This window comes from Urocitellus parryii, chromosome 9 (genome assembly GCF_045843805.1).
Source record: "Urocitellus parryii isolate mUroPar1 chromosome 9, mUroPar1.hap1, whole genome shotgun sequence".
In the NCBI taxonomy this organism is placed as follows: domain Eukaryota; kingdom Metazoa; phylum Chordata; class Mammalia; order Rodentia; family Sciuridae; genus Urocitellus; species Urocitellus parryii.
Window position 1 is genome coordinate 108,862,632 of NC_135539.1, and position 142,857 is coordinate 109,005,488.

At 46.1% G+C, this 142,857-nt stretch overlaps 3 protein-coding genes across 5 annotated transcripts; 1 reads left to right on the forward strand and 2 right to left on the reverse strand.

Annotated features, from left to right (window-relative positions):
- Positions 1-2,449: 2,449 nt before the first annotated feature.
- On the reverse strand, positions 2,450-3,449 carry G0s2 (G0/G1 switch 2). The gene is made up of 2 exons (XM_026387500.2): positions 3,311-3,449; positions 2,450-3,155 (listed from the first exon to the last, which is right to left on the reverse strand). Exon 2 carries the CDS (start codon positions 3,123-3,125, stop codon positions 2,811-2,813), a length of 315 nt encoding a protein of 104 aa, XP_026243285.1. The 5' UTR covers positions 3,126-3,155; positions 3,311-3,449; the 3' UTR covers positions 2,450-2,810.
- A 123-nt stretch (positions 3,450-3,572) lies between these two features.
- On the forward strand, positions 3,573-62,558 carry Lamb3 (laminin subunit beta 3). The gene is made up of 25 exons (XM_026387499.2): positions 3,573-3,697; positions 24,841-24,908; positions 25,004-25,195; positions 26,825-26,912; positions 27,672-27,826; positions 38,393-38,507; positions 39,056-39,129; positions 42,311-42,502; positions 43,906-43,969; positions 44,300-44,493; positions 46,300-46,420; positions 47,181-47,369; positions 48,596-48,751; positions 49,168-49,364; positions 49,790-49,904; positions 50,618-50,996; positions 52,522-52,682; positions 52,790-53,010; positions 53,290-53,487; positions 53,993-54,137; positions 57,737-57,944; positions 58,331-58,472; positions 58,863-59,039; positions 59,683-59,836; positions 62,101-62,558. The coding sequence occupies exons 4-25, from the start codon at positions 26,882-26,884 to the stop codon at positions 62,235-62,237; spliced, it is 3,525 nt and encodes a 1,174-aa protein (XP_026243284.2). The 5' UTR covers positions 3,573-3,697; positions 24,841-24,908; positions 25,004-25,195; positions 26,825-26,881; the 3' UTR covers positions 62,238-62,558.
- A 1,959-nt stretch (positions 62,559-64,517) lies between these two features.
- Camk1g (calcium/calmodulin dependent protein kinase IG) lies at positions 64,518-81,646 on the reverse strand. Of its 3 annotated transcripts, XM_077802716.1 has the most exons (12): positions 81,555-81,646; positions 76,906-77,034; positions 74,047-74,121; positions 71,733-71,871; positions 70,973-71,119; positions 70,106-70,124; positions 69,541-69,616; positions 68,373-68,485; positions 67,533-67,611; positions 65,836-65,923; positions 65,195-65,619; positions 64,518-64,608 (listed from the first exon to the last, which is right to left on the reverse strand). In XM_077802716.1, the coding sequence occupies exons 1-12, from the start codon at positions 81,644-81,646 to the stop codon at positions 64,518-64,520; spliced, it is 1,473 nt and encodes a 490-aa protein (XP_077658842.1). The 3 variants fall into 3 exon arrangements, with proteins under 3 accessions (XP_077658842.1, XP_026243273.2, XP_077658843.1); XM_026387488.2 differs by lacking the exon at positions 70,106-70,124 and having other exon boundaries at positions 70,996-71,119; XM_077802717.1 differs by lacking the exons at positions 65,195-65,619; positions 65,836-65,923; positions 70,106-70,124 and having other exon boundaries at positions 70,996-71,119.
- Between the last annotated feature and the right edge of the window lie 61,211 nt (positions 81,647-142,857).

Below are 142,857 nucleotides of genomic sequence, written 5' to 3' on the forward strand. Positions count from 1 at the left end.
TTCTACCCACTAGATGACAGCAGTGGTGTCCCTCCTGCCACCAGACAACCAGACCTGTCTCTAGACATTGTCAAATGTGAACTGTGAGGACAAAGTTGCTTTTCTTCTGTGTACAACCACTGCTATAACTGTACAGATGAATTGATTAAACAACCAACTATTTGTTAAGAAACTACTATTTGCCTAGGACTTGGTGATTTCTATGAACACTGAAAAAGACATGGTCCTTGACCTTGGGGCCATGAAAGACATTACAGAACCCCCAAAACAACTGGGGAAAAATAGCCCCCTACTGAATGACCCAGTAGGAAATCCAGACTGTATTACCTGTAAGAATTCAGAGCAATGAAAAGATCAGTGAGGATAGAGAAATTTTCATAGTTCAGACATGATTGGGTTGGGTAATTTGAAAGTGAGGAAACATGCCGAATGTTTTCTCTGATATAAAGGTGACTGACCCATAATGAGGTAGGGAGGGAGAGCATGGGAGGAATAGAGAACCTCTAGATAGGGCAGAGTCTATGTGGGAGGGGAAGGGAGTGGGCAGGGGGTTAGAATGATGGTAGAATGTGATGGACATTATTATCCAAAGTATATGTATGAAGACATGAATTGGTATGAACATACTTTATATACAGAGATATGAAAAATTGTGCTCTATATGTGTAATAAGAATTATAATGCTTTTCACTGTCATGTATTTAAAAAATAAAATCAATTAAATATTAAAAAAAGAAAGTGAGGAAACATGGGGCATTAACTTCTAAGTAAGTATATATATATGTATGTATGTGTATATATATATATTTTTTAAGGCATCTATATTTTAATATATAGGCAAGCTCCCAAATACAGGTATTAATTACCATCTATACCAAAAATCAGAGCACATAATTTGATATATAGTTTGACTGTGGGCAGATCTATTTAAAATTCTACCTCTTGGAGAATTTGAAGTATGTGATTTCAGAAGGCGCAGAGACTGTGGGTGAGAGTACATTGAGGTGGGAAGAGTAATGTGGATGGAGGTGCCAAAGACCAAAAGGGAGCAGGATACCAGATACCAGAGTATCCTGCTGAGTAGTTTGAGAAATCAGTGGAGGTGGGAGGTGGGAGCAGATCATTGAGACACTGAAACCTGGCAGGGGAGATTAGTCTGATGTTTCTAAGCCAAAGAGCAGCAAGATGAAAGGTATTGAGGGAAGACAGTCTGGCAATGGGTTGGTGTAGGGTGAACATGCTAGACAGAAGTAGGAGATAGTTTGAGTTATTGAGAGCTGGACAAGGTGGTGATTGAATGGGCAGAGGAGTATGAACATAGAAGAGGTATTTTGGAATGGAAGGATTAGATTGGATGAATTCCTAGGAAGATTCTGGACATTTAAGATTAGGCTCTGCCTCAATATGAGGTCAAATATCCCATATAGTAAACAGGAAGAACAGTAGTGTCACTGACATTATTTTCCTCTAAAACTACAAATATTTTTTTTCCTTGATTAATCTCAACACATTCCTGCTACTCTTTCCTTTGGGATGATAAGAATAGATATTAGGGAGAGCTAGTATTTGATCAAGTCCAGGAATGTTGGGTGGAATTTGAGCTAGCAGAAATAAATAAAATGCAGTGTCTATATGTGTACAGGGATGGTTTGGGGGTTAGCTGAATCAGGTTTGGCAAAAATGCATGGCCATTAATAGCAGTAGTCAAGCATCTGTCCCCAGTTAGGATAGGCAATATTAACAGTCCAGAAGGGAGCATCAAGCTGTGCCCAAGCCTGTGTAGGACTGAGTCCTACAGAGTTTCTGAGTTAGTTCTTGTCACAGAGAAAACTTGTCCCTGGAGGAAGAGGACTCAGGTCTGTGACAATCATTATTTTCTTTCTAACCTAGAACTTAAGTTCCAGAATTTAAGTTCCTGGGGAGGAAGGCTGGGTAAAGCAAGACTCCTCATCTGATAAGGTGTTCTTGGGAGCTTGCCTCTTCTGCTACCAGGTAGTTAGTTTCCTTCTTTCTCCCAAACTCCCACCTTCTCTTTCTCTTCTCTTCCATTCTCTCTTTTCATGAAAATATAGTTAGGAAGAAAGAGATATCAGCAGCTATGGTAAGGAACCCCCAGCACACAGGTGTAAGGAATAAACATGCTTGGTTTTGGTTTTAGCCCTGGAATTCATCAGTTATCTCCATTAGCTTTTTCTAGGTCAGAAATTGACTTATTTTCTGATCTTAAAATACTTCTGGTGGGACTTATAAAAACTTCGCTTTCTATCTGAAATGGGAAGCAAAAATGAGTCCTCAATATGTATGTATAATAGTAATATAAGAGTCCCCATGAAGCAAGGGTCCAAAGCTGTTCAGTGTACAGTACTCAGGGGAGACCTGTCACCAGCGTGCCCACCCTCCATGCTGCCCATTCCAGGTCACCCCATCTTTCAGGAATTAAATTATGTGATACAGTATAAAACGTTTTTATTTCAAAATGCAAAATGGTGTTCATTATAATAATAATAAAAATAATAATAGTACAAAAAGCATTTCACCTTCTTCCCTAGTGCAAAATGATAGATTCTCAGATAGCTTACAGATACACAGTTTTGAATATATTATCACAACACAGTGCTGCATAGCAGCAAAACTCAATCCCAAACTCCTTTTGGTGGATCCACGTGGCAGGTCAGTTCTAGGTGTCAGTGACTTCTCTCAAAGGGCACATGGCTCCTCTTGTCTCCCATTTGAGTCAGGATCTGTCTGTCTGTCTCTTGTCTGTCTGTCTTTCTGTCTGTCCCCCCTTCCCTTCTGCTGATCTGGAGTTCCTAGGAGGCATGCTGCCGGTGGGAGTGGGCCCGGCAACCGAGCAGGGCTTCCTCTGGCTGCTTGCCTTTCTCCAGCAGGGCTTGCCTGCGTTGGGCCTGTCGCTCCTGAGCGCCCCTCAGCTCAGCCTCCATTGCCTCCTCGTCCCGCAGACGGCTAGCGGCTGTGAAGGGGCTGCACACTGTCTCCATCAGGCCCAGCACCACGCTGAAGAGGGCCAGCACGCTGCCCAGCACGTACAGCTTGACGAGCTTCCCCTTGGGCTTCTGAGACATCATCTCCTTAGCCAGAGGAATCAGCTCCTGGACTGTTTCCATTTTGGGCTCGGGCTCTAGCGAGTGGGTTACCTGCAGGAAGAGTGGAGAAGAAAACGTGGAACCTTTAGTTCCCCAAGGTGGCTCCAGCTATCCTGGGCACCCCTCCCTTGGCTCTCTTGGGCAAGGCCTCCCCGGGACAGTGCGCCCAGCCCTTGACCGGGTCTGCGTGCCCAGGCGGGCTTTACCTTGGTGGCGCAGCGCGAGCAGCAGGCAGCACGAGCTGGGGCGGCGGCGCAGCGGCGGTCAGCGCGTCGGTCTGTCCGGCTGGCCTTGGCGCTTTCCTTCTCCGCGGCTGCAGCTCTTCCAGAAGGAGACTCCGCAGCTGGCGCCTAGTCAGCGTCTCTGGGCCGCTTATATCTTTTGCCGAAGACCCGCCTCCTGGTTTGCTGGCCCGGGCCAGCGCTGCACAAGCCAGAGAAAGGAGGGGGAGGAAGAAGGGGGGAGGAAGAGGAGGGGGGTGTGGAACCCCCGCAGAAACCTGGCTGGAGGTGGCCACGAGCTGCGCACGACCTGACTGTGTGAGCTGGGAGACCCTGGACCGGGCTGCTGCAGCGTTCTGGGCGGGAGAGCAGGTCTGCACGCCAAGTCCCTCTTGGGGCAGCTGGAAGGACCTAGAGAGGTGTCCGCATACATTTCTGACATGACACTTTATAGTGGCGTTGGTAGATGTACAGCTTTTCTGCCTGATCAGCTTTATTCAAAGGTGCCTGCATTGCTAGAGCCACTTAACAGAACACTAATCATTGAGGGTACCTTTTATGCGCAGAGGTAAGGGTATGTAGTGGGGTGGGGATAAATCCCTTTACCTGTAGGGTCTTTCTATGGAACAGCCATTAAATCCAAGTTGTCCTCCCTCCCATTTGAAAAATGATAACTTCATTAGGGGAGGAATGGCATGGAAGGGGGCTGCTAGTAAAAATTTGCTCCTTTAGAATGAAAATATTTCATTCAATGATTCTCTGCCACTTCCCTGGATCTGGAGGTACAAGTTCACTGTGCCAGCTCAGCTGTATCATAGAAGCAGTATAGGGCAGGAGGGGGTGAAGTAGACAGATTGAGTAAGAAACCAGTATCCACTCATGGAAGTTTGAGACTATAGTATTCAAATTTTGTCCCTGCATTCCAGATATCATATTTTCCCTATTTATAGCATGGCTTATATGAATAAAAGATACCATATTGTCCCAGAGTTTTATTTATAGGATAATCTAGTTTCATTCTTAATGATAATAAAGAACATTTAAGCTCTAGATCATGATTTTCAACTTATTTTAATGCACCCATGTCAATTTCATTGAAATATTCCCAGAATTGAAAACTTGGAACTTAATGGGTTGATTTGACTAGGATTAAACATAATGGGCTGCAGGGTGGGGGGGCAGGTTGGGTTCTAATTTAGCTTTGGTTATTGATATACCAGATAATTCTCAAAGTGGGGGGAAAGGAGAAGAGAATAGGCCAAAGGGCTTTAAACAGGGACAGGGAGAAGATGGGGGAGGAGTGGGGAAAGGCATGGGCCAGAAAATTGCAAAGGTCACTGATGCAATCTTGCAACAGCCTTCACAGTCCAGTCTGTCTGGCTGAGCCTCACTGAGCTCCGCTACAGTGGAAGGGGCTGCCTTACTTGGGTGGGTCTGAGGTATTCCCCAGATAATTCAGTCAAAAAAGGAAATCATAACAACTCTCTTTTGCTTTGGCTATTAGTAATTCAGGTGAGGATTTGTGAGTCAAGGTTACCTAAATAGCTGATTTAAGATTTGCATTTTAATCTGTACACATGCAGTCAAAGTGACCAGGGGTCAAACGGGGATTATCCCTTTAGGACTCTGTCCCCTGACTATTGGTCTTTTAACCTAGACCAGCAGGAAAATTCTGAAACAAGAATCAAGCCAAGTCTTGATATTTTCTTTGAATCTTCCTTATAACTTCGTAGCATTCTCTAATAACTGGCAGAAATGATTTGGGAGTGTTCCAAGCATGGTGGCTCCTGGAAGAGTGTATGATGTGACCTTGATTTGAAGGCCCTCCCCTGGTTTTCATTCTGAAGGTGAGTCAGGCCAGCTTCCGGCCCAAAACTCCGAAATGGGGCAGAAAGCATTTCCTGGGTTTCTGTAACTCGAAGACAGAAACATACCTCTTACATGGTCAGCAGGCTGTCACTTCTTGGGGGTTCCCCTTTAGCGTGATCTGCTGTGTTAGGGCCCAGCACCAGTTCCCATGAGCTTGCTTCTTTTTCTCTTTGTCTGACTTTGACCCCCAGATCTCCACTCCCACCATGCTACCTTGCTGGGCAGAAGGTGCAGCAATGCCGTGGATTAAGGTCACAGGGAGATTTGGTGTTGCTGGTTTAGGTGGTAATTGCGGATCAGTAGAAGGTCTTAGGAGTAGAAGGTCAGGGAATCAGGGACAATTCATGCCTAGAAATTTTGAGCATCCCTTCTCACTCTCAGCAAGGAAAGAGGACCCAGTTCCTGCTATGGCGGGGTGTGGAAGGTTAGGTAAGGCTTGGGAACCAAAAAGGTGTCTTGACCCTGCTGACGTCACTTTTAGAGAAGTAAAACATGCGTTGCATCACACATAGGCACATATTACAGCTGTGAAGGTCAGACCAAGCCTGAGGGTGGCCAGTCCTGTGCTCAGGGTGGAGGGATTTTCTGAGATGTACTATTTTCAGTGTTAAAACTGAGTCAGTTCTGAGCAGAGAATTACCTGTATTAGTCCATTTTTTTTTGTTGTTGTTGTTGATACCACAGACTGGGTAAATTTTAAAGATAGGAGGTTGATTTGGGCTCATGGTTGTGAATTTACAAACATCAAGGAGCCGCATGTGGTGATGACCTTCTTCCTGGTGGAGTCCTCATATGATATAGGACATTGCATGACAAGAGGCAGGGAGCATGTGTGTGAACGTGTGTCTCTTCTGGTCTCTCTCCCTAATCGTAAAAGCCACCAGGATTGAATCATGGGGGCTCTACTCTAATGACTTTATGTAATTTTTTTTAAATGTTTTTAGTTGCCCATGGACCTTTATTTTATTTACTTATTTATATGTGGTGCTAAGATTCGAACCCAGTGCCTCATACACATTAGGCAAGTGTTCTACCACGAAGCCACAACCCCAGCCCTTTATCTAATCTTAATCACCCAAAGCCCCACCTGTAGATACTGTTTTCAGATTAACACCCTTGATAACTCACAATGGGGATTCAAAATCAACATATGAAACTGTAGCGGACTACAAATATTAAACTGTATCCACACCATAGCACTACCCTTGAGTCTATCAACATTTAATTCTTGCCCTTTCTAGGAATGCTGGAAGGACCAGTTTAAAATTTATTTATTTTGCTTTTCAAATTCTTTCTCCTACACATTAAAACACCCACAGCCATCTGTAGAGGAAGAAAATCACAAAGAGGCAACGTGGTCTAAGGGGTAAGCGCCAAAGAGGAAGAGCTGTCCCTAATACGGGGCCTTGGATATTGAAGAGACAGGGGACAGAGGTCTTTAAGTAGTTTATTGTGTATGAACCTCAATTATTAACATTGTTATTTTGTTGATGGATGGTTGCTGCCTGCACTAAGTCACTCCTCACCCCTGGAATTCCAGGAGGCTGGAGGCAGGGGGTCATTATGGAGATAGGCAAAAAAAAAAAAAAAAAAAAAAAAAAACAAAACTATTTATTTTAAATCCATTTTTTTAAAATTGCTTTAATCCTTGAGTTTCTTTCATTTCCTATAAGTCAATTTTAGAGAGAAGACCTTATCACTCAAATATCAATGGATGATTGTGTGTGTGTGTTGAGGGGGGCACTTACGCCCACGGGGGCTTACAGGCACACGGGATCAAACCAAAGGACTTGCACATGCTAAGCACATGCTCTGCTACTGAGCTACACCCCCAGCTCTCAATGGATGATTTTAAAATTTACACATATAACCTTACTCTCCTTTAGTCTTATAGACTAGTTTTGGAGTTTAGATGTTTCTGTCTGTTATCACAGACTTGACACACTTTTAAAACAACACTCTTCACCTTCTCTGTACTCTTTCAAACTAAATCCTTTTCTTAGTATCTTTATTTCTTGCAGTGTCAACTCCATTTTATTGGTTCCCTGGGCTTGAAATGTTGTGTCCATTTTTTGGTGAGGCCTCTGACTACTCCATTCCACCAGTCTCTGCTCAATGTTCTGCTGTGTTTATCTTTACAGCCCTTGCTACCTGACTGGATGTTGATAGAGCAATGGGAGTGGTTTTTATATTGCCTCTCACATCCAATGGAGGATAAATTTCACGAGGGCTGGAACTTTGTTTTGCTCTTCATTGTGTCCCCAGTACCTAGTACAATCCTTGGCACATAGTAGGTTCTTAACAGATAACTGTTGGATTGGTGGATGGGCTCTGCAGTGGACTGGGAAGCATGATAGAGGGGGGACTATGTTATATTCACTGCAGTCAGTGGATACTCAAGAAGACAAGCTTCTGGATTTTGGATGTCAAATTTGCATGACCTAATATTTTCGAAGATCTCTTTGGCTGATCTTCCCTACCCATTTAGCTTTAGCCCCCATTCTTCTCCCATAATAACCCTGTGTTCCACAGAAGAGTTTCTTCTCCGACCAAGAAATAATTCATTCTTGTTTCTGCTGAGGACAATGCTCAGCGATTCTCCCTGCTCACTTGTGCTCACTCTGCTCTTCTTCACACTACCTAAAATGCTGCCCTCTCTCTTTTGTCTTCCTGCCTTTCCTGAGGCCATGTCCAAGTTCATAGGCTCTGAGAATCCATTAGCTATGCGAGCACACCTTCACCTCTCCTTTCTTTGAATTTCAGCCGGCTTTGCAGTTGCTCCTGCCCGGGTTGGCACTGAAATGCATACTGAGTTTTACAGCTGGCTCATTGTTTCTAGTGGGCTTGCCTCATCTCAGCGGAAGATAAAATCCCTCATGGTGCTAATGTATAACAGGGGTCCAAGCAGTTACATTGACCTAAAAAGTTGGACTAGGATACATATTGCAAAATGACCAGTTAGGATTCTCTTGGGAGGTTTATTTTAGGCAGAGTGGCCTGTCCTTGGCTCAGAGCCCTGGGATTTGAAATTGCTCAAGACCTGGCAACTTGGCTCAATTTCCTCAACTTTGTCCTCCTCACCTTTCACTTCCACTCATAATTTAGTGTCTGGCATTGCAGTCATTGGCTCACTCTGGGCTCCCCTTCCAGATTGCCCTGGGACAAATCTCTGAGGAACAGACCCTTCATAGACAATTAGCATTTGACACCATGGCTTTTGGTCAATAAGAGCCACCAAGCTGCTGGAATAGGCAGGCTGTTCTGGGACCCTAGCACTGCCATGGATAGTGTGGTTGGGATCACCTGCACACTGCTGCCTATAAACCACGTCTGAATCACAATAGCATGCTTCACAAGTCTGAATCAGCACCAGGAACTTCCCTTAAGCTTAAATGTCAGTTGGACTTAAGAATATAGGGCTCTGGAGTCAAGCAGACTTGTGTTCATTTAAGTCCTGACTTCTCCACTTGCTAGGATCTGACCTTTGACGAGTGATTTAACTTTTTTGTTCTCTATTTCCTCAGTGAGAGTGATGATAACCCCTGTTAAATAGGGTAGGGTGAGGAAGGAGTGAGAGAGAGTACGTTAAATTGTTGAATGGTGTTTTGCACAAGACAACAATAAATAAATATAAATGTAAATAAATACATAATATATAATATGTAATACATATATAACAAATAAATAAAAATAGAAATAAATATATAAATATAGCAACCAATAAATAGCTATCATGATTCAATTGTCTTCATCTCCTGCTACACGTATACAGTTTCCATGATTCTTTATCTCAGCTGGGACATTCACACTTCCTAGATAACATTTAGGAAGCTTCCAGGAAGGTTCAGAAATATTTGTTGAAGCCATCCATGTATATCATGCTGTGTTTAAGCATAGTTATAGAAAGCAGAATACAAACTGCTACTGACCTACAGAAACTTATTGTCAAGTAGAGGACACATATATAACAAATTATTACATATACCAGAATAAGCACAAAAACAGACATATATGACTGGTGAACGAAGAGACTGAATGTATATTCAATTTGGGGAGGAGGTGATCAAAGAAGATTTCTGAGTGTGACATCTGTGAGCAGCTTAGGAAGTTAAAGACTGGTCAGCGTTTACCAGGTGACTCTGGGAGGGAGGGGTGCTCAGGCTGGGGGAATTTGAACAAGAGAATTGCATATGAAAAGGGGAAGTATGTGAAAAAGCATTGCTTAGTCCAAGAAAAGTTAGGCAAGATTGGTGTCACAGCATGAATAACGGGTTTTTGGAAATGCCAGGAAATGAGGAGGAAGTAGCAGGCAGGAGCCAGATAATGAACAGTTATGTAAACGATTGCCTATGTATGTCATTCTTAGGAACAGTTGGCCACTCTTTTCTTCTAGAAACACATTCTCCTTCACTTCCATGTCACCATATTCTTCTAGTTTTTCCTCCAAATCTATTCTAGACACACCTCAGAATCTCTTTCTTACTTTTCCTTTGTCTTCTTTAGGTGATTTAGTTTACTGGCAGGACTTCCATTTCTGCCTCTACATAAATAACATCCAAATCTGAGCTCTAGATCTGTATATCCCTTTACTTAATCAACATTTTGACGCGAGTGTCCTACAACTATCAAGCTTACCATGTCCAAAGACAAATTCAATATTTCTACCACCAACTTTCTGCGTCTAAAAAATCATCCTAGCAGCTCAGCCGGGAGATATCTTTTATTTTCCTGTCACCTCTCATCTGTAAACAATCACCAAGACTTGTCATTCTTCCTCTCAAATGTCTGTTGATTGTATCTGCTTTCTATCCCTTCTGCTACCTCTGAATTTAAGCCCCATCATCTCCTAGACTCTTGGTGTGGTCTCACAGCTGGTCTCTGCCTAGGGTCTGGACCACTTCACTCCAGTCCAATCTACTCCACTTTAATCCAATGTAAATATAAAGGAATAGAGTATAAATGTTATATATCCCTGGTTTCCTTCAGATCCTTCAGTGGATCTCCACATTGCCCTTTGGATAATGCCTGATTCTTAGCATGCTTCATAAGGCCACCCAAGATCTTAACCTTATCTATTTTGCCCTCCATCCTCACTATCTAGGTGGAGCCACACTGTTCTGTTCTCCGAAACTTCAGATCCTTTCTCATGTTGTTCTCTGCGTTTAGAGCACCTTCCCCATCTGCCTTCACCTGGTGACCTTTTACTTATTATCCAAATGTTACTGTCTCTCACCTTCAGGGAGACCTCTCTCACCTGGATGAAGCTAGCTCTCCTTTCTGCTTGTTCCCACGCTGCCTCACTTTCTGTTTCCTAACTCTGTCGTCTGTCTCCATTGCAGATCTGAAGGCTCCATGAGGTCAGGAACTGTCTCTGTCTTGTTTGGTACAGTGTTTTCAGGGCTAGCGCAATGCATATAGTTCATTGAAGTATTTAGTACACAGCTACCAGTTTGTCTCAGGTTGAATTGGATGACTTATAGACAGGGTCCCAATATCTCCTTCAAGGGCATGCCACTGATGACCTAACTTCTTTCCACTAGTACCCACCCCCTAAAGGTGCCACTACCTCTCAGTAGTGCCATAGTAGCTTGGCAGGTGATCAAACTTTTTAGCAAATGGATTTAAGATCTGACCTATAGCCAACATCATCTTTTGTTATTTAAAAAATTTTTTTTTAAATTTTTTCTACTTTTTTAAAAATTTGTTCTAATGAGTTATACATGACAACAGAATGCATTTTGACACATTGTGTTTTTTTAATTAACAAATTTTGCTAATGAACAATTAAACATAGAAGAGCAGAGTACAAAGCTGTACAATGTGGTCCCAATTTTATATTTATACATTCTATGCAATCTATGGTATATGTGTCAAAAGATACTGGATGTAGAAAAATTAACATTTTACAGACACATGCTTCCTCCCTCATTATTAGTATATTTTACTTTTTTCTATGAGGTTTTCTTTCTTCTAAAATTCTTTTATTGATGCATTATAATTATACTACATATTAGTGGAATTTGTTGTTATATATTCACACATACACACAACACAATTTGGTCAATTTCATTTGCCAGTACTTCCCTTTTCCTTCTCCTTCTCCCTCCCCTAGTCACTTTCCTGTATTCTATTGGTCTCCCTTTTATTTTCAAAAACCACTGTTTAATCCCTCTTTTTTACATCTCCATCATTCAGTTTTTCAGCAGGTCTTGTCAGTTCTACTTGCAAATGGATGATTTGATTCTATTCAGTTCTCTGCATCTCCACTGCCTCTGGCCTAGGCCAAGCTTTTGTTGTCGCTCACATAGGATGCTTGGAGCTAAAAGTCATTGCATCCTTAATTATGTGCTTTCTAAGATCTCAGTCTGTGTTAACATTAATCCTACAAGCAATTCCATGAGGTGGATTATTATTTTCTGTGCTTTTCAGATGGGGAAACTGAGGAACAAAAGGATTAAGCAAAGTGCCCGGGATCATACAGCTAGTCAGCAGCAGCAGAGATGGGATTTAAAACAGACTGTCTTATTCTAAGGTCTTATTCTTCCCTATCCAATTCTCTCTCTCTAGCTGATCACAAGGGCCCATGTCAGTGGGTTTTCTCTCGGGTTGCAAGTTAAAATCATTGAAGGAACTTAAAAAAATACCGATTCCCCAATTCCTTTCCAGATCAGTTAGATTTCCTGGAGTACAGCTTATGGATCATAAATTTTTTAAAAAATTCCAAGGAATTCTCATACATAACTAGGGTTGAGAATCATCTCCTCTGTGTGATCTGCCCCTGCCTGCCCCTCCCACCCTTGTTTCAACCCCTTACCTTGATCAGGCTTTTCTCACCCCTTCTTCTTACTCCTTGAAGAGGCCAATTGCACATGCTAGGCAAGCGCTCTACCACTGAGCTATATCCCCAGCCCTGGCCAAGCTCTTTTCTGCCACAGGACCTTGTGCTTGTTCTTCCTCTGCTTAGAACAATCCTTTCCGGGATCATCTGGGCCTTGGGTGTGAGTTTAGAGATCCTAATCCCTGAAAAGTTCAAGTCTTCCTCCCTGATATATAAATATAAGTGAAAACAATATTAAATTTTAAAATAAGTGTACGGCGGACCTCCAGCATTCTAGTTTTTCTGAAGGTATCTACTTCTTGTCTTTTTTGAAATATTAAAAAGGACAACATTTCAAAAGGAATTTTGGAACCCCTACTTTGCTGCTACCTTTAGTATGTGTTTAGCCAGCCTTGGAAAATTCACCCCTAAGGCTTTCAGGCTCATCCCAAGATAACCTCCTCAGAGACCCCTCTTTGTCCCTCTTAAAGAGGCATCCTCACTTTCCTGAGACCCCCTAAATATAAATCACCCTGTTTTTAAAAACAACATTTCATAGCATTGAATTCTGTAATTGTCAGATTTAGCTTTTCGTCTATTTGTTTATGATTTGTGTCCTTCTGAATGCAATTCTCTATTTTGTTAGATGCTGTATCCCGACCTAGTAGTACATAGGATGTCTGGTAGAAAACCGGTGCTCACTAAGTATTTTCAGAATGAGTGAACAAATGAATGAATGCAGGCTGATGTATAACAAAGAGTAGCGAGCAGAGTCAGCTCAAGGTAGACAGGTCAGCTTAGACTGCTACCCTGAGATCTCCACAGATTGGGAAGGGAGAAGAAGAGGCGGTCTCCACAGATTGGGAAGGGAGAAGAAGTTTTACAGATGGGTAGGTATTCCCGTTGGGGGAGGGAGTCCCTGGCTTCAGCGAGCCAAGACTCGAGGCACCCAGGAGGGCAGAAGGCAAAGAAATGTGCTATGCATGATTTGGGATGGATTCTGGGGGCAGTAAAAGCATATATATGTATATACACACATACACATTTATATATATATATATATATATATATATATATATATATATATATATATATACCATTACTATCGAAATGTATATATTATAATTTCCCTGTGTTGCCTTCACATTTTCAGACAAGTTTCTTAATCACAACAGCTGTGCATTTTGTTCTTTAGAAAATGGAGGAGAGGACATGTGTTTGTCCTTTGCTTTGGGGGCCAAACTAGGCTAGAGAAATTGAGGCCAGCTTGGAGAAGTGGTTATAAAAAAAGCTAGAAGTGTTGGAGGGCAGCAGCAGCTAGAATGATTTTTTTTTTTTTTTTTTAAAGAGAGAGTGAGAGGAGAGAGAGAGAGAGAAAGAGAGAATTTTTAATATTTATTTCTTGGTTCTCGGCGGACACAACATCTTTGTTTGTATGTGGTGCTGAGGATCGAACCCGGGCCACACGCATGCCAGGCGAGCGCGCTACCGCTTGAGCCACATCCCCGGCCCCAGAATGAATTTTTATGTGAGCATCTAACTCTAGAATTCTCAGAAGTCTTGTTATTGGGAGAGTAGAGGAAAAAGTGACTCTTAGATGGCTAAAAAAGTTGAATTAATGGTGGTTGAAAAATCAATAAACCTTGTCCCACGTGACAGCGGTCTTCTTCTGGATAGCAATCCTGTCTGACTTGTTTACTACCGTATTACCAGGTGCCTTACATTGGGTGGATGCTCAATAAATATTTTTTATGTTTCTAGGTTAGAAGTCAGAAAGGTCTGCTGAGGTGATGAACTCGAAGAAAATTTCAGTAACCAAGGAAGAAGAGCAGACAAAACCAGAAAGTAGAAAGGTATCAACATGCAGTCTGATTTTCTGGGAGGATTCAGACCCCATATTTAGGCCCCGGAACAACTGGAAGGATAACAGGTATCATCAAAGACCCAGATGGAAAGACCAGAAAAACAGCAGACTGGACCCATAGATGGGCTCTAGATTAGTGACGCTTCCCTGTTAGTTTCTGGGACATTTCGCTATTAGTTTCTGGGACACTGTTGACTCCCAGGCAATAGACTTACAAAAATATTCATATTTGGCTGTGGGGAGAAGTTTCTTAGTATATTGTACTAGGTATGGTGCTCACTGGTCAAGGTTTGGGATGGGCTTGAAACTCCCAGGAGCCACATTATTGGCAGCAATTGATAGAGTTGCTTCTCCTGTTCTCTGATTCTTTGGGAGAGATATAGACGCCTTAAAACTTGTTTAGGGGTGTCTTGCACCTTAAGACCCTCAGTCTTGCCTTCCTCTCCACCAGACCCACATGTTCTTCTTTCATCATGTCTCAAGGTTCCAAATCCTAATGACTAGTCCATGGTCGACCCAGAAATCTAAATACCAAATGAGCATCAGTTTGGGTTCTGGTCTTCCCGCCCCTAAGCATAGTGATGGTGGATAGAAGAAGTTGGCTTTGAACTTCAGGTCACATAGGCTTATTCAGAAATTTTGATTCCAATTCTTAGGGATGGGAATTGTTTTTCTGGATAGGAGAGGGAGTCTTGAGAGGAAGGTAGGGAGAAATATGAATGACATCATGTTCATCAAACAATATTTTCAATTAGGTTTCCCTTGCCCCAAGAATACCAACTAATAAGTCAATATCTATTTTTTTTTAGTAGTACTATAAGCATTAAGCTAGGTGCCAAAGGGTTATCTTTGATCTTGAGGAGTTTATATTCCATGTTTGGAGACAAATCACAAAATATTTAAAAGTTGAGTAAACAAAGGAAGCAAATTAGAGATATTAATTAAAGGGATTTACAAAACAGAATAGAACTGATTGCTGATTAAATTGTATAGATAATGTCTGCTGCCCAAAGTTGGGAAGAATTTACAGATAATACCAGAGAAGCCACTACTGTTTTAGGAATTGAATCCAAGTGTTGGGTTAAGATTTGCCAAGCTCACAGGAGGTGAAGAGGACAGTGTAGACAGACAGAGTTGCCAGAGGACCAGATGGCAGGATTAAAGCTCGTGAGTGAAGGGGATTGTGTGTTAGGACCTGAAAGGAAACTTTTTGGCTGGACCCTGAGTAGCTGACTGAGAGCTTTGGATTTTTAACCTGGAGATGATGGAGAGTGTATATTGGGACAAAGTCCATAGCAAACTCAACTCATTGCAAGTGGAGCAAAAGCCCAAACTCACAAGATGAAACATAGCAGGAAAAAGTGCAAAGTCACCTGTGTGTCTGTGATGTGTGTGCTTACACATTCTAACAATTCAGGATGGGGCAATCTGTTTCAACAGTATTTGACTTGAAAAAGACATGGGTATTAGAGTACCTACGAGCTCACTATATTTGGTGGCATGACTTGACTGGGACTAGCCTTCCAACCAGCAGGCTACAGCAGTGGGGTTGGCATGCTATTTTCCTCCTCTATGCCACAGAGAGGAGTGCTTGCTCAGGTGAGCTGACATTCTTCTAGAACCTTCTAAGCCCTTTCTTGTGGGAGAATTTTATTCCCATGGGCTGTTTCCATCCAGGTTGTTCTTGAACTCAGAGCCAACTTTATTTTCTCAGATAGTTGCACATCTTCACACAGAGTTTACCGAACCACCTGAATTAATACCTTCAAAAGCTCTGTGGGAGTAAAATATTAACGTACAACCACAGTGACCAGCTGTTCCAATTTGCCTGGGGACTGAAGGGTTTCCTGGGATGTGGAACTTTCAGAGTTAAAAGGAGGAGAGTCCTGATCAAACCAGTCATACCAGAATCTTTGCTTTGATGATTTAGCCCTCCCCCCCGCTCCCCGCCCCATGATTTTTTCTCTTAGAGACTGGAGAGGCAAACACATCTCAGCTGTCTGCTGGTTATAATTTGCAGAGTCTCATTGTCTATGTTTTTAATGTTTTCTTGGAAGGAGAATGTTATGATCTAGGTTTAGCAAATCTAAGACATTCATCACAGCCACTTTTCCTACCAGTTTCCTTGAGGCGTCATATTCTGCAAATTATCCCATATGACATTTTCTTTCAGGAAAATAGATTGCCTCAATCTTGAGAGGCCAAATGTTCTGGTGGAAAGAGACTTTGGAAGCTAAAGATCTGCCTTTGAATTCTGGTTTCACAATATGCTAGTTGTGATAGATAATGCTATGTGTTCACCAAGTTCTACTTTGTTTTCCTCTTCTGGGCACGTAGAAGATTACTTAGGAGCTCTGTGAAAAGTTCTGGCTGATGGGGTGTAAGGCCAAATGAGTGTCATTTTGGGACTGAAGCACAGAATCAGTGGGGGGAGTTCCTTCATGTCCTCTCTCCTAAGTAACTATGTGAAATACAGGGTCCCTCCTCCCACCATTGTCTTTCATATTACTTCTTGTAAGTAACAATAAACTTTTATAGTATTTAGATGCTCTGCTGAGATGTTATAGTTAATTTATTACTGCAGCATATTATAGCTTGAAATGTTAGCTCTGTGACTTTGTAAAAGCTGCTAATAATACTGAAGCTGTAAAAAGAAGATAAGAATTTCACCCTTAATGAGTCTTTTTTTTTTTTTTTAATGGAATCTGGTATATGTTACCCAGGTTGTCCTTGAACTCCAGGCCTCAAGAGATCCTCTTGTCTCAACTTCCCAGTAGCTGGGACTATAGGCATTCACCTAACGCCCAGCCTTCCTAAAGGACTATAGCAATGCTCAAATGAGATACAGTATATGTCTTGCTTAGAATAGAGCCTGATATACAGCAAGAGTTGGAAAAATGTTTTTTTCTCTGTATTCTCTCAGCAAAGCACATAGCTATTTCTTTCTGGAGTGGTACTTAAACAAAGGAATAAATACAGCCTCTAATGCCCAGGAAGCACACATGCAATCTCCAGATGATGGAGGGATAGGCTCATGTCTGTACTGGCTGCTCAGCTCTTGATCCTACACCTAGAGAGCCCTTTCACAAAGAGCCCAGGCCACCACAATGTCAAGGCATCTGGAAACTAGGACACCTATATTCATGTTGAAACATCATATTTTAGGAATATTATTGACAGATGGGAAATGTTCTAGAAGAAGATGACCAGGAAAAATCTGAAAGTTATGGGACTAGATGAACCACCCACTACAGGTGAGGTTGTCAGATTTAGAAAAATAAAGACAGGAAACCCAGTAAATTTTGAATTTCAGATAAATAGTGAATAATAATTTAGTATGTCTCATATGCCCAGCCTTCCTAAAGGAGGCTATTTATGTCATTGAAGTATTCTTTGTTTATGTGCGATTCAAATTTGACTGGGATTCCTGTTTTATGTGGCAATCTTGAATATGGGAAGCTTATGTAGTCTTGTTGGAGACAGTGTGCATACACAAGATAGAGATGTAACATCATAGTCATGAACTTACGTGCATATTTACGCTTAAACAAGGTCAGCTTCTGGGTATACAAATTTCTCAGTGAACAACAGGAAAAATCAGCATCAGCTGGCATTATCCAGGCAGAAATGTATGGGAGAAGCAACTTTGGATGAGGGCAGTAATTTTAGTTATCCTCTCTTTTTGTCTCTTCCTGATGTAGATAAATGAGAATGGACTGTTTCTTTGTGGTCTGCCCTAATCCATACAAGCAGTTAGTTATGAGGCAGGAAGACAAGATGCTCCTGGTTTCTTATCCCATGTCAGCCTGCCCTCCCTTCCTGTCTTTTTTCCTTCCATCCTCACATACTTAGTGGGTAGGTTTATAGAGGAACCATGTCAAGTGCTCTTCTGATGGAACACATCTCACAGCCCCTGGAAGCAATGCTTCTTAAGAAGGGAAACCATACCTTACAAAATCTACGTGCAAGTGTACATAAATATATTTTGAAAGTGTACCGAGCAAGCTTTCAGGCAATCTGTGGATTTAGAGGAAGGGGGTTCAGGGTGAAGCAGGGAGCAGATCCTCAAAGGTGACTTGTCCTGGACACAAGTCACTCTCCTTATCCCAAACCTGTTATCTTTATTTTTACTGATTTTATTTTTACTAAAATAAAATCATCATGAAAGATGAGAATATACATAGAAACATAAAGAGGTAGAAAATATTAATATTTGGGGTATTTTCTCTTGAATACTTTTTTTTTCTTTTAGGGTTAAGAAGATTTTCTTCAAATTTGTTTTATTCCCCCACTTTCAGTTAACAATACTTCCCAAAGTTATAAAAATGTCTGTATCAATATTTTAGATCAGAAGAGGGCTGGTTCTGGATTCTGTTTCGAGGGGAAAGAATTAGATTGGGTGAGGATTCATTATCCTTGTCTGATGGGAAATCAACAAGACTTTGATCTGCGAATGCAGAGGCTAGCTCCGCTGCAAAGTATCATCCAGACTAGCTTTGACTTCAGTCTTTATCAGGTGTTGGACTCTGGTTTTACTTGAAGGCCATAAAATAAAACGCCTGTCACATTTACACTTGTTCCTTTACTCTCCACCCTCTGTACTCTGTGTTTGTAAATATTCCCTCCCACCATCACCTCTTCTCCTTTCCTGTCCAGGAGGAACAGAAACATAGCCCAATGCCTAGGAAGCAGGCCCTCTTGAGGGCTTCTCTCCCCAGATTATGGCTCCCTGGGAGTTTGCAGCCTCGAAGGAATGTAGAAGAACTGCACAGATTCCCACTTTGGGGCCTGGGACTCCCCTGGGGGACAAAGGGAACAGCCTGAGTCAGCTGATTGCCTGGCAGGTGAGTTATGAAACATCTGGATGGGAGTACTATTTACTTTGTTAGTAAATCTAAAGATCATCAACCATAGCACTCAATACCTGGGCCTTGGTGCAGGTGGAAACAGATACTTTTTGTAGAGTAGGAACATAGCCAGGCACTTTGCTGAGAATTGTGTATGCATCATTTCTCTTAATCTTCACTGGATCCATGGGGAGCTTTGTCGTGATTCCCATGGACAGAATGGGGCTTCTGGATGTTAGCTGCAGTGTCCAAAGTCACCTCGCTGGTGAGTGCAGAACTGGGATTTGAACCCTCATTTCTTTAACTATAAAATCTAGGCTTTTCACTACCGTCCTAAGCTACTCAAGCAGAGCACCCTAGAGCTGAAGATGTACTCAATATTTCCCACCCCTGGCTGCAGCTTAGAATTCCCAGGGGAACCATTAAAATGTATGAATGTCCCTGCGCATCTGTAAGTTAATGAACGTTCTGGGTGAGACCTGGCCTGACCTTTGTATGTGATATTTTCAGTGCTCTGAATAATTCTGAGGGGCAGCCTAGATGAGAACTAGTAGAATTTAACCGCCCCCCTTTTTTTAAATAGAAATGACAAAACTGAGGCCCAGGGAATGACTGGCCCAAGGTGTTTATTTATTTATTTTTTTAATTTTTGTACTGGGAATTGAACCCAGGACCTTGTGCCAGCTAAGTACATGCTGTACTGCTGAGCTATATCTCCAGCCTCAAGCTTTCCCAAGTTTACACTTCTATAATTCTATATATCAAGTAGCAGAGTTGGAGCTAGGTCAAGTCCATACATAGAGCCCTGTGTGGCCACAGGTTCTGTGGGAAGTAATGATTAAAAGGCTTTAGATGGTGTTGCTTCCAGACAGGTCCCTAGACACACCCATACTCTCTTCCCCTCTAACCACAAGTGCTTATTTCTCCACACTCAGCCCTCAAATGCCAATTTGAACATTGAGACATTTGTTCTGTCTCTCCAGTGGCCTTTTCGTGGTCATATTTAGAATGTTAAAATCTCATGCTGTAGCTCCTCCGTAGCCTGGGGAGAGGGTGTCAAGATGCAGACACCTCCCTTACTCTCAAGCATGCCTAGGTCCTCTGTTCCCAGATGCTCTGACCTGCCAGAGTGGCTACGTGTTGCCCTTTCAGATGGTTGTATATATCTTTCTTCTTGGTGAGGCTGGGCCACTGCCACACGGTCAGCTCCACATGGCAAATCTGCGTCCAAAGGTCACAGAGCCTGGAGTTAGACCCTGAGAACCCAGTACCCAGAGGTCAATGGCTGAACAGAGGTAAAGAGGGTGGAGAGTGGAGGAAGGAGCATGGCGCAGAGCCAGCTTGTCTGGAGGAAGGTGAGAATCAGGGAGGGGTTGGAGGGAGTGGCAGGAGAATCTCTCATTTACCTTCTTCTCTGGGAGCCAGCCAGCTATGGTCAACATAGGGCTCCAGCAAGCTGCAGGCAGCACTGGGCTGTACTTCTCAGGAAGTGTGAGGCATCTGGGGAGGTGCTTTGAGAGGCAGAACAGGAGTAGAGGCCCCAAAGTGGCCCAGGAGCCTGACCCCAGGGCAGGGAATCCCCATCTTTTGGTGAGGGGGAAGTTGTGTTATCTGATCATGCCCTTTGCTTCATAATCTGTCATCTCACTGCCATGTTTGCCCAGTCAACTTCTTTGTCTTCCCACCCCTCCTTGTTGACTCTTGCCCTCCCTTGGAGCAGCTCTGTTGGTGAAGGAGAGAGCCATGTTGGTATATGTCAGAGCCCTGAGATGGTACCTTTCCCATCTGTGCCCACACAAGAGAAGCTGTGAATATGGAAGACCTGCAGGAAGGTCCCTGAGCATTTACTATATGCCAGGCACTTGGAAAAGAGTAGTGTCTGTTCTGGATGTTTCTATAGCATCAGCACCACCTCTGAAGCCCCAGACAATAGCAGTGCTCCAAGGGTTGGAACAAGAGCAAAAGAAGGAATTTTGAGAAGTTGGGTCTTGATGAGATTTGGGAGACATATAGTCCAGAGTCTGATGGACTAGAGAGGATGCAGATGGGACTTTAGGTGATGTGGCACAACTGCAGCCCTATGTAACCATCAAGAATATGAATGTTGGAGCAAACTGGTCTTGGCTCAAATCACCAGTTACTAGCTGGGAATGATTGAAAACGGACCTGATTTCATTCATCTGCAAAGTTAGGGCACCGAGGTATCTGCCCCCACAGGGTTGTGGCATGCCGCAGTCTGGCTGGGCACAAAATCACGAGCCACTCAAGCAGGAACAAACTTTATTTTTGAAACTGCCGCCAATGCCCCGGACGCTCCCGGGAAGATTGCCGATGGACACATGCGGCGTTCTCCCGGATCCCAAGAGGAAGTTCCTCCTCCGGAAATCCCTCCTACCGCACTTCCCCAACCAATGGGAACTCTCCAGGAGTCCTGTAGCAGGCCAAGGTGGACAGCAGGAGTCCAATATCCATATGAATGTAAATCTTAACATAATCATATCATCTCAATAGCTAGCTGGAGTCACCTTTCAACCAAAAATGCCATGCATCGTATTACTTGGCTGTGGCTCTTAGCAGTGGCAGGCATTGAGTGAGAGGATTTAGAGTTGTACCAGCCACACTGAGGGCCCTCAGTCATTGTCAGCTGTGGTTGTCAGGCCGGCTGCCTGGTTTCTCTAAGATCTCAGGCCTGAGCTAGTTTGCATGTCTGCTGGCTAGGCAAATGTCCTGGTTGAGTAGGCAAGGGTTAGGGAGAGGGGAAGGTGTGGAACAGAGTCATCCCATCTCAGGTGGCCTCAGCCTCCTGTCCTGTGTGTTTGGCCCCTGCCTGAAGCTGGCTCCCTTCCATGCCTCTGGCACATTCCAGGCCCACTTTCTCTCTCTGGTTCTGGGGAGAGACACAGAGAAGGTGACCAACTGTCTGGATAGCTGGAGTGTAGGACCACGGCAGCTTTAGCCACGTGGTTAATCCCCAGGACCATTGTTGGGGCCCACCCTGTTCCCCAGACAAGGACTCAGTCATGACTCACTGTATTCAGGTGGTGCTTGAGCCTTAGTCACCTGGTGCCCCTTCCTCCAACACCTGAGTGCAGCAGCCTGGAGCAGACTTGCTCCTCCTCTTTTATTCTCTTCCTTTCTTCGTCTTCCCTTGCTCCGTATCACTTGATTGCTCAGTGATCAGATCTTGGCTGCTTTTCCTGGCAACTTACACTGTTTGAACCTGACAGATGGATAATGGAGACAGTAGCTTCTAATGCCACCCCCATGTTCTAGCAGAGTCATTGCCAGGAGTGACTGCTAAGCAGGCAAAGGAAGGTACTGCCTATATTGACATTTTTATCATCTGGGATAGGTGCCTCAGAAAGACCTCAAGCATCAGCTGACTGAGGCATGAATTTCAACAATTAATAATCCATTCTGGTGACCAAAAGCCTGGACTGCCCCCTTCAAATGTGTAAAAAAAAAAAAAAAAAGCATGAGAGACTCATTAAATGATATCAATTATTCATACTTCAGTGAGAATATTTTTATTGCACAAATAGTAAGCACCTACCATATGCCAGGTGCTTGGAAGAGAGTAGTGAACAAAATACACAACCACCTTTACCTTCCTGGACTTAACATTCTATTGGGGAAGACAGAAGGTAAGCATGATAAATAGGTAAACTATTTTATGTTGGTTAGATGATGGTTAGTATTGCCAAAAATGAAAAGAAAGAAAAAAGAAGAAAACAAAAACCTACCAAAAAATGTAAAGTAGGTGGGGTTGGGTGTGTTAGGAATGTTGAACAGATATGAAGCAGGAAAGTTGGTTGTAAAATTAAATAAGGTAGCCAGAGTAAGCCTCATTGAAAAATTAGAGTTTGAACAAAGACTTCAAAATGGTGAGTTAGCTTTGAAGATATGCAGGGGAGGAGCATTTCAAGTGTCAGGAGCAGCTGAGGCAAAGACCCTAAGACAGAGGCAGACCTGGGGCATCTGGAGGCACAGCGAGGAATCTTTGTGGCTGGGTGAAGGCAGGGAAGGGAAGTAGCAGAGGTAGAGAGGTAATGAGAGGCTGGTCCTGAGTGAGATGTGGAGCTCATGCAGGGTTCCCAGAAGGGGAGTGAGGTGACCTGCTGTGTTCGGCTTTGACAATAGACCTGTGCAGAGGAGACCAGGTGTGCAGTTGCAGAAGTCCAGGGCAGAGAGGCCCATGCAAGAAGGTGGAATTATATTCTGGTTACTTTGGGAGGGAGAAGCTAATGGCATTTACCGGTAGATTGGTGTGGATGTGTGAAAAACAGGAGTCAAGACTGATTTCACCAGCCGCTTTCCCAAGTAAAAGTTCTAATGAACCAACAAGGCTCCAGGGGAGAAGAGCCCTTTGTAGCAGGAAAGTGGCTGGCAGGGTGAGAAGAAAGGGGTGTGCAGAGGAAGGATGAGGTGCTTGGGGCACGTCCCCATCTCCTCTTTAGCCCTGGTCAGACCCCAGCTGAGCCTAAGGCTCTATTTTAGAATTCTGGGAGCTTTGGGTCCTGATTTGGGAATGATCAATGTCCTTGAAGAGGAGGGCTACTCTTGGCAGTCTGCATAAACAGCTTCCTGAGCTTTGCTGGGGAGTGCGTGGGGGGTCCTAGCAGAGCAATTGGCGTTTCCATTCTGTGAAGCCAATCTCAGGGATCTGTCCCAGCTTGTGAAGTCTGAGACACCAAATGCTTATTTACCTGAGCTTCTAGCCTCAGAAAGGGGGAGGAGTGGGGATTTAAAGAGCTCCAGCTACTCATGGTGAGGTCCCCCACATGTCTGCCCTGCCTGCTTTCCTCTGGTCTAGGAACTGGGATTACGACACCTGTTCTCTTCTGCTGAGTTAATTATTACTGAGTTCTTTGTCATATCCTTTGGTGATGGGCAGAGAATGAAAGTCCCCTGAAGTTTTATGTTCAGAGTTGAGGCAGTGGGGAGAGAGAGAGAGAGAGAGAGAGAGAGAGAGAGAGAGAGAGAGAGAGAGAGAAAACGAACTATGTGGGAGGGCTCAAAATGCAGGGACTTCAAAGTGACCCTTTTCTGCAGTGGACTTGATGGGGGTCTCTGTGTTCTGCAGGGCTGATGAAGTCAGGTTTCTTGTTCTGACCTCTGCTTGCTGAGTTAAGGCAGATTTCACTGGAATTCTTACAGTGGGCAAGACACTAACATTTATTGGCTCGCCAGCTATGCATCTAAACAACTTACTGCCCACTTGCTGCTTACAGTATTCCCCCACCCACCTGAACCTGTGCTAAATTAGAATGTGGGAGTTAGACATTTAATCCACAGAATCCTACATTTGTCCCTAAGTGTTCTCCAACCAATTGCTTGGGCATAACCCCTGTGGTGTAGACAACTTTCTGCTTAGAAGACACTGAAATGCTAGAATGGGAAAGAGTCTCCTTTAAAGTGCAACTTTAGGCAATAGTGTTCCAAAAGGATGCCAGGGTAAGTGCTCCAGGGCCAAGATGGGGACTGAATGACCTTCCAGGTCTCCACAAAAGCCCTCTGACCCAGCAGGGTGGGGAAAGAGTGTCCAATGAGACCAGCCTTTCATCCTGGACCTGTTTCTGCCATTTACAGTGGTTCTTTGCCTAGGAACCCTCAGCTAGGAGCCCGCCTAAGGTCCCACAAAGGGAGCCGTGTTCTCTGGCCTGGCAGAGGGCCAGGGGAAGTCTGCTTTGACTTTTCTAGTCCAGCTCTGCCTCAGCTTTTCCTTCCACCACTTGTGGTCAAGTCTGTTTTCTGGCCCTCGGGGCTGGCATTCCTGCCCAGGAGGGAGGGGCTAGCAGACCAGCCCTCCCTGCAGCCCAGGCAGTGACTCACAGGTAGTTACCTGTCAGAGGGCTCCCTGCCAACTCTGTGGAGGTAGCCAGAGGCGAGGCTTGGAGTTCTTCTGTTCATCCCTCTTAAACTTCCCTGGAGAGTTGAGCCCTGACCATTTCCTGATCCTTTTAAGGATCCTCCAAAGTTCCCCAAGAAGCTGGGATTTTCCACATTTTCCCCTTGTGAGGGGTCTGGATGCTTGGGTCTTCTCCACCTGCCAGCCCAACCCTATGTCTAGGCTTTAACATTTTGTATACAAGCTCTGCTCTTTGTGTCCCCTGCTTAGTCTTCTTGTCTAGGGTGGTCCAGGAAATAAGAGGAAGCTGACCACGACTGGCCTTGGAAAGATGCCAAGTAAGTGCCTGGTACCAAATTGAGAGCCTTTGCCCACTCCAGGGGTCCAGGTCTATAATGATCACTCATATTTGCCTGGTGCTTTCTGTTTGCAGGACCCTCTCCAACCCTCAAGGCACCCATAGGTCGGTGGGCACTGCAGAGCTTGCTTCAGAGCCTCAGGATGGCCCACGTGCCCAGTCTCGTCTGAGGGTGGGGGTGCAGTGACGACAGATGGGCGTGACTGCTACCAGATTCCTGAGGCCCGCCCTGCAGTGGGACTACGCCCAGCCAGGGAGTCTCCAGAGGTGAGGCTGTTGTTTAAAACTTTGAAGCCAAGAGAGGAGACCCCCACATTTGAGGGGAGCTCTTAGAGAGGCGATCTGGCGAGCAAACAGTATCACCGGGAGAGGTAGGTTACCTGCCTTCACCTGCCCTGAGGGGGCGGGTAGGGAGCAGGGCTGTCTCTGGGTGCCTGGAGCTGGTAGCAGAGCCTGATTCCTTCCTCCCTCTGGGAGCTCACCTGAGTGAGTGCACCTCCAAACGCTTGGTTAAGATGTCTGCTGCTGTTTGCTCTGCTTTTCTACCTCTGATAAGCACCTCAGTGACTTAGAAGAAAGCCGGTTCAGGTCTGGAACTGAACACAAAAGAGAAGCGGGAAGGGTGGGCTGGCCCAGCCCAGAGTGCTTCATTCCTGGGGGATTTCCAGCTCTGGGGTGGGACTGCAGAGAGAGCACTGGACGAAAATCGGGAGGTAGGTCTCTCTCTTAGGTCACTGACAATCGTGGGACCTTAAGCTGCATGCTGGCTATTGGAAGGAATTATTATTTTTCTCTTTCCACTTTTTTTAAAAAAAAATTTATTATTGGTACATTATAGTTGTAGGTAGTGATGGGATTTTTGTTACATATTCATACATGCACACAACATAACAATATAATTTGACCAATATCATTCCCTAATACTTACCCCCTCCCTCTACTTCTTTCTCCCCCCTGGTCCAGGTTTCTCTACTTATCTCCCTTTGATGGAAAAAAATGATTTTAAAGCAGTAGGATTTAAAGGTTTAAAGTTGCCAGAAATGCCCCCAGATTACCCATGCCAGTCCCCCATCCCTCTATGCCAGCTAATGGAGTGTGTGGCTGTCATTGGAGTAGAGCAAGGTCCAATCCAAGGCATAGGGAGGACACTGCAGGAGGAAGGATGGAGCATGCCTCCACGGGGCGGGCGCACCTCTGGGACCCCCCACTTGAGGCTTCTGAATCTTCATTTCCAGCTGCCTTCAGATTCTCTGCCCATAAATGAGATATTTTGGTTTACTTTCAGTTTAGATTAAATCCTCTATCACTCTTTAAAAAACAGCCAGGCCCCACCTGTCTCCCATTGCCTCTCAGTTATCTGCTTAGTCTAGAATTATGCTCACCACAGCCTCAGCCTCACTGTGGCTCTTGGTGATGCCAATGGTGGGAGAGGGCTTGCTCCCAGGCTCTCAGCCACTTGACCTATTTGCCTGTTGGACTGTAGGCTGGACTGTAGGTTGAGACTGCTGGTCCAGGCCCTGAGGAAGATCAATCTTCTCCCTGGAGGAAGGAGAAAGGCCTGGGGTCTCCCTACAGCTCTCTTTCTGTTCCTTTCTACTCCCCACGTCCTCTTCATGGCCCAGCGGAGTGAGCAGGGTTGATCCTCCTTCCTAACCATTTCACAGGAAGAAGTTGAAGTCTGGGAGGAATGGGATTTTCCCAGGGTACCCTGTGAGTCACACAATAGCTAGGAAGGGGTTCTAGGACTCTGACATTTTCCAAGATTTTTGGTTACAAATGTGCTTGCTGCTTGCTGTTGGCCAGGACCCTAAGTAACACTTCTGAAAAAAAACATGAGCCCAAAAGCCTAAAAAGAAAGGGGCTCATGTCCCCTAAGGAGGTTGCATTATTTTACAGAGTCTGCTTCGCTCTGCCCAAAGGTGAGGGTCTCTCTGAGGATCACCCCACTGGCTGATGATGAGGCTGTTCCTTTTCCTGTGTTTTGGTAAGTGTCCCTGTCCCATGTCTCGTCCTAGAGCAGGGAGGTGACCATCACAGGTAGAAGAGAGTTTGCCAAAGTCTAATGGGGATATCTGTGAGAGTTTCCGTACTCTGTAGGGCCTTTGAGGAAGAAGATTCTCTGCCTCTCTTGAAAGGCTCCCAAATGTCTTTTAGTAATATCTGAGGGTGGTGTGTCATTTCCTGAGCACTTGACACCATTTATTTGCTACCCTCTCACTTTCAAGCAGGTTCTAGAGCCACTGTGACTTGAATTTTTGATTTTCTAGTGAATCGTAACTGAATACCTGAAAAAAGTGGCTGGATCAGTTTTGCAGATAAACGAGTAGAAAGAATGCCGCCTCTCTCCATCTTCCACAGATGGCTCAGCAGTCCCCTCCTCTAGGCTGTTGACAGAACATGCATGAGGCAAAAAGAGCTTTGTACCATGTCCTGATGGCTGGGTGTATCTCTAGCTTGATTCTAAAATCCCCTGTAGACACAACATTTAAAGGTTGGGTGGGTTCAGGTTGCCATGTTTCTCCTCTGAACATTCACCTCTTCTTTTTAAACTTGGGATTATAGGATATAAAATCAAATTTCTCATCTAATAGTATTGGGACTATAATCATTACCACCAGCAGGGAGTGGGTCAGGAGTGAGACAGAGGGTCCAGCCCTGCAAATATCAACTCTCCTGAGGGATATGGGGCCAGTTAAACCCTCCTCTCTCTGGGCCGCACCCTAGCACACCCCTGTGATTTCAGCCTTGCCCAGCTTCCTGCGTGCCCAACAAGCCTGCTCCCGTGGGGCCTGCTACCCACCTGTTGGGGATTTGCTCATTGGAAGGACCCGGTTTCTCCGAGCTTCATCTACCTGTGGACTGACCAAGCCTGAGACCTACTGCACACAGTATGGAGAGGTAGGATCTACTTCTATGGCCTCTTGAACTGGAGAAAGGTGGGGTGGGCCTGCCATTTGTTCACTGAGTACTTAGAGTGTGCAACTGTGAAGAGCAGAGAAATATAAGAAACTTAAGGCTAGATCCCTGCTTTTAAGGAATTTACATGTTAATTGGGCAAGAGAGAATATACTCAGAATTAGCCAAATGTCCTTTTTCTCTCTTTCGTTGGATAAAACTGGAAAGGTTTTTTTTTCTCAGCCCTTGAGCATGGGCATTGGCAAAGGATAGATTTCAAGCTTTGGGGATAGGCGAATGGACAAATATTGATCTCTTAGGTATGCAGAATCTTGGGTGCCATCTTTGGTGGTCAAAGATAAGACTGGTGGAACGTGGGGGCTGGGATGTGCACTGACTGGTGTTCTTGCTACAATGTGACCGAGTTGAGCGTGGTCCCTCTGTCACCACCACTTTTTTGACCAGTGTTGGAGTGTGGGTGGGGCAGAGCTAGAAGGAGAATATATGACTAGAGGCTAGACTCTATCTTTTGCGTTTTGCCACTGTTTTGTGTAAGGGACAACTTACTTATCTGTTAGTGGTCCACTGGAAAACACTCAAACTTGTTAAAAACAAATCAGTGAGATAAGTGAAGAAGTGACATGAGGTTATCAGTGACAGTCAGATAACTGATAAATTGGAAAAGAAACTGAACAAATCCAGGAGCTCAATTCTGGGAGCTATGTTGATTAACATTGCCTGTTAGGTAATTGGCTTTTTAAAAGAACTGTTGTGCTTTTTCTTCCATGGTGCATCTGAATCTCTTTTGTAGGAACTTTTCCCTTCAACAAGGTGGGATCTTTCTTTGCTAAGTTGAAATTAATTACTCAGTGTTTTCTTATCTTCAAGTTGCTTTATTAGTCATTTTGCTGCCCTCAAAACATAAGCCTGGCTGGGCATGGTGGTGCATGCCTGTAATCCTAGAGGCTTGGGAGGCCGGGGCTGGAGGATTGTAGGTTCAAAGCCAGCCTCAGCAATTTAGTGAGACAGTAAGCGAGCTGGCGAGACTGTCTAAAAATTTAAAAAATTAAAAGGGCTGGGGATGTGGCTTAGTGCTCTTGGGTTTAATCCCTGGTACCAAAACCCAAACCAACCAACCAAATAAACATAGTCCTGAAAGAAGTGGTTAAAACATGGTTTGCCCTGAATCTTTGCAGCCTTTGGGGGAAAGAGAGAGAGAGGAAGAGAAAGTGAGATTGATTGATTGCTATGAAGGAGACTCGGGTTATTTATGGTTTCTTCTTTCCAGGTGCCCTTGTCCTTAGGACTCGGGAAGGTAGTATCTGATATGGCCTCTGGGCTTCATTGGCCTTTTAGTCCCTAGTGTTCTCTTGGCTATTTTTAATAGTACTGAATAATAACTTCAGAGGTGCTGAGCAGAGATGGCTGTGTCTCACCCACTTGGATGTGGGAAAGCCCATTTGACAGGGTTGGGTACAGCAAGTACTCCCTATGGGCCCAGATGACTCCACAAGCATCGGGAGACCTGGAATCATTGAGCTTTCTAGGCAACAGAACGATTTTAGCTGCCCCCTTCCTATATTCCCCACTGCCCAGTCATGTGCCTTTGAGCCCATGTCTGAAAATTCCAGGGATACCTCTTGCTGGTTTCTTCATCAGACTGACTTGCCTTCTAGAAGGGGAAGCAAGGAGAGATCAGAAGCCCCCATATTGGGACGTGCCCTTGCTTTCAGCCCTGTCTGGACAGCCTCTCCCCTGCTAGGCCTGGGCTTTTGGCTTCTCCATGGTCTGCCCTCTCCTTCTCCCAGATGCCCCAGGGAGCCAGCTGCATTCCATGTTTGTAAGCAGCCCCCTGAGAGCTAAACACCGTGCTTGCAAAAGAGAAGTCTAGACTTTTGCAACCCTGGGGATGGATAAATCTCAGCTATTTTCCTGCTATGGAAGCTGAGAAGCATTAACTCTTTTTCCTATAAAGGAAATAAATCCAGATAGCCTTTGGAAAATAACAGGGGATGGGAGCATCTTGAAGGAGGTGTGTAATTCCAGGTCTGCCATTAACTTGTGGTATGACCTTGTCTGCCACATTACCCTTAGTCTTGTTCTTCTCTTTCATGAGTGAGTGTTGGACAAGATGGTCCCTCTTTTGCTCCCACATTCTTTGGGAATGAGCCAACTACTGACCACCAGCACCTCTTCCCTGCCCTCTTCCTCTCTTTTTTTCATTTCTTTTTTCCTCTCCTTTACATGCGTAAGCTTCTCGTAGGCCATAGCTTCCAACGATGGATACATATACTGATGACTCCCAGCAGTGGTGGCTGTGTGAAAAAAATTTAAGAATTCAGATTTCAGCTGTGTTGAGTTTCAGTTCCAGTCTTTAAGTTTCTTTTGTTCTTAAGTGATACTAGCAGCAACTCTCATTTATGAAGCACACATTATATACACTAGGCATCATACTAAGAGTTTCATGTAAGCTAATTGTCATGACACCCCATGGGTGGCTCTTGTTATTCATATGAGCTGTTGGAAAGTTTTCAGTATGTGTTGAGACCCCACCCTTCTGGTGGAAACACACAGGTGTTGAGAAGGCACAGGGGCATGTTCTGGATAGTCACAGGTGGATGATACAGAGCTGTTCACCAAAATACCCCTTCACCCTTTGACCTCTCCTTTCTACCAGCTCCCACTCCCATGTACACACCATCCTCAAGTTAAGGCCTCTGATTAGTGCTTCTGTTCTATTTCCATGCAGGGGTGATCTGGCGAGCCCTGAGCCTAGTACAAAGTCACTGGGCACACACTGCCTGCTGCTGATGTGGTATGGATTCAAGTGCAGTGGGGGTTCATGACTTTTGGACATTTCTGTCTTACTGCACCTCCCACTTCCAATCCCACTGACTAACAGAGGGAGATGGTGGGGTGGGAGTTACAGGAGTAGCAGGGACTCCCAGTTTCAATATTGTCTCTCTTATCTCCTGATCTCTGAGAAGCAGCTCCATTTTTGTGGACCCATCTTAGCCTGTTTGCATGCTACCTCTCCCGTCTGATTCTGTCTCAGTGGTTACATCATACTGGTCTCAAGGGCTTGCTCTTTGGGTTTTGGATTCATGTTGCAACCCTTGCAATGGATATTGGACTTGGCCAGGTTTGCCCTATGGCACCTCCTCCCCAATTCCCCAACTTTGGCCTTCTGGGCGGCAGCCCGCCTTGATGACGTATTAAATGTCTGGGCTTGGGCCTAGGCTGCTCTTTTTCAAAAAGGCCTGAGGCTGCACTTCCAGCCTATCCCCTTGTTTGCTGTCTTCTAGCTCCAAGATAACTTCTGGGTAAACTCACCATTACCACCACCACCATTATTTCTTTAGTCTCAAGGCAGAATCAAGTGACTGTGTTACCTCCTTCCCCTTATTCATTTCTGTGCTGTCCCAGAGCTTCATTTGGTAAATAGGAGCAATTGACAGCACCCACTTCAAGGGTTGCTCTGAGTATTGTGTAAAGGAATGTGCACAGTGGATGCAAGGTGCCTGGCAGAAGCTGACTGTTCTGTCCTATCTTGTCCCTGTCCCTGCCTCCGGAGGCTGTGTCTGCATGCAGAGACTGCCCATCTGCAGATCCCCCTCCTGAGCATTTCTTTCTTGATCAGGATGCATGCTCACGTACCTCGCTGAAATCACCTCATCCTGGGGTTGGTCTGCTCTCGGCCTCCCAAGGTGACTGCTGCCAATCTGATCCACAGTGGGCTGCTGAAGAATTCAAATGCAGTCACTGTCGTCGGTGACATCACCCCAGATTGGGGGTGAAGACTCTCTAGTTCTGGTCCTGGTTTGACCTTTAGAATCAGTTGGAGACCTTGTGAAGGTCATGACTCCTTTTCCATTTCCCATTTTATGAAATGAAGGAGTTGAGTTAGTCAGCCTTTTGCTCAGTATTATTGACTGCCTGCTTCTGAGATAACTGAGTGATGTGTGTGACCCTGTAGGTCCTCAGTCTTTCTCAGGGCCAGGCTGCAAAGGCTGAGCCACATCTACTGGTCATCTGTGGGCTGATACCCACCCTCTAGAACCAGGGAGTTTTATCTAGAAGCTTCCACCTCTGGGTTCTGCTCCCAATAATGTCTCTAACCTTGTGTTTGCTCCCTTTACTGTTCTATTTATCTCCTACATCTCTCCCTTTTTGGGGGAAAACTTAATTATCCAGTTGCCTAAATAACAGTCTTACACAGCACATTCCTCAGGTTAATTAACTGTATAAACCAAACAGCTGTCATTTTTATCTCTTGGAAAGAAACTGGGGAGCCGCAGCCAGTTGGAGATTCCCTCTTTCTCAACACACACACAAGCATACCCATACCCACCTGTGCACACATTAACAGCCACTGCCCGTTTGGGTCTGGCAATTGTCTGTTTTCTTGACCTTCAGTAAAGCTATTGTGTAGGCTGAGGATGTGTTCCTATGTGTACAATCATCACCATCCTTTGCCTACAGAGAACTTTGAGCCTGTCTGACCAAAATATGGGTTTTTCTGTTTCCCTGAGGCCTAAGGTCTAAAAATCCCCAAACTCCTACTTTTGGGGTATCGCTGTTTTGGATGGAACATTGTTGAGATTCTTGTTTTAAATGCAGTCACCCCTAGGAAAGGCAAAACATCGACCTATGATCAACCATTCAGATCTCAGCAAGGGTTTATGGAAACTTAACTGTGACTTCTGCAGAGTCTCAAGAGAGTAAGACCAAGGGGGAGTCAATTTTGAGAGAATAGAAGAAAATGAAAAGGGGCAAGGTAGGGGGTTGCTGTCAGAGAGACGCCAAACATGGGTTGGTAAAATATGAGACCCGAGGGTCCTGACTGGTATGAGTGAGGAAGAGGGGCTTGTGGAGCAAAAGGGAGAGAAGAAAGGGGAAAGGTGTAATAGAAGACTTAGACACAGAACCAGGGTGGCTTTACGACTTTGCTGGCCTGGCCTCTTGCCCCCCTGACCCTAGGGTTCAGCACCCTGGAAGCCTCTGGGCAACATATGCCAGGCCTCCCTTATTTCCTTGACAGCCTTCTGCCCTCTGCCTGGAGCTGTAGAATGCCACTGTCAGTCATGGAACCTGTAGAGGTCCCAGACACACAGGCCAGCTCTCCACACTCAGGACGAGGGGGACATCTCTGTTTCTAGACAGGTCTGTGCTACAGTTGGGAAGGGAGCACCCTGCAAACCCATTCTAGTCGGCAAATTCTAGTAGTTGCCAGCTCACCTCTGTCCTCCTTAAATCAGAATAGCATAGGTAGGTTTGAGTCAGACAACCTGGGACAAGAATCTCTGTTTCATCCCTTCCTAATTTTATGGGCTTGGACATACTTCTTATCTAAAGTTCACTTTCCTAATCTGTAAAAGGGGAATACCCACTATTTGTAAAATGTAATTGAATTTGGAAAGATAAAGTAAGATTATATATATATATATATATATATATATATATATATATATATATACACACACACACACACACACACACACACACACACACATATACATATATATGTACACACACATACACACACTCTCTCTCACACACACACACACACTGCTCATGAGAGAGACTGGTGCAGTGTAATTTCAGGGTGTATAGTATGCATCATCTCTATAATCAGCTTCAGAACCGACCTTTCTAAATTTAGTTAGGGTGGAGATAGGGCTGCACTAAGTTAAGGCTCTGATCAAAATTTCACTTCATGATAAGGAAAAAACCTGAAGTTGAAAATGGCTCAAAACAGCCAGCACCTGCTGCAGGCCCTGACTTTTGACCTTGCCTGGCAATCTCCTTTCCCATAGAAATGCTGCAGCTCATGGAATCTAACAGAGACTTTGCTGACTAAAGACCTTCAGGGATCCCTCTCCCACTGTCCTCTTCTCTAGGAAGAGAGTTTTTCTAAAACAGCATCTGGCCAATGTCTTATTTTTCCCCTGCTTCCTTTGTATACTTGCTGGGAGCGCTTTTGACTTCTGGGCTGATAAACTGGAGTAGAGGAGAATTCCAATAGCATGTTGGAGCACGATGGAACTTCATTATCTCATCAACCCCTGCATTTTACCAATGAGGAAGCTGGTGTGGAGGAAATGCCTTTTCTTGAATGCAGCTGGTTTTTGTTTTGTTTTGTTTTGTCTTATTTTGTTTTGGTCTTGGCTTCCTTCTTTTGGCCTTGGATGGTGGCCATGACCCTGGCTGTAGCTTCTTAGATGGACACAGGCGGTCCCCTGGCTCACTCCTGAGAGGGAGCTGTGCTGGGTATAACCCAAGCCCGTTCTCCTATTTTCTCCCAGAATTAGCTCTGTGTTCTGCAAAGGCACAGAGCTTTTCATTTGCATTTGCCTTTCTTTCCACCCTTCTCCACTGAGATTTAGGCCCCCCGCTGGCCCTTGCTTACTCCTCTGCCCTCCTCCAACTCTCTGGGAGGGTTGTCTTCCGGCCAGACTGCTGAGCTTCTAGAAAGCTCTAAGAGAGGGGAGAAGGCCCAGCATTTCCAGCTGGAGAGCAAGCAGAAGCCAAACTGGCTGGAGGCCTGACACGCTGAATTGATAATACTGCTGCATCTCTGAGCTGGCACAGCCAGGAGGATGCTGGCCAGATGACCCCAGAGCGGGAGGCAGCTGCAGCTGAGAGCTTCCATCTCTGAGGGAGACGGAGGCACGTAGCACCCAAGAGAGGAAGAGCCTCATGCTGAGACTCACCTACATGCATATATATGTGTGTGTACATGTCCGGGCTACAAATGAGCTCACAAGAATAAAATAGACAGGGACACTGAGGCCCAGGGGAAACAAGAAATATGCAGCTTGTCTTCATACAGGCTTCTGTCACAAGCTGCTCTATTTCAGGCCTTCATCCCACCAGCTAGTTGACAAGCTGAGCTACTTAAAATACCTGTCTCAAGCCTGTTGGCTTAGCCTGCCTCCAAGGATTGAACTAAATCCCTCCTTAGCTATGTTACTATGATAAGCAGCACATAGTTTTTAAGCCCATGAGGCCATCTGATCCCTCCATCAGTGCCTGCACACGTGGAAGGAGGGTGAAGAAGGCATGGAGAGCCCCGACTACCCCTGGGGAGACCAAGGGAGGAGGCAGGGGAATAAGCCTGTGCTGAACACGCTCACATTTTTAAGTCTATTTTGTTTTCTAATGCTGTCTGTTTTTTGAGTATAAAAGTTAATATATATTCAAGGTATAAATGTTTAAACATATTAAAAGATAACAGAAAAAGAAAAATCTGACCTAGAATCCTGTTACCCAGATATTAGGTTGAACTATCTAGTTGTTATGTTTGTAAGTCAAAATGGGTGAATATCAGCAATTTCATATGGTGTCATCTAATATATAGCTATATTTCATTCCAGACATTTTCTAAATGTTTAAAAATATGTCTGAGGTGATGTTTGTACAAGTTTATGTCCAACTTTTTTTTCCCCATAATTAGGAAATGTAGTCACTCCTTCATGTAATTAAACTTTTTATTTCAACTTTTTAAAAATTTCTTTTTGTGTTACTGGCAATTGCACCCACTAAACTGTCTTTAATAATTACATAATATTCTGTCATTTGGGAGTATCAAGGGCATTTCCACAGTCTCTAGCTCTTTGTCCCATGGCCCAGGGAAAGAAAGAGCCTTGTTTCTGGCACTCTCCTGGCCAAGGGCAGGCTGGGATCAGCTCCCAGCAGAGCTGGGAGTGGGGAGCTCTGGTGACAGGCGCCTGGCCGGAAGGCAGCTGGCCCTTGTCTCTCCTCAGGACATGTGCTGAGTGCAGACAGAGGATGGGGAGTGGAAAAGTTTGCCCCTGAGGGGCTGGGCAGAGTGTGGAGAAGGGCATGCTCATTGCCAGGGACCAAAATAGGGTTCTGGAGGGGAGTCAGACTCCAGCAAGAGCCTTATCTGGCTCAGAATGGACTATGGTCAAGGCCCAGGTATTCCGCAGGGACACATCTCCAGTCTTAGTGGTCACTGAGTTGAAGAAGCCGATTCTTCTCAAAGACTCTTTGCCTTGGGCATCTCCCACGATTGGCTTCAGGGTCCGCACAAACCCTTCTTGGAGTTCACTGGGCAAGATAGAGATGGTCACCCTTTACTGTGCCTCTCACAGGGTTTCCTATGGAAATAGGGGATAAAAGGGAGGGGAAAAAAGTGAGGGTGAGAGAGGTGGTTGGGGACTCTTTGGTGCTGACACTGGTGATGAGTCCATAGGAAAGTCATATTGCCTCTTTGAGCCTCAGCCTTCTCATAAATAAAATGGGATGAGCAGTACTTATCACATAAAAGTTATCATGAAATTTAAATGGGAAATTGTATTGAAATTACCTATTATAGTTCTTGGTACATAGTAGTCACTCCATCACTTCTTTGTTTATTTATTTATTTTTGCTATGGGGTCTCACTATGTTGCCCAGGCTTATTCTGAACTCCTGAGCTTAAGCAATTCTCCTGCCTCAACCTCCAGAGTAGCTGGAAGTACAGGCCCATCATTTAATATTGACATTTGATTTTCTCCTTACTCCTCACCCCTCCTTTTAAACTCCGGGTGAGGGAAGGAAGCGTCTATCAATAATGTTAATGAAAATAGTTGGTATTTATTGGGCATTTACAATTCGTACATTCATTCAACAAGTATTTAGTGAGGGTCTGCTATGTGCTAGATGCATTTCTATACAGCGGGACTACAAAAGGGAAGGAAAGCAATCATTATCCCCCTGACCTCATGGAGTAAACAAACTATAAACAAACAAACAAAAAACAGATGATAAATGCACAGATGTCAAGTGGAGATATGTACTATGAAGAATAATGTAGCAGGGCAAGGGAAGGGACAGTGACAGGGATGGGGAAGGGACAGGTGGGTAGTGGGAGCTGTTTATATAGGGCACATGCGCTGGCATTATTTGAGCATTAAACTCCCAAAGGATAGTGTTTAGTAAGGCGGATTTTGATTATGATGAGGATGCCTCCAAGCATCAGGAAGGGTGACAGCTCTCTTCTTTTGCAGATTGGATGTGAGAGCTGGGAAGTGGAGTGGGAAGCCCAGGCCCAGGGCAGGGCCTGTGGCTCCCCCATTGTGTTCTCTGGGTCCCACCTTTGTTGGCAGTGGAGGGGGAAGATGAGTGCTGGGCAAGGAGTTTCTTCAAGTCAAGGCACAGGCACGGCACACTCACTCCATCTCTTTGGAACTGAGCTGGCAGTGAATCCATTCAGTTCTAAGACATCAGCCTTGTCTGTGTATGGCCTTTTATGAATGTGGTGGAGTCCGAGGAACCAGCAGGCTGCAGAGATGGCCACCAGAGCCCCTTCTCAGTTGTGATGAAAGGAGATTTAGGGAAGAGCAGAGGCCTGGGGTATGTGGAGGTCCAGTTGTCCCTACCCGGAAGGACCAGCAGGGTAGGGAGGTTCTATCGAAGACTTACTTTTGCTTTGTAGAAGGAAGAATTTGTAGTCCTCTGGATTGTGCTCTTGAAGTTGAGCACAGGGCTTGGGATCATGCTTACTCAGAGAAAAGCAATTTTGTATGTATAACATGGGGGAGCCGGGACAAAGTTGTTTTGTAATCTGTGTTGTGTATATGTGTGTGTGTGTGTGTGTGTGTGTGTGTGTGTGTGCGTGCAGGTGCATGTGTATGCATAGGCACAAACTCAAAGAGCAAGGTACATGTGGCCTCCATGGTCATATATTTTTCTTGGTGATCTCTTCCTGCCATGGAGCCCATGGGGTTCATAGCACTTGAAGAGATAGGCACAGTCCAGGGAAGATGAGGTTTCCTGGGGACTTCCTCAGTGAGGCTGGCTTCTCTCTTATGGATAGGGAATATGAAAGTGGGGAGACCCTACAATCCCAGGTGTCTGTGCTGGAAGGCCCTGGAAATCACTTAACATCATCCCCCTGAGGGCAGGGCCTTTGTTTTGTTCACTATTTTAACTCCAGAGCCCACAGTTGTGCCTGGCATTTGGTACCTACTCCATCAATATTTGTTGGATGAATGAATGATTCTAGTCCAACCACACTCAATTTATAAAGAAAATCAGTGTAAGAAGTGGGTTAACAAAGCTAGCCCCGAAAACCCAAATTTCTTTATCTGTTTTTGGTGTCCCCTCTCCCTGATCCTCAAAATCCCAGTCTTCGCCAGGCAGGCTTTCAGGGTAAAGGAGATCAGATATAAAACTTTCCAGCTTGCATCTGACACATACTTCATGCTAAATGGATGCAAATCTCTCCTCCTTCTTGTAGCCTTTGGCACTCTTCTCAAGTTTCTCTTCAAGACAATGTTGTGTTTCAAGGTTATTTTTTTTCACCACTTTATATTCCTTTATAGATACAACATCTGTTTTACTATTCAATTGTATGTTAGTAGGGACAGAAGGAATTAAATTAAAAGATGTCCAATAGCCCTGTTTTTAAGAAATTCACCTTTCCAGGTGTATTAATGAAACCAATGGATCCCTGGAGGTAGGATCCCACAGAGGGCATGATATGTTGGGATCTCAGGACACAAGGGCTAATTTGATGAGGTCCTCCCGACCCTGAGCCTCTTCCATCTCCCTCCCCAACAGTGGCAACTGAAATGCTGCAAGTGTGACTCCAGGCTGCCTCACAACTACAATAGTCACCGAGTGGAGAATGTGGTCTCATCCTCTGGTCCCATGCGCTGGTGGCAGTCCCAGAATGGTGAGGATCTCCCACCTATAGGGGCTCAAACTTGCGGGGGGGCTCCACAGGCTGGGGGTGGATGGAGGTGCTCAGGAACCCTTTGGGTTTCTAGGTATTTCTTATGGCAGTGGGACATGGGAGGTTGACAAGCAGAACCTTCTATATATATATTTGAGATCTGTTGGGTGTTAGAGGTGAAAAGCTTTTTGGATGTTAAGGAAGGTTATGAGGAGTGAGAACTGCCTTTATTTCACTCTATGGAGTCTCAATGGGTGGTGCATGGAAAGAATTGAGCTTCAGAATCAGTGTGGACAGACAAGTTGAAACCCACTAAGCTGTGAGAAGCATCAGGTGATGGCGGGGAGGAAATTTGGCCAAAATCAGACAGGATCTTGAATAGATCACCCAAGTACAAATGTACTGGTAATCTCCTCTCCCAGAGGTAAACCAGAGAATCAAGGTTGGAGTGTTTTGCACTTCCTAGAGCTAGTGTAGACCAGGACCTTATGCAGGCCTGGGAAGGTGGGAAGTCTCTGACCTAATGCTTTTACCATTTTTCCTTTCAGATGTGAGCCCTGTCTCTCTGCAGCTGGACTTGGACAGGAGACTGCAGCTTCATGACATCACAATGGATTTTAAGGTGTGCTTTTTGGAAACGGTGATGGATAAGAGAGGCGGTCCCGCGCTATGTGGGCTTAGGCCATGGAGGAGCACTGTTCTTGTCTTCCCAGGCTGGGAGTGATAGCACCAAATGCTGCGTGGCCCCCTCCCCAGGCCTGGAGTCGTTTACCACGAGCTTATATCATGGTGGCAACAGAGGAATGGCTCTTGAAAGGAATTGTGTTGCTAGGCTCCCTGTCTTGTTTATGCCAAGATTGTCTATTCTCTTCCTCTCTGTATCCCCTATCCTTAACCCATCTGATTAACTCAACTCTGCCAAGTACTGATTCTGCTGGGCCCGATTGCTTATTATCCACTGTGTATTCTGGTAGATTCTATTTAATAACTTTGCAGATGATTTTAAATTTAGCCAATAGCGAAGAACTATCCATGCAAAAGGTGTCCCTTTAGGACGGCTCTCTTGATGGGCCTTCCACTCCTCCAGTGCTATTACTTTTCAAATTATTTTCAGATTCTTGGACTAATTTCTGAGATAATCCTTTTAGAGAGGACTTTCCTTCATTCTTCCCTTGCTTAGGGCCTCACTAAATTACTGGGATTGGCCTCAAATTTACAATCCTCCTGCCTCAGCCTCCCATGTCACTGGGATTACAGGTGTGTGCCACTGTGCCCGGTGGGAATACATTCATTCATTTGTGACAGGTCATTTTTTTCTTTTCACAGAAGCTTTGATTTCATTATTTCTACAGAAATTGTTAAATATGAAAGGATCAAGTTTGGTTAGTAAGATTAGATGATCAGGAAAAGCAATATGATTTTCAAGAGTTAAAAAGTGCTTGGAGTTAAAAAGCAATAGGACCTAATTTCTTACATGACTGAGAAAGTTGGCTCTAAGAGCCATGCCTTGCGTAAAGGTCAAGAGTATTTTGAGAAAGGACAGCATTGTTTGAATGGATGCCCAGTCTCGAAAGGTGACAGTTTTGAAGGGCAACTGTCACTTGGATGGACACTCTTAAATGGTCTCATTGCTTTATGATGCTTCACCCATTCATTTATTTGTCAGTTCTTGTCACACACATATTGGACACTGATTACATGTTAGGTTTGATGTCAGATGTTAGGGATAGAAAGATAAGTAAAGCTAAATCAACACTCTTCAAGCTGCTTTTACAATATGCAGGGAAGACCAAGACCTAGTAGTGACAGTGTAATGGGTGTTGGGACATTGGTAAGAATAGGCCTTGGTGAGCATGGGAGGGGGTATCCAGCTAGGTCTGCCTTGGTATGGGGTGGTGGTGGGGTTTTCATAGAATGCATTCAGGGGAAGATTAAACTTCATAGATCAGTAATAACCAGGGCAAAGGCAATATTCATTCCAGGCCAAGAGAATAGCAAGCACCAAGGCCAGGAGGTGAGACAGGAAGGTATACAATTGGGGAGGGGGCCAGTGAATCCCTTCTGGGTTTGGTGGCTAAAAAGCATTTATGGAGGTAAGAGGGCTGTAGACTGATGAGTGGTGAATTTACAGATGTAAATGTGTAGGGGGCAGCAGACTAAAGATACATTCATCCAGAAAATATATATGAACCACCTACTGTGTGCTTAATGCTGGGGATACAGCTGTGAGCGAGTTGGGCCAATTGGCCTACGATCTAGTGTGTTGTTTTCTGAACCAAGGGTGATTTGGCTGTCTACATTTCCCTAGGGGATATGTGGCAATTTCTGGAGACATGTTTGGTTGTCTCAACTGTGGATATAGTATTGACATCTGATGGGTAGAGGTCAGGGATGTTGCTAACCATCCTACAGTGCACAGGGCAGCCCCTCGAACTAAGGGTTATCCAACTCAAAATATTAACAGTGCAGAGGTTGAGAAATCCTGGTCTAAAGTGAGAAAATAAAAAGTAGTAAACTAAAACATAATTCATTGGAAATTGTGGTGGATTTTCGGAAGGAGATGAGATGCTGGGATAGGAAATAAAGGTGGGGTGGGGTGGGATGAGCATGGTGTGGGCAGAAGAATGCACCTTGGATAGGTATAAAAAGATCTCCTCGAGGAAGTGACATTTAAACTGAGAACAGAAGATGAGAGGGGATGCCCTGGGGGAGGACCATTTTGAGCAGAAGCAGGACAGGAGGACCGGCACCAAGGTGTTGAGGGAGTGAGGTTGGCGTGGTTAAACTCTTGTGGAGATGGAAGTGTCTGAGGAGAGTGAGGAGGCAGTCGGGGCCCAGGAACTCAGGGCCTCTTCTCTCACCGTCAGAAGATCTGATTTTAAAAAGAGTGGGTTGGAGGATTTTTAGCTAAGGAATGACACAGTCCATGTTTATGTTTTCAAAGAGAGAGCTCTTTCTGTTTGGGGCAGGTGTGACCGAGTTAAGAGGTCAGAGAGAATGGATGAAAAGATGTAAGATGGAGAGTGTGGGGAAGGCTAAGGGGTGGTGGTGGGGTGAGAGGAGGTGGCCCTGAAGCCAGAGAGGTGGGTCTGATTTAGGTTCTATTTTGGAGCTTGAGTTTATGAACTTACAGTATAAGAAGTGGCACAAGCTGGGAAGCCACCCAGAATGGAGATGATCACCAAGAAAAGGGACAAGGACATATGTATATCATGCCTCGAGCCTGCATTTTATCTTTAGGCCAATGCAGATTGTTAGTGGCGCGTCATGATCAAATAGACGATTCAGGAAGATCTCTCTGATGAAGTGGGGGGAGTGGTTGGAGGTCCAGGACAGAGGCTGGACATGAGTTCCAGGCTGTGGCAATAATTCAGGCTCAGTATGACCACAGCCTGGACTATGGCCATAGATGACCATATCAGAGATGAGGAGAGGGCGGGTGCGGGGGAGAAGAAGGACAGAACCCAGGTTTACTAGGGATAAAAATGGTTGCCGTGGGAAGTGCAGGTGTGGGAGAATTTTCTGGCATGGAAGACTGGTGGGGGAAGTGGGGTAACTGATCTAGGAGGGATCACACCTTCTGGAATACAGATTTTGTTTCTGTTTCTTTCCACAGTTTCCCTGGGCACAAACTTCTGTGGTCTATGGTTTGCCAGGAGGATTGGAGTCTACTTGCTCCTACTGGGCCTCTTTCTATCCCCCTCATTGGAGGAAACTGTTTCTGTGATTATGTTTCATGGGCACACCACCAGAGCCCCCCCTTTCCTTTGTTTCTCAGGGTCCTCCTGTTTGTGTCTTTCCAGGGGCCTCTGCCAGCAGGCATGCTGATTGAGCGCTCCTCAGACTTTGGCAAGACCTGGCGGGTGTACCAGTACCTGGCTGCGGACTGCACCTCTGCCTTCCCCCGGGTCCGCCAGGGCCAGCCCCAGAGTTGGCAAGATGCCCGGTGCCAGCCCCTGCCCCAGAGACCTAATGGACACCTAAATGGGGGAAAGGTATGTAGAGAGACCCCTGAAAAAGTAAGCACAGCAGTACCCAAAGTCTCCCAGTTCACAAAGTCACAAGGAGTCTTGAGAAGAAGCGATAACACCGGTGGCCAGTTTCCCTTGCAGTCTCTCCTGATTTCCCCAATAATGATGCCCTGCAAGCATTGGTTGGGATATTTCGAAAGCAGCTTGAGGCCCTCTTTCATAACCTCTTCCCAGGCTACTCTTTGGCACATCCCTATATACGGAGAGGAGAAAATCACAAAAATTTATCTTCACTTTGGCAGGATTTAACACAAAAATGAAAATTTTTTGATTGAAATCATCCATTTAGTCCAGTCCTAGTCCTTGGGAGGGAAATCCAGGTATAAAGAGTTCTAGATTATGTGAATTTAAATCCTGAGCTGGGAATGAGAACTCGATTCTATAAACACCCAGAATGCTTCTTTCCAAATCCTCCTAAATGTTGGCCAAACTCTTTTGTAACTGAATTCCCCATTCCCTGGTGGAGGAGGCTGGTTTCTCTTCTCCTGTCCCTGGCTGGGATGGGGTGACTCCCAAGAGCTGCACCCAGGTGAACCCATGCCAAGTGGTCCCTGTCTGCTGCTTGCATAGCTGCTTCCTTCGGGCGGGACAGCTCCTCCTTGTTTACATCCTTATCCAAGTCTAGGTTCCCCATGCTCTCCAGACTCTAGATCAGAGCCAGGACTTTTTCCTGATCTGTGGAGGATTAGCTTAAAAACTTTCTGGGATATGCAAGGAAGTCACGTCCAGTGAGTGGTTTTGATTATAAATAATAAAAAAATTGAAATTAAGATTGTCTAGAGTGCCATGGTTACTAAGTTCATGTAGTCTTGGGTTCTGAACCCTTTCATTCATCTTATGACATTGGAAGGTTAGAATCTGTTGAAACCCCATGTGTAGATCATGTATATCACAATAATTTTGGGCCCAAGAAAATCAGAAAATTCTTTTTTTTTTTTTTTTAGAGAGAGAGAGAATTTTTTAATATTTATTTTTTAGTTTTCAGCAGACACAACATCTTTGTTTGTATGTGGTGCTGAGGATCGAACCCGGGCTGCACGCATGCCACTCGAGCGCGCTACCGTTTGAGCCACATCCCCAGCCCCAGAAAATTCTTGAGATACGTTTATTTTTAACTGGAGAGGAGAAGTTGTACACACGCGTGCACGTGCATGCGTACACACACACACACACACACACTCACTTTCTTCCCAGCAGTTATCTTGCTCATCCAGAGCAGGTGGCAGGCTCATGAGGTGGTCTCTCTCATGTTTCAGAAAAGAGGAACCTCTGATTATAAGAAGGGTGGAGCACAGAATGGAAAGGAAGGGCTCCGAGCTGGGGCATGCTGTTATGCTTTGGTTCTTCCCTTTCTCCCCTCTGTATAGGTTCAACTTAACCTTATGGATTTAGCATCTGGGATTCCAGCAACTCAAAGTCAAAAAATTCAAGGTCAGTTTGGCTGCTCTTCCTGCTAGTGGGACTGTTAGTGGGGAATGAAACAAGTTGGAACCAAGGTCATGGAAATTTCCTGTTCCCTCCTGGTTTTCTGACATAATTCTTGCCTGGCTTGCCTCTTAGGGTTATTGTGTGCAGGATGCTGTGAGAAGGTGGGGTGCTGGGGAGGGTGGTCCCTTGGATAATGTGAAGCCAGGACAGAGGGATGGGGCTATCAAAATACTTTTTAAAAATCTATCCTGGCCTAGGAGACTTTTTGCCTCTAACTTCCTTTCTTGGTTTTACCTTTCCCAACCTCCCCCTCCTTGTTTCTGCCCCTCTCAGAGTTGGGAGACATCACAAACTTGAGAGTCAACTTCACCAGGCTGGCCCCAATGCCCCAGAGGGGTTTCTATCCCCCCAGCGCCTACTTTGCAGTGTCCCAGCTGCGTCTGCAGGGGAGCTGCTTCTGTCACGGCCACGCTGACCACTGTGCACCCAAGCCTGCAGCCCCTGAAAGTCCCTCCTCAGCTGTGCAGGTGACAGCCCAGGGTGGGGAGGGCCTGGGGAAAGGACCGGGCGGGCTAAGTTCTTGGGGCTCCTGTGACACAGAGAGGACACACAACTTAAGACTTGGGTATTTCATATTTTAGTAATAATAAAAATTATTTTAAAGGACAGTCATTTCTGAAATTAGACTTTTGTGGTATTTATGCAGACCTGCTTTATAGCTTGAGATGGTTTTGATTTTTCGTTGTAAGTGTATATGTGGCTGCCCAGGGGGGAGCTTAAGGCAAAGCTTCTTACCCGGGCTATGTACTGTATTTACAATGCGTAAATTGCCATTTACAACATTATTATCTAAAAACGTAAGTATGAAAATATTGTAAATTCTCATTTTATTGGGTACTTAGGAAAAACTTGCATGGTCCTCCACCATCAGGTATTCTATTTTATTATTTGATTTCAAGGTCCAGGAGGTTGCAGGGTGCCACCAGAGTAAAGGCTATCCAGTGTGAGAAACAGGGCAGGCAATTGAGTAATATTAGTATGGATGAAAAGTCTATCCCAGGCTAGCAAACGGGGTTCAGCAGGGCTGGGTATAGAAGCCCCGGTTTAACAAGCTTCCCAGGGCGTTATACTGTGAAACCAGGCCCAGGAGTGGAGGAGAGAGAGCCTTGGCTAAAGAAGCCCTTTTCTGGGGCATCGGTTTTTTTGTCAACACATGGGGGCACAGTGTTTGTCCTGGTAGTAGAGGGACATGAAGAAATATGCAAATCAGCCCAGGGCGGGGAGGTACAAATGGCATGGCATAGTTGCTTTGTTCTTTATTCCTGGACCAACGGCAGCCCCAAGTTGCAGAGGAGTCTAGCAGGGGCCTGCTCAGGGGACGGACCCGTGATCCGTTAAGGCCCCTAAGACAAACGAAAGGAACTGAAGTGGGGTGAGAGGAGATCACTGCTTTTAAAAGGCACAGATGCCTGGGCCTGTCCCCTGAGATTCGAGCTGAACTGGGTCTGGGCATCGGTGTTTCCCAAAACACTCCCAAGGTGATGGTGAAGTGCAGCCAGGGTTGGAATTTATGGAACTTGAGGGACCAGGGAGGTCTCATGAAGGAGGTGCCATTCTAGCTGGAGTTACTGGGTGGGGATTTGCTGGGGAATACAGAAGGAGAGAATTCCAGACGGAAGGAAAAACATCAGAAATGGCCAAGAGATGGGGGCAAGCAGGCAGGGTACAGGGAGTGATTCAAAGCTCAGCTTGCTGTGCTGTCGGCAGGGAGCAGGGGATGAGAATGGAGCAAACGTGGTACAGGTCCTCCAATGCCAGGCTGGGGGTGTTGGGTTTAATTTGGGAGGCAATTAACACACAACAGCTATTCTATTTTTATACCTTAATGAGCCTAGTAACGATTTATCCTAAGAGTCCCATTAGCCAAACAACTTAGTCATGAATTGCTGGAATATAAATATCCAGAGAGCCCACCAGCTTCTAGAATCCCAGTTTACCCACAAGGGTGTCTGATCACCTTCTAGGTGCAGCCTGGGACTGGGCATCCTGGGGTGTCCAAGGGAAAGGAATGAGCTTGTAAAATCCTTGCTAGAGGAACAGTGAGGGTATCTTCACATGTGTGTGCTCTCACACACAGAACAACAGTAGGAAGGACACTGTAACTGTCACAGGAGCTGGGCAAGGGCTGGTGCATTCAGGAAGAGCATCCTGAGGGGCTGAGGTCTGGGCAGGCCCTGAGTGGTGGGCAGGAGGGTCTCACAGGAGAGGGCAGCTCCATCCCTGGGGCTCTCCTTTGTTAATTGTTCTTGATGACCCACGGCTGCCTCTCCCAGGTCCATGATGTCTGTGTCTGCCAGCACAACACTGCTGGCCCCAACTGTGAACGCTGTGCCCCCTTCTATAACAACCGGCCCTGGAGACCTGCAGAGACCCAAAACCCCCATGAATGTCAAAGTAAGAACCTGGAATCACCCCCCTTCCCTGTAATGACTGAGCTGGTTGCTGACCCTGCTGCAACTCACTGACCTCGCGTGGGACAGAGCGAGAATCTGTTTTTTATTTTTGAAATCTAAACCAAATTGTAGTCTTGCCATTTAAGCTGTCCTGGCTCCGTGGGGGTGGAGAGAGGATTGGATGGGATCTTCCACTGCCTCTGCCTTGTTTTCAGCCAGCCCTGGAGGGGCCAGGGCTTGGTTTCTGCTGATGACACATGGCTCTCACAGTGTCCCCAGAGCCTTCTTCCTCTGGCCCCTCCAGTTGCTTTATCCTGGGTCAAACATATCTGCTTTCCTATTGTCAGTTTTCTACATCAAATGGTCCCTTGGAGTCAGAGTCTTTGCTCACATAGCCCCAGGAAGGCAGTGACCCTGCAGGAGATTCCTAGTGGCCATGGGAGAGGGCTGAGGATAGGCCATTCAAAGGGCTCTCTCTTTGCTCCAGCAAGACCACTGCTCTTGACTTCACCCCTGCCCACCATACACTTGGGAATCAGGAGGCCTGAGTCCTCATTTTACTTAGCTTTCTTCCTGGTTGTGTATCCCTAAGTATATTACCCAAGGCTCCTTGACCTCATCTCCCCATTTCCCTGCCTTGATCGTCTTGTAGAGTTGCTAGAGATTCTAAGGAGCTGCCTTGGCTCATGCTTGGTGGATGGCAATGGTGCTGGTCAGATATCCCTTTTTTTTTTTTTAATATGGGGTCCCTTTTTTTTCAGGGTGTGATTGCAATGGGCATTCAGAGACATGTCACTTCGACCCATCTGTATTTGCTGCCAGCCAAGGGGCACATGGAGGTGTGTGTGACAATTGCCGGGACCACACTGAGGGCAAGAACTGTGAGCGGTGTCAGCTGCACTATTTCCGGAACCGGCGACCAGGCGCCCCTATTCAAGAGACCTGTATTCGTGAGTAGGGGCCCCAGGGACCCAGAGTGTCATTCATCCATTATTCCCCACTTTCTCTGGTTACAGCAGGACCCATGTATGTCCCTGGGGATACAAAGGCCATTGGGGAGCACAAAGACTTGGTCATAAATCAGGACTTGTGGTGGTTCTTTTAACTTAGCTGTGTACTATTAAACAAATAATTTAACCTCAGTGGACCATCAATCAATGAGCCAATCAGTACATAGCCTTACTTTGGGTATAGAAGAGAAAAAAATAAATGTAAGCTATGGCTCCTGTGGTCTGGTAATATAAAGCATACACACAAAAGAGGAATTAAAGCTCTTTGCCCATGATGTTGCCTTTCCCATGTGGCAATGCGGTTTGATACTTGTTTTTCTATTTACTCAATATCGATAACTCTTCCAAGATAATGTCTTATTTTCTCTGGTCCTAACACAATTGACTAACAAATAATCGATGCTCAAGGAATGCTTGTTGAATGAACGCATGAATGTAAGGGGCTGGAACAGTCAGAGGCGGCTAACATGCCCACAAGGGCTCAAACTGCACACAGGAGAGAGCAAACTAGACTGAGGCAGGCGGGTGGAGGCGGTTTTAATCAGCCAAGACTTTGGCAATGAAGGAGTAGTTTGCTTTGAAAAGCATAATAGAGGCCAAGGAGTCTGGTAGGGGAAAGCTGGGTCACTTCCTTTTGATATTATTTGTTTATGGAAAGACTGAGACACACTTGAGTTTGACTCTTGTGTCCAGTATTCACTTGCAATGTGACAATGTGACCTTTAGTAAGTTCTTTAGCATCTCAGAGCCTCAGCTTCCTTATCAGTACAGTGGGGATTAGAATCCTCACATTTCAGGGTTATCAGGAGCATTATGAGACAACATGGGAGAGTGCCTGGTTCAGTGCTTGGTACATAGTAGTTGTTTGGTAAATCATGAAAACCAAAATACTGGTATAGTGTTTAACATCCTCAACTGACTTTCTACCTAGTTGATATTTACTCTTTTATTACTCATAAGAAGCTAGGAGGGATGTATTATTGTCCCATTATACAGATGAAGAAACAGAGGTGCAGAGGGGTATAAAGTACTTGATTGAGGTTGTAAGATTAACAAATAACCGATGGTGGAACAAAGATTTGAACCAGGCAATGTGACTCCTAGAATCTGCTTTGAGCTCTGAAAATTTCTTTGTTATTATTGCCACGGCTGCTTTTGTCTCTCAGCTTGTGAATGTGATCCGGATGGGGCAGTGCCAGGGGCTCCCTGTGACCCAGTAACCGGGCAATGTGTGTGCAAAGAACATGTGCAGGGAGAGCGCTGTGACCTTTGCAAGCCAGGCTTCACAGGACTCACCTACACCAACCCGCAGGGCTGCCACCGTGAGTAGGGGACCTGGCCCAGTGTGGTGTGGGGTGAGCTGCATGGGCCCCCAGTCCAAATCTTGCGCTGCTGGGATTTCAGAGGAAATCCCACTCCAGGGCAGACAGTGGGGTTGGGCTGGTAGGTCAGATTTCTTCTTTCCCAGCACCAGGTGTTGTGCTACTAGCCACCAGCAGGTGGCAGCACAGGCCCAGGTTGGAAGGTAGGACTGAGTCAGCCAGAGCAAGGGTGGGCCTGCCGGCCGCCAAGCTGCCAGGTGGCTGGGAAGGCACAGTGGTTGTGAGTCAGCCATGTTATCCACAGGGGACCGCCCTGCCCAGTGCTTTTTCCTGGCTGGCCTCCTCCCTGCATGTGTGTCTTCTGGGGCTGAATTTTTTTCGTGGTGTCTGCCTGAGCTCAGCCCGCCCTCCTGCAGGTTGTGACTGCAGCATCCTGGGGTCCCAGCGGGACATGCCCTGTGATGAGGAGAGTGGCCGCTGCCTGTGTCTGCCCAACGTGGTGGGTCCCAAATGTGACCAGTGCGCTCCCTACCACTGGAAGCTGGCCAGTGGCCGGGGCTGTGAGCCATGTGCCTGTGACCCGCACAACTCCCTCAGCCCCCAGTGCAACCAGGTATGAGGTGGGATGGCCCCAGGGGCTCCTCAGCAGGAGCGTGGGGTGTCTGCCCACCAGCATCTCTGTCTTAACTTGATGCTCCCCTGGTGGGAGTTTTGAAAGTCAGGCTGGGATGCTTCTATCCCTGTTCCTCTTGGGGGGAGACCACCAGATGTCCCTCCCTCTGTGGCTCTCAGCCTTGGGCAATGCCATATTTGCCACACCTTCTGCAGAGCAACTCTGGGCTTTGACTTTTGTGCTTGTCTGGGGGGGGGGCCGATCCTTTTTATTTGCAGCAGGGGGTGGAGTGGGCGCATCCTCTCTGTAGACAGCTGGTGAGCCCTTGTTACTATCTGTGGGGCAGGGGGCTGGGACATGATCCCTGATACCAGGGCAGGCAGATCCTGTAAGATAGGGCCCCTGATGGTTCTTTCCCCTCTCAGTTCACAGGGCAATGCCCCTGTCGGGAAGGCTTTAGTGGCCTCAAGTGCAGTGCTGCCGCACTCATCCGCCAGTGTCCAGACCGGACCTATGGAGATGTGGCCACAGGATGCCGAGGTGGGAGCTAACTGCATGGTGAGACAAGCTTGTGGTGGGGTCACCCAGGTCTGTGAGGTGGTTGGACATCCTGCATTGTTAGGTGTGGTGTGAGCCTGGGCAGCCCTGTGAGTGCCACACTCCTGCCACTGCTTGTCCTCCTGGCCCTTGAGTGAGGCTAACCAGAGGCCGCCCCCACGTCCACACCTCAGGAGGGTTGTCTTGCTCCCACTTCCCTTAGAACAGGCATTTGGAGAAGCAGGAGCAGGGAGGGGAGGTTGCTTCTTCTCTCTGCATCATCTGAGAAAGCAAGCCCTGAGGCAGGGAAGGGTGTCATTCCCAGAGTCGGCTTGATGTAGTGACAAGAGCACAGGACAGGAGTGTCCAGACCCGGTGCTGGCCTCAGTTCTGCCTCCCTGGTGACTGAGTGAGCCACTCCCCTCTGCACTCAGTTTCCTCATGGGAGGGAGGAGGCTTGTTAGCTCCTGTGCCTGAGCTGCCTCATCTATAAAAGTGGGAAGTACGGGGGGCAAACCCAGCCTGTGTTTCTGTTCTAAGGAACAGTACGTGGCATCTGGGGGCTTTTGAGTAAGTTTTGCCTTTTTTTTAGCCGCTGTGGACTGTTAAGTCACACAGGCCGTCCCTCAGGTCACACCTCCTCTGTAGGGCTCTCTCCACCCAACGCCTTTCTCTCCCTGACCCCAGTCTCTGACTGCCTTTTCTCCCGGCCCTAGCCTGTGACTGTGACTTCAGAGGAACAGAGAGTCTGGGCTGCGACAAGGCCTCGGGCCGCTGTCTCTGCCGCCCTGGCTTGACTGGGCGTCGCTGTGACCAGTGCCAGCGAGGTTACTGTGACCGCTACCCCGTGTGCGTGGGCTGCCACCCATGCTTCCAGACCTACGACTCAGACCTCAAGGAGCAGGCTCGCCGCCTCCACAGTCTCCGCAATGCCACTGCTGGCCTGCGGCCAGGGCCAGGCCTGGACGACCGTGGCTTGGCCTCCAGGGTGCGGGATGCCAAGGCCAAGATTGAGCAGATCCAAGCAATTTTGGGCAGTTCCTTGGTCACAGAGCAGGATGTGGCCCAGGTGGCCAATGCCATCTTCTCTATCAGGTATCGTTGTCCCTGCACAGCACTTGGAGAATTAAGCCACATAGGTTCATATAAGGGACACGCTGGTCTTTCCTTACCTTTTTACAGCCCTTTATAGTTTACAAAACATTTTCACATGCACCCACACTCAACTACTGTGACAGTCCTGTGAGGATGGAGTGGTGGCTGTTATTACTTCTGTTTTACAGGTGAGGAGACAGGCATTGATAAATGATGTCATAGCCACGTGGCCACTGAGGGGCAGGGCTGGACTCAGAGCACAGGCAAGGAGCCCAAGCCCAGGACTCTTTCAAGTGCTTGGCGCTGCCTGTAGGAGATAGTCAGCTCTGGATTAGTCACCCTGGTGGAGGGCATCCTAGAGGCAGGGGTGCTAAATATAGATCCCAACTTGCTTTTGGAATGGAAGCCATCCCACCCACGCCCCCCTCCCACCAGCAGAGGTGACTTCTCAGTGAGATTTGGTTCTGGAAGATTCTATAATTAGTTTATATTTCCTGAGCACCAGTGGACTGGTGGTACACAGAGATGTCCAGGCAGCAGGGAAAAGGTAGCCCAAGAGGATTAAAGGCTGAGCCTCTTTTACTCATGGAGGTGCTGAGCTTCTTCAGGGGCCTGAGCAGAGGAGCCAGAGCAAATGTTGGAAATCATTTGTTCATTCACTCCACAGATTTAAAAGCCCCTGGTGTGATCCAGGCATTTCACAAGGTGTGAGGGACATTACAGTTCACAGGACACGGTCTTCACCCCCCAGAGGCTCTTGTGCAGCTGGTTGATGTGCCAACAGTGAAGAATAGTAATGTGGACATGTGAAAAGAAGCTAAAGCTACCCTAACGGGTGGCTGTCGCAGGCTTTACAGGGGAGGTGCCATCTGACCTGAGTTTCTAAACTGTGTAGTATGTCCATAGGGGTTCAGAAGGCTGGGAATGCAGGTGTGGAGGGTGGGACGTGGTATTCTATGGCCGAGCAAAGCCTGAGGTGGAGGATGTGACACTTGTGGGAGGGAGTTAAGATGGGTGGACAGATAGAGGGCATGGGGAGAGAGGACCCTGAGAGCCCCATGGTGGTGAGCCTGGGGTGCATCATGTGCCCCCTTCACATGGGCATTTCCAGCCAGAAGGTGATGGGTTTGCAGCTCAGTGGGGTGGTGTGTGCCCCAGAGGAGCAGTTTGGGAGCCATAGCTCAAGTCAGACAGTAAGATGCCAGGAGGAGAGGGACAGGGTAGCAGAGAACTGTGGAAGGGGGAGGAGAATGGAGAATACTAAGGCCAGAGAAGTCAAGGAAGGAGAGCATTTAACAGTCCACCTGCAGAGGGATGGAGCAAGGCTGTGTCCCTGCCTTGGGGACCCCAGCCTCTGCCCAGAAGAATTGTCTTCAGCTGGTGGATTCTCCCTTCTGTTGCTTTGCTGAGGACAACTCCCCTGTGCAGCCTGATTCTCCTAACTCAGGGGCAGCTTTACCAAGAGGAGGTTGATTCTGGCAAGGCAGAATGTTACATGTTAGCCCATACTCTTCTCCCATCCTAGGCGGACTCTCCAGGACCTGCAGTTGGATCTTCCCCTGCTGGAGGAGATGTTGTCCCTTCCAGGAGACTTGGACAGTCTGGACAGAAGCTTCAATCACCTCCTTGTTATGTATCAGAACAAGAGGGAACAGTTTGAAAAAATAAGCAATGTTGATCTTTCAGGTGAGAAGAGAGGGACCCAGACAACCCGCCTCTCCCCATCTGCTCCTTCCCATCTCTCCAGGCCTCCTGTGCCATGGACAGCTCTCTCCCCTCCCCTCGTTCCACAGGAGCCTTCCGGATGCTGACCGCAGCCTATGAGCGGTCATTGCAGGCTGCTCGGCAGATCTCGGACAGCTCCAGCTTGCTGCACCGGCTCAGGGAGGACCGCAGACGAGCAGAGGGGCTGGACAGGCTGGTGGGAAGAGGTGAAGGTGATGGTAGCCCCGATCTGGCATCCCTGCAGCTGGAGATGGCCTCCTTGCCTGATCTGACACCTACCATCAATAAGGTGACTTAGGGAATGGGAGTCCCTCTTCTTGGGACCTCCACCCTAGCTTATCACACAGGGACTACTGCCACATCCCCACATTTCCCATTAGGGCAAACCTGCCCCAGTGAGAACCTGCTCACCCATCCTGACCCTCATGCCCCTCACTGTGTACTCAGGCGTTGCCAAGGAAACACGTATCTGATGCCGGTTGTCATGGGGATGTCTGACTGTTTGTTTCCTGGTGTGGGGTGGGGATGGTTGTCGAGAAGCCTCTTTGACACCCCCATCTCTCCACAGCTCTGTGGCGGCTCCAGGCAGATGGCTTGCACCCCAGGAGCGTGTCCTGGTGAACTGTGTCCCCAGGGTAATGGCACTCTCTGTGGCTCCCACTGCAGGGGTGCCCGCCCTAGGGCTGGAGGGGCCTTCCGGATGGCAGGGCAGGTGGCTGAGCAGCTCCGGGGTTTCAACTCCCAGCTCCAGCAGACCAGGCAGATGGTAGGTACAGCAGGAGGGAGGTGGGCACAGGTAGGAGGGGGCAGAGAGGAAGGAGCTCTGCAGGCAATCCAGAACTTTCTTTTTCCTTTTCCTTTTTTTTTTTTTTTTTTTTTTTTTTGGTACTAGGGATTGAACCCAGGGGCACTTAACCACTAAGTCACATCCCCAGCCCGTTTTTTATTTTGTTTAGAGACATGGTCTCACTAAGTAGCTTTAGGGCCAGAATTCCCAGTTTAAAGTCAGAGACTAAAGCCCAGAAATATTAGGTGATTTTGTTAAGGTTCCACAGCAAACATGATATAGAGTTGGAACCAATGTTTCTGAGGTGTTTTTTTTTTTTTTTTTTAAACCCAACATCCATATTGTATCTTCTGGGGCCAAACTTGGTTGGTGACAGATGCTTTGTAAGTAGGTCCTGAGGTCGAGGATGATCCATGGAATCCTTGGGGGCTGCTGAGAGGCGCCATGGAGTCCTGGCCCCTTCTAACACATGGTGTGTCAACAGATTAGGGCAGCTGAGGAAGCTGCCTCGCAGGTCCAATCAGATGCTCAGCGCCTAAAGACCCAGGTGAGCACCAGTCACTCCCAGATGGAGGAAGACATCGGACGCACACGGTTCCTCATCCAGCAGGTCCGGGACTTCCTCACGGGTGAGCTGGCTTCAGTCTCCCCTCAGCTGGTGTCCAGCTCCTGCCTTTCCCTTATTCCCATTCTCATTCAACCATCCCCGGTCTCCCTCCCTGCCTCCATGGCCTCCAGCACCCTGGACCCTGTCACTCATCTGGCCTCTCCAAGGACTTCCCTGCCTGTTCCCTGTGTGTGATCCATTCCCAAAAGCATGGTCTGAGACACCTTTGAGAAATATGTCAGATGGCTTCCCACTCTTGCTTTAAATCCTTCAAAGGCTTCACCTTATTCCTTGATAAACTCCCAGCTCCTCTCTTGACTCACAAGGTCTGGCTCTTGTCCATCTCCTGGATGTGACCTTGCACTCCTCCTTCCTTCACTCACTGGATACCCTTTTCTCTTTGCCTTCCTGGGATGCTCTTTCCAAGGTGGCTGTTTCTCATCTTCCAGGTCTCAGTTTCAGCATCTCCTCTTCAGAGGAGCCTTCCCTGACCACCCTGCTTGTGGTCAGCCCCCTGCTCCCCATTCCCCATACCTTCACCCTGCTATTTAGGCTCTGCTTATGAAGTTCATTTGTCTGTAAATATGTCATGTGTCTCCTCACTAGACTGCAGACTCCAAAAGGGCAGGGATGGTTGGCTATCTGGTCTATGGCTGTATCACCATACCTACCATAAGGCTAGATACAGAATGCACCCAAACTGATGAATGTGATCTCTTCCCTGCTGTCCTGGAGAGTGGGACAGGGCTGTGCAATAGAAAGAGCCTTGGACAGGACTCAGGAGACTTGTGTGACTTTGGAAATGTTGCTTTTTCTCTTTGCCCCATCTTTTGCTTGCAAATGGAAATGGTAGTATTTCACAAGTTTATTCTGAGGATCAAATAACTGATGTAAAATGTGCTTTGAAAAATTAAAGGTGCCTCCGGAATGTGAGTTGATATTATTAGATTTCTGGTCTCTGCCAGGAAATTTGCTGGCTGGGAGCCCAGTTAATATGAGCTGAGGGTTTGGTGTAATGACAGTGGCTCTTCTTGCTACTATTGCAGTGTTTTTGCCCCAAATAGGCCACAGCTCTCTCCTGAGTGCAGATGGCAGGTCAGAGAGAGGCAGGAAGGATCCACAGAAATCCTATGACTTGCTTGAAGCCATAAGGCCCACGGGGGGGAAATGTTACTAGGGATGCAGGGAGATGGTACCCAGCAAAGAAGCATGAAGGGGCAGGCCGAGGTTTGGGGCTCAGACTCACAAATAAGGGAAACTTGCCCTTATGTAGGCTAAGAGGCCACTCATCTTGAATTAACCACAGCCAGGACCCAGGCCAGGAGGTGAGATGGAGCTGGAATTCCCAGGCTGGCATAAGCAGGCAGGGAACAACCAGTCCCTTTTTGTCCTCTCAGTTATGCTGTGTCTCAGGTCAAGTCCTACCATGGGTCCAGAGGCAGAGAGAAGGAAAATTCTCACAGTTATCAAAGTGGTGGGTTCTAGCTTCAGAGAACTCTTACAGGAGGTGGGTGCTAGCTGCTGTTGGTATACAGGGTCACAGCATGGGAGGGAGAGTGGCAGGTCTATGGAGGAGGGAGGTGACATCATTTTTCTTCACTAGTTCTTCAAATGGAATTGAAAAAATTAATAGGTAGAGTTCATTCCTAAGTACCGGGTACTGTTCTAAGGGCTTTGCATCGATTATATTATTTAATTCTAGCTACATGAGCTAAGTACTATTATTACTTTATTTTGCATATAATGAATCTAGGCACAGAGAGGTTATGCAACCTGTCTAGGAACATCCAACTTGGAGGTGGTATGGGTAGGATTCAAGCCCATTGTTCTCACTCAGTTGTGCACATCTACATTGTTGCATTATGGGATGGACATACACACTCACTTTCGCTTTTGCTGATGTTTTCCCTCTCTCTGGATTGTCTACCTTCCCTTGTCTCCCCTTACCTGGATAAGTCCTGCTCATCCTCTAAGAGTTCTCTCAGGAAAGAACTCCAGTCTCCAGAAAGCCTCCCTGGTCCTCTAGCCTGGGTGAGGCACACCTCTACCCTCATTGGTTTTGCTTCCTTATTTATCAACATGTATCTCCCACTAGATCCCAAGCTCCATGAAGGCAGGGACTGCGGCTAATTTGATTTGCAGTCTCAACTCCTCATGTGCTGTTGTGCAGAACAGGAAATATTGACTAGGGCCCACTCCAAGCCTCAGAAGGCCAGGAACTGAGTGTGGTGCAGCTGCAGCCTGGGTGAAGTTTTGCAGAATACATGAAGCACCAGAGCTGGGAGGGGCTATGTTCAGCGAGGGAGGCTTTGCTGGGAGGATGAGGATTAAGCCTTATTTGGAGAGGACTCTGGGTTAGAGGAGAGGTTGAAGTCAGTATGGTCAGGGTCCTGGTGCATCTTGCAATGGAATAAATCCAGTTAAACCCAACTGCAGTTATGCCTTGGGCTCCTATGTTAAGCTGCCGGCGGCTGGCCCTAGGGACATGGCAGTGAATAGGACTAGCTTCCACCTTCCAAGAATGTCCTTCCACCTGGCGTGAGAGGGGTCTGGGGAAGAGACTCGTGTAGCCAGCTGGTGAGGAAACCTGGCAGGCGTGGAGCAAGCCTGGGCCCAGGGCCACAGAGGAGTTCAGGCCCAGGCCAAACCTTCTGGTGGGTGGGGCCTCCTGGACACTTCCATTCAGGTAAAATCTGTAAAAGCTAATAGAAAGATGTCATCTCTGTACTTCTGACCTCACTCTCTGACTCAGAGTTGGTTAAAAACTCTTGCTAATTGTCACATCACAACTTCAGAATGTGGACCAATAGTCCTATTTCCGAGATTAGGAAACTGAGCACAGAGAAGTCACATGACTTGTTGTGAGGTTGTGAGGTTGCTTGAATGGATAAGGGGAAGCCTAGATCTGGAAGTCATTCATCTTCCCCACAAACATGAAGGACCTCCAAGTGCAGGCACTGTGCTAGGGTCTGGGGAAAGAGCTGTGGGCAAAAGCCAGTCCCTGTTCTCATGGAGCTTACCTTTTCGTGGGGAGAGAGACAAAAATCAGGTAAATGAGTTCAGCATTTGCACACGGGTGGTAAGCACTGGAGAGGAAGATAAGGCAGAAAAAGAGGATGAGAAGTCTGGCTCTAGTGTGGATGGAGGTCCACGACTGGCTTCTGAGAAGGTGACATTCCAGCAAAGAGTGCTAATCCTTATTTGCCTTTGAGCACTTCTTTGGGAGGGGGGCTGGGAAGCAGTCTCATGGCCAAGGAAGCAGCTCCGGTCCCTGACTGCTCCCCTCAGTTTGGGGCTGATTGCAGCAGACACTGCTCAGTACCAGCTGTACGCACCTCCTCCTCCTCCTCCTCCCAGCCCGCAGCTTCCTGTGGCACCAGACACTTAGTTGCCACAGCTGTGCTGACACGCCTCCTCCTCACAGCACAGAACACAGGACAATCATCCTACAGCATCTCTGGAAATTCCTAGAGAATGGGCTCCTGAGTTTGCTTGAGAGTGGGCAGTATTTCTCCCACATCAGAAGGGCCACAGAGGCATTGTCTATGGTGCTGTTTAAGAGGCTGCTGATCCTTGGGGTGGTGAGTGGCCTCCCCAGTCTGATGGATGGCTGTCTTCCAGACCCTGATATGGATGCAGCCACCATCCAGGAGGTCAGTGAGGCTGTGCTGGCTCTGTGGCTGCCCACAGACTCGGCTACAGTCCTGCGGAAGATGAACGAGATCCAGGCCATCGCAGCCAGGCTCCCCAACGTGGACCTGGTGCTGTCTCAGACCAAGCAGGACATTACGCGGGCCCGCAGGCTCCAGACTGAGGCTGAGCAGGCCAGGTAGGGCCTGGGGCCCTGAGTTTCTCCCTACCCAGGTTGTCCCCCAACCCTGTTTCTGGAAGAGAGGAACAGAGGTCCAGGAACACAGGGGGCGCTGCCTACTGTGATGGGGATAGTTGAGTGATATGAAAAGTCCAGGTTTCACTTCACTTACTGGACCCTGTATTCCATAAAAGAAACGGCCAAGGGGATGTCTTGGGTATAACACATACTCACTATCCCCTCTTGGTGGGGTCCCAGGAGGGAAGAGCTACAGAGCTAACATTGTCCCTGGTCTTTGTCTCAGCTGGAAAGGGTGTTCTCTCAGGCTGGTGCGTGAGTTAAACTACACATTTATCATTCACTGTTCACTCCTTCTCTCTCTGCTCTTCCTTCCTGTTCCTTAGGAGCCGAGCTCACGCAGTGGAAGGCCAGGTAGAGGATGTGGTTGGGAACCTGCGGCAGGGCACGGTGGCATTGCAGGAGGCCCAGGACACCATGCAAGGCACCAGCCGCTCCCTTAAACTTATCCAGGACAGGGTCGCTGAGGTGAGGCCTTATAGATTCTTCTCCCCCATTTTAGAATGAATAGACAGATTTAGGCATAAGGTATAGAAGATGCTAGAAGGTGACCTTGTTGACCAAGCTGGAGGTCTTGAGAAGGCTGGTTTACAAGCCTCAAGTCTGGTTTTGAGCTCTTGCCCAGGATGCAGAAAAGGCAGGGGTGGACCCTAAGGCAGGGATAGGGTTGACTGAGCTGGAGAAGGAAGAGGCCTGGATATCATGGACAGGCAGGGGCTGAGGGAGAGCCATTGTGATGTCCTGGTTGAACAGACTTTTCCCTGTCTGTAAAGTGGGAGAAAAGATGGCAGAAGCATGCTGTTGGCTGCCTGTAAGAGTCACTACAAACTTCCAGATTTTTTCCCTTTTTCCACAAAGGTTCAGCAGGTCCTGGGACCAGCAGAAAGGCTGGTGATGGGCATGAGGGAGCAGCTGGGTGACTTCCGAGCACGGATGGAGGAGCTCCACCGCCAGGCCCGGCAGCAGAGGGCACAGGCAGCCCAGGCCCAGCAGCTTGCAGAGGGTGCCAGCCAGCGGGCACTGAGTGCCCAGGAGGTACAGAGAGGGCGAGTTAGCCCAACAAAACATAGCCAGTGAAGGGCTTCAGGATTAACTCAAATTTAGCCTCCACTGCTTCTGTGTAACTGGATTGGGAATGCTGAAGATGATCCAGTCCAGTTGAGACATCTGGAGCTGTCTACAGATGAGGCGGTCACTCGCCCCTGACCAAAGCTCATCTATAAAGCAGGTTTCTTACTGTGTTATCTGGAGCTTGTCTCCTTAATCCCTGGTCTGGACACTCAGCTTAGACCAATGATCTGGGCTCCATCCCTATCAGAGAAGATTGAAGAGCTTCTCCCAGTGTCTCAAGTGCTTCTCCCAAGGTTGGGAATGTTGGCCTGTGCAATCCTGGGATGTGACCAAGTTGCTTTTAAATGGCACCTTAATATAAACCTATGATTATGTGTTTGGCATTATGCTTAAAGTGAGATGGGGGGGGTGACAGGAGCGAGAGATGGAGGGAGGGGCATGCAGAATTTTAAGACATAATCTGGGGCACAGTGGTTTTATAGGTGAAATATATGCATGGGGGATAGTAGGAGGCACCTCATCACTGTGTGTTGATTCAGATGATGTCAAATGCTTTAGCTACAGCCCTTTGATGATGGTGATACTGAAGTGGTTCTACTTTTTTCAGGACTTTGAGAGAATAAAGCGAAAGTATGCTGGGTTGAAGGACCGTTTGAGTCGGAGTCCCATGGTGGGTGAGCAGGGCAGTCGGATCCTGACTGTCAAGACAGAGGCAGAGGAACTGTTTGAGGAGACCATGGAGATGATGGACAGGATGCAAGGTGAGGGGCATGGACTGCTGGGAATCCCTGAAGGCTGGCCCCCTCCCAGGGCTGCTGAGGTCCACTCTGGTTGGAGCAGCAGTGCTAAGGGAGTGAAGTCAATCAGGGTTAGCATGTGTGACAGGGCTGTGGGGAATCAGGAGTGCTCACATTGACTTGGCCTGCCCCGAAGAAGCTTGCACTCCAGATGAGACCAACGGTACCCCAAACTGTGTTTAATAGCCTGAGGTGGTCTGTGAAAGGGACATGACTAATGAGTTCTAGGAGACCAATTTCTTCTGAGAGAAATGCTTAGTGGAGGTGAGAAGGAGGTGAGAAGGAACAAGGCATGTCTTGAGGATGGGACAGGAATCGGCCAACAGGAGAGGAGGTTGACCAGGACCTGTGGGAGACACATAGCATGGCTCCACGTGGCTGGCCTCCAACCCAGATGAAGAGGGTAGACTTGGCCCTGCATATGGCAGGGAACAATCCAGGGGTTCTGAATATGGCAGAGACATCATGATAATAGCTTTTAAAAGGGTTCTGAGCTTTCCTCAGAAAGAGGAATAAGGAATCTAGAAGCCACTCATTCTCTAAGTTGTGATGGTGGGTGGCATCACTGGGCTGGTGTGTTCAGTGAATGCTTCACAGTTTCTCTGAATTTTGGCAAAAACCTCAGTGGGTAGCCAAGTGGACACCATAGAGAAGGTTGGATTGGTGGGTTCATAATGAAGAAATGGGAGGCTGTGGCCACCCACCCACAAAGGGCCAGGAGCTGAACTCAAGGAAGGAACCAGAGCCTGGGTCAGTGCTTTTCCTGGCCTTGCCCATCAATGCTCTGTAGGAAGATAATTTATTTGTCAATCTGTGTATGACAGAGAGTTAATACACCAGGCAATTGCAAAAGATGAAAAAGATGGGATTAAACCAACAGGATGAAATTAAGTCAGGATAAACCTTCCCTCTGGCCTTTGTGGGCCTAGACCACAAGTACAGCTCAGGAGAGACCTGGCTTCTCAGTGGATCATGTCACAAATTGTTACTCACCTGAGAAAGACCCAAGAGTTCTGAGTAACTGCAAGCTTGTTTTGAAACAGCAATGTCTTGCTACTCCTGAGAGCTAATAAACACAAAGCAGCCAAAGTAAGGGGGATCAGTAAAAGCTTAGGGGTAATATTCAAACGACTTAGCAACGGGTGCGGCACATACCCACCATCTAGAATAGTCTCAGGTCATAGCATTGGAATGGAAATTTACCCGCTGGAAGGAATTTACTTTAATTGGAAGATAATGGCGAGGATTATGCATGAAGGAGGCCTCTGGAAATGGGGCCCTGAAATGGAACAGCAATAATATAACCACTTGTGTGGATGTATTTCAAGATCTGACCAACCTGTAGGCCCATGTGGATGTTCACTGGCTGGCACTCTCTTATGCTCATCTTCATAAAGGATCAACAAAACTGCACACATCAGGAAGAGAGTGACTGGGGTGGGAGAGAGGGAGGGACCCAGCAATTGTATCAGATGAGGAATGGAGACCTTTAACCTGGAGAAAATGAAGCCTTCCATGTGGGACTTCCATGTGGGAGCAGAGCAGATATATTCCTACATACCCAGGAGACAGACCTGGGACAATGGGGTGGAAGCAAGAAGTGGTTAGATTTTAGTTGTCTTGTTTAGCAAATAATCAGAGCTGCCTAAAGTTGGAGCCTTGTACGGTAGTTGTGCTCCTTCCCTCATCTTGGTGAAATATAGGCTAGGGGAATGTAGAGTAGCACAGGGGACTCCTGCCTAGGGCACACAGGCCAGTCTGGGTCATTTTTCAGTGTTCTTCAAGTCCTTCACATATAATCAGACAGGACCAGGATGGGGGTGGGGTAGGAAGAACTAGATTAATCTGGGGTAACATTTTGAGGGGGGAGAGTGGGCAAGTGTCAAGATGCCTACTTAAGTGTTACTGGTAGGATGGCCCCTGTCCAGGTCCAACAGCATTGGGCTGCTAATCTTGGTATCAGTATCCCTGCCCCCATCAGCCTGGTACAACTGAGAGAGCCTAGAGAAGACAAGAGGGGTGAGGGGTTAGGGGATAATCAGAATTGGGGGTCTCCAGGACTGGAAAGAGGGGAGAGGCTTCAGTGACCACCACCTGGAGGCCAGCCTCTGCCGAGTTGGTTCTCCTGCCCATGCTGCCTCCAGGCAGGGGGAGGAAGGAGAAGGGATGGAAGTCTTTGGGTATCTCACCATCTACTCCTCCTCCCCACACTGTTCCATCTGCCTCAGACATGGAATCGGAGCTGCTGCAGGGGAGCCAGGCCATCATGCTGCGCTCAGCAGACCTGACAGGACTGGAGAAGCGCGTGGAGCAGATCCGAGACCACATCAATGGGCGTGTGCTCTATTATGCCACCTGCAAATGATCTCCAGCTCCCTTTGCTTCTGGGGAGGGGGCAGATCGGGTGGAATGTTTTCTGACTCCAGGAGACTTGGATGCCACCCAGGAAGAGCCTGTGCTGATGGGACAGCTACATTTGTGGATAGAGATGGTATAGGTGGGTCTGTCATCATGCCTGGAAACTCCCAAGTGGGGAGAGCCAAGCTGGGCAAGGTCTCTGTCCTTGTCCTCTGTTGTGACTGAATCCTGGACCAACACAAAAATGTAATGAAAAAAGATGTGCAAATGAAAAGTCCAATAAAAATCTTTGGAAACAAACTAGAAGCTCAGGGAGGGAAATGGTCTGTCTTCCCATTCAATAAACTTTTGTCATTTATTTCTGACTCTCATTGGAGTTCCTATGAGCTCAAGACCGTTGAGCTGCCCTACTTGCTCAGTCTAGCTTGCTCATTACCTGTACCTAGGGAGACTGGGCCCTTCTGCTTCAGGACCAGATAGACCTCAACCTTGGAAGGCCAGAGGAACAGTTCCCACCTTTGAACAGCAATCCAGCTTCTAGTTATAGATGTGGAAATAGAAACTCAGAACGGGAAGTAATATGGCCAGATTCACACAGCTCCCAAGAGGTAGGACTTATACTAGGATCTATGTCTCTAGGGATCTCAAAGAGATCTCAAAGAGTATGTGCCCTCTGTGTGTGTGTGTCTCTGTGTGTGTCTGTGTGTGCATGCTTGTGCAACATGCACACATGTGCACATGTGCAAATATGGAATGGCAGAAATATTTGTGTGCTAACCACAGCCTAGGTACAGTGCTAGGCATCTTATCTACATTAACTTCTTAATCATTATTAATCATTTTATTTATTTATTGAACACTGTGTTGGACACATTTGCATTATCTCATGATGTAGGTGGCACTGTTATTCCCATCAGACAAATGAGAAAACCAAGGCACAAAGGCAAGGAACTCACCCAAGTTCACAGAAATGGCAGAGGAAGGCAGAGCTGGGCCTCAAACTCATGTTCTTCTAATACAGCCATTAAGAGAATGGACACTGGAGCAAGGCTCTGCACAATCTGTTCCTGTTGTTGTGAATGGGGTAGCTCATGTTTGTTACTAGTTGCCTGGCAAACTGCCGGCTCCTGATACACACCGGCCCTGATTGCTCCTTCCAACCTGACCTGCAGCTGTCCAGGTACCTTCCACTCCAGACTGGCTGAGGCCCCTGAGCTGCTTCTGCCTTTGAAAGGATAAAATGAAGCTTTGTAGAGAAAAATATGTCCATTTTATTGAGCACAACAAGGAGCATGAAGCTGGAGGGAGTGGGGCGAGAAAACTATGGAAGGACAAGAACGATGCACCGGACTTCCAGGGAGGCAGGATTGGAACTCCTAGCTGAAATGAAAATAGTCAGCTTCCAGTGTACTTAATTAGGGATGTGTGGCCAGGGTGATGGGTCCTTGCAGCCCCTAGTCATGGATTTCTTTCTAGTCCACTTTGAAGGGTGGATTGAGATTGAGGCGGGGGCCAGGGGAGGGTCTGAAATGTTCTGGGAGTGGGCTGGTGGGTCTCAGTGCAGCGGGGAGCTAATCCTGGAGTTAAGGATTAGAGCTTTGGGGCCCCCCGCTGGGAGCTGCCTGGTGTTCATGCAGATGGGCAGGCAGTTATGACAATGAGCCCAGTCTGAGGCAGGAGTGAGTGTGTGCAGAGTGGGGAGTCTGAGTAGAGGCTTCATATGGCTTTGCTTGGAGAAGGTGGCACAGCCTGGCCAGTCCACTAAGCTTTTCACGACAAACAATACAGACCCAGGCGAGCACTATCTACGCACACTGCACAGAGCCACGGCACGTAGGGTGTATGGAGGGGCAGAGAGCAGACAGGTCAGGGAGACCTGGAAGCCGGCAGATGCCGATCCTCCTGCCCACAGCTTCAAGGAGCCTCCTCAGGTCTTGGGACTTCCTCTGGGGCCCCTGTGAGGGTCTGCCCCCCGGGCAGCGGCAGGTTGCTGTTCCAGTTCAGAGCCCCCTCCTGCCAGGCCCTGCGCCACTTGTTGGCCTTCTGCCCTCTGCAGGGTAGATGCCAGGTTTGGATGGGCAGAGAAGAGTTGGACATGTTCCCTGCAAAGGAAAGGTGTTCAGAGTGTAGGTGGGGCTGCTGTCACTGTCCCCTCAGAACCATCATTTCAACCCTGGGGTGGGGCTTTCCCTCTGGAATAGAAGCCCTTCCTGAGCCCCGCATCCGGGTTCCCCAGCCTCTAGGCCTCACCTGAAAACTATAGTAACACAGGCCTGGACTCCAGGGATCACATAATGAGACAGACCCCAGTCTGCCCTGCCCGGCAGTGGGAACTGCCACCGGCTTTAACTGGCACCATGACCTCTGATTTGAAGTTCCTGGAAAGGAGACAGCAGAGGCCTTGAATTATTTGAGGGAGGAAGAAGGAAGAGCTGGGGGTGGAGGTGGGGGATGTTCTCTGTGCCATGGCATCTGTCCAGCTCTCCTTTCATGAGCTTCACAAAGTTCAAGCTCCTGTAGAGAAGACAAGACAACCCGCGTTCCTACCCCTTTCTTCCCCAAACATGGAGGTCCTAGAAACTCAGGGAATCTAATGCACACCCCCACATACACATACAGTTTTCTGTGAGCTTTTATAATCTCTGTTGCTTCACCCCACGACATTTACAGTGTCTCTGTGGGGCAGGCTGAGCAGGTCAATACGCTTCAAACAACCCATTTTGCAGCTCAGCAAGCTAGAAAGGGAGACACTCACTAGTTGTCAATGGCCTCACAGTCAGTGAGTGGTAGGGACAGGCCTAGAAGCAGCCCCTTCCCCTCAACCAGGCTCTTCCCACTCTCAGAGCTGCCTTTGAGCAGAGAAGAGGCCTTGTTATTAATTTCTTTCAGTCAGTCCTTTTGCTGGGGTTCTTTCAGACCTGGTTGAGCACAGCTAAGGCTCTGTTGTTGGCTGAAAATACCTACTGTTTTTTGTTGGCCTTTTTGAGGAGTGTGGGCTCGGAGCAGTAGGAAGACTTTCCCTTGTTCCCAATGCTCAGGCAGCTGGAGCAGCAGCCACAGGGCCCAGTGGCTAGAGGCCCCTGGTGCATGGGCACAAGGCTGCTGCTGATGCGGAGGGAGCCATTGACCAGACAGTTGAGGGACCTGCCACCGGGGACCACAGACTGAGGTCCGTGCTGGCAGGGCATCTGGGTCAGTGTGGGGAGTGGGGCGCTCTGGTCCAGGGCTGGTGCTTCTGTGATGGTAATCTCAGGGGAGCCGGGTCTAGAGACTTCTGAGGCTTGCAAGGCGGGTGGCCGGTTCTCGACCTCGGGGCGGGTGCCGGGGCTGTGCAGGTTCATATGGAGCTTCCGCATGTGGTGCACCACGGCGGCTGCATTGAAGGCTTGCTAAGGAGACACAGCATCCTTAGAGACCCAAGGGGCTCAAGAGTGTCTCCTTTCCCTGTGGCCTCTTGAAGCTAATGTGCCCACTTATCATTTAGGGGGATCAGGGGCTCTCTATTGCCTGAAGGGATGCCCTGAGGTAGGCTCTTCCACTAGCCCCCACCTAGCCCAGCCTCCAGCACCCCTCTGCTCCCCACTCCCCAGCAGAGGACAGCTCACCCTCCACTTGCTCTTGGCAAAGTTCTTCTGGATCTGGAGGCTGACAGATGGGTAGATGTCCCGGTGGAGAGCTGTGTTTCCATTGATCCTGTGGATGCAGGAGGGGTCCCTGGCTACTGGGTAGCTGTGGACACTCAGTCAAGGGGTGGGCAGGGGGCTGTGAAGGTAGGTCCAGGTTCAAGCTGAGTAGAATGCCCCAGGAGAAGGCTGATTCACAATAGGAAAGGGCTACAACCAGGGCTTTTCTGCTCCCATTGGGCAGGTCATAATGGGCTTATACTTTGGTAAAAACTAAATATTTTAGAGCAGGGTTGGCAAACTATGGCCTATAGGCTAAATCTACCCATTGTCTGTGTTGTCTAGTCTGGTCCCACTGGAATGCAGCCATGGTTATTCATTTAGGTGTTTTTGTGCCAGACCAGCAGGGCCCAGTAATCGAGTAGTTGTCACAAAGACAGTATGGCCAGCACAGGCTTTACAGGAGATATTTATGGACCCCTGCATCACTGGGCACTTGTGATATTACTATGCTTTAGTTCCAAACCTTGCTTGCAACTAGCTCCTCCTGAAGCCATCCTCAGTGAGGCCATCTGATACATGATGCCCTTTCCCCTCCCCTTAGTCTCTTACTCACTTGGATTCCACAGACACTTGCCATGTGCACAGTACTAGGACAATTACTAAAGGACCCAGAGAAGTGAGAGAAATGAACCCCAATCCCCAAGAGCCCACAATCCAGGGCTGTGGTGGTGTTTCATGCCATGGACCAGGGAAGGTGACAGTAAGCTGCATAATTAATAAAGGGGAATGAGGAGGTCTGCATGGATTGCAGGAGTCACAGACTTCTGGGAAGGGATCCCGACTTTCAAACATGCAACACAGAGGGCAGGAGGTGGTATGATCTCAGAGGTGGTATGATCCAAAAAATAGTTAGGAAAGAGCTTGGACAAGAGGGTAGAGAAGGACAGGAAGAGAAGTATAACTTTAGGTCTATCTGGAACAGAAGGTGGTGTGTTAGAAATCTTGGGAAATGAACATGGAGATAAAGGGTCAGATTAGGGAAAATTTAGAAAGACCAAGAAATTTAAGCTCACTATGGCAGGAAATGGGAAGCTACTTCAAGTAGCTTGGGAAAAAATTTCTTCACATGGAACAGGTTTGATCTTAGAGTCAAATGATGCTCTTAAGAACATAAGATGGGGGGTGGGGGAGCTGGGGATGTGGCTCAAGAGGTAACGCGCTTGCCTGGCATGCGCGGGGTGCTGGGTTCGATTCTCAGCACCACATAAAATAAAAATAAGGATGTTGTGTCCACCGAAACCTGAAAAATAAATATTAAAAATTTCTCTCTCTCTCTCTCTTAAAAAAAAAGAACATGAGAGGGTTTTTTTTTTTTTTTTTTGAGCAACTAGTACTGAGCACTGCACCACCTGGGAGTCACCAGGACACCCAGGGCTGCTGAATGACAGCGCCTGCTGTGTCTGCCTCCAGAATTGACTGGATAACCCAGCTGCCACTCCTGGGTCAGAACCTGCTTGATTAAATGCTATTTGCACCTCCACCTGGACGTGCTCCTGGATGTCTCCACCGTCAGGGGCTCAGGGCAAGCCAGTTCCAAGAAACCACCATGTGGATGAGTCAGGTGTCTTTGGGAACCACAGGATGAGAATTGAGGGTTCACGCTGTTTCTCACTCACCAGGGGTGCCTCAAGGCCTTCTCGCAGGTATACCGCTCATTTGGGTCCTTCTCCAGCAAATGGCAAATAAAATCCTTGGCTAAGGGGAGCAATCAGACACACGACAGCTAAGGACCAGATTTCATGACTGATGTAAATTCACTTCCGGGCTGGTGGGTGGCAGTGAATGCATCTTTAGCTAATCTTCCAAAGAGGCAATTTTAAGAGTCTTAAAAGAGGAAAAAAAAAAAAAATCCAAACCACCTCATAACAACCCACTATAAACTCCCAAGAAGAGAGGCTCTGAGCTGCGTCACCCACACAGCACTGCAGAAACCTTGCTAGTCATGAGGCACCAGGGTGCTTGCACTCCATGTGTGCATGCATTTGCACAGATATATGGGCCAGCACTAGCACATGGGCACACACGTGAGTGCTGGCTCATTCCATTTCTGATCTCCATTTCACAGACACAACAAGCGTGTATGATCACCTTCTCATATGAATAGACATTGTGTGCCCTGTCCTGGTATCTAAGTGCTTGGTTTTGCCACATCTGGCCTGAAACTCTTCTCTCTGCCTGACTCTGCCCTTCCAGCCTCTCATCTAAAGTTCATCCTTTTTCCCGCCCCTCTCATCAGACACACTGTTTCCACCTGTAAGAAAATAAGAGCATAAACCTTAAATAGTTTATCTGGCCTTTGAACTAGATGAAGATTTCTCGACTTTCCCTGGTAGCCTGTTTTATAAGATCTCCGGGGACTTGGAAGAACCAGGACTGTCATCCTTCCTTAAGATCTTTTCTCTTGGCAGCCTCTGCCTTGAGCCTGTTATCTTGTCCTTCACACCCTCTGGCCTTACCTGACTCAGAAATGTCATCCCAGAATGGAGACTCGAACTCATAGTAGCCTTCTTTGATCTTCTCAAAAAGCTTCGACTCTGTTTCTTCATAGAAAGGAGGGTACCCACACAGCCTGCAGTGGGACAGGAAGGAGGTACACTACTGAGGTACACCCCCTCCTCCCTGGGTCAGTCTCTCTCCTACCCTAGTTCGCACTGTACTCACGAGGGTGGGGGCATAAGGGTCCCAAACCAGCACTGTGACAGGATGTGGATCTACCTCTGATTCAGCAATGACACCGGTCCCATAAAGACTTTGTGCAGGAGCCCAGGCCTTTGTACATTATGTCCCCCAACCCTTTCTACCTCTCCCGGTACTTCCTCCGACTCTTGGATGCCCTGTACAAACTATCTTTGTGAAGGCATGTGGAATGTCCTCCTGAATGTGATTTTCATGAGGGATTTTTTTAGGCTGCTTTGTTCGTTGTTCTACTCTTTAGCACTTAGCCCAGAGATTGACTTAGAGTAGAGAGTGAGTCTTTGTTGTATAAACGAAAGCACCAGAATAATTATTCAACATAAACTGAGGAAATAGAGAACTGAATCCACACTAAGGGGTAAATGTCTAATAGCGGATTATTTTAAGATTATTTTATTATTTTTATTTTATTATTTTATTCTTAAGAGCAAAGCCTGCTACAGGCAAGGATAGATGTGGGGAAGAGGGGGTGAACAGGTCAGGAAAGGGAGAGCCCTAGAATGTAAGGACAAGAGCAAAAGGCAGAGGCCCTGACCAGCTTTACTCAGTCTATGGTTTTGCCCTGGGAGACTAGGTAAGGGAGAAAACTGAGATGCAGGGATGCTGGGTCCACCTGGGCTCCCAGTCTGGCTTGACCTCTTGCTGGTTCCAGAATGGGACTTGGCATATTTATATGCAACAAATGGAGGTGGGTGCAGGAGGAGGGAGCACCAGGTGGTTGAGCAGTGGGTGCGTGCTGAGCTCTGCTTCATAATGTGCTGGAGATTAGGACCAAGCAACCTTTGGAGTTGTGTGCATGAGTAAGCATGCATATGTGTGCATTCTCACACGCACTTGCTTTGGAGGAGGAACTGAGATGGGGAGGGGAAGAGAGGGGTGGGCAGGCTTCAAGATTTCCCAAAGTCTGAGCCAATGCCAGCTTCTACTCACAATATGTAGGTGATGACGCCAATGGACCAGCAATCCACAGCCTTGCTGTAGGGTTTCTGGGCCAGCACTTCCGGAGCTGCAGCAAACCAATGTCAGAGTCAGGGCTGGGGGGCGAGAGAAGAGGGCTGTGGAGTGGGGGCTGGAGGTCAGGAAGAAGCTTAGAGAAGGGAACAAGGATAGCTCAGGGGATGGTATTGTTTCTGTGAGACTGAAAATTCCCCAAGAGCAGAGGAAGACTAAGTCCTAGGAAGACTAAATCCTCCTATGAAGAGAGACTGTGCCTCTTCCATTGGACTGGGAATTCCCATGTGACAGGCTCTATGACTCCTCCATCAGACTAGGGATCTCTGGAGCTAGTCCTCCCTTATCATATATGGAGTACTCTCTGAAAGTAGGACCATTGTCTTCCCAGCCAGATAGGGGATCCCCAAGGCAAGGGTAGCATCTTTCCCTTCACACTGGGAGAGCCCCAGGTAGGTGCTGGGAGAGAGCTTCCACTTTCCCCTGGAAATCAGAGGCGGAGTCTCCTCATTAGTTAGGAGGTTCCTAGAGAGCAGACAGTAACTTTCCCATCTGAGTACCTTCTGAGAGCAGGGGCTTTGCCCGCCATGAAGACATGGACGAGGTCTATCCTTTGACTGGGAGCCTGGGGCAGTAGAGAGCTGCCTTCTGTGTTTATCCTAGATACCTCGGCTTTGTATCCACTGGAACTCAATATCTTTTGGAGTAATTGACCTCCCTTTGTGGGAGAGAGTAGGTTCCCACTCTGCTTCCCATTTTCTAATTGCAAACAGATGATGATTGCCTAAGAGGAAATGGGCAGGAGTGATATTCTGTCTCAGCTTCCTCCCGCAGAGATCCCAGAAATGCTTTCACCAGGCACCCTGCCTGCTCTTATCTTTTCAGGATCCCTGGAAGCCCAAAGGTCTGCTTGGATGGCATGCCCCACCTATGCCAGTTCCCCAGAGGGCTTCCTTGGGTGTAAATTGAAGGGGCCCCTAGGTAGGTTCTCTAGGCCCAAACTCAACATCCCATGCTTCTAGGCTCCCCTCACAGTTGGAGGGTGAGGTTTCCTCTAGAGTGTGAGAGGGATCGGGGTTAGTGCTCAACCCCTGAGCTCTCTACTGATCTTTGGGTTTGTGATCTTGTTCCTGGTTTTAGTCCTACTGGAAAGACAAAGACAGAGATCTGTCTGCAGGGGTGATAGTCAAAGGATAGCTTGAGGGCTGGAGAGGGCTTAGGGGTAGGCTGTCTTTAAAAATGTCAGATTTGAAAGAAGTAGGGGTAGTTCTGGAGACAGATGGATTGGCTGGTCCTGAATCTCATAAATGAATGCTCTACCCGGGTAACTCCAAAGGGGAACCCTGACTCCTCACAATCACCCCTCTCTGTGACTTACATCCCTGTGGTTGAATATAGTCAACTGGTCAACCTCCTTCCTGCCTCCAGACTCACCCACGTAGCCTGGGGTCCCACAGGCGGTGGACATGACACCACTCTGTTCCATCTTGGACAGACCAAAGTCTGTGATCATGATCTTCGAATTCTCTTCAGGGGTGAGGTACAGCAGGTTTTCAGGCTGCAGGAGAAGGAAATGTGTGGTATAGGACACAGTCCCTTGAAACACATCTCTCTTTCTCTTTAATATAATTTCTTAGGAAGCTCGGCCCTGGGCTCCTGTCTCTGAGGCCAAGCTCATCTTCTCCCATTCCCCCTTCCTTCCTTTAACCTGTGCCCTCACTTCTGTACCCCAGAACTCTGTGTTTTCCTTATGGTCCTGACTTTGCTTATCCTTGTAACCCTTCTCCCTTCCCTCCCAACTACCTCACGACCATCTGATTTTTGAGGAAACCAATCTTTGGTTAATTCCTCTGACCTCACCAAAGTCTACCATGATGCCTGGTGCCATGTAGACCCTCAAAAAGTACTTGTTGCTCTTGATTTCACTGTGATTATTTTGATACCTTAAATAGAGGAAGGCACAGTCCAAAGTTCAGGAAAAACCTGAGGTGCAAACTAACAACCATTGTTTAGCCACCCAAGACTTGTTTAAGGAATCTGAGGGCAGAAGAGGCCTGGGGAGTCCAATTGGTCCAATCCTCTTTTTTTGATAGCACCTCGACTTCTCACAATTCAGGTGTCTTCTGAAAGGGTCCTTCCCTGTTTCCCACTGGGTGCTTAGGCCTTGGCACCTTTAAGTCTCTGTGGACGATGCCATTCTCATGGAGGTATTTCACTGCTGACAAGACCTGCTGGATCACCAGACTGGCATCCTTCTCTGTGTAGACGCCCCGCTCCAGGATCCGGTCAAAAAGCTCCCCTCCAGAAACACTGTGGGCAAAGGGCAAGAACAGGAATCCAGTTCTTCACGCAGGTCAGTGGGATGCCAGTGTGTTTGCTGTGTGGCCAAGGGAGATACAGCTGAGACACAACAGGAAGGTGCCCAGGAACTGTGATTAGAAGGGGAGGGGAGGCCCAATCCAGTCTCTGAACAACTCCTCAGGTGCCTGGTGTGATGTAACTAGGGAATCATTTCTCTGAGCCAAGTTTCTCTCTGGGAGCTTCCTTTATAATGCAAATGTCCCTGTTTGGGGTTGCAAAAGAAGCCAATAATCCCTTACTGTGCACACATTCCTTATCTGTCTTCCTTTCTGGCCTGGGACACAGGAAGCCATTATGAATGAGAGAAGTGACATAGAAATTGGGCAAAATAGGAAAGAAAAGGTTTGAAAAATGAGACATCTCTGCTTATATCAGGATTTCGTTCCTCGTTTTGGGAAAATGGACTACCTAAAGCTGGAATCATAGGTGGGGCCATAGAAGTGGCATCGTGTCTCGGGATACAGGGGGCATATCAGCAAGTCCAACCTCCCATCTCTTGAATACCATCGACACCATTTTTGTCTGAAAGTTTTTTAGTCTGCACTGTAACACGTAAGTGTCAGAGAACTCACTACCTCTGATGACAAAGTGTTTGGTTTCTTAATATTTCCATGTATTATGTTGAAACCTGATGACCTTTAATTCTTTCCAGAAGACACAGATTCCACCCATTGGGACCACACAGAACAAGCAAAACATCTTTTTTACAAGAATCGTTTCAAGTATGTGGAGCTGGTGAAATGCTCTCCTGAGACCTCCTCTTCTCTGGGATGAACATCCCTGAACTGTTTTGAACATAATCTGGGGTTCTGATGCTCTCACCATCCTGGCCCCCATTTCCACTGTTCCATGACATTAGTTGTGGCTCTGCACAGCTGACAGCACCACGTAGCAATGGAGGAATAGAATGTACCCAGTCAAACCCATACCATTGTGCTCTCCTTGTTTCTGTCTCTGGGCTCTGGGCTCTGTGATAGGAACTAGAGGCTCCCAAGAAAGATGTTCCTTGAATACAGCTACGAACACCTGACTATGAATGGCCTGGGTCCTGGAGGTGCCCTTAGGAGGCTTGGTGGCTCCCAAGTGACACCTAAACCTGCCCGCCTCCTTGTCTCCCTTTAGCCTGTAGAATACCTTTATGCTCATCTTGTTGAATTGGCCTCCTGAAGGTGCCACTGGGTCCCTGCTCACTGGTTATTGTCACTTTGGGCCCTTCCCACCTCCATCCCTTGACTGCCTGCTTCTTCTCTTTCCTGGGCTTCAGTGAGCCAATAGTTAATCAAATTAATGCACTGAAGTTTCTGAAGAGTTGGCTCATCAGTCAAAACCCATGGTGCCCAGCCATACTGAGTTTGCAGAGTGGCGTGTGTCTATGGGAGTTCTGTGTGTGCCTTTTAGACACCATAGAGGTGTCTTTGAACCCAAGGCTGTGCCGTGGGGAGCACTGACCAACCCACACGCAGTCACCATCAGGCAGAACTCTATGTGGCTATGACAGCAACAGAGACCTTTCTAATGACATTCTATTTCTGTCCTACAGATGGATACACACAATACAGTTTTTAACTCTGAGTGGATTGCTTTTGAGAAAGTCTTTCTTTATATTGAATTGAAATCTATCTACCCTGTGCCTTCTACTTCCATAGTAGCTTTACCCTGAAATGATGTTAATACATTTGCTATCCAGTTGATTGACAAAGACTTGTCAAAATGGACTCCAGTCATGGCGTCAGAGAAGGGTTCTGGTGGCCCATGCTGTATGTACCTGGCGTTACCCCTTCCGTTGCTGCATTGTGGGGAAGTCCCAGAACGTCTCCGGGACGGATAGGGAGGCAGAAGAGCACAGACAGCTCTTTTCCCACTTGTAGGAAATATTGTGATGACAGGAAGCCTGTTCTGGTACATACCAACTCAATAATCAGCCCCAGATTTACTCCTCAGCTCACACAGCACGCCTGTGACCAGGGGTATACAACTCCAAAAGATGTCTTAGCAATTCAGAACCTCTCGGACTAATTCTGCTTTTGTTTTTTAGTTGCCATGTTCTCACCACTGACCAATCTCCTCTGAGCCTCCCAGGCTCCAACAGGCCTCTGTGGAGGAGGGGGGTCACCTTTCACTTACAGCTGCATGACCAGGTAGTAGTGAGTGCTGCTCTCGTAGATGTCCTCCAGGGTCACGATGTTCTCATGCTTGATCCTGGGAAAAAGTAAGCGTCATAGTCAGAGGTATGTGGTTCAGGTGGTCTGGACAAAGAATGCAGCCCCAGCTCCAGAGAGTCTGCTAGACACTCTTTATGGCAGTATTTAGAAAGACTGGTTCCTGGGGGAGCTTTTGAAAGAAGTCGGCTGTCATAAAGTATCCCCAGAGAAAAGATTCCCAGGGTGGTGTTTGATCCACATTGATTGAATGAATAATTGATTGTTATGCTTTCAAGGAACAAATGTTTCAGTGTTACTTGAGGATTTTTATTAAACTTTAACGAAAGACAAAGTCTAAAGAGCCTAGAAAAGGTTCAGGATGTAGCTCAATGGTAGAGTCTGTGCTGAGATTTTACTAGGATGTGAGGCTCTGGGTTTGATCATCAACTTCAAACGAAGGAGAAGGAGAAGGAGAAGGAGGAGGAGGAGGAGGAGGAGGAGGAGAGGGAGGAGAAAAAGAAGAAGAAGAAGGAGGAGGAGGAAGAAGAAGAGGAGGAGGAGGAGGAAGAGGAGAAGAAGAAGAAGGAGAAGGAGAGGAAGGAGAAGGAGAAGAAGAGGAAAGAGGAGGAGGAGGAGGAGGAGGGGAAGGAAAAGGAGGAGGGGGAGGAGAAAAAGAAGAAGAAGGAGGAGGAGGAGGAGGAGAACAACAATGGAGGACTAAGGGGTACCCAAGAATTGAGGAAGACTAAAGGGTTCCTAATGCCAGGTTATTCTACAAAATGGATATCCATCTCTCTTTCAGAAACACTGCATGGAGAAAGTATAACAGCAGGAGAGGTGTAGGTGAGCTGAACTCCCTCTTGGGTAACCATGGGAAGTTGTTGAAAATTTATTATTCCAGGATGTTTTGAAAAACAAGGAAGACACTTATTTTCTGTGTGATGTCTTAGATCAGTAATTCTCAACCATGGGATATTTTACCCCTCAGGGGACATTTGACAATAAAGACATTTTTGATAATCAGCGTGGGATGTGCTACTGGCACCTAGAAGGTGAAGGCAGAAATGCTGCTGGACATCCGACATGCTTGGGACAGTCCCCAACATAGCTCAGAATGATCTGAAGTGTCAGTCGTTCTGGGAAACCCTGCCCTGGGTGACCTTTGTCTGTGATTACTCAGAGACTGAGTCAAGTGGATTAATCATGTTAGCTGAGGGGCTTGGCTCTCCAGGCGGCAATTCTGGGCATGCCCGGGAGGAGGAACATCTTCAGCAAGCTTTACTCATGGCTGTGCAGCACGGGGACTAAGTCCTTAGAATCTGGGCCTGAGTTCACAACCGAATCAGGCGCTTACTAATTAGATAACATTAACTAGCTTTCTCAAATCTTCTAAGCCTCATTTTTCTTGTCTGACAAATATATTTCTCTCATAGGATAATAATGGGACTAAAAGAGATAATGCATCAAAAATGCTAAGTATAGTGCCTGGAGAAGAGCAAATACATAACCAATCATATCCCTCTGATTTAAGCTAGTGTTAAAAACACAGACCTGGTTGCACTGATGTTTCTCTCTACTTAGTGACATTCGTCCAATCTCAGATCATCATTCATGCTTTTCTCACTGGTCAACTGCAAACCCAATCACTTCTCTTTCTGAACTGCCTCTTGCCTCCAGTTTTCTTGTTACCATGAGGTCCTGCCACTACCTTTGCTTTTCCTCATTCTATGTCTAGACTGTTGTGAAAGTCCTGTCATTGGTCTCCCACCCTCTGGCTGGTCTCCTCCAACTCATCCTCCACCATGCTTCTGAGGGATGGCTCCCAAATACTCCTCTGATCATATGACTCTTTAAAATCCTTTTGGGACTTCTCTCTGCCAACAGAATACAGCTGATGTTCTTTATCATGGCATCAAAAGAAAATCCTTTGCAATTAGGCCCCATTTAATATCTTAGTTTCATCTCCTTTCCCTTGATGTTACTCATTTCAAATTTAGGGACTTCTAATGCTCAGTTTTCCCTAGTAGCCCTTGAACTCTAAGATTCTACGCTCATGTTTGTGTTACTCTCAGCCTGGACTTCTTTTCTGGACCTCCCCTCTTGCCCTTATAAAATTTTACTCATCCATCAATTTCCTTCTTTGAAAATGTACCTAATAATTCGTGAAAGCCAGTAGGTAAAACAAATCCTATGTCCTCCACGCCCCACCTTCTGTTAGTGTGCCTCCCTTTGGATGGGGTTAGAGTTTGTTATGGGCAACTCTGTCTCCACTTGGAAAATGTGACTTTCTGAGATTAAGGAATTTTGTCTGTCTTTTTGTCCCAATCCCATGTGCCTAACATACTTTTGACACATAGTAGGGGTTTCTCAAGGGTTTGTGGTAAAAATCTTATTGCAAACTTTTTTTTTTTTTATTGTAAACATTTGATGATTTGTTAGTGTCACCAATGGTTACATGACAGTTGGGGTGCTGAACCTGCATTTGTTTTTGATCAAACTGAAGCTAATTTCCGAGTCTCATGCTGTCTCCTTAATTATTGATTCTTCTTGGTGCTGGCTATCAATTGACTTTTGTTCCTTTGGGCTAATTACTCTCTGGCCTACATGCAAATACCAACTCTGCCACTAGTGGGTTTGCTAGTCAATTTTCTGGGAAAAAAAAAAATCAGCCAGGGCAGCTGTCTGACTAAATTTATCTGATTGACCAAACTGACCCATGGTCTCAAAGGGAGCAGTGTCTTTGAGTGTGGCAACATAGCCCAGTTTTTCCTCAAAGCAATGAATGAAGGGCACATTGTGATCCCACAGTTGCACCACCCAACCAACCATAAGAGCCACTCACTTTTTCAACACAGCAATCTCATTCTCCAAGCTGCTGTCCCGGAAGGCAGGTGACTTCTTGATGCACTTCAGGGCAAAGAGCTTCCCAGTCACCCGTTGCTTCACCAGGAAAACTTCCGAAAATGCTCCTCTGAGAGGGGAAGAGGCCAAGAGATAAAACTTAGTTCTGAATGTCTAGAGAACATTCTGGAGGGTATGTGATGGTACGGTGGGCCTGGGCCAGCTGCATGGATGGCAGGACTACCTGACATGCCAGGCTACCTTTTCCTTCGTGGGTCATGTGGGAAGGAAAAGACCCCATTCCGGGCGTAGGCAGGGGCTTTTCCTGTTTCCATAACTGGGGGATGACTTCCAGAGACTCTCCCTCAGCTGTGGCGATTTCTCCACTAAGCAAGTCCATGAAAGAGAGGCCACTGCCGGGGCCATTCACTTGCAAGAAGGTGCAGTGTGGCCCGTTGGAGTGGCAGTGGTGGCAGCAATAGAGGAAAGACTCAGACACAGTGGGGTGGGGAAGACCAATGTATCCATCTTAGATGGTGATAATCTCTGAGAATCAGACGGCTGAGCACCTTCTCATTCATTCAGTGGGTTCTGCAAAGACTAAAGACACAACCCTGCAGCTTCTGGGGCAGACCCTGAAAACAGCAGATGGAACCCAAAGGGAAAACAGGGTAGAATTCCAACTTGCGGGCTTCTTCATTTGCAGGGGATCTTCTAGAGACCCGGCAGGTAAAGGGCCAGGGATGTGGCTCCGTGGTATGGTGCTTGCTTAGCACACAGGAGGCCCTAGGTTCGATCCCCAGCACCATGAAGAAGAACAGTAGCTAAGCTGAGGGTGGATACTGGAGCCTGATTGTCCATGTTAGAATCTCAGGTTTGGGGGCAGGTTGATACTTAATTTCTATATTTAGTTTCCTCATCTGAAAAGTGGAAACATTGTTAGACCCTGATCTGTAAGGTTGGTTGTATAGAAGATTAAATAAATTAAATATGTAAGGTGGTTAGCAGCATTTCTGACATCTATTAAAGCCATATGTATTAGCCAGGCATGGTGGTGCAGCCTGTAACCCCAGTGACTTGAGAGGCTGAGTCAGGAGGATCTCAAGTTTAGGGACAAACTGGGCAATGATGTGAGACTCTATCTCAAAAAATAAAAAGAGCTGGGGGTGGGTGGTGTAACTCAGTGGCACAGTGCTCCTGAGTGTAATCCCCAGTACCCAAAACCCAAACCCAAACTCCATATGTGTTGGACACTATAATTATTCTTAATTTGAATAAAATCATGGAGAATACCTAACTATGCAAGAGGAATGGAATGTAAATGAGGGAAGAGCTGAGCCACCGTCTCCCCTGCCATCTGGGAATCCTGGAATGAAGGCCCAGCCACAGTCAAGCTTTTGCAAGGACTTTGAAAACCTGCATTGGAAAAATACGTGGCACTTCCTGTGTCTGGTTCCTGCTCCTTTGCTGCACAGAGCTCATTTGGGCTTCAGGGCTTGCTTGTGCATTCATTCATTTGCTTATCCCTTCAGCCGAGATTTATTGAGCACCTACTGAGTCTTAAACATTGGAGATAAAAAACGGAGATTCCCATTCTTATGGGGTCTGTAGACCAGCAAGGAGCACAGACAAGTAAGCAATTCACATTCAGTTTGAAAAAAGGCTTTCAGGCGTTCAGTGAATCCTCCTCTAACTGATGGAAGCTCTGTGAGCGAGGATCTAGTATGAGAGAGAGACACATGCACATAAGGATGACATATTATGAGACCACAGAAAACCTGTACTTAATGTGGTATCCTGTGGGCAGCGGTTGGGCAGGTTGTGCACAATTTCAACAGGTGCTATTCACCTTGTGGCCCGTATATATGCTCACAGGATAATTATTACAATATTTTCCTCCCAGAAGACAAAAGGAGTGCTGGGGAAGGGGCACCTTTGTCTTAATTTGTTCAAAATGACCCATTGGGATAGCCAAGGAGCCCTTATAAAATTTTACTCATCCATTAATTTCCTTCCTTGAACATGTGTCTAATAATTGGAGGTGATATATTTATCACCTCCGATTTAAGAATAATCTGAGCTCAGTTTTAAGGGATAAATGAACCTAGTGGGGGAGTGGGGAAGAGTTGGAAGTGTTTCAGGTGGGAGCGGAGAGGAAGCATGAGAGAAAGTGTGGAGGGGCTGGAGGTGTAGCTTGCCTGATTCCCTTCTAGCATTGGCTGAAGGGTGGAGGGACCATGGAGGTGAGGAATGGCACCATCTGTGAAGTCTGAGGCAGGGTATAACGGAAGGTGAATGAGGATGGCACCAGGCCCCATGGTTGGATGTGTATAGAAAATGCTCAATAAATACTTGCTGAAGGAATGGATGGTTTAGTGCATGGAGGGCAAGTTGGGGTCAGGAAAGGATTAGTTGTGTGTTCTCATCCTGGACTCCATTTTCCTAATCTATAAAGTGACAATTGAGCTACTCGGCCTTAAAGATTTCTTCCCGCTGTGACATACTAGAATCCACCTTCAGAGTCCTATCTATCAACCCGAACCTCTGGAACCACACATGGATGGTCCCCTGATTTCAGAGCTGGGGCTTGCTGGGGAACGGCATTAAATAAGGGCCTTCAGTATGCCCAAACCCGAGGGTACCATCCACATGGCACCATCTGCATGTGGGATCACCTGGAGTTTTGTGGTATTATGGCAATTTGAGAGGGTGTTACTGTTGTTCTGTCTCAGGCTGCTTTAGTCCTGCAGGTGGCTCCATTGAGGTGGGGTGAGGCACAGGAGGAGGACTAGAGGGCTTTACCCTGCCACTGCCAGGGTGGGGAGCAGAGAACTAGTTTTGAGCAGTCAAGATTGCCTGTGTCAGAAGGTAAAACAGGCAGGGGATGTAGACAGAGAAGACACAGAAGAGGTGACATGTCATGGTATTTGTAACTTGTTTATAAATAGTTCAGAGAAATATGTGTATGTATAAAACAAATGCATCCCTGAGCATCCATGGGGCACTGGCTCCAGGACCCTTTAGGATACCAAAATCTGTGAATGGTCAAGTCCCGTCTATACAATGTTGCAGTTTTTGCCTGAAGCTTATGCATACCCTCCTGTAGACTTTAAATAATCTCCAGATTACTTATAATATCTAATGCAATGTAAATTCTATGTAAATTATTGTTATCATATATTGTTTATGGAATAATAATGGGGAAAAAATCTGAACAGATTTTTTCGGTATAGATGAGAGTTATTTTCTGAAATTTTTTTTTTTTTTGATCCGTTGTTGCTTGGATCTGCACACATGGAACCGGAGAATACAGGGGATCCACTTGTATAAGGAAATGTCAACAACTGTTGGATTTAGGTGGTGGGTATATTGATGTTCACTTCACCTTTTCTTTCTGTTTAAACATATTCACAGTTAAAAGCTGGAGTGATAAGCTCTCAGATGACCCCAGTGTCCCTTGAGGTTTAGCTGTTTCTACAGTAGACCTGTTGAGCTCCTACGGGGGCCGCGTCTGTCTACTGACAGTCCCACAGCACAAGTTTATAGCAGACGTGGATAAACTCTCCTCAACCTGGCCTTCCTTCTCCCCGTTTCCCTCCATCTGGGGATGCTTAACAAATCATTTCTGATTCACTCATGAGCCTTATCCCTCTCTCCGCCAAAACCCCCTCTCTCTAGCTAACTGTGTCTTGGCAAGGGCCCCTGATGGAAGGCCGGCACTCTGATGACCAGCACCACTGCTGAGAAGATCCTCAGCAGTGTGGCAGAACCTGGCAATCTGTGCCAGGAAGACCCAGAGGGCTCTTCTTGGCTATGCCTGGCTCCTCTCTGCAGCGAGAGCGAGGGCATCCGTCCTCATCTGCTGTCTCCTAGCCAGGGCAGAGTGCAGCCCACTGGGCCAGGACTGGCTAAAGGGAGAGCTTGCCCCATGAACACTCCTCCCTGCCCAGGCCCAATTAGCCCCGGCTAATTAGCTGACCAGCTGGGCCTCTGAAGAGGTGGGGGCCCATGGCCCCGAGCTGCTGCCTGCCTGCGTCAGAGACTGCAGCCTCCTGGGGGAGAGGCACGACTAAGTGGAGAGTCAGCTCCAGAGAAGCCGTCTGGCGACTGCCAGCTCTGTGATCCTCGTCAAGGGGCAAGCACAGGCGCCTGCGGGCTGGTAGGAGTTTGGACAGTGGCAAAGCCCAAGCACTGAAACACAGAGAAGAGAGGAGGTGGGGGCCCCTTCCGGTGTGTGTGGCCCACACCTCTCTAGTCTCAGAAGCTCCAAATCGTGCAGTGAGATTGGCTTGATCACTGATGGGGGAAATGAGGAGTCCCCGGAAAGTTCTAGGATCACTGAATCTCCAGAAGTGCTCCCCAATTCCTCTTTTGCCAAGGAGAGAGGGAGGTCTCTGGGTGTAGCTCAGAGGGATGCAGAACCTGAGGGAAAGGGGCTGGTGATCCCTGAGGACTCCAGGGCACTAAGTCATCCCAGGTCTTAAACAAACCTTTCCCTCATGCCACTTGCCCACCCCCAGGCCACAAAACTCCCCCTAGGCCCCTTAGAGTCACAGAAGCCTCAGTCCAGTTCACCCATTGCTGCTCCCAGAACAACTCCCCCCAGCACCTCCCCAAGCCCTCCCGGGGCTCCCACTCCCCAGGACTTACGACCCGAGCACTTCCATGAAGATGAAGGTTTTCCGGATGTTGGTGGTCTGTTTCTTCCAGGAACTGCAGTCATCTTCTTCCTTTCGACCCATCGCCTCCAGAGTTGAAGCTTCTGGGGATGCTTTGTTGGAGGGAGGGAGAGGGGAAAATATTCTGATCAACTCGTTTCTCAAATAAGATGGGAACAGGTTGCAAAAGAACCTAAAATACATCCTTTATGTAATGGCCAGAAGGAAGGGTTGAGAGCAAAACATGGATCATTGACAAAAATAAGAGTATTCTCCCCATTGGTTTTTAAAAACCGCTACAACGAATTTATTGAACACCTGCTACATGAGCATCATGCTTGCTACATGATGGAGGAGTCTAGAGTCCTGTAGTGGAACCCTACTTTGTAACCTGTGCGTTAATTGAGGCAACAGTGTGCACGGATCTAGAATAACACGGGGAAACCCACCTCCAGGGATCTGAGATGAGTGAGGCGTTTCCTGTGTTACCAAAATGATCACCAAGATGTTTACTCAGACTACAGAGCCAGCCTGACTCCTTTCTAACTTCACAGCTCTGCCGCCGCCGCCCCCCAACTCTTCCTCCTCCTCCTCTCTTCTACCTGTTATAGCTTAAATAAACGAGATTATATTTTCTCTGCAGCTCCTACAACATCCAGCACAGTGCTGGGTAAACAGTTATTCATTAAAATCTGTATTGAGTTGTATCCTAACTCTGCCAGAGTTCTGGATTACATATTCATTCAGCAGACCACACATAGTTATTTAGCACCTACCATGTACCCACTGCTGGATACGTAACAATGGACAACTTAGATGATGGCCCTGCCCTTCTGGATCTGCCAGTCAAAGGAGACAGGCAATGAGCAAGCAAACTCATGCATATGTGTTCCCAAGGTGCCGGGGAAACCTGGATTCAGGATTACTGAATATCTGGGGGATGATGAGTGACATATTTCTATCAAAGCCCTCTCCACCCAAACTCCTTGAACTTGACAGGGAAGTAGGAAAATATGTTTAATGACTGCCCTTCTCACACATTGCCTTCCATCCCCACTTTTAAAAATGCAGAATCTCCGAGGTCTTCTGATAACCTCAGAATAAAAAGAGAGTTTGTGCTGTCACAGCTGAGCATCAGGTGAAGAGCACAGGTTTGGAGGCCAACCTGATTTTGACTCCTCCCTCCATTAGTTCTTGACCTCCTGGAGTCTGACAGGCAGAGATTGCTCTGAGCAGAAAGAACTGTTCAGGATAGGGGGATATCTTAGCCAGATATTCTGCAGCTGCTGAGCTCCAAATCCAGCTGCTTCCACTTATCAGGCTGCTTGGCATTTGGAATGCACGACTTCCCACCCCACCAGGCAGTAAAAATGGGGGAATAAGAAGGTTTCAGTTTGAACTTGTCTGCTTTAGCATACCACTCTTTTCAGGTATTAGGATCTTGCTTAGCTGACCCAGCCTCCAGGGGTAGCTTCTTCTTGGGCAGACACACTGCAGCTGGGAAGTCCTGAAGAATGCAGGGGATTTGGGTGAAGTATTGGATGGGATGTTTAAAGGGGCAAACCTCTGTCTTTCCTTCTGCACAGAGCTACAGAACTGGGGCTACTCCTTTCCTAGGTGAGGGGCCACCAAGAGCCTGGTCTAGCTCCTGGGTCCCTGGCTGTGCCCATCACGCCCCCTTCTGGAGCCCGGTGTAATGACTGCCTGCTCTTCAGGAGGCTCCACCACCTCATTAGCAGATCTGTACTCACTGTTCCTTCTTTCCCATGGCTCTGAAATAGCTTTAAAAACATAGTATTCTTAGCCGAGGCCATGGAAAACATCTTTCCCGCCCACCCCTCCTCCCATACACTGAATCCTAACAATTTAGTTTCATCATCGGAGCAATGTGGAAAACACAGGGACCCAGATCTAACCTCCCCCTCCGTCTCCCAGTGGCTCTTTGTTCCCACCCCTCCATAACCTCAGAGAAACCTCCTCCAGGACCCCCGCCTGGTACAGGTCTAATGGTGGAAAGGGGTGGCGCACGTTCCCTGGCTGCACCCTGCTTCTTTCTGCTAAAGCCCTCCCCCCCATCTCTTGACTTCTGTAATCTAGGCCCTTTCAGAGGAAAAGAAAAAAAAAAATTCTAAGAAGCATGAAGCTCCAATATTGCTCTCATTTGCTTCCAAAGCACTCCCCGCCTCTCACTCTATTTCCGGTAACAACTTCCACTGGGTTTCAGAGCTCAGGGGCAGCCGCTGCAAACTTCTCTGAGGCTTAGGGCTGGTTTCACATCCACGGCCCAGGAGATACCGTGGACTTGGTGTTCCTGGCTGGTTCAGGCTCTCAGTCCTCATCAGAGGAAGACCCTCCTGAAGGCTCTGAAGAAATGGCTCTGGACAAAGAAAATGATCTAATTCATAGGACGATCTTTGAGCTGTAGGAGTCATACTCCTTGGTTCAGCAAGCATTCATGGAATACCTAGTGTGTACACCTGGACTAAATGCAGACATTCTGGTGCTATGAGCCTGACTTTAAAAGTACTTACAATCACGTTGCAAAGACCAAACCTAAGTATACAGGGGTATAAATAAACAAGGAAACCACAGACAGTCTGCTTAAAAGACAGGGACCATGTGCATCTCAATTCTGAATCCCAGTGTCTATTACTGTGCCTGAATGAGTGAATGAGGAAGATGGCCCTGCAGAGTTGGTCAGGGAAGGGTTTTAGGCTTAAGATGACATGGAAGGGCAGTGGGGGTGGAGGCTGCAGATACATTTTTTATATTGCTCTAGAGAGGAAACTAGCAAGAAGATCTGTATTCTGGTACAGAGAGTGGCAAACCCTCCCTTTCTCTCTCTCCCCGCACCCCTACTGTGAGACTTTGCCTGTTACCCAGCAGCAGGAGAGGGCAGAAGAGTCATAGAAGGCATAATTGTCTTGGCTTTTTGCCATCATCATCACTTCACAGACGGAGTACATAAGGCCTGGGGTGTCCACTTTTTGGTCGGCAGAACTTTGCTGAGACACTTGAAGAGGCCCCTGCTGACTGTTCTACCCGGGCCCTCCCAGACAAGCTGATCCTTTCTTCTGTAATACACATGACCATCTGAAATCCCCCTGTTTGAGGTCAGCATCCTCACTAGAAAATAACTCCACACGGATGAAGACGGTCTGTTTTCTTGTCTTCCTCTGGCTTAGCACAGTGCCTCGCTCCTCGTTAGTGCTCAATCAAAGACCTGGTCTTCCTGGCCTCTTGGGGAGCATTTTGCAGCTGGGGGAGGAGACTACAGAAAGAATGTTCTTCCTGAAGGACTGGCAGGGCAGGCTTAGGGTGGATACCGCCTCTGAGTGCAGCCCTTACTCTGCTTCTGGGGCAGGCCGTCTGATCCTTGGTGGCAGCTGGTGATGAAGAGCTGGTGAGAGATGCTTGGGCCCTGAGCCCAGGAGGCAGGTGGCCTTCACTCTCCTCTCCTTCCCTGGCTCCATTTGGTCCCGGGAGCATCAATGGTCCCAGATAGAACTGTCAGGTAGATGAGATGTGTCTGCAGTGGTCTCCTGATTGCCACCACATAACCCAAAAGTGTCATGACCCCATGCTGCCTGGACCCTCTCTCTGGACTCTTACTTCTGTAGCCTCCCTACTAAATTTCCTACTTGGATCACCAGCATTTAGGACTCTGCTCTGAGATGTGTCTTAAAGAAATAGCTGTTAACCTTTTGTTATGATATCCCAGAGTCCCAGGGGCATCACATTGTAATCCAAAGGCATTCATTCCAATCCATTGCAATGTATATGCAACGAAAGAACAATCATAGTGCTCCTAGACTGGGCATGGACAAGCCAAAGAGATGGGCATAGGCACAGAGAGAAAGTTGGAGCAGCACCTCAGCAGTCCTAAACCCACAGATCATGGCTCAGTTCCACCCAGGGGGAGAGCTGCCGTGCTTTTTTCCAGTGCTCTTGCTTAGGACTTCTAAACAAAGAGGGGTGAATCGCTCTGGGGCAGAGTGAGCAAGTCTCATTGGCTTTCAGAGCTTGCCGGGCTTATACTCATTTCAGAAGAATCTGCCCACCCCAAGACTGCTTTATACTCTTTGCTTTCTGGGTTTTTCATTTCTAGGGAGCAAGACTCCATAGGGTCTGTGGGCTTTGGGAGGAAGGTTATCAGTAGGATCATCTTTAATAAGAAAGTGCTCTCTACCTCCTGACTGGGGCACACAAAGTCATAAAAATATAGACTACACCAGATTATAAAGGGGTAAAAGGCTAACGTTGGGAATTTTTCTTGCCTTGGATCCATGATTTCCTGAACTCTGGTCCACATTAGACTTTGTAGCATTCTTTGAGTTAAGAGGCACACTAGAAAAAAGCCAAGCTTTGGCACAGTCTTGATTCAGCATCGAGCAACTGTGCAGCCCCAAGCGGATCATTATACATCTCTGAGTTTATTTTTTTCTTTAGTCAAAAAAAGGAGAGTGAACTAAATTAGGGTTCCATGAAGTTTGATTTTTAGAATATTAGTCCTGGAAGGCTATCTATGAGAAAGGCAGATTCACTGTCCTATGGTCTCCCTTCTTAGAGATTCATGATCCACATTACTTATTAAAAGTTCTGAGGCCTGGGGATGTGGCTCAAGTTGTAGCACACTCGCCTGGCCTGCGTGCGGCACTGGGTTTGATTCCCAGCGCCACTAAAAATAAAATAAAGATATTGTGTCCACCTAAAAACTAAAAAACAAACAAACAAACAAAAAAAACCAAATATAAAAAAAGTTCTGAGTTCTACTAAAGACACCTACTTAAGGTGGCTTAACGTGGAATTTCCTAAATTTAGTGATGGTAAAACTCTTTCCTTTTTAAACACCTGTTTTCAGAAAGGGGAGCTGGGATTGCTCAGAGCCTACTCTGGAAAATGCAAATGAGACCATCACTAATGCTTTGTGGTTGTTCATCTTTTGGAGGAATATATGAAATTTCTAGCAGCCCACTGCCATCAGTCAGTGCCCTCTTCAGTGCCACACACACGTGGCTGGGCCCATCCAGCCTTCAGAACTTGTTTACAGCTCATGGGTTGCAACCCAGGGCCATGTCAGCTATCCAGAGCTCAGGCTCTGTTCCCCAGAGGTTCCTGAGGAAGTCTCCCAGCAGAGACTTCTGCCTGGAGAGGAACTCCACAGACCATTCCCTTCACCCTCCCAGCCCTCGTGCTAACCCTGCATTCCAAGACCAGAGCCCCATGCCAGTTTCTGCTCACAGAATAATTGAGCAAGAAACTCTTTCAGTTGCTGACGGCAGTTTATTTTAGGTGCAACTGAAACCAAATCGTTCCCTCTGCAGTAATAAGCCAGAATTCATGCATTGCTTAAGATTTATAATGTGCTTCTCATAGAGGGAATGAAGCCCATTCTCAAGAGTTTCAGTTGGTGATTGAGAGGTCAATACATAGGAGTCTATGGAGAGAGCAAAATTTTTCCTACTTATTCTTAACATGCTCCTAATCACATTGGGCCTCTGCTGATGGGAATGATGATGATTCCTGCTCTATTTCTCTGCATTCCTTTTGAGGTCTAATGATCAATGGGCATGAAAACATTTTGTAACCTCCAAGTGCCACGCCGCGAGCCCACATTATAGGAATATAAATTAAACACCAACCACTGGGAAAAGAGTCAGGAAAACAAACAATTTAAATAGGAGTGAGCATGCCACTTGCCTCTTATAATGTGAGCATCTCATCTTATTGAGAGTCTCACGTTGGATTTTCCTACATCATGGCCCGAATGCAAGCCAACTACTTCATTTGCTCCACAAATGGGAGGAAACCATGCCTAGGTTGGGTTTCTCCGAGGGCCATGTGCTGATCTCCATTGAGGCATCTTTCTGAGGAGTTAAGGGTAATGCCCACTGTATGTCCCACGTGCTGCTGGTAAGCCTGACTCTCATGCAAGAAGTGCCTCCTTGGTACAGGCATGGGGCGCAACCTTACTAAATGTCCCAGCCAGGTTCTCCACCGTGTCTCCCAGAAAGGGTGAGCAAGGATCCGTACTGAGAGGGGACTGCAGAAGGAAGGACAAAGCTCTGGGCTATCAGCCTTCCCTCGGGGGACATTCATTCACAGGCGGTGCGGCTCCCTGACCCCCACTGGCTCCCTTTCTTGCTGGCAGCCTCTCCACCCCCTCCCCCTTGCCTTTGACCATGGCGGCGCGCCTGCGGTTGTAGCACCAGGCACGCAGCCTGTTTGCAGACTCAGCCGCTCCCCCTCTCATTCATGCTGCAGCTCATTCACTCTGCTGGCTCTGGCAGTCTGTGGCTGGGCGCCGCCGTCACTCGCAAGCACTCCGTGTGGCAATTTATTTCTGGCCGGGTGTGCATGTGTATGGGGGAGAGGGAGCGAGGGAGGCATTCTCCTTTTAGAGGGGGGTGTTTTTCCCTTCCCACCAGTATCGCTCCCAGGCCTTGTAGTAATCATGGCCGTGGAGGGAGCACTGGGTGGGGCACTGTGCTAGGCACTTTCCATGCACAATCTTGTTTCACGCCTCACTGCTACTATAACACCTTGTCATAGTCGAGCCATCAATGAATAGAAATATTCAGAAAGAAATGCCCCAAATCCAACAGACAGTTAGTGACAGAGCCGGACTGGGAGTTCCAGTCCCTCAAACTCCTACACCCGTTCTCTTGTCACTATACCTTGTAACCTGTTGCCTCTTTCCTGTGGGAATGTCACTCATCTCCACCTTCCTCTTTGTGATGCTGTCAGGCAACCATCCAACACCTGAATGATCCACCCCCCCTCTCCCCAACACACGGCTGGCTTGGGTGGTCTGAGAAGGCTGAGTTCCCAGGCGCTCAGCTTTCTCAGATTGAGGCTGGAGGAACCGCGTCTATTACTGGAGCCTCTTCTAGCAGCAGCTTAAATCTTTTCTGACTCTGACCTCAGGCTTTCCCCAAAGTTTTGCCCCATCTTTCTAAAGAGTATTTTTGAATCCCCCTCCCCACTCACTCATAGCTATCTGTAGCAACATGGAAAGGTCACTGAATTTACCAGAAGATCTGGGTTCAAAGTAGTGCTACCAGCATCAAATAAGTACCACCAGTCTGCAGCTTTGCAACCCCAGGCAAACCATTTAACCCCTTTGAGCCTCAGTGGCCTCATCTATACCAACAGGGTAACAATACATACCCCATGACCCCTCTGAGGGATTGTCCTTAAGAAGATAAATTAAAAGCATATCATAAACTGTGAAGTATGGTCCCCATATCAGGTATTACTAAGCAGTTTGTGTTGTGGCCTGTTTCAGATGTGAGTCTCATCTTTGGCCCTGGTTAAGCTCAGGTCTCAGTAGGAAAGACAGAGGCCAGGGTCTGTCTCTGGCTTCTGATCTGGAAAAGATCATCTCCTTACCCAAGCCGAAACCTGCTTGACTCTCTTGACCCTTCCCAGAGATTTTCCTCATGATCAGTGTATCTGGTTCCAGAGCAAGAGACTGGCCAGGCGCACACCGCAGCCAGGCCAGCGCCAGTCCTGGCAGCCACCTCCGGAAACCTCAGGGTTAATGTTTGTGCGTCAAAGTTACGTGGAGAGAAGGGGCCACGGTGCGGATGGGGGTGGCCGTGGTGAATCCAGACCTCCTTTTAACAGCTTTACAGGAGAACTAAACTAGGGAAGTTTAAAGGCTCCAGGGAGGTGGACATGCCCCTGGGGAAGGTGAAGGAGCTATCTTGTGACTGACAGCTACAGCGTGCCCAGGTTCTGCATCTTAAGGCAGCAGCAGGGGACCGGGAGCCTGAAGCCTGTGCATGGAGGGTCCGGGAGGCCTGAGCCTGATCCTCTTCCCCGGGGTTTGCAGAGCCATGGACTGTTTACAAATCCCTTTTATGCCCACTGATTCTCCTTACCCTCGCCAAACCCCAGAGAGGTGGGCGGAGCGGACATATTCCCATATGACAGTTGGGGTCAGAGAGGTTAAGAGATGAAGTGGGAGCTGGAGGGAGGGGGTGCTAGGGGGCTGGAGGTCCTGACACTCTGCAGATGGACAGGGCCCCTCCCGGGTCGGAGTCAGAGGCATGGACAGGTATTTTGCTCCCCTTTCCCTGCCCAGAAGTATAAATGCTTCCCATGGAGCCAGCCCAGGAGTGATGGTCAGATGGCTCCCCAGGGAAGTCCCACTTGGAGACCCTCATTCACACTTGCTTTCCACAGCAGCTACAACTTACCCTTGAGACCGCAAGAGTCAGGGAAGACTGGGACTGGGGCTCAAATGAATGCCCAAGTCGCTCACAGAAGTGGCTCTTCAAACCCACTCTCCAGGCACTGCGTGCCTCCCACTGGGCGAGGAAACCCCCCAAAGCAAGAAAAGAAGCAGGTTCATCTTACCCAGGACACAGAAGAACGGTCGGGTGCTCTAGGCGCTCCCACTCCTGCTCCTACAGGTCTGTGAGGATTAGCTGCTCCAGTGCTTTAACAATAAACCCAATTAAAGGGGAGGAATGCAGGGGTTTTCTTTCCCAGGACCGTAACCAGGCAGCCTTAAAGGGGAGTAAAAGTAGCTAGGGTGGCTTGCATCTCCCCTTCTCTTTCCTCTGCTCTGCTTTCCCTCCCTCCCAGTGAGCTGTATCAGAAAAAGGTTTGCTGGAATGAGCCCTTTTATGCCCGAGGTATGCCCGAGGTGTGCGCGTGTGTGCGTGTGTGCGTGCGTGCGTTTGGTGTGTGTGTAATTGTGTTTGCATTGATGCGAGTCATAGAAAGAGAGAAAGGAAGACTTAAAAAAAAAAAAAAGTAAAGCATCAAGTTATAGCTTTTTGCTGGCCTGAATGGGAAGATAACAGCAAGTCAGAGATGCTTTCTAGGTCTGTGTGCCTCAGTTCCCCACTTTAACCACTCAGTTGCTGGAGTGTGTTATCCGAACACCCTCTCCACCCCTTCACTAGCTTACACATTGGCTGACACGTGGAGACTGACGACCCTCCTACAGGATGGGGAAGGGAGCCCTTGGGTGTCCCGCTGGAAGCTCCTACATGGGGTGGTTTCTTCCAGCAGCACATTCTGATCCCAACCCTACCATCCTGTCCTCAGTCCCGACTTACTGGACCCAGGAGACAAGTCCTCTCCTCTGGGGGTTCTCTGCTCCCCCTTTTCCCTTGTCCTCATCTCTCCGTCCTGCCCCTTGATCAGGACTTCACAGTCTCTATGTAAGCTTCCCTATAGCTGCCTCTTCAGTTAGGTTCCTTAAACTTCTGTCTTGTGCTCTCTTGATTTCTCCTTCTTTTTTTCTTTTATTATTATTATTTGTTCTACTTAGTTGTACAAGACAACAGAATGCATTTCGATTCATCGTATATTAATGGAGCGCAACATTTCAATTCTCTGGTTGTACACATGCAATGATACATGTATACACTCATGTATGATTGCACCACTCATGCAATCATACATGTGCTTTCTCTTTCTTATCTCCTCTTCATGTTCCCCACTCACAGGCTTGTAACCAACTTCATGGGAAACTCAGAAATCAACACCCCATCTGGTATTCATCCTTAGCCCCAATATCCAATTGTCCACTTTTATAAATAAATAAGCTTGAAGGTATTGTAGCTACCTTCCAACCCACTCTCCTTCTGAGGTCCTCCCAGCAAAGCCAATGGGTCCCCATCTCCCCCAGTGCTAAAGTCTGATACCCTGTTGATTTTTTTTGTCTGCATTGTCTCCTGATTGTCTTCCAAATCCTATCAACTCTATGCTCTTTTATTTGTTCCTTTGAATTAACTTTTAAATTATGCCTTTTATTTTATATCATCTGTTTTTTTGGATAAATGACACATTCACATGAGTCAACAACAAGAACCATATTAAAGGCATACATGAGGTGTATCACCCCATTCCACATCTGGCCCTTGTCCTTGACCTTGACACTAATACTAGCTTCTTGTATATCTTTCTGGTATTTCTTCATGTGAATGCAAGGAGATGAGAATATTTCTCCATTTCTTACATACAAGGCAGTGGGGAGATACTGCCTTTTATACTTCCATCTCTCCAATGGTATTTCACTGTGATAGGCAAGGCTCTCACTGGGTACTGGGTGTGGTGCTGCAGTAGGAGAGTTAAAACTGGCTCTGAAGAAAAATTCTAGATTGGACTCCTGGGTCTTCGGGGTTGGATGTAGAGCTCTGGATAAGTGGCTTAAGTTCTCTTTGCCTCAGTGTTCTCATCTGACAAATGGGGCATTACTGAACTTATTTCATATACTAGTAGGCTGAAGTGAGACAGGATACAAGTTATTCACGGCCTTCACTGGCACATGGTAAGCACTCAATCAGTGATAGCTATGATTACCTCTCTGCTATGGAGGAACATTTGGGTCCTCCTCAAATTCATGTGTTGAAACATAACCACCAAGGTGACGATATTGGGAATGGGACCTATGGGAGGTGATTAAATCACGAGGGTGGGCCCCTCATAAAAGGGATTAGTGCCTTTATAAAAGGGGCCCTGGGAGCTGCCTTGCCACTTCTACCATGTAAGTGGGGACTTCATTAGGCATTGAATCTGCTAGTGCCTTGAACTTGGACTTCTCAGCTTCCAGAACTGTGAGAAACTTAATAAACCACTATTTCTGTGGTTTATTCAGCTTCCTGGTTTATGGTATTATGGCAGCCCAAACCCACTAGATACTTTCTAATCCAACTTTGATTCTGGTAGAATTACCTCAACGAAACATGTTGCTTCTACCTTAAAAATTACCTAGAGAATAATATTCAAGCTCCTTAGCCAATCATAAAAGGCATCCCAGGTTCTGGCACAAAACGGCCCCTCTCCCCAGTGTCTCTCCTTCTACCCGTCTGACGCTCAGCCACAGTATATGAGACACCAGCTACAGAGCTCTGGGCCTTTGCTTATCCTGATTTACGGTTATCAACTGCCCTTTCCTGTATCTCTGCCCTTGGAAATGTTAGAATCAAAAATCACCAAGAAACACCTCTTCTTCCAGGAAGCCAGGATTTCCCCATCACCAGAGAACTAATCAGTTCTTTCTCTGGGCTCTAACCCAAATTCTTTGTCTATGACTCTCCTTAGTTCTACATCTTTTTCTGCCTTGAAATCTAGTTTGTGTCTACTTCTATTTCTCTTCTTGAGTTCAGAGTTCGTTAAGGGCAGGAATTTTGGCTTGATTTCTGTCCCCTTTTTCTCTATCGCTACTCTTTCTACAGTGCCTAGCTTGATAAAGCTAGGTGACTGGACCTTATAGGTTCATCATCCCTCAGAGGTGGAAACGCCTTGAAGAGTCATTAAAAGTTAAGTAAAATATGATTTGCTAGTGAGTGGTGCACATAATAAGTACTTGATAAATGCTAACTCATTCGTATTGATAATGAGAACTATAACATATTATTACTATTGTTTAACATCCCACTTACTACTTAGATTCTCTGGGTAGAGTATCCCTGACTAGTCATTAGCCTCCTCCTGTTTGAAATCCTGGAGCAGAGGAGTTAATCACAGCCTGAGACAATAAGCAACACCATGGGCATCAACTCATGTTAGAAAGTTTATCTCCATGGGAGCTCAATTCTGCCTCTCTGAAGTCTCTCCAGCACACATACACATACAATCATTCCTTAAAATATTCATCAACTGCTGACTGGGTACTAGGCACTGGGGATACGAAACCCTACATTCATAGAATTCTACTGTTCAAGTGCATGAATCAGTGAGTTCTGGACTTTGTAAAAGCTCAATCAGGCAAGGAACAGCCTGCTATCACCAGCTCATCAGAACCTTCTTCTTCCTTCCCTTTCTCTCCAATCCACCAGTATACTATAGGTCATGGTGAGACACAGACCATCTTCAAAGTTCAGAAGATATCTGGTGCCAGATGGAAAAGCATTGCCTCTTTATTCTGGGGTCAGAAGCTAGGTCTCCCTGCAAACACTGACAGGGCCACATGCCAATCGTGAAAGGCCAGGGTCGGGGCCGAGCATTCCTTGCTCAAGTATTGGCATAGGTGACTGGAGAAATGAAGTGGCATTCAATAATGTTTCTCCAGGGTGTGAAAGAGAGCTTTGAGAATTAAAGCACACGGACACGGATGCACACATTTAAACACAGTTATACACATGCACAGTTGTGTTTGCAGGTTTTGGCTAATTCAGGTTAATTTGATGGCCTTTTTTCCCACATTTCCCCCAATCAGCAATTTCACCAAATATTTATTAAACACCAACTCTGGGCCCAGGGGAGAAGTGATGACTAAAACATGGAAAATAATTGGAGATTAATCAATAATGAAATAAGGTACTAGTGACTCATATTGTACCCAGAAATAGGGACCTGGGGAGATTACCATGGGCTGGAGACATCAGGCATGAATATATAAAAAAGATAAAAGTTAATCTAAAGCTTAGGGATGAGTAGGACGAGATTTGGGAGGTGTCAGTGGCGGGTGGGGTGAGACTGGGAAAAATACAGAGGGTGGACTCCACAAAACCTGAGCTGGAAATGAGACAGCAGCCTTGCAATGCTATGGGAGATAAGGCTGAATGGGTGGGGAGACAGAAGTCTGGATGAGGGCTTTGGATTTGGCTGGAAAGGAAGCAGAGAGTCAGTGTAGCCCTCTTAGCAAGGAACTCAAATCAATGGCAGTATGCCTGTGGTTGGAGAAATTTGAGACTGGAAAGTCAATAGGGAGGCTTTTTTAGGTCCCTACAACCTGAGGGGATGTGGGGATGAAGTAAGGCGGTAATAGGAGAGAAGAAGAGAAAGGCATGTTCCAAAGGAGGCACCAGTGTGTGTTAGGAGCATCCTCCCCTCACCCAGAACAACTGGTGGTTCTGAGCTTAACAAGCCGTTTGATTGACAGGTGATGCTTCTGGTCCTCAGCAGAGGTTGCAAGAACAGAACAAAACAGAAGAATGTAGGTTTTCTGGTGTGTCCTGTGTTTGATACGATAAGTCACAAAAGCAGGGTGGGGCTCAGGGTTTAAGGAGTACATGGGCTTACCGTGGGCTGCCCTAACGGACACAGAATTCACAAGAACATACAAAGCAGCCCATTCCTTCTAGACCATGTTGCATCTTCCAATTTCTTTAGAATCTGCAGAGCACTGGGTGTTGAGTGAATGTGCAGGGTTTCTGGCTGTGTCTTAGCAGGAAATTGTCAGCCCCGTCGACACGCACTTTTCTCTTCTCCTCTGTCCCATGGCCTCTTCTCCCCATGTGTGTTTCCCCTAGAATTTTCCATCCTCCTCCTCAGCCTCTGCCAAGTTTCATCAAACATTCAGCTGCATTCAGCTCTGCCTTGGGGGAGGCGGGGCAGAGATGGTGGCATCTGGGAGGTGGAATGTCTCCAAGGTAAGTAGATCTTCACTTGACCCTCACCTTCTATGTTTGCAGTGGGTCTATTTGCTAAAAGAATCTCTCACCATTGTCCTGTTCCCAAATAACCCAGCCTGGACACATGCTGTGTTCAGAAGAGGTGGGGGCAGAAGGAAGCCTACTACTTCGAGCTCCTGATTTTTGGTGACGATCTAGCCAGTTCCTATGTGTGGATCTGCTTCTGGTTCCCAGCAGAGGTTGTGAGACCTTTCTTCTTTGTATCCATCATTATCTGCATGTACTTCTGTATCCACAGCTAAAGGAATTAGCAAGGACTCTCCAAGGTCACCAATGTGTGACCTTGAAAAACCAGTGGGAGGGAGTCTAGGGCAATGAATATCACTTGCCTCATTCACACTTTATCATGGCTGCTTACAGAGTATCCGATTGAGCAATTTGTTTTTATTCTCCCTTTTTCTGTTTCTTCGTAATGCTCCAGGGAATGAGTAAATGACCTACAAAGGAAAAATTAGAATAGTGAGAATTCCACTAAGGAATTTAGCCCCGTCATCCAGTTTGCAGACAGTCCTGAATTCAACCTGGGACTGGGGCTCAAGGGACTTGTTATCCCCCCCCTCCCTTATTAGCTGGGCCACCTGGGATGAGTCTAAACCTCAAGGATTTTCCTTTTCTCATCGGTCAACTGGACTAAAAATCTCAGTCTACCCAACAGGGTCAAAGAAAACAGAAGGATGTGTATGAAAATATCAAAGTTACTTTTGTCCCCTTCTGAAATCAAGTGTCCACCTACTTTCAGGAGCCGCCTGCCCTTTGGGCAGAGCCATTGTGCCACAGGACTGCTCTGGTTTCTCTGGGGAGACTTGGCTGTCAGGGCTCCCTCACTTCTAAGAGTGAGCTGCCACTGCCCTCTAGCGACAGCATCCTGTCTAGTGCCAGACGCACCGTGCCTGTGTCCTCTAGCTGATGGGAAGAACAGGTTGTTTTCTTGGTCTGTCTGTTTCTGACCAACACTTCTGCCTTGCCTCAGTGTTCTCCATCTTTCCAATATGGCTGGTGGCTGCTGCTCCTTTTCTTTAAGATTTTAAGAACTAACAAATGTGTGCCAGGTGTCTATTATGGATAGCATGCAAGCATTGCAATGTCACTTTCCCCTATCCCACCTGGCTCTTCTTCCTCCCTCAGAGGGAAATCTTAGATCAGTCCCCCCCCCCCCCAGGATGCCTGCTTTCTGGAAATTTCCCAGGGATGATTACTGAGTCTCTTCCCAGTCCAAGAAAAAGGACTCAGTGGGACCACGGACTTCCTGATGGTCCTCTCTGTCCCCCAAGGTACCCAGCACAGAGCAGCACAGAGCAGGCATGGAATAAGCATTCTGGAACATTCTACTAAGTGAATAGTTGACTTTTAGGAGTGCCTTTTCTGTATATATTCCAGAATGCTAATATATGTTCATCTTTTTGAGAGTCATTGAGTGAACTGATTGAATCAAATATGAGAAGCCGACTTGGCATTGGGTTTTGGGTGCTTTATTACTAGTCATACGACCCCAGGCAAGTTTCTTGACATTTCTGAGCCTCAGTTTTTCAGGTATAAAATGAATATAAAGAAATGATACTTTCTCAACAAGAGAGGCCAAAGAATTAAATGAGATAATGTACATGAAATGCTTTGGAAAATGATAAACCTCAGGAAGAGGACAAGGGCAAGAATCAAATTTAAGACAGTACAGTGATTAAAGTAGCTCAGGGAGCTGGGTGAGGGCAGCACACTGGGGCAGGAAAAGCATGTCTGCATGGAGGGCGAGCATGGGTGCACATGTGTCAGGTCTGCACATGCCAGATGTCCAAGATGGACAACCTCCATGTATAGGGAAGTCCCAGCTTATGATCCTATGACGTAGAGGTGGCAGGTACTCTCCCCTCTTGGAACACCTGTCTTTTCCAAGAAGAAAAATAATCCTGAGCTCCTAAGTGGGAAGCCAGTGAAACAAAAAACCTTTCCTTAAGAATGGGCCTGGAAGGTGACAATCAGGACTCTGCAATAACTGGAAGGTCTAGGGCTTGGAGCCAGACACCTCTGCCTCCAGGTGGCCCTGGGGAAAAGTAGCAATAATGGAACACTTCGTCTTGTCCCTTGACACCTCCTTTAGGGAGGTGCACCTCTCCTGTTCCTGGGTCCTCCTTCCCATTTTCTCCTTCTAGGCCATGCAGGAGGTGGCAGGTTCTGAGGCAAGGAGACTGCAGCATCACCACCTAAATGCTCCCCTTGGCCATTGTTCCTGAGATGGAACATTTAAATAATAGAGCTGACGATAAGTAGAAATCAGCAGAGATAATCGACTCCCAAAGAAGGAAACAATGGTTTGATTTAGACACCAGATCTCTTGTCTGCGTGTTCTCAGTGGATGGTCCAAATCTGACCTTCAGAGATGGAGTGAAAGAGCCCTCTGGAGGGAGAGCTGCAGGCACAGTGCCACGGCCAGGCAAGGTCTGTGGGCTGAGAACAATGGCCTGGCTCAGCTCTGTGCGGTGCATGGAAACCCTGCACAATAGGCACTCTGGATCCAAGGCTAGTCCTTGCATTTTCTCTCCACAAGTCCCCCACATGGGGACAAGGAGCAAGCTGGCATTACCGCTCCTTCTCATAGACTGTTTTGATCTCAGCTCTCAGAATTTCTCCCTTCCCCACCCCCAACAGGTGGGAGGAAGCAGAAAGAATGCTCTGTACAGGTTTTCCAAAACCTTGGGGGAAAGCAATCAGTCTAAATGATTGCAAAGAGACAAAGAGTCATTTCTTGCAGAGGTGGCAAGGCAGAGCGTTTGACAGCACTGGAAAATTATTGATTGATCTCCGGGCCTCGAGGACCCTAAATCAGGCGATTGAAGTCAGCCCAATGTTTGGACGATAGGCCTGCAAGAGGTGTGGGAGAAAAGAGAGAAAAAAGAGGTTTCTTTTTTTCTGCTGAACTAGGGCTTGTGAAAGCAGATTCCAGGAAGGAAGAAAAGGACAGAACTAGAGGCTGAATCTGTCCCTTTCCCAGCCCCAGGAAGCTCTGGGAGTGCCAGCCTCTGCAAGACAACACGACCAGTCATTGTGGACCTTTCTCAGTTAGGTCAGGGCAGTCTGGGCAGAACCTGTAATTCAGCTGAGAACAGAGAGACCAGAAGGAGCTCAGTATCTGGAGAGGGTGGTGGTAAGCAGTTGCTGCTGTCCCCACCCAAAATTCCCAGGAGAGGTGAGGGATGGCATAGCGCAGGAGTGGGGAGTGGAAGAGAAGGTAGGATTCTGAGATTTCTGTGCCACGAGCCTTTGCACGGGTCGTTTCCTCTGCTGGCATGTTCTCTTGTTTGTTTGGAGGCTTACAAGCTGTGCTTCAAGAAGAGCTCAATTTTCATCCTCTGAAACCCTCCACAGCAAAATCATTTACTTTTTCTGCAGCATTGGGTAATACTTTATTTGTGCTTTGATTGTCTTCAAATTTTCAGTTATTAATTCAGTTCACTCAATTTTGAGCCCTTAGGCATCTTTACATTTAACAACTTGTAATTTATTTGCTCATTATACACAAGTACCCTAAGATTCAGGAAGGCAGACTGGCAGGTAGCATGAGGATGAGGTTTAGTGGGAGAATTCAGGGTGAGGACTAACAAGACAAGACTCCAAGCCTGGGGCAGAGGTAGAAATAAAAGCAAGGAAGTATCCCTGTCCCAGTGAAATTGGGCATGTCACAGAGTTCTAATGCAGGGACTGCAACCCAGGAATCTGGACTGGAAACTAGATTCAGGGAGAATTGGTTGTGGGAACAAGTCAGAGACTGAGCACAGAGTTGAACTTTGGGCCTGAGAAAGGATGGAAACTGGCCAAGATCTATGAACATAGGACTGTAGGGGCTTCTAGGCTCCTTGATGGAAGACTGTCCTGGTGACCAATATTTGTGCTGTGCTGAGTCTGCTGTTGGGACATTGGACTTGAAGTGGTCTCAGTTGCAACTGGAGGACTAGGGTGCCAGCAGCCAACAAGTCAGTAAGCCAGACTACTGACTACTGAATGCAAGCAGAAATAGACAGCCTTCTGAGCCAGAGCAGAGCAGCATTAGCATTTGATTGAATCCTGAGAGAATTTGCCTCATGCCATTGTAAGATATTAGACATTTTGTGCACAGAATTTGAAAATGAAACTTTCAGCATAGACACAGATGCATCCATGCAGGTATTGCCTGCCCCGTGTGTTCTACAGGGCATACCTCTAATTTTTAAATGCAAGCATTTATCCACCAATGGAGAGTGTGGCACAATTTTTCTCATCAGGACAAGATTCTTAGGAGAGATTCTGCTTTTCACCCAGGGAACAGAGCAAGGTTGCAGGTTAGAGCTCAGGTATGCAAAACCCATTCACAAGTGGCGTTTAGTCAACACAAAAACAACTAGAAAGTTAGGTGAAAGTGTATGAAGCAGTAAGTCTGGGCATGAAGGCAGGTCGGGTCCTAGTAGTGCCCCTTTACAAACACTCATCTCATAGCTGAGGTTTTCAATATAAATTTGAGTCTTGTTTGAGTGACATTAGACAAATTTAAGTATGGGTTACTTCATCTATAGAATGGGAAGAATAAAGCAATCATTTCTTTTTTTTTTTTTTTATATCAGAGATGCTTAACCCCTGAGTCACATCCCCAGCCCTTTTTAATATTAGAGACAGGGTCTCACTGAGTTGCTTAGGGCCTTGCTAAGTTGCTGAGGTTGGCTTGGAACTTGTGATCCTCCTGCTTCAGCCTCCTGAGCTGCTGGGATCATAGGTGTACACCTTGTCATCCAGCTAAATAAAGTAATCTTGATAGCATAGAGGTTCTATGAGCATAATGGATGTTTCCTGTGGCATCCACAAGCACTCCTTCCTCTTTCTGGGTGCACACTCACACCCTGTTTTTTGCTTGGAAATGCCCATCTTCCTGTCATATGGTTCTAATGAAAGCCACCACACCCCCGTAGAACTTACCCCTGACCAGAGGTGATGGATCACACGACTAGCCCAAGTCAATTCAGTTCAATTTTGCTGCCAAATGAACTTCAAATTTTTGTTAAAACATTTCCGTTAGTTTTCCAGGGCTCTTCCAATTTTGGAATTGCAGGCAATGGGTCGTGGAATTGTCTTTTCTAATAGAATGTGCATTCTTTGAAGGCAAAGTTTCCACAGTCACCTCAAGTTCAGCAAGTCTTGAGCTGCACCCGAGGAAAGTGAGAAATGTGGAGTAAACAGGGTGAAGGGTCAGGTGAAGTGGAGCTACGACACCGACCTGATGGCTTCTTTCCCTTTCCTCTCTGCCTGTCTCCTCTGTCCTGCAGCCTGGAAGGCTGAGCCACTTGCAACTCCCCACCCTTCCATACCCAACAAATCTACAAGTTTTGCTGATTTCACTTCCTAAATATTTCTTTAATTTTCCCCTTCTTCTCCATGCCATCATTGTTTGGATTACAGGAAGAGCCTCTGAATTGGTCTCATTTCCTCTAGTTCTCCCTCTAGTCCTCATTCTTTACTAGTCCTACTAGAGAAATTGATCAGTAATGCAAATCTGAGCATATTGCTCTTGTTTAAAACCTCCCCTTGGCTTCCTGTGGCTTTCAGGATCAAGTCCAAGCTCTATAGCACAGTATGGATTTGGCTCGACTCCCTGTATACACCTGCTGTTTTCTATTTCATGTACTTCATCATGCAGGTGCATGCCCTCTGCTAAGATATCTATCCTGTATTTCTTCACCTTTCAAAGCCATCTCAAACTTCAGCTCCTTGAGAAATCATCTCTGGACTGGGTGAAAGGAAGCTCATGATACCCTATCGCTCTCTTTATGCGCCTCTATCATTCAATATATGACTCTGCATTGAAAAAACCTTCTTTTTGACTATCTTCCCAGCTAAACCACAGATTCTTTAAGAGCAGAGGCTCTATTATATTTATCTTTGTTGTTTTAGTTCTTAGTGCATGATTGGAACTTTGTGTGTGTATGTGTGGATTTAAAAAAATTTCTTCTAATTAGTTATGCCTGACAGTAGAATGCATTTGGACACAACATATATGTTACACTGGTCATGTAATCATATATGCCTATACGGTAGTAATGCCCAATTAATTAATCAAGTCTATTTGCATGGACATGAGCAGATCCTGGGAAAGACCTCAATGTATGTCCACTGATGGAATTCAGTTATACCATCCGAATCTTTGTAAACCAGGATTGTTCTACAGAAACCAGTATGTAGGGGAGCCAAGGAATCTTCTGGAAGAAGTCCTGCTGAGGCACGATGAACTTGATCCTGGGAAAGATACTACTGTTGAGAGAGAAAAAGTGATCTGAACTCAAAACGAGTTTCTTTCAGAAAACCCTATAAAACATGAAGGCACAAATAGCACTGCTCTGAGATGCCTCTTAACATGACCCATAAAGGGGGAAAGAGTCATTTCCAACCCACTTCACCTCCTCCCCAGGTTGGCCTCACACAGAAGCACTGGTGCTGAGAAGGCTGAGGGCATTGGGGGTCTATGTGATGGATCAGTGACTCTCACCAGGGAAGAACTTTAGAGCTCAAGAGAAAAGTCAGTGACACCTGAGTGGCTGGCAGAGAATCCTGAAATATGACAGAGTAGCAGCCAGAAGCAAGGACCACCAGCTCAGTAGAGCTGCAATAATAGCACTAGACTAGACTTGTGGAAAAGTGGACATGAGATGCCCCTGAGGATTTATATAGAATCTTGGGGCAACTTTGGAGAAGGCCTCATGTTCAATGTGACTTGGAGGCATGGGGTGGAGGAAATAGAGACATGTGAGTTACTACTCCTAGTAAGATGACCAATTTATGATGATAGGTTGGAAGGCTGAAGAAATTAAATCTAAGAGCTAATTATTTAGTGATCTTTTTTGTCTTTATAACCTGGACATTGGCATCTCCAACTGGCCTGGCAGATGGACTGATTGTGGAGGGGGAGAACATGTACCCCTGTTATGGGTTGGATGATGTCCCTTCAATATTTGTAAGTTACAGTCCCAACCTAAGAATGTTAGGATCCCGGAATGTGATCTTATGTGCAGATGTAGTTCGTTGATTAGATGAGGTCATACTGGAGGAGGGTGGACCCCCAGTCTGTTGAGATTGCTGTCCTTATGAGAAGGGGGAATTTGGACAGAGACATCACACAGCACAGGTGTGTGAGGATGGCAGAGTTACTGGTGATACTTTATCCACCATAGATGGCCAGCAGCCACCAGAAGCTAGGAGAGAAACCTGAAACAGGTTCTCCCTCATAGACCGCAGAGAGAATCAAGTATGCCTACCCCTTGATCTTAGACTTCTAACCTCCAGAACCGTGAGAGAATACATTTCTGTCATTTCAGCTCCCCATTTTGTGGTACTTCATGATGGCAGCCCTAGCAGATTGATATACCTGCAGAGGGATGGCTACGGTTGAACTCTGGGGTCAGAAACTTGCTCAGTTGGTCAGGGATATAGAAAGGAAGTCTGGAGGTCAGTCCACCTCCCCTGCCCTTGGACTGGAATGATAGCCCCTGTGGATCCCAAGTCTGTCTTTGTTGCCCTATCCAGAGAGAGATTTGCTGACAGTGTGAAATCCTGAATCCTCATTCTTCCCTTCTCAATCTGGAGTCATGGCCCTTGGGGTACCTTCAGGAACTATGTGTGTGTTACTTGCTTTATGTGTCAGAATCAGCCAAGAAGCAAGTTGTTATGGTCTGTTTTCCAAAGCACAATTCCCACCGCTGGTCCATCTGACAGGCAACTCTTGCAAGAAAGGAAAGATACATTTCGTAATTTTAATTTTGGGAGACCTGGCCCAAAAGAACTGTTTTAGTCACTACTGGATGAGACTTTGCCTTTGGGCATGATAAGAACATCCTAAACTTTGGAAGGCTCTTTACAATACAGACCTCCAATGCAGAATGATTTATTTGAGTACGCAATTAAATCCCAATCATTCTTCTCAGTCAGATCTCTGGTTGTGAATGTTGAGTAAGTGAGTAAGTGTGTGTGTGAAGTGTGTGTGTGTGTGTGTGTGTGTGAGAGAGAGAGAGAAAGAGAGAGAGAGAGAGAGAAAGAGAGAGAGAGAGAGAGGTGGAATGACTAGCTATGTATCTTTAATTGTTGTTCAAATGAAATAGTATTTTTTCAGACTGCCTTGAAAACATGAGTGTTTCAAAATCATTGCCAAGAAGATTTTGAATTTTTATTAAGAAAAACAGGAAATGAGAGGATTGTAAACCCCAGGGAAGAAATCTGACAGTTTGAGGGCAGTGACAGACTCCCTTTGATGCACTAACAAGGACCATTGTGTATCCTGTGCTTTGGGTTGAATGGATCCCTCAGGATGAGATAACAACCCCCAGAGATCTTAAGGAATGACCTTGAGGGCTGAGCTATCAATGGCATTTGAAGCACTAGACCATCGCCCTCTGCTGGCCGATATGGGCTCAGGCAGGGGCTCTGCTGCTAATCCTACCCATTCCACTCAAGAAAAACCAAATTCATCTAATCTCTCCTGTCCAGGTGAATTTTTTCCCCTCTTCTGTCTCTCAACTGTACTTCTTTCCTATCTTCCCCTTTATCAATTTCTTGTGAGTTGAGATTCTTATATGAGACAGAATAAAGGAGTAGAGTTTTTATTAGTGCTAAGACTGAAAGTCTCTTCCTATGATATTGTCAAATAAGAACCTACTGCTTTCCCCCAGAGTAGAGGAAGAGGACATGCTCAGGTCTTGGGGTGGGGATGCCACAGCTTGCAGTGTCTCTCCAGGTGGAATAGAAGCAAGAGGAGGGGATGGGGGGAGAGGAGGGAAGCCAGAGAAGGAAGATTCCCAAATCCCTATTTAAGGGTGACCTGTATGATCTCTGGGAGAAAATTATTTGAGAAAAGCCAAGAAATGTTTTGTTCCATCCTCCTGATCTCTGGTCAATTACTAATATTGTATTTCGGGGGCAGGGGCATGTCTTGAATGGCCTTCCAGACATTGTAGGCTTCAGGGGAGGGCATCATTTTGGACCTGGATTCCATTTTAACCTATTTGTCTTGAACCAGCTCCTTTGTTGATCAGTAGAGCTATGTGTGTACGGAGGCTCTCTCTGTAGAACTGTCTGTATTTGGAATCTGTGTGTTTAAATTATTAGCTCATCTAGAAAGCAGGGCTTTCACTACAATATCCCAGACTCTTCAAAATTAAAAGTAACTGCACAGGGATGGGATGGAGCAGAGCAGTGGTTAAAAACACGGACTCTTTTTGGGCGCAGTGGCACACACCTGTAATCCCAGCAGCTCGGAGACTGAGGCAGGAGGATCATCTGTTCGAAGCCAGCCTCAGCAACAGCCAGGTGCTAAACAACTCAGTTGAGACCCTGTCTCTAAATAAAATACAAACTAGGGCTGGCCATGTAGCTCAGTGGTTAAGGGCCCCTGGGTTCGGTCTGGTACTCCAACCACCACCAAAAAAACAAAAAAACAAGCAAACAAAAAACATGAACTCTCTCCAGTGTCAGACTAGTTGGGTTATAATCCCAGCCCTCTCCTCCTAGCACTATGACCTACACAAGCTACCTAACTGCACTTTGCCTCGGTTTCCTCCGTTATAAAAATGGGAATGTAAATGGCACTTAGCACATCAGGTTGTCACGAAGGTTAAAAAACACTTAGAACAACAACAACAAAAGAATAAAAAAAAACAAAAAAGAAAAAAAAACACTTAGAACAGTTCCTGGAACATAGTAAACACTCAATAGTTATCATCTACCACCACTACCACATTATCATCTGCTCCTTCATCACTACTCTATGACCAACATTTAAGAGGCTAAACATGTGTCTTCACTGACCACCATGCCACTGGGATGTGACTAACTGTACATGTTCTTGAGAGTACAAAGAGATGGCTGGGGTGGTCTGGCTGACTATCTATTCACCAAATCCAGTTCGCCTCTTCTAGGAACATGGAGGACTCCTGCCTGGAACATGGGGAGGGAGGTGTGACTAGTCCTGTTCAATGGAAAGTAGGAAGGTGGTATATGTCATCATTTCTGACTGAGACATTGAAGAGCCCAAACAAAATTATTTAGCTTCTTTTCCTTGGTGACAGCAGCCGAGAAGTTCCTGTATTCCAGAAGTTGCCACTGTAAGTTGGTTGGGTATCTAGGAGCCTGAGTTCTTGAGTGATTGTGTGGAGCAGAGCCCCATTGGTTTTTATTCCATATGGAGCATGAACGGAAAAATACACCTTTGTGGTGTAAATTCAGTGATATGCAAGAGTTATTACTACAGACAGCTGAGCCTGAGGTTCTTAGTCTGGTGGTACCCGGAATGTTTTAGAAATGCAAATTATCAGGCTTTACCTCCCACCTTAAATCAGAGACTAAGCAAGGGTAGAGCCAGCCATCTGATTTTAATAACTCTTCCCCATGATTCTGACGTAGCTAAACGTTTTTTTTTTCTCATGTGTCAGACAATGTAGTTATGTTCAGAGTTGAAAATATTAGATTGTGAGAGTTGTAGCTTCATCAGTGGATTAATCTATTTCATTGGTTAGTAATCTGAACAGACTGGGTGGTAAATATAGGCAGGTGGTGTGTGGCTGGTGGAGGTAGGTTACTAGGGGCTTGCCCTTGGGGACTATATGTTGTCCTTGGGATCCTTGCACACACTCTTTTTCTCTGCTTCCTGGCTGCCACGAGCTGAGCAGCTATCCTCCACCATGCTCTTCCTCCATGAAGATCTCATTCATTTGGGGCCGAGAGCAATGGAGTCAGTAAACTATGGACTGAACATCTGAAACCAGGAGCCCCCAATAAACTTTTCCTCCATTAAGTTGTTCTTCTCAGGTATTTTGGTCACAGCAACAAAAAACATGACTATCTCATCTATCATCTATCATGTAGTATGTATGTATGTATGTATCTCTATCTATCTATCTATCTATCTATCTATCTATCTATCTATCTATCTGATTTCTGTACACTTTTCTATCAATGTTGGCCATATGAGAATCAACAGGAAAAGTGAAAATCCTCAGTCTACAATTCCAGCCAGTTCTATCAGAATCTGTGGAGGTTGGTACCAGGCATCCCATGATTCCACTAAGCAGCTAAGGTTGAGAAACATACTCAGTCATCCTCCATCTTCTCAAGAATTTCACCTGGAAAGAATGAAGTGGGCAGAGGTGGATCCAGTTTCTTTCTTAGTGGGATGTAGTCTTTGGATGAAAAGCATCAAAGACCCTTACATTTACTCTTTTGAGGGGATGTAGGACATCTATTTATCCTCTCTAGCAAAATCTTCAGTGGCAAAATTACAACTGTATATTGAGTTGTAGTACTAACACTATCAACTACTTTTTTTTATATATATATAGAGAGAGAACTTTTAATATTTTATTTTTTAGTTTTCGGCGGACACAACATCTTTGTATGTGGTGCTGAGGATCGAACCCGGGGCCACATGCATGCCAGGCGAGCACGCTACCGCTTGAGCCACATCCCCAACCCCACTATGTATGTATGTATGTATCTCTATCTATCTGTTATCATATATTTATGTTGTATCAAACTCTAAACTTACCATATTGGTCTTCTATAGCTTCCTTTATTAGCACAGTAATTTGTAGTCCTATGTGTATGTGTGTGTGTCTGTGTTTAAATGTTTTACTTATAATTCAACTTCTACATCCCCAAAAGCCTAGCATTCTCTTACTATGTTTCTTTTTAAAGTTTAGATGAGGATGTATTTGTCATTACTTCATCCAAGAATCCCAGTAGATTCTACTAAATAGGTAAAAACTATGCTTGTTTTAGAAATGTTGACAAAGGTAGTGGATAGATGTTATAACACATTTTTGAATGTGCATTAGTGTGAATTAATCTTTTTGAAAGTATAATCAGATACCTATAGCCTTTCATGTTACATATGTGCCATCTTTTTAAATCCTTTTTTATTTGAAATGGGGAGTCACACTATGTTACCCAGGGTAGCATTAAGCTTGTGATCCTTCTCTCTTAGAAGAAGTAACTGGCATTACAGGCCTGTATCACCTCGCCCAGCTTTAATGCTTTTTAATAAAGTATGAAAGTATTCTTAAACATCATGCATGCTTCTCATTGTTTATTTCCTTGTATAATTTAATGTGTTTGTAAGCATTTATTTACCTATTAAAACTTTGATAATTTATGAAGTATAAAAATTTTTGAACTAGGTATAAAAAATTTGGAGAAGTCGCGGAACAATATAGAAATGAATCTGAGAGAAAGAGTGGGTTATATATAACACCTTAATGGGGCATAAAGGTAGTCGTAAAATCTTTAAAAAGAGGAAATATGGTTAAAATGGAAAAAAAAAATTAGCTTCATTCTAAAAGTATACTATAGGAAGAGTCAACAATCTGTGACGAATTTGAAAATGCATGACCTGAGAAATATATATTTCAATTATTAACACTGCGTATAGGATGAATGTTTTATTAATGAAAACCATTAATGTCTGCTTAAAATGAAGTATGTCTTCTCAGATACGGTTGCTTTCCATGAATTCATTCCTCTGTGTTCTACACTTTTTCTTCAAGGATTACTTACTTTGTGAAGTGAAGTTGTTGACATTCTTTCTGTTCTAAATTGGGAACTCTCATTTTCTTAGGAGGTTTCTCTCTCTTTTTTTAAATTTGTCTTAATTAGTTACACATGACAGTACAAGGATCTTGACATATCATACATTTGAATCAGATGGGATATAATTTCTCATTTTTCTGAGTGTACAGGTTGCAGAATCACATTGGTCATGCAGTCACGTATATACCCACAGCAATAATAATGTCTGTTTCATTCTGCTGTCCTTCCATTCCCCCCTCCTCCTCCCCTCCCCTCCCATCACTTCTCTCTACCAATCTAATGTGACCCCCTTCTTCTTTTTCCCCCTCACATCTTCATACATGTATTTTGTATAACCATGAGGGTCTCCTTCCCTCTTCCATGCAATTTCCATTCTCCCTCCCTTTCCCTCCCACCTCTCTTCCCTATCTAAAGGTAATTTTCTTCTCATGCTCTTCCTCCCTACCCCATTTTGAGTCACCTCCCTTATATCAGAGAAGACATTTGTTTTTTGGGATTGGCTAACTTCACTTAGCATAATCTACTCTAATTTGCCATCCATTTCCCTGCAGATGCCATGATCTTGTTATTTTTTAGTGCTGAGTAATATTCCATTATGTATAAATGCCACATTTTTTTTATCCATTCATCCATTGAAGGGCATCTATGTTGGCTCCACAGTCTAGCTATTGTGAATTGTGCTGCTATAAGCATTGATGTGGCTGTGTCCCTGTAGTATGCCGTTTTTAGGTCTTTTGAGTAGTCCGAGAAGAGGAATGGCTGGGTTAAATGGTGGATCCATTCCCAGTTTTCCAAGGAATCTCCACACTGCTTTCCAAATTGGCTGCACCGATTTGCAGTCCCACCAGCAATGTAATGAGTGTACCTTTTCTCCCGCATCCTTGCCAGCACTGTTGTTTGATTTCATAATGGCTGCCATTCTTACTGGAGTGAGATGGTATCTTAGAGTAGTTTTAATTTGCATTTCTCTGACTGCTAGTGATGGTGAGCATTTTTTCCTGTATTTGTTGATTGATTGTATATCCTCTTCTGGGAAGTGTCTGGTCAGGTCCTTGGCCCATTTGTTGATTGGGTTATTTGTTTTTTTGTTGTTTAACTTTTTGAGTTCTTTGTATATCCTAGAGATTAGAGCTCTATCTGCTGTGTGAAGGGTAAAAATTTGTTCCCAGGATGTAGGCTCCCTATTCACTTCACATATTATTTCTTTTGCTGAGAAAAAAAACACTTTTGTTTGAATTTGTCCCATTTGTTGATTCTTGGTTTAATTCTTATGCTATAGGTGTCTTATTAAGGACCTTGGGGCCTAGCCCCATGTGATGGAGATTAGGGCCTACTTTTTCTTCTATTAGATGCAGAGTCTCTGGTTTGATTCCTAGATCCTTGATGCATTTTGAGTTAACTTTTGTGCATGGTGAGAGATAGGGATTCAATTTCATTTTGTTGCATATGGATTTCCAGTTCTCCCAGCACCATTTGTTGAAGATGCTATCCTTTCTCCATTGCATGCTTTTAGCACCTTTGTCTAATATAAGGTAGTTGTAATTTTGTGGGTTGGTCTCTGGGTCCTGTATTCTGTACCATTGGTCTACCCGCCTGTTTTGGTGCCATAGCTAAAGTTTTAAAATCACCCCTCTAACTGATCTGGAATGAAACAGGTGGCAAAGGAAAGCGTGAGAAGAGATCTCATCACCTTGCCTTCCAGCTTGAAAGAGATCTTGCTCCACAGCCTGTATATGGGAAAATCCATTCTACTGTCCTCCTTCCCATTGGTAGAGATATTTAATCACCTGCTACCTGGGAATATAACAACACACATACCAAGGCCCATGATATTTACCTAATGTCTACAAACTATTTGGAAATGTTCAGTTGTTGCTTTAAAGGATGAATGCTTTTTAGTTCTTCTCAGGTGTATGTGAAACCATCTGGTTTATTACCCACTTTCTCACTCTTTGCTTTATAGCCTGTTATGGTTTGGATCTGGAATGTTCCTAAAAGTCTCATGTATTCACGGTTTGCTCTCCAATGTGACAGTATTCAGAAGTGGAGTTTCAGGGAAGTCACGGGAGTGCTAATCTCATCGGTGGATTCAACCATTGATAGCTGAATAGACTACTGGGAGGTGGTGGAAACTGTAGGGGCGTGGCTGAGGAAGTAGGCTGCTAGGGGCGTGTCCTTGAGTACCATGTTTTTTCTCCTGGCCCCTTCCTTGCCCTTGTTCTCTGCTTCTCAGTTGCCATGAGCTGAGCAATGGAAAGTAGGTAGGTATGGTTTATGTCATCATTTGTGATTAATGCCATGATGTTCTGCCTCAGGCCCAGAGCAATAGAGCCGGCTGACCATAGACCGAAACCTCTGAAATCATGAGCCCACATCATCTTTCCTCCTTTAAGTTGTTTTTCTCAGGTATTTTGTCACAGCCATGAAAAGCTGACTAACACATAGCCCTTCTCTGCCCCAGGAAGAGAGGATCCCTATCTCACTAAGGAGAAAAGTGAGGCTCCAAGTGGTCATCTTGTTATCGAAATCTCAGAAACTTGACAGCTTGGTCTTTTCCCCTGATGCCAATGCAGTAACAAGGTCACAGTTTTGAGAAAAAGGAAACAAAAAAAAAGTTTTATTGCTTTGCTAGCAAAGGAGAAGCACAGGGGATTCCTGTCCCAGAGGCTGTGATTCTGCCCATCAGGGAGAACACAGGGTTTTTAAAGAAAGTATTCAAAGGCTACATTCTAGGTGTTCCCAGTAGGATGATTGTGATTTACTTGTTAATTTGGAAGAGGGAGAAGAGGAGAAGACATGTCCCTTTTAAGATAAGCCTCAGTGGCAGAGCAGCAAGGGCTATATTATAAGCATGAGGTGGACCACTGTTACAATGTTACCCACACCATGGAGATATCACTTGGCACTGCATTCAGCCCTGGTGCTGGGTTCACACCAGCAGATGTTCAGCAGATAATTGTAGGAAAATGATACAAAAACATTTAATGACCCAACCCATTGCTTAAGTGTCTGAGTTTAGTTCGATTTCAGTCTGGTGCCTGTGACTGCATCTGGGTGAGTCCTAGCAAAATTGAGGGGGATGAGTGTGACAGCAGGTAGAAGCAGGAGGGACAAAGCAGAGGACTGGGCAGGAAAAATCTGATCCAGGCCTCTCTTTGCTAGGCAGAGCTGTCCCTGAGACGTGAGAGCCTGTGGTCAGCAGAGGGCAGTATTGTTTCAACAAATCCTTCAGTAACTGCTTTGGAGGATTGTGCCCTCCACCTGAGCTTTGGGAATATTGATGGAATTGACAGGGATCAGAGGGTCCCTTCACTTGAAGAACAAAAACAGCAAAAAAGATGGGCATCTGTATACCTCCCATCTATTCTGAACATTCCCTGTATAATTCTTTCAATTTTTCTGTCTGAAAAAATTTTAATCATGAAATGTTGGAAGGAAAGAGAGAAGGGAGCTCTAAGCTGTACCTGCCTCAGCTCTGCCCTGGCCTGAGCCATTGCCAGCAGTGACATCTGTCTGTCTGCACGAAGCATCTTATTCTTGATATTCCTTTGATTTTTGCTGCTCAGATGTGGGCCTCTGACCAGCTCTCTTTCCTTCCCTGACTTTCTTCTTCTTCTTCTCTCTTCCCCCTACTTCTCTCTGTCCTCTACTTCTATTAGGTGTAGGTCTGCGTGGCTGGCACATGGCTTATCAGGGCCAGCTACTGGGCACCAGGGGAGTAGGCCTGAGGACACAACAGATCCCATTCGTTGGACTATCATCTGTGAGAGAAACCCGCAGGAGGGGGGCTTAGAGGAGAAAGGCAGAACACTTACATCATATTCTCTGGGCCACAGGGTAAGTGCAAGCCCAAATCTCAGATTCAAAGCTTGGCATCAGGCTCTGTAGTTCTTCAGGGCTTCCTTATGAGCTTTCTAGAATGCACCGTTTCTGTGTCTCTGAGCACCACAAAGTTTTCCAAGGGGCCAGTTCCTGTGTGTGACTTGAGAGGGCAGCTCAGCTTGTCCAAGGGGTCTCAGTTACACACCTCCTAGTATCTTAGAATACATTCTTCCATCCACCTGGACCATTCCAAGACTCTGTGACCCAAGGTTGGGTACAGCCTCCTAAGACCACTGCAGGCAGGGGCAGAGCTCAGAACTCTGGCTGTGTGCCCCCAGGCTCCAGCTCAGCTTTCTGAGAAGGAGGCCATTGCCTACCTCTGTGCTGCCAGAAGGAGCCAGGATGCTCTGCCCGGAAAGGGGAGTGGGGAGGTGAGAACACCATTAGCAGCCGCGACTACATTGGCATTAGGAGATTAATGAGCCTTTTTGAATAACGAATGTAGCTTCAGCCAACTGTTGGTAATTAGTTAGAGCAAAGCCACGCTGTGCACCGGATCTGTCAGCTGGGATCTCCAGAGGAGCTGAAGAGCGGGATGGGTGAGAGCAGAAAGGAAAGAGTGGAAATTCCATCTCCTCCACCCTAAGCCAGGACTAGAGGTCTGTACTGACGCCGAGCTGAGCCTTTTCAGAACCATATCAATCTGATATCACTTTGAGAGACACAAGGCACTCGGGGGTCTCAAGCGGTCGTCTCGTCTACCGTCCCACCTGCACTCAGGCCCACAAAACAGTGCTTCTGGAAGTTTCATCTGTTTATAGGTCACCTTCGGGCTTTGTTCCCAGATGATTGCTGATGCTGCTGGTACAGGGTACTCTTTTGCAGCAAACCCATAAAAGCGGGAGAGAGAAAGAGAGAGAGAGAGAGAGAGAAATGCTTTGGAGCCCAGAGCACATTTATTTCATTAAGTTGCGATCTCAGGGTTTATAATTCACTCATCATTTATTTCTTCATTCATTCAACAGAGTCTACTCTGTGCTTAGGCATTTGGATTCATATGTGTTGGTGCAGAGTAGGCTGAAAATAGCCCAGAGTAACCAGAGAGATTCCCTTGGGATAGAAAGGGAAGGCTGGGGAAGCAGAGTGGGTCCAGGCTGTGGCCACACAGGTGTGGGCTGCTCTCAGCTCCTGGGAAAGAGCCAGTTGCTCCTCCTCCCTTCCAGGAGGGCCCTTCTCCAACTTCAGTAACTGAAGGCCAACAGCCAAGGCAGCAGGGGGCAGAGAGAAGTAATGCTCACATCATCTTCTCTTTAAGAAAGAAAATGCATCTTAAAAGCAGTGGGAGCTAATTTGCTCTTCTATAATCAATCACGCAGTACAGAAAACAAAACCACACTCCAGCAAGCCCAGAACGGCTGAGAGGAGACCCAAGGCAGGTGGGCAGGGAGGGGGATTCTGCAGAGAGAAAGTTTTTCTCTTTAGGGGTTTTAAATCAAATGGCTCTTAAGGACATAAGGCAATCATGTGTGTAGGTGTGTGTATGTCTCTGTGTGTGTGTGTGTGTGTATGACGGGGGGTGTGGTGCATTCCGGGTCATGTTTAAGTGGTGCCAATCTTTTCCCAGCTTCCAAGCATCTCTCCCCCTGGCCTGCTCTTCTTTGATCTGTGTGTAGGTGGTGGGGAACCATAACCCATTCAGGCTATGCCACCCTGGAAGCAAAGAGCTTAGCTTGACCTCTGCCTTTCGACTCATCACCAGTTAGCTTCCTATTCCCTCCTGAGCCTTGATTGCCCTCTCTGTCCAATGGGGAGATGATGACTTTTCCTTCTCTGTCTCACACCACTGGAAAAGCGACAGTAAGCATCGCTAAAAAATTGGTGACAGATAAGCTCTGGGGGAGCCTGGTGCTCTAGCTATTTCCATCTGGGTCTTGGGTTTTGGGGTGAGAACAGCCTAAACTGGTCTAAGGAGAAGCACCCCCTCAGGTGCCACGGCCCCTGGTCAGGCGCTGTCCCCAGCTCAGAGATGCACCCCTCCCAGGTGCCTCGTCTCTTGTCCCCCTTCCTTCCTCTCCTTCTTCCTCCTATTCTTTCTTTACCCCTGTATCTAGCATGACCACATTTTCCGAATTTAAAATTGGGACCTAGCCTGACAAAAGGGTAGACTGAACTGTGGACATTTGCGGGTGTTCTGGGAGGTACCATCACTATAAATGCCCCTGTCCACGGGCTTCCTCTTCTGCCCTTCATTTGCTCTGGGCTATAACACCATGGTCATAAGACAACCAATTGGGGTCAAAGCGTTGCCAAACATCCAGATGTTTAGAAATGTCCAGATGGTAGATTTAATGTTTGCAGTTTGGTTTATTCTGGGTGCCCTGTGGACACAATTCAGTAAAAACAAATAGATGAATAAGTAAGAAAACCTCTACAACCCAAGCTGTGAGTTGTTCAGCATCTTATCTTCAAAACAAATGATAATTGCTGGCATTATTTTGGTGGCATGCAGTGTAGACTTCACCTAAACCAGCTCCAACCACCAAGAAGCAAGCACGGAAACAAGACTCCTCCCATTGAAACCTTATCCCTGCCTTTGATGGACTCCCTCTTAAATAAAGAATCTTTTTTCAGCTGTTCAGTTCCAGTTCCCATCAGGACTGGAAGACCCATCCGATGCTCCACTTTATAAATCCATTTTCTGGCTTTGTTTTTATTTCATACTGACTATTTCAGACTTTTTATTTTCCCAGGCAGCTCCTCCCTCCTGGGCAGAAAGCTGCTCTGTTGGGGTGCTGGCCACTTCCATACACCCTGCCCCGCTGAAGAGACACTTCCTTGGAAAGAATACCATGTCTTGGTTTTCTGGAGCCACAGGGTGTGTGAGTGGAGTCCTTGGTCCAAATCCCCAGCAAATCATCTATCTGCCCACATACCCACACTACTTCTCACCCATCCGCTTCCTCTCTCCCTTCCTCCCTCCTTCCTTCCCTCTTTCCAAACTTATTTGTCTCCCATGTAGCCTGCTCTGTGCTAGACACTAGTCCTTGCCTGCTCAGACTCATAGTCACACATCTCTGCAGGTAGCTATTAAATCTCAATTGTAGAACATGCCCAAGGGCATTTCTTCCCATGTCTCTACATTCTAACCTTCTCTTCCTGGCTTCATGCTTCCTTCGCCACCTTCCCAGCATGGAAGTATTTTCTTCTGCAGATCCGGAGAATACTAGAGAAGCTTTGCTCCTTGGGTGGACAGATCTCCTTCCCAGCTACGTGCGGGTGGCTGGAAGAACTTCATATGCAAAAGTTAGAGTGCTGTCCTTTTCTGTCCCCCTAGAACGCTTAATTAATGTCTCTCTGCAGAACAGCGGCCCTCCTGCTATGGAGAGCAGCCACTCACAGATGCGGTGGAGGGCATTTCTTGCCTCAGAATGTCCTCCCTGGCATCTTCACCCCAGGTGGGAGCAGACGGACAGGGAGGACGAGCCACTTGTTTATTTCAGTTCCAGCTGGTGTCTGGCCTGGTGGGAGTGTAACCAAGAGGAGAGAAGGCTTGTGACTTTTGGAGCTTAATTAAACATATTTACAAAGTCCAGCACTGGTTAGCTAGTGAGGCACAAGGAGACAGAAGCCGGTATTGCATTATAAGATTAATAAACCAATTAAGTAAAGACTGCAGCGTCTTGCTGTCCCAGTGGGGCAGGAGGCGAGTTTGACAGCTGCTCTTTCCTGATGATTGCCACAAATTTCAGAAGAAAAGACAGCCTGGGCTTTCCTTCTTCCATGAGAGAATACCCCAGGCTGTTGTCCTGTCTAATCTCTCACACAGCTAGTCAAGTTGTTTTCCAAGCCTGTGGGTCGGATGTCATGTTTAGCCAACTGGGAAGAAAAGAAAACAAAAGCTATTTCTGTCCCTCTAATCCCAACAAAAACAAAAACAAAAAGCACTGGTATGAGTCCATGTATTGCTCCTTGGGATGCACCATTCTGGGGTGGAGTAGAATAGGGTAGGTGGGGGAATTTTGGAAGATCCAGCAGGCAATCTGCAGAGGAGCCGCTCAGGGGCTCAGGGAGGGGAACACCTACCTCCTGCAGGATGGCAGACTTGTGGCCTGTCACATGCCCTCTTCTGTCAGTGTTAGCACACAGCTCTTGTTCTTCTGAATCAAGTCACTGTTTGCTTTTTGCATGCATCTCATTAAGTTTAAATGGCTCTCCCTTCCCATCGTCTGGGACATCATTAATAAAAAACGGGCCCTTGTGCAAGGTCCAGTGAAGACCCTGCAAAGCATCCAAACAAGCACCCCAGCTTGGGAGCAGCAGTGAGGAGGGGGACCCACACTCAGCTCCAGTCTCAGACTTCTGCTGCCATATCCCTCTCCCACCCAACCCTGGGCCAGGGCTCTATGGCTCCTGCTCAAGACCATGAATGAGAGTGGAAATACAGGCCCCTGCATGATGGGTGTATTAGTTAGAAATCCACACTTTGGTAATATCTGAAGTGTGTCTTAGGGCTTCTACTCCTGCTCAGCTGCACCAGCTGGGGAGCCCAGGGCCCTGGTGTCACATCAGCTGTCTTGGCCTGGTTTCAACAGCTGTCAGACTGCTCTGATCCAGAGCTTTGAGAACACGGAGGGGGCTTGCCAAGTTTCAGGAAATTTTCTGGGGATTTTAGTTTCCTCATTTGCAGAAATGAAAAAAAAAAAAAGAGTAGGGCAGGGAGATACTAATAGAATAAAATCCATTCTGCCCACTTTATAAAATTAGCAGAGAAGCAAGAGGCATAATGTCTATGGACAGCTCTAGATAAATATGAATACTGGGAGTTGTCAGGCAAGTGCCTTAATTCCTTTCTGGGACAAAATAGGGAATGAATGAATCCAACTGACCTGAGTTGCTGCAGTCATGGTCTTGGCAACCTGTTAAAACTCTCAGAGCCTCCTTTTTAAATGAGCATGACAACCGGAGGTCAAAAGTGTGGTCTATGCTGTCTTAATCAGACTTTGTCACCTTCTAGTTGTTTAACCTTGGGAAATTTATTTGAGCCTAATGTTTTTTTTTTTCCTGTGCAAAATGAGGATGATAATAATTCCTATCTCATAGGATTACTGTAAGACTTGATTAAGATCATTCATGTAAATTTCCCAGCCCAGTGCATCTGGTACATAGTAAATGCTCAATATCATCATAACAAAATTGATTGTTCTTATTAATAAATGAGATTATGTATACATAAAACATCCTGTATGGTATGTATATAAAAATCCCACACAGCGCAGATGTTTGATTAGTAAAGGTTTACTTACACCTCCTCTTCTTCCTACATCAATCAACCAGTCCGTACAGTAAAAACCTGGCCCAGCAGGGCACAGTGGCCCACACCAGTAATCCAAATGGCTCTGGAGGCTAAGGCAGCAGGATCCTAGGTTCAAAGCCAGCTTCAGCAACTTAGTGAGGCTGTAATCAACCTAGTGAGATCCTGTCTCAAAAAATAAAAAGGCTGGGGATGTGGCTCAGTGGTTAAGTGCCCTTGGGTTCAATCCCTGGTATGAAAAAGTCAAAACCAAAACCAACAGAAAACCTGGCCCAGCTATGTTTCCCTTGGAAGACCAGATACCTAGTGTGGATAGTAGGTCACATTGCTTTGGGAACCATGGTCCACAAGATCACTGCTTCTCTCCAGGAGAAAGAAAGGCTCAGAAGGAACAAGGTGGGAAGAATAAGGAGAGGAAATCCTGACCCTGCTGGAAGCACAGATGTGGCCTCATCCCCAGGCTCACAAGGAGTGCCCTTTGGTTTGCTCAGGGGTCTCTGAGAGTGTCCTCCAAATGCAGCAGCTCCTCAAACACCCGCAGGTTAACATCTACGATTTTCTCCATCAGTTGAAGTCATTCCAAAGGATACAATTTCAGGGTATTATAAATATTGACTCTTTAAAATGAAACCATTATTCATTATTAAATGTATTGGGTGGAATCTAAACTACCATAGTGATTTGATATCCATCATCATTCGCTTAAAAACCATGTGAACACAGCTTTTCTTTCACATTGGCAAAGTTTATTTCACTCTCTAGCCTTCTTAAACCATCTTTCTAGTCTATCTCCCACAGAATTTTATTCTTATGCAGTATGTTTTTAGTGTGGATTGTCTTTTACTGATCAACCAATATGCATCTCTGAAATGACATTATGTTTATAATTAAATTTTTTTCCAAAGTTAATTTTTTTGTTGTTGCAAAAAAAAAAAAGCATAAAATTTATCATTTTAACCACCGTTGGATGTGTAGTTCAGTAAAGTTAGGTTCATTCCCCTTGTTAGGGAATAATCAGAATTTTTAATAATATATTTCCTTAAAGTTCTAAATGTTAAAATTACTTCTTGAGTATACAGGCTCATGCTGGGAATCCCAACAACTCAGGAGGTTGAGGCAGGAGGATCATCAAGTTCAAGGCCAGCTTCAGCAACTTAGTGAGGCCCTAAGCAATTTAGCAAGACCCTGTCTCAAAATAAAAAAAAAAGAAGAAGTATGCTCTATTTATGTATGATCTATCAAAATAATTTATTGTCATGCATAACTAATTAGAACAAATAAAAAAATTAAAAAGGTCTGGGATGCAGCTCAATGGATAAGCATCCCTGAGTTCAATCCTGGGTATAAAAAAGAAAAAAAAATACTTATTGAATGAGTGATCATTATAATTGTTATCAGTATACATATGACCAGAATAGTATAAATTTTGTCAGTGATAAATTAAATAAGTAGTAAAAATTTATAAGGACTATATCTCTTAATGAGATTAGTGTGAATTCAATTAGATAATAAATATTACTTATTGCTAGAATGAGAAAGGATACAGAATCAATTCTCTTCATTATCAAAAATTTATTTTGTTTTTATAGCTGTGCACACTGACAAATCTTACATGCGTAAATTGATGGGAACAGAAAGGATTTTATTATGGTAACTTCATTAATTATTTGAACTCTGAGTTCAAATGCCCTAAATCTCACAGTGACCCATCACTGAAACTTACTTTCTTTTTCAATTTTGTTCAAAGAAAAAAAAGACTTCCTCAGGGATTTGTCACCCATAATTAGAGCCATTTGCTTTTTCAATTTCTGGGAATATCCAAAAAGCCTTTTCCAAAATTTATTCCATGATTATTAATTACATCTGTTATTTTTTCCACTTAGCAGCAACTTGTCTCATTCAATTTATTAAGAAAGTGTTGGAAAATTAGAATATTATGCATTTCAGTACACTTTTCCCAATGCAACTTGAAAATATAAAGTGCATTTATTTTATTACATGGTTTAAGTATCTTTTTGTTAAAACCTTCCAGCTCAGATTTAGCTCATTCAATTTATGGCAAATGCCTTGTGCATAATCTATTTAGCAAAGCTAGTCTTCCTTGTCAAGACAGTCTGCAAATCAGACTTTTGGGTAAGAAAAATTCTGACTTTAATTTTTAATTCAAATCAACTTTACAATATATGTTTTGAGGAATACTATAAAAACCAATGAAGAAGGATTACTTCTAATCTTGTAAAAAGGATTATTGAAAAGAGTCAAGACCAAAAACCGTAAAGGATATGATAGAATTAATCTATTTTTATAGCAAATTATGAAAATAAGAATAAATCTATATGCTATTTCTTATTACTTGGTTTGTCAGAAATAAGTGTTATGTGCAGTTAAAATTGTAAGTTATTTATGAAAATAAAAGGTGATAAAAGATGTGGGTCTTTTTAGTAAATGTGTATGCATGTATGTACTACATTTAGGCTTTGGGGAATAATTAAATAAATAATCTGTGTAAAAACACTGAAATCACTCTTTTAATTTGATTAGTCTGAGATAAACTCTCCAACTAATTTATTGAAAGAGAAAGTTATATATCACTAGAAATGGATTGGTCCTGAAGCTGGCATTTAATTTTATTTTTTGATTAATAGGAGGTGTGAGAGAGACATGTTTTAAACATTTTATAAGATTATAAATAGCCTCAGAACTGATTGTAATTGGAATACATACCTCTTCATATTATTGATAAAATAGATTTTAACTACCTATTGAATAATGAACACTGCATTAAAAAGAAATCACATAAAATGTTTTATCTCTGGGTTTTATTTCATACAACTTGTAAACTTTTGATGTCCCTGAAAGTCCCTGTGCTTAAAACAATCAAGGTTCTAAAAGAAACAGATGCTGGTTTTATTGCTAGAAGACCTTCCTTCTCTCCCTCCCTCCCTCCCTCTCTCCCTCCCTCCCTCTCTCCCTCCCTTCTCTCTCCCTCCCTTCTCTCTCTTCCTTTCTGTCATCCTGGGTTTATATTGATAGTAGTTGAAAAGATTGCTTGTGTTTAATATGTTGGAGCAAAAAGTCAGTTTTAGCCTTCATTAAGGTTCCTAGCAATATCATCTCGTCTTTGCTCTCCTCAAACTGTCAAAAGCAATGTGTTCTTTGACAAGATGAAGAGAGCAGAGAAGAGTTCTGACCCCTGAATCGCCCACCCTCCCATTGCCCATAAGCTATGATACATCTGATTAAAGATGATTAAAGAGCACTTCAACCAGGGCCCATTACTAAAGTTGTGGCTTTCTCTTTTACCAAAGAATGTATACAGCAGGAAGGACTAGAAGTTCAAAGGTGGGTTTATTGTATCTTAATTCATGGTTTAGGAGACCCACTCCAAAATAATATTCATAATGGTCTTTTGTGTTGGTGCCCAAAAGAATCTCACACTCTGGAGCTCGAACTTAGTAAAGCTGGAGACTGGAGAGGGAAACATCTTCCTTTTGTAAAGTTGGAGAAAGACAGATAAAAAGTATGCAGGAGAGACAAAGGAAGCAACAGGAAATTAGGGAACAGTGGGATCTGAGTGCCTGCGGGGCATCAAATCAGCCACATCTGCTTATGCATCAGAAGGTCCTTACTCTGTCTGCCGTCTACACACACACTCACACGTGCACACACACATATGAACATGCACACACACACACACACACACACACACACACATTCACTCACCAAGCACGACCAATCACCACCGCCTTGCAATTTGTTTGCTCAGTTTTAAGGCCATTGCTGCAGACATCGTCTAGAGCTCCCCTTACTGGGGTCCAAAGTCTTATTTTCCTCTGCGAGTGACGAGTGCTCTAATTTTTTTGTCGAGTTGTTCAGCCTCCTTCTTTCCTAGGATCATAAGGACCTGGCAAATCCACAGGAGTCCCGAGCTGCCCCGTGCTGTGTCAGCACAGCCCTGCCCGCCCTGGGGACTGGGAGTGCTTCTCTCTGAGGAAGCCCAGCCACCGAGCCTGTCCTGATGGCACACAAACCCAGGAGTATCTTTAATTGACGTTCAGGTCTGCATCAGTCACTGGCAGTAAAAGGAAATCATGATCAGTGTGCCCAGACACACTTGTGCCTCTGTCATCCTGCTTGTCCCGCAGGAGGCAAAATTGTTGCTCGAACCTCACCTTGAGATAGAGTTCCTAGCCTGCCCCAGTTATGCTGTGTGACCTGGAACAAATAAAGATTTTTCTGGGCCTCCCACTCACCTCTGCCATGTGTGTGACTCTAATTGTGTGTGTGTGTGTATGGATGTGAGTGTGTGTCTATCAGTGTGTAAGATGAGGCCATTTGCAAGTGTGTGGCATGTGTATGCAATGGGAGTGTGTGAGCGCACATATGTTTGGGTGTGAGTATTTGCAAGTAGGAAGATGTATGAGTGTGTGTGTGTGAATGTGAGTGTGCACACACATGTATGGTAGAGAAAGAGTGGAGGAAGCAGAAGGGAAACCTGAAAGGCCATCATAGCATCTCCAGTGATGGGGGAGGACATAGTAGGAGGCCAGTTTCTTCTTTGAGCAGACACAGTTGGAATGATATGTGTTTACTGCTGGGCTCAGTTTTGGAGCTCAATAGCGAACAAGACGAACTCAATCCTTGCTTTACGTGGAGCTGACAGTCTTTCAGGTAAGAACACAGGCTTTTGAGGTTCACCCCAGGAGTTACAAGAGGAGCTGGCAGGAAGTGCTAGAGCAGAAGGTTTGCACACACCTTTCCCCAGCCTACTCAAACCCCTCTTCCAGCATTCATATGTTGAAACGCTCATCCTCAATGCAGTAGTGGTATTAGGAAGTAGGGCCTTTGAGACGTGACAGGTCACGATGGTGGAGCCACCCTGAATGAGATGAGTGCCCTTATCAAAGAGGCCTGTGGGACACCCTAGCTCCTTCCACCATGTGAGGACAGAATGAGAAGTTGGCAGTCTGCAGCTGGAAGAGGGCCTTCACCAGAACCCAATCATGCTTGGACTTCCAGCCTCCAGAACTGTGAGAAAGAGATTTCTTGTTTGGAAGTCATCCAGCCTGTGCTGATTTGTTATAGCAGCCTGCGAGGTACGGAATCTCTGGTAGCACAGAGGATAGGCATCTAAACTGACAGACGGCACGAGGAGCAGAGCCCCTTTGCTTTGGGACCTGAATATTGACAGGTGTGTGGGATGCAGAAGAGACAATGCTCCAGGCCAGCGCTGCCTGATATGGCAGCCTCTAGTCACAGGGCTCGCTATGAAAACATGGCGAGCCCTCAATGAGAAATACTGTAGGAGTACAATGCTCTCTAGGTTTTCAAGACAGCATGAAGGAGTGCCAATGATCTCATTAATGATTTTTATGTGGATTACATGTTAAAGTGATAACCTTTAGGACAGACTGAGTTATAAAATGTATCATTAATGACAAGCTCACCTGTTGCTTTTTTCTTTTTTTTCCTTGGTGGCTCCTAGAAAACTTAAGATGGTGTATGTGGCTCACATTCTATCAGCCAGTGAGGCTCTGGATGATGAGAATGGTCTCCGCAGAGCTCAGGGGCAGGCGAGAGTAGGATGGGTTTAGGGAACTGGAAGGGATATTTAATTGCTGAACTGGGGTTTGAGGGAGGGTTGGTGAGAGCTGAGACTGGAGAGGTCATGGGCTGCCTCATGCAAGGTCCCAGGGAGCCCTTTAACAGAGTCTGTATCCTGAAGGCCTCAGGAAGGATTTTAAGCAGGGATGTGACCTGATCTGAGTGATGTGCTTTAGAAATGTTACTCTGGCTTCTTTGTGGAAAATGGAATGAAAAGTGAGGGCAAACCTAAAGCAAGAAGACAGGAAGCTCTAGCAGTGGTCCAGGGGAGGGAAGCCAGTGGCTTAGGCCTGGGGTTTTCAGTGTGGATGGAGGTGCATGGACCATTTATTTCAAATTCCCAGGAATTATTTCAGCAAGGAATTTTGCAAGAACTAAACTCACGAGCATTTGCATCTTCTACTCATGAAATCCTCAAACCACAGAAGGATGGGGCAGGAAGTGTGTTTGGATATTATTTGGGCATTCTTCTTCGGGGGTTTTGGTAGAAGGCCATTTAATTGTAAACCTATAGAATAGATGAGGGCTTTGCTTTCTGGGCTGGAGAGAGGAGCTTTTCTGGCTTAATACAACCTTGTTAAAGCAGCAGCAGCTTGAGGGTACCCCGGATGCAGACCAAGCCCATGGAACCTGTCTTGTGTGTCAATTTCAACAGGTGACCCTAGAGGCTGCTGTCCCATAGAAGGTCTGGGCCAGTGGCTTTAGGTTCTCTTTCTGCAGAGGCTAGTGCTTTGGCAGATGTGTAGGGGACAATGGGGTACCTGTCACACTGGTTCCTTGCTGTTGCCCACATTCCCAGCCCATAGTACATCAGCCTCATCACCCGATGTCATCTCGTCAAATGATGCATCTGACTTAGAAAACTCACACACTGCTTGCCAGCTGTTCTTACAACAGTCTCCCGACTGCTTTCCTCATTGCCAATCTTGTTCACTGACCCCAACTTTTGATTCTTTACTTGCAATACTGAGTCTAATTACCTTTCTCCCCTGCCTCAAAATCTTCCACAATGCCCCCTGGACCAGAGACCAAAGCCTGGCACTCCTAAACAGGGCACTCCCAGCTCTCAGATCCAGTCGTCTTCCTCTCCAACCTCATCTCCATCATCTTTCCAAGTCTCTAGTCCTGATGCCTGACCACCTGCTAGTCTCAAAACACATGGCAACTTGACTCATGCTGCTTCTGCCTACTCTAAACCTTCTCTCTTTCCCTAGGTGTAGACTGTGTATTTCCCTAGGTCAGGTACATCTACCTTCTTCCTGATCCCTCCCTTACTGTTTCTCTCCACAGCGAGTCTTTCTGCTTTCCATGTTCACCTCAGTGACCACACTTCCTTATCAGCTTTGTGTCATCTTTTCTTGTTTATAGGTTTCCCTTCCCTACCATGTTGTGAGATCTTTATGTGCAGGGGCTCAATCTGGGTGCATCTGTATCTGTTTGTGATCCAGGGATACATAATACATTTTGGCAGAGTGAATGACTCTGAATGGGTAATGTCCTTCTCTTGGTCTTGCATAAGGACCTGACACATTCATGGCAACCTGGGGCAAGAGGCGGTTGGGATTAGGGTGAGGTGAGTGGAAGAGTCCAGGGTACAGAACTTAAGAAGGCACTCACTCTTGGTGCTGACCCGGAGCTTGCCTGACTCTGAGGGGGCACACCTCCTAAGTACCTTACTTGCTTTACCCCATGTCCATCCCTAGCAGGAGGGAGTGATTGGAGAAGTCTTGGGATCTGAAATGAGTCCATCTCCAGGGAATCTACAGGGACAGGTCAGGCTCCAGAGAGTGGGTTTTTCCTCTCATTCTATTACATGGAAATACATGGATGAGTGATCCCAGGCCATGTCCAAGGGGCACAGAACTATCAGCATGATTCTAGAACTTGCTGGCACCACAAGAGTGTAAGTGTCCAGCCCATGGGAATCTGAAAGGCTGATGTTTGGAACACTCTGGAAGAGGGAGAAGGATGGCCCTCACATGTACCAGGCTTTGGGCTGGGACACAGAGCCAGAGAGTGGTCTTACACTGGACCACAGTAAAAGCCTGGAGACCACAGTAAGGTCCCTAGCTGAGGACTGAGGTCTAGGACAGGATTGGGTCCTTCAGAGATCTGAGGTGCTAGGGTGACCAGTTGGGACTTATGAGAGGAGTCATGTTTTCATGGGCTGTCCATTTTGGACTGGTTAGGGCAAAAGGAACAGAAATAGTTACATCCTGGGAGGAAGTGTAGACATTTAGCCAATGTCACTAGATCCTGGATTTGATGGCATTAAACAAGAGTGTTGCACGGGGCCCAGCTCTCAGGAGGCTATGGAAGACCACAGACTCTCCTGAAGGAAGGAGGAAGGAAGGGAGGAGGGACCGAGGGGCAGAGGCTATTTAAATATGGGGAAGACAGCCAGGTTGGCTTGGAGTTGAGGGTAGTGTTGAACTTCCGTGAAGAACAACCAACAGACCCAGTTTTAAGGCTCTATCCGTGGTTCCATATTGCCAGGCCAGAGTCTGGCTGTTAGGACACACAGGGAATTGTGTTGAAATCCGGCTTCATGGAGATTCTGCTTCAGTGGGTCTGGAGTCACTTGAGCTCTATGGGTGATATGCAGCCTGATCTGGGGACCACTAGCTGGGAGCAAAGTGAAAAGAGGCAAGGAGACTGGCAATTCATTTGGAGTTAATCCCAGGTCTTCCTAGAGACCTACACTTAAGGCATGAAAGACCTGAAGAGGAAGTTCCTCTGATATGCAGGCAGAAGTCAAGGTCCAAATTTGAAGGCACACTCAATGTCCCTTTCTCCTGCACCACCCTGTTCAGATGTCCTAGTGCATGTTTTCTCCCTTTAGCACAGTGATTCTTAAGCTTTCCATGCTCAAGAATCTGAGAGGGCTTTATTAAACACATATTGTTGGGTTCTACCCCTAGTACCAATAGGTCTGGGTTGGAGGGGTCTCTGATCATTAGCATTGTTAACAACGTCCCAAGTGACGACGTTGGACTGCTGGAGAGAGGATGACAATTTGAGATGGATGTTCTGGTGAGACAAAAGGTGTAACCTTTGTAATGTGTCATGACTAGAAAGAGAAGAGAGAAAGGGACAGAAGAAATATCTGAAGCCATAAGCCATAATGGCCGAGAATTTTCTAACATTAGCCATAGACACCAAGCTACAGATCTAGAAAGCTCAGAGAACACCAAGCAGGATAATAAATACCTGCAAACTGACGTCAAGGCATGCTGTATTCAAATTTCAAAAAAACAAAGACAAAGAAAAAAGTGTGAAAGATGACAGAGGAGAGAAAATACCTTACTTATAGAGGAACTAAGACAGGTATTACGGGGGACTTCCTGTCAAAACCATGCGGAAAGAAGAGAGAGGAGCGAGATCTTTAAAGTGTTGAAAGAAGAACCACCAACCTGAATTCTGCATCCAGTGAATTAAGACTTTCTCAGAAAAACAAAAACTGAGACAATGCACTGCCAGCACACTGCCCCTTCAAGAAATGTTCAAAAGAGTTGTTCAGAGGGGAAGAAAACAAACAGTAGAGGTTGAAGATTAAAGGATGAGCACCAGAGAAGGAGTAAGTGGAAGCAAAACAAGAACTTTTATTCTTTTTATCCTTAGCTGATCTAACAGAAAAGTGTTCCAAGTAACACTAGTAGAAATACATTTTGTTCTCAGCTTTTCATCGCTGTGACCAAAAGACCTGACAAGAACAGCTTAAAGGAGGAGAAGTTTATTTTGTTTATTTATTTTTTTATTATTATTAGTTGTTCAAAACATTACAAAGCTCTTGACATATCATATTTCATGCATTTGATTCAAGTGGATTAATGAACTCCCATTTTTACCCCGTATACAGATTGCAGAATCACATCAGTTACACTTCCACTGATTTACATATTGCCATACTAGTGTATGTTGTATTCTGCTGCCTTTCCTATCCTCTACTATCCCCCCTCCCCTCCCCTCCCCTCCCATCTTCTCTCTCTACCCCATCTACTGTGATTCATTTCTCTCTCTTGTTTTTCTTTTCCTTTCCCCTCACTTCCTCTTATATGGGTCTCCTTCCATTTCCATGCAATTTCCCTTCTCTCTCCCTTTCCCTCCCACCTCTCATCCCTGTTTAATGGTAATCTTCTTCTCATGCTCTTCCTCCCTGCTCTGTTCTTAGTTGCCCTCCTTATATCAAAGAAGACGTTTGGCATTTGTTTTTTTAGGGATTGGCTAGCTTCACTTAGCATAATCTGTTCTAGTGCCATCCATTTCCCTGCAAATGCCATGATTTTGTCATTTTTTAGTGCTGAGTAATACTCCATTGTGTATAAATGCCACATTTTTTTATCCATTCATCTATTGAAGGGCATCTAGGTTGGTTCCACAGTCTAGCTATTGTGAATTGTGCTGCTATGAACATTGATGTAGCTGGAGAAGTTTATTTTGGATCATGATTTTGGCCAACTCCATAGCTGAGGTGCTGAAGCGAGGCAAAACATCATGGCAGAAGGGCCCTGAGGAGGAAAGCTGCTCAGGACATGGTAACCAGGAAGCAGAGAGAGCGTCACTCACCAAAGGCACGTCCCTAGGGACCTACTTCCTCCAGCCACACTCTCCCTGCCTACAGTTCCACCCAGTTGATCCATATCAGTGGATTAATGTGCTGATGAGGTTACACCTCTCATCCTCTGATCACTTCACCTCTGAACATTCTTGCATGATCTCAGACAGGAGATTTTTGGGGACACCACATATCCAACCTTAGCATATTGGGTGATTATAGTGCATGGATGAGTAAAATGAGTGACGGCAGTGTTATAAGCATGGGAGCGGAGGCTGAGACTACTCTGTTAGGAGGTACCTGTACTACCTGTGAAGTGATTTAAAACCAGAGAAGGCAGAAGAAGAAGCGAAAGCAAAGCAAAGCAAGCAAGCAAGCAAACAAACAAACAAAAAACAACAATGAGACAGAGAACACAGACGATAAGTAGGAAGCAGTTAAAATTGATAGACATGAACCCAGCCACATCAATATTCCCTTTAAAGATGTTGGGTCTAGGAGCTGGGGCAGATCATTTGCCTAGCATGCATGAGGCCCTGGGTTCAATACCCAGCACCACAAAGAAAAAAAAAAAGATGAATGATCTAAAAATACTAATTAAAAGATAGAGGATGTCAAAGCTCATTTAAAAAAAATGTATAAGATGATGAGTAAATGAAGAAGGAAGAGGAGGAAACTAGGTCATTAAAACTTAGGGGTGTGGAGTGACCAGAGTTCTTTTAAGAACTTCAATGCCTTTGGTTCAGTGTCGTTTATAGGGTTGCACTGTGTTCAATAAAGCCTGTTAATCTTCCAAAAAAAAAATTCAAGATCAAATTTTATTGTCAACAAAAAAATCCACTTTATATATAAAGACACAGATGGGTTAAAAGTAAAAAGATGAAGAATAACAGCTTGGGCAAAATCAGCTCTCAGCAGGAAAGGCTATCAGTTATTTATACTTTCCATGAATTTCTTAGGATTTTTTTTCTTTTTTCAATTTAAGCTTTTTTGTGATGTGAAAGGACACGTCAGCTGTTAACAGGATTTTGAGTGAGAAAGGCCTCCTTGGGCTTTCTGAGGTGGCTAAACCCAAATGCCACACCTGACTAGAGGCTGGGCTGGGTGGTTTCTACTTTCCTGCATCTGCTGGAAGAATGGGTTCTGTGAGCCAGGTCTTAGGCAGACTTGATGTTCGTTCACATCCCTGGAAACCTTCCAGGTGAGTCAGAGTGAGAACACATGGGTCAGTACTCGGCATGGAGCCCGGTCAGCACAGAAGACAGGCAAAGAGGAACGACCTGTATCATTTTGGATTAGGGTTGATTCTGAGCAGGGCACCTGTGAATTTATCCCTTCAAGGTACCAGCAACTGGATGGAAAAGAAAATGTTGAACTGGTTGTTATGTCACATCTGATGCTGAACGTTTGATCGATGTTTTGGGCTGAACTGCTCAGGTGTTGGGTATTCTGGAGTTTCAGTAAGTGCATGTTGATACCTTTATGTCAAAGATGCTCAGATGATGCATTGAAGCGTATGAGTTTCATGGGATATGAAAAGATGCTCTTTGTGCCCTGGTTGGGCCTGTACGTGCCCTGGTACAGGAGTACGGGGAATCCAGGTCCTGAAGTGTCAGGTTGGACAAAGGGAACAGGTTTTGTTTTAGTGAGTTCTTTGTGATCAAAAGACTTGAAAAGAACAACTTAAAGGAGGAAAAGTTAATTTTGTTTTGGTTCCAGAGATTCAGTCCACAGTCGGCTGACTCCATTGCTCTGGGCCTGAAGTCAGGCCATACATCATGGCAGAAGGACGAGGCAGAGGACAGTTGCTCAGTTTATGACAGGGAGCAGAGAGCTTGAAGGCCAGGAGCCAAGGATCATGTGGTACTCAAGGACATGCCCCCAGTGACCTCCTTTCCTACAGTTACCTCCCGCTGATCCATTCAAATCATTGCTCCATCAAAAGGATTAATCCACCAATTAGGTTACAGCTCTCATAACCTACTCATCTCACATCTGAACATTCCCACATTGTTTTACACATGAGCTTTTGGGAACGCCTCATATCCGAACCACAAGTCTCCTTGTTATGAACCTTTAATATGGGAAACTGTGCAGCAGGACTCTTATCAGGTAAGGTGGAGAGCCATACCATGCTTGTGGTAGTTCCCAATTTATTTTAATAGGATCTCTTAAAAAACAAAAGGAATGTCTGTCAAATACCCTCCAATGTGTTACTTAAACAATAAGAGGTTATAAATAAATTTTTTCAGGTGAAAGAAAATATGGAAGTAGGTAGTCCAGGTGGCTGTGACCTTGTGATATGACTTGGGACCTGGGTTCTTTTTACCTCTCTGCTCTTTAGCTCATCACCTCTCTCCTTGAGTCTGTCTGTGATTCTGGATGAATAATGATGTGCTCATGTCACACACTTGTAGCAGGCACGGAGCTGGAGAAAGGAATGAAGGGCCTAAGAATGAAGTGCACTTCCCCTAGGTCCATACCTCCCTAAGGAGATTTCTTAGGAGCCCCATCTCGTGACATCTCCTTGCCTGTCACATCTAGCTGTGGAGGCTGGGAAATGCAGACCTAGATCTGAGCACCTTGCTGCCCTGAATTACATCAGCTTTATAAACAAAGAGGAAGGAAAAAAAAAAAAAAAAAAGAAGGTTGAGTCTGAAAATAGACTCTGTGCAAACATTGAGTTGCACATTCTTCAGGGACAAGCTTGGGAAATGTGGCTAGATGTTCATTTTCTGTAGTCTCCAGTGGTTTATCCTACCCACATTAATGGTCTCAGTGGAGCTCTCTGTATCTCCTTGTGTATTTATCTTTCTCTTACACACAAATACACAGAAATACACATACAATTAAACATATGTCTTAGATTATTCATAGGATATAAAAGACTAATGGAGTATTAACGTTCAGTGGCTCTAACCCTGGTCACACATTAGAATCACTTGGGGGAAATTATAAAAATATCTTATGCCTGAATCATAATTTTGGGGGGGGGGAATAAGGCCCCAATACTCTTCTCTTTCTTTGAAAACTTCCCTGTTGATTCTGATCTATATCTAGGGTTGAAAGCTCTTGGCCTACATCAACTTTATCATCCCATAGGGCCATCATCTGTGAACTCATTTCTTTTTATGCCCATTTCCCCCATTAGACTGCAAACCCATAAGAACATGAATGGTATTTGCTTTCACTATATACATTACCGAAGCTTAGCACAGGGTTGGTACAGAGTTGAATGAATAAATACGTGAACAAATGAGTAAATGAAGGCCCAGAGAGGGGAAGACACCCATGCAAGGAAATACGGCAAATGTACAGCAGAATAAGGATGAGAACCTTTGTCTCTTGACTCTCTACTTAGGGCTCTTTCTGGAATCCCAAGACTTCCATGGTTATATGGTCAGACTGTGGAACACTGTATTTCTGAGCTGGCCAATGCTCACATATTCCCACAGGATGTAATGTATGCTGTTGTAATTATTCATGAGCCTCAGGTTTGAGATTGTATTTTATTTCTTCAAGCGTCACCTGCCACCCACTATACTGGGCTCACTACAAAAGATCCCAGATAAGGAGTGAGGTGGAGAGTGGAGGAGGACAAGGCCCCCTCCCCCACACTCAGGCCTTTGGAATACCACAGCTTCTTTTCAGGGCCTCTCTTGCTGAAGGCCACTTCGCTGATCTTCAGCCTTCCCAAACTGCACCCTAAACCCGGAACCTACATCTTCTCAAGTCATTTGTTCAATTTTAATTGACTTGTTGAAAAGTTCCGAAAACGAATTCACAGGAGGTGTTCATGATTGACAAGGTTTATTGGAATGGCCTCCTTGGGGTCTTTGCTTATCAACCAGAGACAAGGTCCTGCTTCAAAAGAGAGAAAACCTAATTGGGAAATTTTAAGTATGAGGTGCAGGCGGGGTGGCCTTTCCAGAGAAATATGGGCAACTCCATCAGAGCAAAGCAGTAGTGTTCAGAGCAGGGCTTGGGGAACATACCCCTGGGGGGCAAAGTCTCCAGGCTGCCTGGCTGAGAGGTCTGCTAGTCTCACTTAGTCACAGGTGGTGTAAGAATGGCAGCTTCCCCGTGGTCCTGTGGGGGGCTTGGCTGCAGGGACTGAGACCTATCAGGGTCCAGGAGGAAGCACCCTCAGAGCCTGAGGCCGGGCTCTTAATAAACACTAACTCTTTCTTCTCTCAACTGGGATTGCTCAGCCAGCAGCCCCAGAGGGAACAATTAGGTTGTTTATCCAAACCTCAGCCACTTTGCTATGTAATTGATTTTTCATTGAGTGTATTTAGAAAATGGTTATTTACATGAATGCAGGCCCACCAGGGACAGGCAGCATCTGATCACAGGAAATGGGAGGGGATCTAGATCAAAGGGGCTCCTGGAGGAGGAAGAGTAGGAGGCGGGTGGGCTCCAGAGGTAGACAACCTAGGCTGATCCTGACTCAGCTGCTGACTGGGCTTATCAGGCAATTCAGCAACCCTTTGCACCCTGGTCTTATTTTATTTTTTAATTGATTTTACTTTTTAAATACATGACAGTGGAATGCATGACAAGACTTAGTACACAAATAGGGCACCATTTTTCATATCTCTGTTGGTATATAAAGTGTGTTCACACCAGTTCATGTCTTCATACATGTACTTTGGATAATGATGTCCATCACAGGTCTTATTTCAAAAGAGTGGTGAAACTACATCCCAGTAGAGTTGCTATGGGGATTAAACTAGAGGATGCTATTCAAATGCCAAGAGCTGAGCCTGCCACATCACATGCACTCAGTAGGTCCCAGTTATTGTTATTTCTATTGCTACAGTGACTGCAGCATTGTCTGTATTGGGGGAGGGGGCTCCCCTCCTCCACTCAGCCTGCCTGTTCCCTGCCAGGTCTTAGCACTTGGCACAGATCTCTTCCCTGCCATACTCCTCCCTCTTCACTAACCACCCTCCTCCATGAACACTAAGGAGATTGAGTCTGTAGAACCATGACTTAAGCCTTACTTATAAGCTGCAGAGTTTTATTCTTTTCTCCCCCCTTTTCTATTCCAGAAGTTAGTCAACTATGGTGCACAAGTTAGATTTGCCCATTGCCTGTGATTGTATGGCCTGGGGGTTAAGAATAGTTTTCACATTGTTAAATGATTGAGAAAAATCAAAAGAGGACTGTTTCATGACATATAAAAATTATATGAAATTCTAATTTCAGAATTCACAGATAAACTTTTGGTGGCATATAGCCACAGACATTCATTTGCATACTCTTTATGGCTGCTTGAGCGCTGTAATAGTAGAGGTGCATAGTTGCAACAGAGACGGGGTGATTGGTAAAGCCAAAGTACTATCTAGACCTTTACAGAAAAGTGTCCTGGGCCTTAATTCTAAGTTCCTTATTGGCTGGCAGTATGTGTCATTCTTGTCTGGATTCCCATAGCACATGGCATTGTATTTCTATTTGACAGCAATACAAAACAAACTAAGGCATCTTAGTTTGTTTTGTATTGCTGTAACAAAATACTTGAGACTGGGTAACTTACAAAGTAAAGAGGTTTATTTGGCTCATGGTTCTGGTGACTGAAGGGTCCTAACAACATGGCACCAGCATTCTGGCAAGGATTTCTTGGTGGCATCACAATATAGAGAAGAAAAAGTGAACAGTGTATAGAAAGGGCTAACTATGTTGTGGCCTCACTCTATACCAACCCACTCTCATGAGAACTATCATTCTTGTGAGACCAACCCACTCCATGAGACCAGTATTAATTCATGAGGGTGGAGCCTCTATGACCTGATTGCCTCCCAGTGGGCCTCACCTCTTAAAGGTTCTGCCATCTCAGTACCACTACACTGGACATGAAGCTTCCAGCAGGGTAACCTTTGCAGGGTAGACAACTTCCAAACCCCATCAATAGGTGTGCCAAAAAAACAAATGGCGAATGTTTTCTCTGATATAAGATGACTGACTCATTGTGGGATAGGGAGAGGGAGCAGGGAGGATTAGAAGAACTCTAGATAGGGCAGAAGGATGGGAGGGGAAGGGAGGGGGCAGGGGGTTAGCAATGATGGAGGAATGTGATGGACATCATTATTCAAAGTACATGTATGAAGACATGAATTGGTGTGAACATTTTTTTATATACAGAGATATGAAAAATTGTGTTCTATATGTAATAAAAATTGTGATGCATTCCGCTGTCATGTATTTAAAAAATAAAAGCAATTAAAAAAAGTAGAGATAAGTTTTAGTGATCAATTGTACTGTATATGGACCACAGTTGTTAATAATTTATTCTATGTTGAAAAATGAATAAAATAGATTTTTAACATCCTAAAAAAAAAAAAAAATAGGTGTGCAATAAATCCTTAGTTGCTGATTGCAACAACTCAGTCTCACCACAAGGAGGCTCTAGTCTGTCATCCCTCTGCTCCTGCTTCCTGGGAGCAGAAGGCTGTTAGTACTGCAAATGACGGTGTGAGGTGTGTCCACGGTGGAGTCCAAGTCCTTCAAGGCTGAGAGACCGGTTGTTATCGCAGAGCTAGAGAAGAGGAGGGGAGGTAGAAGGAAATGAGTATTAACAGGTCCCAGTGTGCACCAGGCTCCGAGGTATCGTCTTGTCGGTCAAAGTCAAACCTGAAGTCTGAGTTTCCAATATGTAACAAAAGCGTGCTTACTGCAACCTAAAACTTAAATTTCACAGCGTGTGATTAGGTGGAACCATGTTAAGTTACAAAACCATATGGTTAAAATGTAGCCATTCCCAACTTGGTTAGCCTTTCCCTCTGCCCGCCCCCAATTTAAAAAATAGCCAATCGCTTAGACTGTAACCCCGAGCTCCTCCAATCAAAGCAAGGAGTAGCGAGGCGTTAGGGATAAAAGCAGGCTCCCTGCCGCCCAAGCGCACTTGCTTGCCACATTTTGTTGGGTAGCGCACTCTTCTGCAGAAGTTTGCCTTGCTGAGCGTCTTCCCAGTACGTGTCTGGTTCCTGTGACACCCCAGGATTTCTAATACTATGTCTTTTGCACCTTTTGTCGCATCTCACACCCATTTGTTTATTCAACACACAAACCAAGTGCCTACTGTGGACCAGGCGCTGTTGGATACTAACAGAGCATTTGCTGCCATCATTGAGTTTACTTTCTATAGAAGGTGGGATAGACACTCTAAAACAATGAATAAACACATTATGTTGAAGTATATTGTATTTAGATATGAATAAATGCTAAGGAGAAAAAGCAGTGATAGGAGATCCTATTTGCTATCTCTTTTGAGAGGGAAAGTGCTGGAATTTGAAGTTAGAAGGTGAGAAGATGACTTGAGCAAAGATTGAGGGTGTGAGCCATGTGGATAGCTGGGGAGCAAAACACTACGTGCAGGGAAAACAGCCAGTGTAAAAGGCCCTGAGGCTGGAGAGAGCTTGGTATGTCCAAGGAACAACAAGAGGAGCAGTATGGTTGGAGTGAGGAGAGGGAAAAGGAAGTAGCAGGAGAAGGTGGAGAGGCAAGGGGAAGGAGAGCTGGAGAAAGATTTTGAACAGCTTTTTTATTCCTCTGAGGATTTCTACTTTTTTTCTGAGATGGTAATTCATTGAAGGGTCTTGAATACAGAATCAGGGTTTCTGATTTCTTTCTTTTTTTCTTTTTTATGGGTTATAGGATGGGGTGGGTGGGCACTGGGGATGGAACTCAGGGGCACTTGACCACTGAGCCACATCCCCAGCCCTCTTTTGTATTTTATTTAGAGACAGGGTCTCACTGAGTTGCTTAGTGCCTCACCATTGCTGAGGCTGGCTTTGAACTAGCGATTCTCCTGCCTCAGCATCCAGAGCCTCCATATCTGATTTCTATTTTAAAATAAGAGCTGCAGGAAGTGTTACCTGTTTTCATTCTACAGGAAAAAAAAAGTGAAATAAAATAAAATAAAAATGATTTCAAACTGGGCACCGTGGCACATGCCTGTAATCCCAGACACTCGGAAGACTGAGGCAGGAGGATAACAAATTCCCAGGCCAGCCTCGGCAACTTAGCAAGACCTTTTCTCAAAATAAAGCATAAAAAGGGCCGGGGATGTAGCTCAGTGGTAAAGCACCCCTGAGTTCAGTCCCCAGTGCCAAATAAATAAATATTAAATATGACTTCAGAAAGGCCAGTAAGAGGCAGAGATGGGATTTGAATCTAGTCTAAATCAGGTTCTCTCTGCTACCCTCTTGATCTCCCTGGTTGGTATAGAGTAGAACCTTAACAAATTTTCACTGAGGTACTCAAAGCAACTTCTGGGGCTTAGATGGAGGATTGAGCAGCCCAGCCCCCACACTGCCTCATCTGCTCAGCTCACCCGGTGCTGAGAACAGCTAGTCACTCGTCTAGGGCCTGACCAGCAGGTCCCTTCTGTTTCCTTTACCCTTGCACCAGCCATACAGTGGCCAAATGACAAACATTAATTAAAGTATGAGAGAACAACTTAATTAGCTCCTAATAGTCACATGCTGCCAATTAAACACCTTGGTGACTAGTTTACTCAGGAGCTTAATTAGGTATTTCTCAATAAATCTAGCCCCGTGCTACCACCTGTCAGTTCGGGAGCCAGGTCTGTTCTTGGATGTGCCCCTCTCTTTCTTGGGAGGCAGCAGGATGACTGGTTTAGGAGGAGAAGGGAAATTGGATATTGGCATATCTCAAGATTATTTCAGAGTCTTGTTGTCATATTTGAAACTTAGTGCAGGTGATATTTCACTCTCTGTGCTGCTTCCAGACCTCTGGCCACAGGAGCCTTTAGCTGACAGGCCTCTGAGAGAGAAAAATTGTAATGTGCATTGTGACTTTTCTTTTTGGAAGGTAAAGTGAAGTCCCACTTTTTGGTCCTTAACTATCAGCTGCCTGAACGTAGGTTATGCTCTTGATAACAGCAGAATCTAATTTGTTATAAACAAGGGGCTGGAGCTTAAGAGCGTAACAGGGGAGAAAGCTTTCGGCCCTTGCTTGCTTAGTGTGTGTCAAGAACCGAGAGACTGCTGCACACCCAAGCCCAGATCTGCTGATGGAGTTGACATAGCAAAGGAGATGATGCTCAGGGGTGCCTGATGTTCATCAGTGACAAGAGCTTGGGGTGCAAGGGTGGCAGCTTCCAGGGAACATTGAGAAGCACAGGCATCTCCCAGGGGTGCTGACTGACTTGGCAAGGGGGCTTAGAAGTCAAAGCAGTTCAGGAAAGGATGAAGAAATAGAATCTGCTTTCTGGGAACTAGGCAGAGTAGTCATCAATCCCTGATGAGCTGCTATAAACAGAGGGTGTAAACAAGTTGCATGCTACTTCCTAGGGCAGTGCAAGGGTCCAGAGACAGCATTACTATAACCCACACTTTGAACCATTGAATTTTCTGGAAGGTGGCTGAAGGTTAGCCAAGTTTACCTCACTGTTTTCTCCCCCATAGCTGATCTCATTTTTTTGCATCCAGCAGACTATGGTGCTTTTAAGACAGGTCCTCTTTAACATCCCCCACATCCAGAGGTGGAAGCTGCATCTCCTCTCCTTGACTTTACAATCTGTGATGACCTTAGGGGAAGCAGCAATGAGCCAGCATCCAGCTCTGAGCCTTAAGAAACTGGCAGCCACTGCTTCCTCCTTCTTGGAACCTGTACCATGAACCCAGCCACCACACTGCAGGGAAGGGAGCAGGCACTTGGGCAGCCATGTTTAGGTGTTTCAGCTGACAGCTCCAGCTGACATCCCAGACAGCAGCCAGCATCAGCTGCCAGACACATGAGCAAGCGGAAACTGTCCCACTGACCCCTGCTCACGTTTGCACACTCTTGAGCAAATACACGCTTGCTATTGGTTTCAGCCCTCTATTTGGGGTGGCTCATTAGATAACTGGAGCAGAGACCAAGTCAGGTTCCCAATCCTCAGCACCCGTCCTATAGAGGTGTCAGGTGTTTCTGCCTCTGCATTGGGTCAGGTGATAGTGGTGACTCAGGGTGTTTGTTGAATGAATGAATAAATGCATGTTCCCATCATGATGGTGGAATCCTTACCTTAGTCTGGAGACTCAGTTCCCCTCCAGTACCCTAGTTCAGTTATTTTTAAACCTTGCTTTTAACAACGATGTCCATTTTTTTCAAATATAATGTGAAGATCTTCAAAAAGCGCAATGAGCTAAGTGGAGCTCCTCTGCCTGAGCTGAGGAGAGGGCTCTCGGCCTTGCCAGCTGGGCCTCCCCCTCAGCACCTCACAAGGGCCCCCAGGAACTTGGTATCCACAAAAGCACAGAGGGAAAAAGCAAAGTCCTCGTTCATCTACTCACCTTTGGCTGTGGGTCCTGCTCTTGAGTTCTACCCCAGGCACTTTTCTCTCCCACGGGTAGCAGCAGGGGTCAGTCTGAGTGGGAGTAAGTGTCACAGTGCCTGTCGCCCCCTAAGCATCCTGGGGAGCTCTCTGGGGAACAGAGTGCTCATCTCTTGGTGGATGAAAGTGAGCCCTCGCTCCTACTAGGGCTCTGTGGGGAAGTGAGGCAGGCCCTCCCCTGGGGGAGATCAGGGGCGGCCACAATGAGGGAAGGGCAGAAGGTGAGAGGGGCTTCTCCCCCTGTGGCAAGAATAGCCCTTAGCCGGGGGGTCTGGAGCCTGGCGTTTGTGCTAATGCAGAAGCCCTGGGAGCTGTCCTCTGGCAGGAAGGCGGAGGCTCGCCAGGCCTGGGTGAGGGAATTGAGGTTAAACATGGTTTGGAAAAGGGACAGAGAGGCCTGAAGGGACACTGGGGGCATAATCCATGTGTGAGGGTCCACAGAACACAGGAAGCTGGGCCCTGGAGTTGACTTGGGGTGAAGGCCGAGATGGAGGGTAGTGGAAGGGTGCTGAGACATGTGGTCAGAGGCATGAGGACACCGGGCAGGTCCTGAATAGGTGGGCCAGGGAAGGAGGACTGGTGAAGGGCAGGGCAGGGCTCCAAGGAGGCAGCTCATCTGGAAGCTTGTTCCCCTTGAAAGCGCCTGAGAGAGGAGTGAAGATTGTTGGAGAAACTGTGATGGGACCAGACTCCTTGAAGACTCTGGACCACGCAGTGTCCACCTGGCCTGTGGAGGGACCCCGTGGCCCGGGGCCTTGGGACCTGTTGCTTTTACCCAGAGTCAGTGTGATAGGGTAGGAGAATCACTGTCCTGGAGTCAGTTTTGGCCTCTCCTAGGATCTGCCCACTAACAAGTCTTCAGTTTTCTGAGCCTTTCATTCCATTATGTGTGAAACAAGGAGGTCGATTGTTATTGATTGCCAAATCCCTTTCCATTCTATAAACTTCATGATTGAATTGGGTCCAAGAAGCAGGTGGGTCAGGCACAGGGCTGGGCACTGGAAGTGCAGGTAGACCAGTTGCCTCTGACTGCAGGGGGCTCAGGCTGAGATGGGTGACTGTGGGGCTCAGCTTTGAAAGGAGGATGGAGGCACTGATTCAGTTACTCGTTAGGGTGAAGTGGTCAAAAGGAATGGAAAAACCCCAAATGGAAGCTGAAAGAAGAACTGGTGGATGGGGAGGTGGTAAAGGCGATCGGAGCGGGTGTGTTCCAGGCTTCAAAGCAGAGAGAAGATGAGCTCAGCAACAAGAGCAGGGACCATTTTGTTCTTGGCCCATTCTGTGCTCTTGGCCTTGGCTGAACACCCTGTGTGCCTGGGAAGGCTCCCGCCAGGGCCGTCTCCCCTGACAACATCCCTCAGAACGTGGCTCAGCAGCACGAGTGCTCCAATCCATCTCATTTCTTTAAAACACATTTATTTTTTAGAGTATTGATTTTCATTTTAGAAAGATTGGAATATCAGAAAACAAACAAATAATTCATGATGTTAGCAGCCAGTAATATGGCAAATATCCTAGCTTTTGCTCTCTCTTTTCACACACACACACACACACACACACACACACACACACAGGGTTATATTAGACTATTCTTTATTTTTCTCACTTGGCAATATATTTGAACATCTCTCCTTGTCGATAAATATGGATTGACATCATCGTTTTTAATGGCTTCATAATAATTTTATTGTGTGAACATAACATAAATTATTTAACAATTCCCTACTGTTTGAACTTTAAATTTCTTTCCTTTTTTATTTTGCCATTACAAACAAAGCTTTGATGAAAATGGTATTATGCATAGATCTTCACACACTTACCTAATTATTTCCATGAGTAAGATGATTTTTACAGCTTCTGATGCATATTACCATATTACTCTCCAGAAGATTTGTTCCCGCTTATTCCCAGTAGCGGCGTATTTCCCACCCCCTTGCCAACACCAGGCATTATAATTCTTTTTAATCTTCGCCATCTGAAAAGTAGAAAGGGCACACCATTGTTTTAAGTCACATTTCTTATGTTACCGCTGAGACTTGGCATTGTTTACATTTTTTATTGTTATTTGCATTTCTTTTCTCATATTTTGCTTTTTTTTATATATCCTTTTGCATTTTACTCCTGTGGTGTATATATTAGTTTCCTAGGGCTGCCATAACAAATGACTACAGACGGTGTGGCTTGAAACAACAGAAATTTATTCTCTTGTAATCCTGGAGGCTGTAAGGTGTTGACAGGGCCATGCTTCCTCTGAAGACTCCAAGGAAGAATCCAAGGAAAGAATCCTTCCCTGCCTCTTTCTGGCTTCTGGTGGTTGCTGGTATTCCTTGATTCCATTACCCCAGTGTCTGTCTGTCTTCGCATGCCTACCTTTCCTGCATGCTTGTCTGTGTATTTCCAAACTTCCCCTTTTGTATAAGGATACCAGTCACTGGATTTAGGTTACAATATAATTCAGTATCTCACTTTAGCTTGATCATATCAGCAAACCCCCTATTTCCAGTTTAGGTCACATTCATGCATTCTGGGAGTTTAGGATTTGAATATATCTTTTGGGGAGGACACAATGAAACCCACTCCACTGCGTTGGTCTTTTCCTATCTTTGTAATAGTTTCATGCTTTACCCTTTAGATCCTTTGACCCTTTGCCTGGCCCAGAGGTGTGGAGCAGGTAATGACTTCAACTTGAAAAGGGCAGGTTCTTGTGGTGAGACCCAAGCCTTATGGGTCTGAGGTGGTCCTGATTTAACCCTTTCTTTCTGGAGAAGCTGAGTAATGAAGAGAGGGAGGAAGGAGGGTATCTTCCTGGCCCTGAGCGGCTGTTGGCGGCCCTCCATGAGCAGTTCTTACGGGCAGTTTCGTAAGTGGGAGAGGATCAGTATGGAAGAGAGGCTGAGCCAGCAATGACAGTCTCTGAATCATAAATAGGCAAATGGATGACCACTGGGACTGAGAAGGGGCCATCTAACTCCACTGGCACTTTATGGGCTTATATGAGGCTGTTGTACCAATAATGGTTTCTTAAAAGCATCATGTATTATCTTTCCTGCTTCTCAAGCACTCGAGCATTGTAATGACAATTCAGCACTGAACTTAAAGGTTCCTTGCCCTTGAATGGATCATATTCTTATTAAGAAGCAGAACTGTTAGATGCCCTGAAAATTCCCCACTTTTCCTAGTTTCTCAGACAGGTGGGAGAATAAAGAGGAATTGGATCAAACTTCCAGGTGAGTTAGGCTGGAGCAGGGGTCTAGTGGGGAGTTTTATTAGGGACCCAAATCCAGAGCCTTCTCTTCTGCCATCTTTGCCTCTGAGGAGCAGCTGTGTGCAGTTGAGGGTAATATGGGACTCTGGAGAGGTTCTGGGTCCTGGACAGTGGGAAGCGCCTTGTCCAAGGTGGTGGGGAGGCAGTGTGGCAGGTTGTCCACCTGCTAGTGGGCAAGGACCAGTGTGGGCAGCTCGGCCTGTTTCCTTGGTCTGGCAAGGTCCAGAAGAAAGAGTAGGGATGAAGAAAAGTACCCCACACTCCCCACCAGCAGCTCAGGAAGGAATGTCAGCCTCAATACTGGGGGCTTTCTGAAGCTAAATGCCATCCATGAGAAAAGAGTTGGCATTGAAAGCTCCTAAATCTAGGAGAAAACAGAGACGTAGATTTGAACCCAACTCTGCAATGCACTAGCTGAGCGACGTGAGTTATTCTTTTAATCTCTTTAAGTTTCAACTTCTATTTTGTAAAAGCAAGATAACTTTTAAAATTTTATAGGATGAAATAAAATAATAAAAATAAATAGAAATAAAAACAAACATATAGTAAATAAAATATGAGGGAAAGTCCATTATAGGTTTTGGCACATAGTAGGTACCAAATAAAATGTCAGTTTATTTCTTTATTATAGAGTCATTTCACCCTATATAATATGATTTGAACAATACTATGGAGTTATTTTTCCTAAAATAATTCTACATCTACTTGAAGCTCTAGGATGCCACGTCGCCTTTCTTTATTAAGATGCTCTCCCTTAAATATGCTTTTCAATAGTTCTGCTTCTGTCTGAGCATAAATCAGTACATTTCTGACCTAACAGGCCCTGTGGGACATGTGAAGGCCTCTTTGAGGGGGAAGGTGGAGGAGGGAGCTGGAGCTCAGCTTAGCTCTGGGAAGGAGGTGGGACTGGCTTCCTGCAAGAGTGTGTGGATTAGGCTCGGTGCTATGGCACACGCCTGTAATAGCATTGGCTCCGGAGGCTGAAGCTGGGGGATCGTGAGTTCAAAGCCAGCCTCAGCAATGGCGAGGCACTAAGAAACTCAGTAAGACCCTGTCTCTAAATAAAATACAAAATAGGGCTGTGGATGGGGCTCAGTGGTGTAGTGTCCCTAAGTTCAACCTCTGATACCCCCAACCTCCCAAAAGTGTGTGGATTGAAGGGGAGGGACAGAAGAAGGGGACACAAGACATGTTCTCCTTTAGGAAATGTCAAACAAACTGTCTAATCACCTTCCGGGGCAAATGGGTTCTGAACATCTTTGAGGCTCGGGTGAAGTGTAAAGGTGAGAGCATCACCTGTCTACAGGCCAGGAGTCTGGGGCAGAGGGGATCATCTTGGGGAGCAGTTGAACCCCAAATCCAGGCCAATATTGAAACAAGTCACCAATTTAAAGGGGGAAGTCAACAACGGGGACTCTAGGGAGCAAGAGGGAGGGACACCATCCAGGGAAGCCAGGATGGGTGGTGAAGCCTATGTTATGCTTTGAGATGGCGTCTGCAGAAGGTTCTGTGGAGTGCCCTCAGCCTGGGGCAGAGGCAAGGAGGCTGGGGTGGGGTGTACCAGGATTTGACCTGCTTCCCAAATCTGCCCTGAAGCCTCACATCCCTGATCAGTTATGACCACTTTCCTTATCTTTCTTTTAAGGATGAGGAATACATGATGACCAAAGTTTGGGCCCCACATCCAAGCTCCTTTTTCACCCTGTGAAGCAAGAGTAGGGGATAAAGGGCCACCTCAGTGAATATAGATCCACTCTTCTAGAAATGACCTCATTGCTCTGGGATGGCTCCTCATGGATTATAGTTGCCAGGAAACTGACTCAGGATGGCTGAGACCCTCTGGCCTCTAGGCCTAGCTCCCAGGAGCATTGCCCGCCTTGGAAACCAGGCTTTTGAAGGATTCGACATTTTCATCACCAGGGGGAATGAGATACCACAAGGACTACCTTGGTCTTCCCAGGGGGGCCATAATTCTGTAGACGAAGATTCTGAATTATATGTTCAGGGGCAGGGGGACACTGTGTTCTGTGTGATTGAATGTGTGATTCATTTGACACTGAGAATAAAACCAGGTTGAATAATAAGAAAATACAAGCCTCCGAGGATTTGACGTAAAGCCTTGAAATCATTGTTGAGCCGTAAATTAACACCCATAACGAGAGTAAAAATTTACCCTGAATTTAGGACACTGTGTTTTTATTTTTTTTTTCAACTGACTTTAAATGCTTTCCATAAATTCCAAATATTTGGGGGCTGTAAAGATGATTAAACACCTGAAATGTAGTTCCCTGGGACATAAGAAGAAAAATATTAAGCACTTTCTTAAACAAAGTCCATGAGTGAGGACTGAGTTATGGCTCCTTTGAATAGTGAGACGGTGCCTTCTCTTCTGAGGTCAAAAGGAAATGAAGAGAAAGGAAATCAATTGGAAAATG

Bases quoted from the DNA above. Each gene is read 5' to 3' on its own strand.
- Lamb3 (XM_026387499.2), top strand. From the start codon at position 26,882: ATGATGAGGCTGTTCCTTTTCCTGTGTTTTG. The intron at 43,970-44,299 runs GTCAGTTTGGCT...TGCCCCTCTCAG, and splicing joins TCAAAGTCAAAAAATTCAAG to AGTTGGGAGACATCACAAAC. The intron at 59,040-59,682 runs GTACAGAGAGGG...TACTTTTTTCAG, and splicing joins GGGCACTGAGTGCCCAGGAG to GACTTTGAGAGAATAAAGCG.
- G0s2 (XM_026387500.2), bottom strand. From the start codon at position 3,125: ATGGAAACAGTCCAGGAGCTGATTCCTCTGGCTAAGGAGATGATGTCT.
- Camk1g (XM_077802716.1), bottom strand. From the start codon at position 81,646: ATGGGTCGAAAGGAAGAAGATGACTGCAGTTCCTGGAAGAAACAGACC. The intron at 71,872-74,046 runs GTAAGTGAAAGG...CTTTGCCCACAG, and splicing joins TACTACCTGGTCATGCAGCT to TGTTTCTGGAGGGGAGCTTT. The intron at 67,612-68,372 runs GTAAGGCCAGAG...TGCTCCCCTTAG, and splicing joins GGATGACATTTCTGAGTCAG to CCAAGGATTTTATTTGCCAT.